We start from the raw sequence: 144179 nt of genomic DNA, 5'->3' as shown, positions 1-144179 counted from the left end.
AAGAAACATACGAACACATCTCTGGTAAACACAAGAATTAAAGTGGTGCTTTTGCATGACTCTTTGCGGAGAAACTCAGATTTACAGATCTGTCAATTAAATCAACTAATCGATTAGTCGATACAATTGAATGAGTGTTAGTCGACAAAGAATTTCTTCAATCGAGCACAGCCCTAATACATACAACCCTTTAACTCCCATCTGAAGGTGTTATGCTTGTTAGTGATGTAATGAGTCACATACTTGGTACGCAGAGGTGTGACTCTTTAGATTCACATTTATTTCTGCTTAGAATTCCTGTTCTGGGTTTGTTGTTCTGGTTGTATCATGGGGTTACAGACCTGTTTATTGTTTACAGTTTTTTACAATCCCTTTGCTAATAATTTCAGAACCTTGATGTCATTTTTCAAAACTCTAGACACAAAACTCAAAACGATCATCACTTGTAACACAGGCTGTCCAATGTTCAAAACATTGCATCATTCATTCATATCTTTAAAGAAATCTTGCACTTGCACAATCATTGGTTAAAAAACAAACGTATTGTGAAATACCATTGAAACGTTACTTTAGATCACCCACACACAAGCTCCCCATAGTTCACTGGGTCATCGTTCGTACAATCAAATCAACAAAATAGGTGATACATGTTTCATTATGGTACTAGATGTAAAGACTTCCCTGTAAAAGTACTGCAGTAGTAGAGAGAATACTACAGACAAACCTGAAATGTATTGATGAAAAACAATACAGTATGATCACAACAAATAAAACAACAGGTGTATTTGAATCAAAGCAAAAATAATTAGCTACAAAATAGAGAAGAAAAGACAGTAGTACTGTAAAACATCAAATGCAGTGTTCCTCAACTTGCTTGTACTGTAAAAAGCAAAACAAAGAAGTGATTACTGTACTTCTACATATTCATCAACTCCGTCTTGTGGATTTGGCCGCAGGTTCTTATCTACATCGCAGTTAGCCAAACATCTTGGAAAAAACCTTTGGGCATGGCGAACAATGTGGTACGAGTATATATAAGAATATATATATATATATATATATATATATATATATATATATATATATATATTGGACAAGCAATTCCAAGGGCCTGCATGCATACAGTGCAGTACTGTCAATACTGCAAATAGTCTCAAAGGTGGTACATGGGACCATAGAAACAGTGTCTGATAAACAGTAGTACATTACAGTAAAGAATGATGATGAAATATTACATCCATAGTAGGGGTGCACAATATTGAAAAAATGTGATATCGCGATATCGATAATGAATATTGCGATATCGATATTAATTTCGATATTTTTAAACATATGTAAAATTACCAAAGTTATGGGAAAACGCATCAAAATAGATTTATAACAAATAAAACAAGTTTTCTTACAACACAAGGTTTATTTCAACTGACAGTCATATTGGACTGGTCCAACATGTGTCTATAGAACAGGACATGTTTTACTGGTTGGACAGTATAAAATAAATAAATAAAGAGCATGTCTATAGAACAGGACATGTTGTACTGGTTGTATATACACGACTACAGTATAAAAAACAATGCAGTGCACATCTGTTGGCTTAAAACCAAAGTATTTCCAAGCTACCGAGGAGGCGGCATTACCCTACAGTCACATTAGCTACAAGAGACAGCTACCATTCATTTTCAATGGGAGTGGCCGTTTGGCCACGAGCGACTGCCAATCAGAGTGAAGGCAGCGTGAGGGCAGCGTGACGTATGTCAGTGGCTCAAGCCGAAGAAAATAATTCAAGATGGCGGACAACGCTTCAGGACATCGTATTCATGTATATATCTGATATGTTTGGCATTTAATCTCATATATTGTGTTACTTTTATCGAGAAATAAATACTTTTAAATCCAAAAACATCGTTCTTTTGACTTAACAATACCTCTGAAGTAACTTTTAAGACGTGGTTTAAGGTAGCACCGGAGAATTTCTGTTTACTGTTGCCAAGCAACCAGGGGTAGGCTAGGCACGCCCAGGAGCACCCACAAGCCAGTGCATGTCGCTCTCTTTTGTAGCTAATGTGACTGTAGGGTTACTTTTGGCCTCTAAAGTTTCCTTTCAATCTCTGTTATTTCGTCGTCTCCCAGAGCAACACTCATTTTCTTACTTTTGTGTTCTTTTTGCTCCACTCTTCGCTCTCTCTTTAGCGCCTTTCTTTTCTTTCGCTTCGTTTTATGGTTCTGCGGAGGCTCCACGCAGTTGATGTTTATACGTGCTCTGGTGTGTGTGTCGAGCATGTGGGTGTGTGTGTGTGTGTGTGTGTGTGTGTGTGTGTGTGTGTGGTAGAGCGAAGAAAAGGTGAGAGAGTGACGGCGATTTTCTTCGGAGCGAATAGTGACCCTAGAGTGTTAGTGAGAGAAACTTAACCAGGAAATGAGTCGGGGGAAATACAACGCTACCAAGTGATGTGTATTTTTCAAGAGGTGCATCAAAGAGTACAGACGTAACAAGAGGAGAAACTCAATGGAACTGCAGCTCCGGCATCTTGGACTGAATGTAACACAACGTTCTATTGAGTTTCTCCTCTTGTTGCTTCTATACTCTTTGGGTACATGTCGGGCGGGATGCAACGCAAACAAAATATCGCGTAATTATCGCGAGACTTTCGGTATAATATTGCGCAACGTGATATCGCGATAACGATATTGAGTCGATATATTGTGCACCCCTAATCCATAGATAATGTAGTCTAATTGGTTCATGCTCCACACTAATTGGTGACAATGAATCTGGTTATCTTGAAACTTTCATGATCTAAACATGGAATATTGTGTGTCTGTTTCCATACAACTAGTCACTAAGAGTAATGCAACAGTTACTTATCATTTTGAGTAGTTGTATTGATTGATAGTTAGATGATTGTAATGAACTGAATAGACAATCATCTGGAATGTAATGAGTGAATTGCTTTTTGAAGTAGTAGTACTTTGATGTTAAGTTGTGTCATATTGAACAGGTGATCTTTGTTAAATGAACAAATGATCTTTGGTTTATGTGGATTGTATCCAAGCAATTGAAAAATGTGTATTTTGATTGGTTGTGAGTTTTGTGTCTAGGGTTTTGAAAAATGACATCAAGGTTCTGAAATTAGTGCCAAAGTGATTGTAAAAAACTGTAAATCCTAATCTCTTCAATTAAATACTTTGTGTGTTGAGCAAAATGCACTAAACGGAAGTGAAAGTGATAATTAATTCCTCATGAAGGTGACGGATAGATTCACAGGCAAAGACAGTGAAGATAATATTACAAACTGAAACAAATGAGATTAAGTAGCACCAACCTCCATGTATGTGTCTTGTGTCAGCAGTATTAGCAGGCAGTGAATTCGGATGACCTTAAAATGCTAAACACATATTCTAATGCCTGTTAAGTATCAACAAATGTAGAGTAATGAGAACTCAAAGAATCTTCATTAAAATGGAAGCAAGGCCAAACTGAAGTTATAAAATATTAAACTGACCTTGTAGCTGTTAACTTGAAATGTGTGTGTGTGTGTGTGTGTGTGTGCGTGCGTGCGTGCGTGCGTGTGTGTGTGCGTGCATGTGTGCGTGCGTGCGTGCATGTATGTGCAGACGTGCATGCGTGCCATTGGTGTGTGTCAAAAGTCAGCCGAGCCTTCTGTGTGCTGTTCATCTGTAAAGTGGCATCTGTAGAGCAGAGGGGGAGGGGTGGAGGGGGGGGTTCTGTAAGAGGAAAGGCGAGCGAGTGTGAAGGCCAAGGGTCAGCAGTACCTCCCTCTCTCTAAAGCTATTTTTTGCATAGAAGGGTATACGCAGTGCAAAGGTTTGAGCAGGGGTCCAGCCTCGCTCTTTCATTCCTTCAACCACCTTCTTGAACATGTCAGCGTTGTTTTCACGTTTCCAAAAACTGTCGATATCCAAGTCTTTCCTAATAATAAGAAGTAGGTTTTTTTTCCTTCTGGCCAGAAATTTGGGCTTTTCTTTTGGGCATGCATCTCTGCCACAGCCTTGCAAACTGTTGGCTAGTTGGTTTGTTTAGTAGTAAACTGGAAACATTTAACCAACTGACACTGTTGACCAGTTGCAGATGATGGTGAACTGGGGGGATGGTGAATAAGCTGTATGAAAATGATCACAAGCTTGACATGTGCAAACACAACAAAGTGCCAGCGTTTCCCACTCTCCTCTCACACTGCTCTCCTCTCAGCCTGAACACTCTAGCTCTTCTTCCAAAGTACCCTAGAACTCCTTCATCTTTTCCAATCATTCTCTAGCCCTCAACCTCCTCCTATTCTTCTCTGTCATCTCTTTTATCATCATATTTTTTCTCTGACGTGAGCTAAGACTTTCCAACAAAGCCTCTCAACAACTCCCTCCATGTTATTTTTGTCTCCCTATCTCTCCCTGCAGCTTTGCAAATCCATGTTAAAGGAACACGCCGACTTATTGGGACTTTGTCTTATTCACCGTATCCCCCAGAGTTAGATAAGTCCATACATACCCTTCTCATCTCCGTGCGGTGGGTGAGAAGGGTATGTCTGGACTTATCTAACTCTGGGGGATACAGTGAATCCCCCAGTGTTCCCTTAAAATACTATTTACGCCATCTTACAGTTTTGCACTCATTTCAGTTGATTCCAGTGTTAGTGGTTTTAAGTGTGGTTATTTACTTGAACTCAGTTGGAGTTTGTATCAAGTTGATTTCAAAGCTTCTGAAGTGATCTGCTGATCTGATTTGCCATATACAGTCTCTTTGGTCCAGACTGAAATATCTCCATAGGTTTTGGATAGATAGCCATGAAATATTGTACATGCATTCATGGTCGCCAGAGGACAAAGCCTACTGACTATTATGATCCCTTGACTTTTCTTCAAGTGTCACCATGAGGTTGAAATTGGTAGTTTTGTGTGAAATGTGAAACAACCACTGGATCATTGTCCTTTTATAGAAGACGACAAACGATTTGAGCAGCTGACAGGACAGCGAGTTGTCGAGCATTTTCTTCTTCAAATAAGACGAGTGAGACGGTACCGAAGGAGCAGACGAGTCCTGATGAGAGAGAAAGATGATGATGTGTTGTCCTTTTTAGCACAGACGGCGAGCAATGTATGGTCATAATAAGTTATGGATTTAAAAGTTATAATCCATTAAATTTAATCAGTAACATACTCAATAACACATTTTAAACCCTTCCTATATTTGGGTCACATAGGGTTCTCACCTAAAGTGAAGCGAACTGTAGTGTGAAGCGAACTGAGACCTATGTTTTCCGGTGGATGAGATTTTGGTTGTTTGGTCCACACCAGAGTTGAATGAGCTGTCACATTACCCCCAACCAAGCAGACTATGCGACAATTAAAACGGAACAAACAGCTCAGATGTAAAAGCAGCCTTAGTCTTTAATATAACTCAGGGAGTGCTGCCTGATTGCACATTGTGTGGTTTTCAGCTGAGCCATGCTTCACAGTCATACCAAGGAAGGGAAAGTGTTGCTCATTTACCCACAGAGGCTGGTTTTAATCAGCTTCCAGTCACAACTCAACTTCTTCAAACTGATTCTTCAGTACTGCAACCGGAAAGAAAAACAAACTTTCATAGTGAAATTTTCCAACGTTCCATGATGTCATACAGCAGCAGTGATTAAATCTTTCTCTTTCACTGGTTCAAACAACAGGTGTGTGTTTCACTTTTCTTGTGAAAATGCCTACAGCTGTATAGGAAGTGATGCTTTTCAATTCAAGTTTAGCACCAGAGACCAAAGAATGGGATTCTTGCTGAAAATCACTCTTAAACCAAAAGGTCAGGTGGTTTTGAGATGTAGACCCTTTCGGGTGTTCCCTGCCCCCTCCTCTCCTTCCCCGGCTCCTCTCCTCCCTCCTCTCCCGTCGCGTCTCAGCAGTCTGGGCCCCTCAGAGCCTCATTGTTGGTCTCCACAGTAACCTTTGTTGGATTACCCAAGCCTGGGCTGCATTAGCAGCACAATGCTGAGCCTCTGCTAGCTTTCTCTTCTCCTTCCCCCTCTCGCTGCTCAGACCTTTCTATATTCTTTTTCTACCATTTCTTAACTTTTCTCTCCTTTGCTCTTTTGCATTTCTTTGTCTTTTTTCCGTTTCTCATTATTTCTTATTATTATTTATTATCATCTCTGGCTATGCTTCTTTTTAGCAGCCTGTAGAGTTTTGGGCTATTTTAAAAAGAACTCTCCCAGTTAGTAAAGATGCCTTACTTACAAGAACCTCATAGCATTTATTAGGGTAGGTGGATTTTTGAGGTGGGTGCATGTGGTGGAATACCCCCATTATATAGATACCAGTGCTGATCTTGTAGCATATTCATAATGGGAATATTTTTCATGTGGGGGAGAGGTAGACAATGATACCAGTCCAGTCAGCATTGTTTGCCAGACAATCACATTTCAGACGAGGGGAAGTGTGTGTGTGTGTGTGTGTGTGTGTGTGTGTGTGTGTGTGTGTGTGTGTTTGTGTGTGTGTAGACAGTCTCAGACTCAGACAGCACCCAATACACCAGTGTATAGGAACGGGGTGGGGGTACAAGACAAAGAAACCAGTCAGCAAACTGTCAAAGATTGATCACACAGTTGTGCAAGAAATCAGGCCAACACCAGAGAGAGAGGGGGGGGGGGGGGGTGACACACACATACACTCCCACACAGCCATGCCTGGCTGCGAAGGCATTTAACAAATGCACACACACACACACACACACACACATTGCCCTTCCCTCTCACACACAGTAAATATTGACAATCCTAACTGGAGATGCAGTGAGGAATGTGTGCTCTCTCTATCTCCAGAGGGGGATTATAGGAAATAAACAAAGGGAGTGAATGAGTGGGGGGAATGGTGTTTTGAGGGGAGGGGGGAAACACAGACAGCATACTAAGGAAAAGCAAATTAAGCAGGAAGGAGTGCGAGAAAGAGAGAGCTCCATAAAGATAAGAAGATAAAAAGAGAGGAGCAGAACCGGGCAGTGAGAATGTGTAGGCACTAGGGCTGGGCGATATGACCTAAAAATTAAATCCCCGATTTTTTCCAAAAAAATCCGATTTACGATTTAAATCGATTTTTTTCTCCCCCTACTTAAAATCAATCTGCAGATGACAAAGAAATTGTTCAAAACAAGTTTTAACTTTATTTTGTTTTGATTCACACACACGCACACACATGGGGCATGTATACCATTATGATTATTCATGCCAATTTTGTGGAAATATAAATTGGTTTGAGTGTTTTCCCTTTTTTTGGATGGGGGGTGCTATATATTCAACAACAAACAAACGGATGCGTGAGATAAAGCTGTTTTCACACATACAGGTAATTCACTTCTCGTTCCTCGCTAAAAGTTAAAATCATTTTAACGTTATTGGGAAACCTTGCCCCTATTTTCACCTGTTGCTGAGTAACGTACATTAACATCCCATGGTCTCTTGAATGTAGCATACCTGTAGCAAGCTCCTTCGTAGTAACTAGCGGTAGAAACAAACGGCGAAGAGGAGCTCCGTGCTACAGAGCGGCGATTGCTAGTTGTTTAAGCCGCTACAGACCTCCATCACAGCTCGGTCGTATCAGCGGCATTTAGTAGATGTGTTGAGCCGCAAAAGAGTTCCTCAACACCGCCTCTGGTGCCCCGCATGGTGGTCCTTTAGGTCAGCGGTAGCTGGTGGTTCAGTTATCCGAGAATAGGTGACTCTCAGCCGGGGACAGAGCACCGCGAGCTGCCGGTCATTTCGGCGGAGATTACAGATAAGTAAGTAATGAAACTACTAGTTAAGAAAAGAATTAATGTTAGTCCCTGTCGCTGCCATGTTGTTTGTGTATCTCTATGGCAAACGCGCGGGGGGAGGGCTGAGCCCGTTCGGAGCTATGGGAGCCCAGAGGGGACCGTCGGCGGATGGTAAGGAGAAAATCGATTTTCATTTTAACAAATCGACGTTAACTACACATTCGAGTTAATCGATAAAATCGATTTATCGCCCAGCCCTAGTAGGCACCTGTTTCAGAATCACTTTTATTGGCCAAGTAAGTGTGTACACAAACAAGGAATTTTACTCCGGTTTTTGTTACTTTTAATGTACTCGCACAGAGACTTTGGTTCACCAACAGGTAAAACAGGTTTAATTTGAATCATATGTGGCCCATAGAGAGAGCTGTAACCGCAGACAGGGACAATTATTATCTATGACACACATTCAAGGGAAATATGCAGAATGAAACCTTGGACAAAACTGATCCTTGAATGAAAGAGAAGAATGAAATAATGAGACAAGTTTAGAAGGTGAAAGCACACAGACAAATTTAACAAATTGACAAATTCCCCTTACTATGTCTCTACTGTCTGCTGTTTTTGCTTTGTGTGGCTGCTTGGTGATAAAACAGGTTTGTGGGTATTGTAATATCTTGTCTAATCAGTATGGCCAGCATGTGATTTTTGGCATTTCAACGTTGTACTAGTTCAGTAGGTTTTTTGAGTATGTTTTTATGTCTTTATTGGGCAGCAGATCAGAGCAGTGTGACATGCAACAAAAGTTCCCAGCTGGACTCGAACTGAGCTCGTCTGGCAGTGGGTTTTTAAACCCCTTGAATAAACAAAAGGAGAAATACAGAAATTGGATGTACTAGTGCAGTGCCCGTTCAAAACATGCCTGTTCAGAACGGGTCGATTAGCTTGACCTGCGGTGCCCAAAAAGCTCTAGATTTATTTATTATAGATTTGGATATGAAACATATTGAATTATGTTACTATTTTAACTCATTGTAACTCAAAATAACTTACAAAAGGACCCCAAAGCACTTCAAAAACATGCAACTCAACTGTATACTACTTACAGTGTACTAAAACATTGTACTACTGCATTTACCTTACAGAGAAATGTTACTGGTTACATTGCAGATTCAGATTTGACTTGCAAAATGTTCAAAATATGATGCATCATTATTCATTAGAGGGACAGTTCAGTTGCCAGGCTGCCATTGTAAATAATACTTTGTTCTTAATGACTTGCCTGGTTAAATAAAGGTTAAATAAAATAAATAAAAAAACACACCCACTTAGGGCCCAGAGGCTCTTTGCTGACGCCCATAAGCATCCTGCATACAGAAAAAAAGAAGGAATAGATACAGACACCACCACACACTTCTAGTGGGTCATAAGTGATGGTTGAGAGGGATTACTTTTGTATTAGTTTATACATTGTTTTTTAAGAAAAATACTGCATATTATACCTTTAACAAATGTGCACATCCTTCTCTGTTTATTGACAAAATAAACTCCCAGGTTGCATTTTAAATGCAGTATGATTTTAGGAAATGTCACACAGTCACTCCACACTTTCTGCCACTTTCTTCACATCAAATTATTTTTCACCAAAGCAGACTATGTTTCCGTACAGTGTGTGTGACCATAAGAATGTGTGCAGCTTTATCTGCATGTCAATATGTGTGTGAGAATGTGTGGGAGTGTGTTTTTGTCTGTTGTCTAAATGAGTCCAGCTGATGTCCTTCTGGGCCCGAGGGAATAGGAGCAGCACAGGGACAGAGGGAGTGTGTGAGACAAAGCTGAGGGAGTGTGTGATCTTGTGGGAAGCGGGCGGAGTGTAGGAGGGTGGGTTTGAGGTCACAGGGGGTCAAGAGACTGGAGTCCCTTGAGGCGCCCCTACCAAGGCATGAATGGGATCTTCCTTTTATTTATTTTTTATTTTTTTTGAAGATCTCTGGCTTTTTGGCTGGATGGCAGAAAGGCTGTAAGGCGTGGAAGTCTGAAGCTGAGTGACTGAAGTTATGGAGCAAGAGCAATAGTCCTTCAGCGGAGAGAGCGTTAACACAGAGTCCTGCACGTTATCGCTCAAACATAAAATAATTGTCTGCTGTTATAAGAGCTTCCCAGGGTCGACGGTTACAAAACTTGATGGGACAGAATTAAGCCTAAACCAACTTTCTGCATCCACAACATGGCTGCAAGAGTTCATGTGACATAAATGGTGTCATCTGTCCATGGCCATGGGGGGCTGTGTGCAACCCAAAGTGTATGACAAAACGTGTTAACATGCCTATCTAGGCACCCAAAAAAGTATCAATAGAACTGTGTGTGTTCCCACTTCCCATGTCCATTTTTAAATTAAATAATATACATGAAAACAAGAAAATGATGTAAGGGATTTGAAGATAGCTGATTTTGTTCTGTAGCTCAGTTGTTAGAGCAGAGGCTTGTGTGGGTTCTTTGTTTTGCTTTTTTTTCTGTAAAAATAGCATCTCATTTCACACACAAACTCATTCTCTCATACCCTTTCCCTCATCCACACTGGTACAAACTTGGACACACACATCCCAGTGAGTCATTCACTTGCGTGTCGTCATGTGTCACTGAGTGGGGTTAAGTGAAAGCAGCTTAGTGCACTGCCAGAAAGCCTGTTAAAGCTAAACCAACAACAGGAAACAACAGATCATCGCCACACTCTGTCCTTCTGCCTGTCTCGCCGCCTAGACTAGTCTGGTAGTACGAGTGATTATGTTTGCATTTACAGTAAATGAAGAGTGGCTTTGTTGCTTACCTTGCTGAGATGTCAGGCCGAACAACTAGACCGAACCAATCAGCGTCCTGTGAGGAGCTACTGGCAGCTACAGGCGTGGTTTAGGTGTGTGTGACGTTCAAATAACAATGGCGGACATGATAGACAGATGGTTCATCCAATCAACTCTCAGGTATTTTTTGAAAGTGCCTGCCTTTTTCCAAACAGTTTCCAATGCTGATTCTCAGATGGTTCTGTGTAACAAACCATCTGGTTCGTCAGGTTACTTTGTTGCCTTTGACGCCTCATTTGGTAGAGTGGAGGACTGTAGTGGAGAATGCTAGTGTTCTTAGGTAGCAGGTTCAAGTCCAGTTCAAAGGAGGTTTTATATGGACCGTCTTCAAAAGAGTTTTCTATGTAGGAGTGTTTGTGTTCCTTCTTGAATCTCAGCTTCCATTACTCCCTAGATAGAGAGTTGATCTTTAAATTATCTTACATGGCAACACCGACACACTCCTTTTTGGCCAGTCTCAGAATTTGAGGCAATAGCAGATCACAGCCTGCAGACATCCTCAACCCTCAATCAGCAGCCATTTTATTACTGGAAGACAAAGGACAATCACTGTAGTGCCACACACACTTTCAGACCACATTGTGTGTGTGTGTGTGTGTGTGTGTGTGTGTGTGTGTGTGTGTGTGTGTGTGTGTGTGTGTGTGTGTGTGTGTGTGTGTGTGTGTGTGTGTGTGTGTGTGTGTGCGTGCGTGCGTGCGTGCATGCATGCGTATGTGTGTTTTGTTCTACAGCCTGAGTAGCCTCCAGGTCTTTAAGTGTAGTCTATAATGGACTAACCTGCCACTGACCCCAGCTGAACAGCTGTGTTGGCACATACAGCTGTTAGCTTAGTAGTTTATTATCACCTGACCTCGGAGTTTCAGTGAAAAACTCTGAACGCACAGAGCCACATATAGAACCATATATACTGTATAAGCTGTAAGACTCGGACCATGGCCGTCAAAAGGCTCTGAATTAAAGAAAAAGTAAAGCGTGAGATATGTGTGTTTTTCACTTAGAGATGATGATGAAAATGAGTACGTTGATGGGCTTTGTGACAAGGCAGGTAATCCCCAGCAAGCAGCTGTAATACGTCCATCTGTTTGAGATCACTGAGAAGATGGAAACTGTGGATTGGCTCTCATAAACACACAGTCAGCCGGGCATAGTCAGTGATACGCTCTCTAGTCGCCGAACCAATTAGTACACGGAGAAACAATGAGATACAAGCAGAGGAAGAGGATACATGACAGAGAGAGGCGAGAAACACAGAGGAAGAACTGAGGCACTTTTTGTGTCTTCTGACAATTTCTTCAATTTTTTCACTTTTGGAGCATTTGACAGAATTCTAATGTATTAAGCTGATTTCATTTGCTTGTTGTCTTTTTGTGAAACTTGGTAGTAAAATTGTGACCTCTTACTTTAAAAATGGCAGTCATCAGTTTTTTAAAGCGAGTGTCTGTCTGGTGGAGTGTATGGTAACCTTAAAGGATTTGCCTGCTTTTTCTGTCTGATCTGACATTGTCACTGTAGGCCTGTAAGGAGGTGTTGGAAATCCACTGTACAAAACAGTTTGTGTCTTCTCTTGCAGTGTGCCCACCGTCCCAGTGAAGAACCTCAATGGATCCAGTCCTGTTCACCCTGCACTGGCCGGTAAATCCCACACACTCACTAACAATTGGCTAATACTGGTGACAGATAGAAAAAAGTTAACATTATGATTAGTTTCTTCTGGAAATTTCACAAGAAACCAGAGAGGAAGATCTTTTTTCTGTTCTAACCAGACTCTATTTCTCTCTGTTTAATTTCAGGGATCACAGGTATCCTAATGAGTGCTGCCGCTCTGCCGGTGTGTCTGACCAGACCTCCAAAACTGGTGCTGCACCCTCCGCCTGTCAGCAAGAGCGACATCAAACCCGTGCCAGGCTTTGGCCACTGCTGCAGGAAGACCACCAAGAAACAGGCTCGCAAGGGTAAGCACTCAAGTCAAGACCAACCACAGAAATACAGAAAAAGACAGTAGTACCTCCACAAATGTATTAGTTTGATGGTTTCTGCCCTTGAAATGCCTCAACACTCAACAGGTGTTAACAACCTGGACTGTTTCTTGCCTTTCTTCCCCCTCCCTCTGTTCCTGTTCCCTCTCCTTCCTGTCTGCAGGTAAAACTCCAGAGGAGGTGGTAAAGAAGTACCTGCAGAAAGTAAAAAGTCCACCAGAGGAGGTATGAACAGCATTTGTAGCTATATATTTTATAGTGCTAACTCATATGACGCATAATGTTGGTTTCACATTAAACAATATAGAATAATGGGTTTCCTTTTTCTTTCCCTTTCCTTGTCTTTTCTTAGGACTGTACCATCTGTATGGAGCCGTTGGGGGGTCCGTCTGGTTATAAGGGTCCAGGAGTGGGGCCTGTGTCTCGGGCGGAGTCAGTTGGGCGACTAGCACAGTGTGGACACCAGTACCATTTCCAGTGTCTGGTGGCCATGTATAATAACGGCAACAAGGACGGCAGGTAGGTTAGAGACAGAGAGACCATTACTCTTCATTGTCTCTCAACTGTTTTGCAAATAAACATAATTTATTTGTTCCCTCTCTTTGCAGTCTTCAGTGTCCCACCTGTAAAACCATCTACGGCGTAAAGACAGGCAACCAACCGGCAGGGAAGATGGAGTACCACGTCATCCCTCACTCTCTACCAGGACATCCTGACTGCAAAACCATACGCATTATCTACAACGTACCACCAGGCCTTCAGGTACTTGATGGAACCGGGCTGACAGTAGTGTTTGTTTTATTGCCATATGAGTAGGGGTGTCACAAAGTCGACAATCGATCAACATGAGCTTTCAGTTGTTGAAATCAAGAGCAGGATAGGCGATTCCCCCAGTATTTCTTTTACACTCCACCCCCGCTTACTTGTGCACGTCCAAAGAAAAAAACAAAACAGACACAGCGTAGCTTACCGGCTGGTAGCATGCAGCTAAAGACACAGGGTAACGTTAGCTTACCGGCTGGTAGCATGCAGCTAAAGACACAGGGTAACGTTAGCTTACCGGTTGCCTGCAGCTTTACTATTTCAGACTCCATGACCACTGCCGGACAAAATATCGCTTTTCCCCTCATGACATTCACTTATGCCAATCCTCAAGACAGTAATGCCATTTTCTCTCTGTCTGGGCCAATCACATCAAACTATTCTGACCTTGGGTCATTCCTCTTGACTATATACGATCTCTGTTTCATCTGCAATGACGCACACGCACAAATAGCCGTACCAGCCTTCCATTGCTTGACAAGACGTAAACAAGGTTTTGATTGGTCGGAATGCTCTCCCAGAGCATCATGGGAAACTAAAATGGTGGTTAGCATCAAAGCTAGGGTCGCTAAACGACCGAAAATCCATAAATTATAAACATAAAGTTTATCAGTCTTGGATGTAAGAGTTTGGACTTATTGCACAAAAACAGAAAAACGCTGGACTTCCAGGCTGGATAAAAAATCTTCTGTAAGGGTATGTTCTACTCATGGTTATAAAATTATTAAGTCACGAATCAGAGATGCCGTTTTGTGTCGTATACGACAAGCTTGGGCTCAGATGGTTAAATCAAAAATGTAATCGAATCGTGCCCTTCAAATCGAACGTCAGATGAAATGGTGGGTTTGGAGAATGGTGACATCCCTACGTGAGGTATTACATGGTCAGAGTTAGGTTGATCTTTATGCTTACTAATGTCAATCCTCTCACTCTTCCTTCAGGGACCAGAGCATCCGAACCCAGGGAAGCCATTCACTGCCAGAGGCTTTCCCCGACACTGCTACCTCCCAGACAGCGAGAGAGGACGCAAGGTAAACACAATCCACCGTCCTGTCACAGACACCCGTACGCAGGCATGGATTGGCCATCGGGAGTACCGGGAGATTATTTGTGTGGGCTGAATGGGCCGCACTTGTTTTTTGTTCGGCCCATAGAGATAAGAGAGATCACATATATTATATATATTGGCCAACTTGTGTGTCTTTCATACGAACACTGGCCATTCACATCCTCAGTCTTTCACTGACCGGCCCACAGATAGGAGAGAGATCACGTGGTTGGCCCACTGGTTTGTCTCTCATCTGAACACTGGCCAATCACATCCCACAGAGAGGGAGCACATTTAAGTCCCGCCCTCACCGGCGGTGAAAATATCTCCACAAAGTGCCGCTAGCTAGCTAAAAACTTTTTTTTTTTTTAAGCATGTCAAACGATTATTTTAGCACCCTTGTCTACAAGAGAGGACTTGTTAGCTGTTAGTAAACTAATGTTAGTTATGTATTAGCAAGCTAAGGCACTTGAAAACATAGTACTATAGCTTTCTGATTTATCCATATTCCACTATAATACAAGTTGCAAACTGTGTACAAAATGCAGCTTTAGTTTAACTTACAGACTTGTCACTTGTTTACAATACAAGACAGCCATGCTCCACCCTCAACCCTTTTCACTCAGTGAGTACACTATCATACTATTTGACTTACCACTCAGCTAAGTCACAGTATTAGGGGCTGGAATGCCAGGTTCAAAATCAACTTTTTGTCCACCAGCCAAATACTAGGGAATGTTAAAATTGTACTTATTTTTGGCCGGTGAGTTAAGAAAACCTCCCAGCCACTTGCATGTTTTACCAGCATTTGGCTGGTAAATGGTGCTAATTTTGGACCCTGCTTGTGTCGTCATGTGCTAAAGGGGAGTGCAAGGACGGTTAGTGTTTGGCCGATTGTGGTGGTCTGGTCTGGGTCTCAAAAGTCCAGAGCTGATTTTGTACCCCAGTCCAGCCCCGGCCATACGTACATTGTTAAAGTTATTTTTAAAATAAACCTTTTGTCCTCACCAGTCCTGGAATGTCATCATTTTAGGGGCAAAGACACAATGATTAAAAAAAAATAAATGTATCTTAAGTGTTACATTTGTTAACATTAATGTAACTAAAATGTGTCTATAATACTCGTTAGGCACATAAGACTTCTTGGGTGACTGGGTCAGCTAAGTCAGCGTTGTAGCGATATAAGAGCAATGCCAAAACATTTTTCTTATCAAAACGTTCTTAGTCGAGCTTCTCTTCTCAGGAGTTCACTCAGTCCCAGCTTTGGGACATTTGAACATCAGGATGAGTTCAACTAAGTCTCCTGGTTGGCCGGTGCTACGTTTGTGTCAGAACTAGCTTGGTTTCCCAGCGGCTCCTACCAGGCTCAAAAACAAACCCACCACTGGTTATGGGCACAGCGTTTCATTTGATATAGCCCAATAAGAATTTAGAATCTCCACCAAAGACACCTGTGTCTAGGAACCGTATTGACAGAAAAGAGGCAGAGAAGAAAACAGCGAAATCAGCTGGGGCAGTGCGGGCGGGGCACCAAGCCCACTGTGGCAGCAGGACATATCATTTTTTCAAAGGGCCAAACTGAGGGGCCACAGTGGCCAAGGTCTTCATGGCAACCATGAACATCAACCCTGGTCCTTAACTTTAACCCCCCCCCCCCTCCAGGTACTGAGACTGCTCCTGGTAGCCTGGGACCGCAGGTTGATCTTCTCAGTTGGGACTTCGAGCACTACTGGAGAATCTGACACCGTCATCTGGAACGAGGTACATACACAATAACAGCAGACTGTTGTTTGGGATATATGCACATCAGGTTTGTTGACACCGAAACAAAAGAACAAAACAAAAAAAAAACATCTTTTCCCTCTCTTCAAGGTCCACCATAAGACAGAGTTTGGCTCCAACCTGACAGGCCATGGCTTCCCCGACCCCGGGCACCTCGACAACGTCCTGGAAGAGCTCCGAGCTCAGGGCATCATAGAGGATGACGGACTGATGGAAAAGTGAAAGGACAAGCGACCAGGACAGCGGAGAAGGAGGAGGCATCCGTGTGAGAGCAGCAAGAGTGGAAGGGAGAACAGAGAGCAGAGAAGGAGAGCATTAAAAGAACAGGAAAAGAGGAGGTCCTGGGCCGAGACACACTCTCTCTGCCAGCACTTAAAAGGGGTGCAGGGCGACATTTCGGGTTATAGAAGACATTGATTTTGTTTTGCAGAGGGAACCACTTTTCAAGATGTTGATTGAGTCACTGCTGGGTTTGCCTGTCAATACAAGTCAGTCCAAACTTCACCATTTTCAAGCAAGCACATCAATAGCAATGGGAAAGAGTTTGAGAAAGCTGCAGCACAGAAAGAAAAGCAACGCAGAAAGAGGAGGCACTCGTGGTTTTAGCTTCTAGACAGCTAGGTACTAAATGTTGACAAGTGAGAATGACGTGGTACTAATATTTAGGACAAAAACAAGTTCACTTTACTGAGAGAGACTAACCAGGAACAGAAAGTACATTTTAGAGCAGTTCAATGAAAACTGGGAGAGAAGGGACAAAGAGAGAAAGAAGTTGGAGCGGTGGGGGAGGGGACAGGAGGAGGGAAGGCAGGAATAATGGAGCAGAAAGAGACAAAGATGGTGTACGGATGTAGCGTAGGATAGGAGTAGAGTAAAAATAACTTGTATGGTACTTAACAGGTACATTGGCTATTATCTAAAACCCAAGGAAACCAAGAGTGAAGACTGTGTTTGCTTTGTTCAAACCACCTGCTTGTCTGTGGTTGGAGTCTAGTGCTGTTGCTCCCTCCTGTGGTGGTACTGAAGAACTACACCTCAGCCTGCGAGCTACTGGAACAAATCCACACGTTACTATGAGTTATCCACCTGTGTTACTTTTGATCATTGTTGCTATAATCTTCATTTAACGTCATTCCATACTTTACCTCCTTCTTTTGACTTGATGGGTTTCTATATGATCTCACCTCTGTATGTTTATGAATGTGTGTGTAATGACAAAAGACCAAACTAAGGCCTAGTCATTTGGGCCTATTTGGAGTCTTACTATTGAGCCACTGTGGTACAAGTTAACCTTAGATACACAGGTACTAGTATTTACTGATATATCTTTTTTTTTGTCCCTTTTTGACGGCTCACATCGTTTCTGTGGATGTAAATGCTGTTGTATCCTGTCGACAGTGTGGCACCAGTGAGAACCGGTGAGGATGTGAATACAAACATGATGAAGATGAGCATTTTGATGGGTGCATAGAAGTGCTGAGGATAGTTTAGTTCTGATTGAATGAGCTTCACTGTCAGTGCTTAAACTCCAGAGAAATGAACCTGTGGCTGTCCCGTTAGAAAGCCCCTCAGATTGGACAGGGGGGTATGAGGGTTGGGGAGGATGGAGAGTTACCCTGACAGGCCTACACATAGTCAAACTAGTCAAAACATAGTCATAGGTCAAACACATAGTACTACTGAGGAGAAAAAGCCCTCAATACACAAATGAATTTAAATTGACAACTTGTCAAGGACACTGGGATTGGTAGTCTCAGTGTGATGTTGTTAGTAACTAGTACCCACAGTCAGCATTAAACAACCCACTAAACAGCCATGTAAATTACCATCTTATGTGTAATCAAAGATACTTAAAGTAATAAAGAGTATTTCCTCATTTTTACTTGAGAAGGTGAATTGCAAGTCCCAAAAACTAGTTTTAGACCAACTACAGGAAACATATCACAACAGGACTTGTTCCTGATTGGCTGGCATCTTTTAGAAAACAGCTGAAATCTGTCCAATAAGGCCAGTTTGCTGCATCTGAACCAGAAGGCTGGGTTAACCTCATTCAAGTCAAATGAGCTGCTATGTAGGCCAATCAGTAATGTGAGTTCTTTCTGTAAGGATGTTACAATTCATGTCAGAATTTTAATGAAGTCAATCATTATTATTGTAGCTGTTTTGCAGCTTTTTAGGACAAAATATCATGAAGAGCATTATTTTGCACCTGCACAAGAGGAGCAATGTGTTCGGAAAAAGCCAACTTGTAAAGGATACACAATATGGGACCTTTAATTGATGACTTGTTGACCTCAGTTGGTATCAGTAGTATGATTCTTATCTCAACAACATTAATAACAACTCTCCTCTTACCTCTACCTCTTCACACTGCCCAGTCTTTGAGTTGGGTCTGTAAATGAAATGACCCCTTATCACAGTGTGTGTGTGTGTGTGTGTGTGTGTGTGTGTGTGTGCGTGTGCGTGTGCGTGTGCGTGTGCGTGTGCGTGTGCGTGTGTGTGTGTGTGTGTGTGTGTTTGAGAAAGAGAATTTATACACTATATGGTATACTACCAACATGCTCCGAGTTTACGATATTGTTTCAGTACTCCATGGGAATCACATCATCCTTTAACTCTGATGATGATTGATGATGCTACTCCTTTATTATTTGTTATTTTATTATGAAATGTAGTTACACCTTTGTTTTTAATAGCATTTCTTTTGACACTATTAGAGAGTAAACTGCATATTTCATTCTGTATGTTTATGTTGTATTAATTATGCCTGTTTTCATTTGTTACAATTGGTTTACAAAGGCAGTATTGTTAAATACATTGTCTTTTTTTCAATGTGTAAAAAAAGTTAAGCTGATTTGTGTCATCTTTTCTTTGGAAAAGGAATTTGATGGTAGACTTTTATTTGAGTGTGAAATGTAATTCATTTTAATAGCAAGTCAAAACCTTATACACTTGCTCTTCTGTGAAGTAAATAATACTTTTATTTTCTACATATCACCTATCCTGCTACTGTTCTGTGTTGATGTCCAAATGAAGATTGGTGATGGCACTCTCTGTTCAACAAGGGTTGAAAACACAGTGTGCTACCGTTCCCTGAGGCTTTTTCTTGAACCAAACCGCCATCTAGTGGGGTCAACAAATACAACTAATGGTAAATCTTCATCTGGACATCACTACTGTTCTCACTGAGCCTTCATCAGCCTACCACAGCTCTCAACATTTGTGACCTGGGAAGGTTTCGTAGCAGATGTGTTGATGGACATTGTGGTCTTAGTCTTACGCCCGCCCCTCTTTAAGCAGCTGAATGGATCAAGTGCAGGTGGCATGATGAAAATTGTTATTTTAAACAATGTGAAATATAATAAAATTACAATTTCCTCCTGTGTTGTTGCAGTTGTCTTGCTCTGTTGGCCCTAAACACTGCACAATGACTCGGGAAAACAGATTTTGTATGATGAGTAAATCACTTGATTGTTGATTTGGATGTTTTTATTTCAAAAAAAAAAAAAATAAATGAACAAGAAATTGAAATAAATGTTTTTATTACTATTTCTCTTGACTTGATGAATTGAGTCTGATTTGGCCATGATTTGGTTATTGCGGGGTTAAAAAGTGTCCAATGAATTATTACCTTAAACCTCTTTGTGTCTTTGGAGGAGCGTCAGTAGTGGATTTAAAGGTGTTTAATCAACAGTGTGTTCAGTGTCTGAAGCCATGTGAGCAATGTAGCAAACAGATATGACTAGTGCAGGGGTGGCGAACCTGTGGCTCTTGAGCCGTATGCGGCTCTTTGCCTGCTCCTGTGAGGCTCTTACTGTGTGGCTGGGGGCTGTGTCATTGGTTGATTGTTGTTTTTAACTTTTCTGAAACATACAGTATTTCAGATAAGTAAAAAAAAAAACACATTTGAATGCATCTGCCAATACATTTGCCAATTATTTTAAAATGGAAAATAATGCAGCAGAGTTTTGAGGACAGATTCTGCAACCTGAGGAAAAACAGCGGCCACAGATCACCTTCCTCGTTAACCCTTTCACTGCTGAATCAGATTGTTTGAAAGCCCCTTTAGTGACAAATGAGTGAGAGAGTCGCTTCGAGTGGCCACAACCGAGTTCTAGCAAGACCTGAAAAGGATTGTGGATAACAAAGACTGTCAGGTTTCCCACTGAGTCAATCTAAGTGAGAAAAAAAAACTATGAAAACTGCTATGTATTATGACTGTCATCAGATCTGGAAGACACTGTTGCTGTTGTAGTGTGGACGTGCATGTGTTGTGTGGCTTTTTGCTATGGTGCGGTTTTTTTTGTGGCTCTTTATACTTAACTGGTTGGCCACCCCTGGACTAGTGTAAGGTATTTTATTCACCATTTTAGTTCTTCCACCCCCCCCCCACACACACACACACACACACACACACACACACTTCTTTAAATGTGAATTTCTTTACCATCACCAGTTCTTATTCCTACTGAAGGCGATATCTCCTCCAAACGTCCGTGGTTTAAAAAAAGAAAGCTTCGTGAAGCATTTGAGAGAGAGAGAGAGAGAGAGAGAGAGAGAGAGAGAGAGAGAGAGCGAGCATCAACAGCAAAGTGTACACATTGTTAAAATAATTGCTGGAGTACATACGATTAATACAAGAAAATGAGAAAAAAATGAATGAAACCTACATGTAGTAATATCTGAATTTTCAGTGAATCGAGACATGGTTTTAAAATTAAAAGTTTCAAGAGGACTTAATCGCTATATGCCCCTTCGATAGCTCAGTTGGTAGAGCGGAGGACTGTAGGCGATTACAGCGGAGATCCTTAGGTCGCTGGTTCAAATCCGGCTCGAAGGAGGTTACGTTTTTTGCCATAGCAGTCGATGATGTTTTCACTTTGAGCTGCACGGGATTGCGCTCCGTTCTATAATACTCAACAAATTATTACGCTACCCCGCTGCTCCAAATATATCTGCCCTTCCTTAATAAGAATAGTTTAAAAATCAACAAATGCTCTGCACCAATTGATTTATTAGTCACTGCTTCGGTTAGTAGGTTACAATCATAGATATAGAACAAGTAAGTAAAGAAGAGTACTTGTCGTTAACTTTAATTTAATTGAAAACTTAACACAGATTGAGTGAAATCAGCCGCAGCAGTCAATGTAGGGGTAATATTAACGACGTGTTAAAAAAAACCTGTTATAACGTTAACGTTACTAAATGTCTTATTTGAGGTCAAAAATCAATCAACTAAAAAAAAAAATCAATCAACTAAAACAATGTTTGCTGTTCATAAATGCTGTTAAGAGCTAGCTAGCAATCACCAATAACTGACATCTCAGCCGGTCCGTTAACAGTTGCTAGGTAACGTAACTAGCTAGCTATATAGTTCACCAACTTTTCTGTATTTATAGTTAAAAAAAGAAGAGAAAAAATACTTTATCTACTCCTACTGACATGTGGGAAGTGATGCCAGCCTCCTGGGTCTCTTCGGTCCTTCTGGTAAAGCAGTTAGGTGCTGCACAGCTGATAACCATACTTGCTGCCATAGGTGACAATTGTAAACAGTACCCTAGTAAGATGGCGGACAGTTATGCCATTTGTTATGACGTCATGTCATATCTATTGTTCTATATCTATGGTTACAATGTTGACAGTGTAAGTATTCAGTCGTAAATCTCGTGAAAAACGACGCCTGGGTGATTATGAATTATATAGGCCTAACATTGTGATCAGTGTTGGGAAAGTTCACTTTCTACATGCACTAGTTCAAAGTTCAGTTCACAAATTTTAAAATGAACTAGTTTAGTTCATAGTTCATACTTCAAAATTTTGGAGCAATCTGCTGTTGTGCACACAGCATGGATCTCAGACAGTTCAGTCTTAAGTTCACATATGTTTTCTTTAAATTTCTTGTTTAACAGTGTCTGTACTTTTTTTCTTGATGGCACCTTTTTGGATGGCTGCAACCCCTTAATTAAGTTTATGAAAGCTGGGCTTTCCACTTTACTCAAAGGCTGAAGGTCTCCGACAATATACTGCACCACCAGGTTGTCCAGTTGCGGCTGGGAGATGACAACGGAGCCGCTACTGAACACAGTTAATGGGATTTGGGTCGAGGATCTGTCTTGACTGTCTTTTGATTTTTTTATTTAGCCGGGTGTTTCAGTTCAATGTGCCGTTTCAGGTCTGCTGTGGATGTGACTGAAGTGCGGATTTTCTTTTTGAAAGCCGGCGGGTAAAGTTTGCACAGAAAGATTTTTCAAAAACTCGTTTAAATGATCATACTGCTTTTTGTTTTGATGACGCATGCGTTGAGAGAGCGTGCCGTTCACAGACACCAGAATGAACGAGTTAACAGTAACGTTCATCAGGCAGTAATACAGTACGTTCAGTTCACGTTCGCCCAAAATATGAAAGAGTTCATGAACTATCGTTCAATGAACGCGTTCAGGGACAACACTGATTGTGATTTTGCCTAACTGTTACTGTTACTGTTACTGTACTGCCAATAAACATTAAATCACTGGGGGCGGGCGGGTGCCACGAACGTGGATTTAATCCCTGAATCCTTAAAAAGTTATGCAAGACAAATATTGGTTTGAATTAATTATATTATATATATTATATATGTATTATAGTCTTTAAAAATATATGTATTATATTAACGACGGAGGCTCGAATGCCCACAAAACATTCTTAATAAACGACGTTAAAAGATCGTTCCCTGACCGGGAATCGAACCCGGGCCGCGGCGGTGAGAGCGCCGAATCCTAACCACTAGACCACCAGGGAGAGACAGGACGATGTGATTTCTATGTTTGACAAATCGCCTAAGAATTTGATTGACCCAATCTTACAAATTAATTAGATCAGATAGTGTTTTATTAATCCCTAATTATGACACTTCATGAAAATATGTACATGTATCGTGACTGTTATGACTCTTAGTTGACACGGAATGACAACAGGCAACACTTTCACATCATGACTGCTCATCACATTTTTGCTAACTTGGGCTCCCTTATTATGTAATTTAATTATCATGTAATAATAATTAAACAAAAAATCATAGTCAACAATAAAGTTATAATATGCAGTGTTATCCTAAAAAAACAATGTATAGACCAGGGGTCAGCACCCTTAGGCACGCATGCACTACACTAGCAATAAGTGTGCAAAAGAGATAATTTAATATTAATATAATATATAATATAATTATATAAAATAATATAATTTTTGGGGCATTTTTAGGCCTTTATTGACAGGACAGCTGAAGACATGAAAGGGGAGAGAGAGGGGGAATGACATGCAGCAAAACCTGGGCGCCCTGCAAAAGAGTTTTTTGGAAGTGTCCTCTCATCCGCATGTCAAATTACCCTTTTAACAGCCATTGGCAGGAGCACAGCCTGTTATTTACAGTAGTTTGATTGACTTTATCCCCATCCATATTCTGTTAGACCCGCCCTATCTGCCTCTGAAGGCCAAACTGCAGAAAAACTATGTGAAGGAGGTGTTGGCAGGGATGAAAGAGATTACTGGGTGTGGGGGTAGAAGTAACAGACACCAGGCAGCCGTGAGAGAGCAAACGGGCTGAACTGTTACTTTAAAGGCCCTGACACACCAAGCCGACGGCCGCAGCCGACGGCCACATGTGGCATCGCCTCTCATCACTTTTGTCTGGGCCAAAAATTAGCACTGGAACACACCGCACAGACCGCAGCCTACTGCCAAGTACCACATACGTTTTGCGCATGCGTGCAAGGAAATAACTCCCTATTGTGCTTGTCAGGAAAAAGGATGAAAGTTGGAGGTTTTGTGAAGACTACAGGAAGTTGAATGCACAAAAGGATGCCTACCCTTCCCCGTATCGAGGAATCATTGACTGGGCTCAAAGCTGCTTATCTGGATGAGGTGGTGGTGTTTTCCCCTGATTTCAACAGTCATGTGCTCCACCTGGAGGAGGTGTTCCGGCGCCTCCACCAGCATGGACTGAAGTTCCAGCCCAAAAAGTGCCACCTGTTCCAGCGGGAGGTGACTTCGCAAAATCTTTCACTCGGCTTTGCGTCGTGCCTAACAGGCTACTATTTTGACCCTTTGCAGCACCGTTACTTATCATCAAGCTGCCACTTCCTCCTAACACATCCTGCTGCTGCAGGCTGCAGCATGATGGAGAAACACAGCAGCAATAACTCTGAATGGAGCTTTTTATTTTCCAAAACTCCCGGACGGCTCGTAGACAATTCGAAAGCCATATGCACATTGTGTAAAGCCGAATTAAAATATCGCCGAAGCACGTCAAGCTTGAGCTACCACCTACGGAGCTAAGCATGGTACAGTTAACGTGATGCTACCCGCTAGCATGCTACCCACTCAGGAGAGTGCTACTTGCTGACCTGTTGATGAAACCAAATCCCAAAAAATTACTACAGCTCTTGCGAAACGGGTGGCATCTACCTGCAGACCTGTCAGCATCGTAGAGGACTCAGGTCTTAAAGACGTACTACGGTTGGCATGTTCTGACCTGTCTCGTTGCTGTCGAGGGGGACAGTAGTTTTCACGGATACACAACCTGTATGACACGGAGAAAGCAGCCACACTGGAACTGCTGCAAGGTGCTGCAAACGCTGTCTCATTAACCGGTGATCACTGGACGTCAGTGAGGAATCAACATTATTTAGGAGTTACTAAACACTATATTGAGTATATTGATATATATTATTGATAAGGATAGGGATTTTTAGTTTTTTAGTTAGGTACTTGGAGGAATTGTGCAATAATGACAGATTCACACATTTTTCTTTTGTTTACAGTAAATAAATAATTACAAATCTTAAAATCAAGTTCATAAAGTAACTTTCTTTAAAGTCCCATGTATTTCTCTAGGTTATCTTGATAACTGTGTCCTTGACTGAGTCGGCCTCATTACACCTATCAAGTAATTGCCTTATATAGTCAGAGTTGTAGGAATAACATAATGTCCTTCCTTATTGTTGCATTCTTTGAGTTAGATATTCTTTTATTTCAATGTATTTTGATAAGTGTTAATGTTAAATGGATGGTTAGGTTGGAGAGGGAGTGAGTGAGGAGTTATGTATAATATGCTCTTGTATATTTCACGGCTTTACAAACCTTTAAGATGCTTGAAACAAGTGCATTGTAGTCTGCTGTATTAAATGGAAAATGCAAAGCATAATTCAATTACAGAACATTATATTATTTATTTCTTAAGTAAAGAAAGAAATAAGATATTGGTTTGTAATACTCAAGTAACTTTAATACTCTCCAACTCTACATGGGCAAAATCTGTATTTCCTTTTCAAATTATTTCACTGTTCACTCCCATTAACTAAGATACCAAGTAACATTACAAATGGGCAAACATGTGCTTTTTACTTAATTTAAATGGAGATTGCTGCTGTTTTGGAGAACCATGATCAAAATTGTCTTTATTTCAGTTAAAAACAATATGCTGAAAATGGTCCTTGTTTGGTCACCATTGTCAATTGCTCACTGGAATCTTTGGAGCAGTTTGGACAGCGTTGGATATTCCTCTGTGAATGAAACTAAAAAAAACGGAAAAAAGGTTGAGGAACAAAAAGCGCTGCCATAACGCTGGCTCGTCCGTTTTTACCCTTCACATTAAAGGTCCATCTTAAATTCACTCAGCATTTCGCTAAGAGGAAACTAAATCAAAAGGCATTTTTGCTGACACTAGATCATATAGACACTATATCGTATTAAGTTGCTGTGAGCTGAAAATTCTTCCTCTCACTCAGACTCCCCCTCTATGCTCACCCTGGGTCCACTTGTTCAAATGTGCTGCTAACGTATAATAACAGTAATAACATGACCCCGTGAATCAAATCCATACATCAACGTTAACAGTTAAAGCGTAACTCTCGCCAAAATGCAACCTAGGGTCTTTTTGTGAATGTACCCGAGTCAAACTTTCGTTTAAAAGCATATTTAGGACGGAATCGCCACTTTTAAGATTTACTGTATTTTCGTTTTTCAGTCAAATGGCCTTTTGAATGGGTGTGCTAGAGGCACTTTTATGCTAACCTCAACATTTAGAGCTACGGTGAGTTGTTCAAAACCTTTCTTTGTAGTAAACTCTGGGTACACAAACAATGTTGTCAATGCTTTCGTTAAGGTGTAGAGACCCTGGAGATACTTGGAGCAAAGAACACCTGTAAGCTTTCTCGTTAATGTAATTATCTAATCAACCAATCACATGGCAGCTGCTTCAATGCATTTAGGGGTGTGGTCCTGGTCTAGACAATCTCCTGAACTCCAAACTGAATGTCAGAATGGGAACGAAAGGTGATCTAAGCAACTTTGAGCGTGGCATGGTTGTTGGTGCCAGACAGGCTGGTCTGAGTATTTCACAATCTGCTCAGTTACTGGGATTTTCACCCACAACCATTTCTAGGGTTTACAAAGAATGGTCTGAAAAAGGAAAAACATCCAGTATGTGGCAGTCCTGTGGGCGAAAATGCCTTGTTGATGCTAGAGGTCAGAGGAGAATGGGCCGACTGATTCCAGCTGATAGAAGCTCAACTTTGACTCAAATGACCACTCGTTACAACCGAGGTATGCAGCAAAGCATTTGTGAAGCCACAACACGCACAACCTTGAGGTGGATGGTACTGTACCTTGGGGGATGTTTTCTTGGCACACTTTAGGCCCCTTAGTACCAATTGGGCATCGTTTAAATGCCACAGCCTACCTGAGCATTGTTTCTGACCATGTCCATCCCTTTATGACCACCATGTACCCATCATCTGATGGCTACTTCCAGCAGGATAATGCACCATGTCACAAAGCTGGAATCATTTCAAATTGGTTTCTTGAACATGGCAATGAGTTCACCATACTAAAATGGCCCCCACAGTCACCAGATCTCAACCCAATAGAACATCTTTTGGATGTGGTGGAACAGGAGCTTCGTGCCCTGGATGTGCATCCCACAAATCTCCATCAACTGCAAGATGCTATCCTCTCAATATAGGCTAACATTTCTAAAGAATGCGTCCAGCACCTTGTTGAATCAATGCCACGAAGAATTAAGGCAGTTCTGAAGGCGAAAGGGGGTCAAACACGCTATTAGTAGGGTGTTCCTAATAATCTTCAAGGTGAGTGTACATGAGATTGATTTGTTTGGCAGGTGTGGTTCACATTGGGGGAGAAGTACATTAGTTTAAGAAAACACTGGGCAACCATAATTTACTCTAAGCTCTCTTGTGGAAAGTATGATTCATGTGTAGAACGGGCACACAAGCACAGGAAGGTTGTAGGAGTGTGTGTATGGAGATGTCTTTCATCTCCTGGATGAAAATTATACTCTTTCCCATTCATTTCCTATGGCGGTCATTTTTGACCGTAAACAAAAAAAGTGTGACCAAATTGAATAAATCACTCAAAATTCAAAGAAAGTAGTCACAATGTATGTGTTCAAATGCCTTTTGTGAAGGATATAAGGTCTTGAGGCAATCTGATGAAAAATGGCATATTTATGGTACAGGGAATGTGTAAATCGGTCATTTTTGACCGGAACAGTGTTAGCAGGATAAATAAACTTTACTTAGTTACTTACTTACCATCTGTTTATGTGTAACATTACTGAATCGACACCTCTGTCTTAACGTACGTCTGTCTTACGTCTCCTTTTCAAGTTATAGCCAATTCTTCCTGCACATCCATAGAAGGTTTGAGATTTCGTAATTCCAGTTTAGGCAGTAAGTTCAACAGTGTATAAAACGTTTACTGGGACATTTAACCACTTTATTGACTCAAATAAGATTGAGTATTAAACCACCTTGATGGGAATTGATGGGAAAACAGTCCTGTCTTCCTGCAACACAACTCAATACTGACGCACAAGGCAAAGTCCACAAGTTTTATTGTCAACTCTGTCGCAACAAGGAGATTAATCAATGTGATTCAGTCTGCATATATATATCTGACAGAGACTCCTGTCATCACTCACCTGTCTGGTACCTGAAGAACACTTCACATTTACCTGACTGCTGCTTCTCTCTGTAAGTCGTCATGCTTCAACGTTGCTTTATTTTTGTGTTCATATCTTTCTCTTACTTTTCAATGCTTCTAGTTTTCAGACTGTGAGCATCCACCTCCCTCCAGACGTTCATTAGCTTTCATCATGAAGATTCTGCTGGTCCTCTCTGTTCTCCTCTGTGCTGCTCTGTCCATCAGGGCTGCAACAGGTCAGACATAATACTGCTTTTAATCTGGGATTATTGTCATTAGTTCTCATTGTTCTTGTTTTATCATTGTATATCTGTACTGTTTTTTTGGTTTCTGTTTTGTTTTTATGTAAAGGGCCGTGGAGTACATTTTAAAGCGCTATATAAAATACATGTGTTATTGTTACGCTCAAATACATACCATACCATACCATATACGTACCATTTCAATAACATATTTTAGACTATTGTGAAATGTAGATGATATATTGAAACATATTTATAAGGACAGACTGATGCCAGTCTGATGTAGGTTACTGTAAAACACTGATCTACATCAACTACCTTTGCCGTTCCCCCCCCCTCAGTTGTTGTAGCTGAGGCTGCTGCAGTACCACAGGAAAACCAACCTGCACCAGAATCAGGTACTGGCTTTTTGTTTTAAACTTTCCGAGTTGATCAGTCAGATTACAGACCAGCATGTAGCAATGTACTTTTCTCAAACATCTTCACTTAATTCAGATAATCTTGCTGTAGCATGAAGTATATTGGTCATTCAGTTGGTTGTTAGTTTATATAAATTAAAAAGTGGCACTATGGAGATAGGTGTGGCAATGTGAGACTAGTTTAAAAGTAACATTATTGGGGGCGTCCTCCAGCTCACCCTGTAGAGCGTGCGCCCCATGTAGGCTGAGTCCTGGGTTAGAATCCGACCTGGGGCCCTTCGCTGCGTGTCTTCCCCTCTCTATATCTCCCCCTTTCCTGTCTATCCACTGTCACTATCGAATAAAGGGAAAACCCCCAAAAATAATCTTTAAGAAGTAACATTATTGAACATCTTACAGCAAACATTACCTCTAATAACTGTGAGGTGTGCATTCAGGTGTCTCTTCAAGTTTGTAACATTCTTCCAGCTATTGTGTAGCTGCAGATCTTCTTCTGTTTTTTTTCTGACCAAGCCTCACTGTTGCCATCATGTACTCTTCCCATCACTGTCTCACGTTGGCGGAGCTCCTGCAGCTGTTCCAGGCTTCACTGTTGGCAAAGCCACTGGGAAGATGGTTCAGGCACGCAGAGAAATATATGTGCAGCCATCCAATAACATGAAGGAAATTTGGATTAAGTGACTGTTTAAACAAAAACAGCTGTTCTAATTTATTCGCCTCTTTTTTCATCAGCGATATCAAATGGATATTTAGTCAGTTGTTGTTTAAAGGTCCCATATCATGCTCATTTTCATGTTCATACTTGTATTTTGGAGTTCTAGAACATGTTTGTACATGCTTTAATGTAAAAAGTCTGAATATTCCTGTATTCACCCTTAAATGTCTGAAGCGCTCCATTTTAGCTCCTGTCATTTTAGGACCCACTCCTGAAAAAGCCCAGTCTGCTCTGATTGGTCAGTGTTTCCGGGTCTTCCACACCTGTGCTGTCGGTGTCTCTGCACCGTCATTGCGGCTGGGGAATGATTTTCACGGCACTGTAGCGACACTACCTATATAGTTGTGACTGACATCATGACCGTACGGAAGTCCTGACGGCTCGTTAAAGCACCTCGACCTGGTTTATATTTAAAAAAAGACATGGTATCTTACTTTTTAAAGTATGGGACCTTTAATGACAACCGTTTTAAAACACTATTTGGGACAAATTGATTAAATGGAGTCTTTAAAACTTATAAAACTGGGTTTTAGGGACAACAGGAAATATAATCCGTGAGATGTTGCTTAGTACGTACCTTTGTAACTGTAAAACACTGATCTACATCAACTACCTTTGCCGTTCCCCCCCCCTCAGTTGTTCCAGCTGAGGCTGCTGCAGTACCACAGGAAAACCAACCTGCACCAGAATCAGGTACTGGCTTTTTGTTTTAAACTTTCCGAGTTGATCAGTCAGATTACAGACCAGAACGTGTCACCATGTACTTTTCTCAAACATCTTCACTTCAGATACTGTTGCTGTAACATGAAGCATTGTGTATCATCACAGCGGGCGTTGCTCAGTTTCTTCTTGAATCATTAATGACATTTCCATTTGAGCTGAAGGAAAACTTTTAATTTGGCGAATCAGGGAAGGGAAGACCACAGTCTGACTGTACTTTCTAACCTAATTCATTCATTCCTTTAAATAATCAATATGTAGCAATAAACCAATCTGCTGCTCTTTATCACCTGGAAGCTCATACAGGTATCAATGCTGCCACATTTTGGGATTCTCTATAACGTGATATCAATATGATAAAAACTTATCCCTTCAATGTTTTACTTTCTATATTTCTATCCAGCTTTGTCTGAAATGACAAAACAATGTGAATTGAATCTTACACAAATCATACATAAATCAGTTTACCTTACAGACTAGGCTTTGCCCGCACAGAGAATTTGGCCCGCCCATGAGAAAGAGAGAGACATCATGGCTTGCAAACGAGCGAAGCATGGCAGTTGGTCAAGGCCACACCCCCACCCTCCACCTTGCCCCCCCTCTCTCCTCCTCAATAGCATTTAAAGCTACAGACCCAGAAATGGCACATCCTAAGGAAAGCTCATTATGGGACTGGCTCTAGTGGCTGTAATTCTGGACCAAGGCTGAATGTTGGGAAAGAGACTTCAGATACAGTATTAGGGGACCACTAAGGTCTATATAAAAGAGACTTCAGATACAGTATTAGGGGACCACTAAGGCCTATATAAAGAGACTTCAGATACAGTATTAGGGGACCACTAAGGTCTATTTAAAGAGACTTCAGATACAGTATTAGGGGACCACTAAGGTCTATATAAAGAGACTTCAGATACAGTATTAGGGGACCACTAAGGTCTATATAAAAGAGACTTCAGATACAGTATTAGGGGACCACTAAGGTCTATATAAAAGAGACTTCAGATACAGTATTAGGGGACCACTAAGGTCTATATAAAAGAGACTTCAGATACAGTATTAGGGGACCACTAAGGTCTATATAAACGAGACTTCAGATACAGTATTAGGGGACCACTAAGGTCTATATAAAAGAGACTTCAGATACAGTATTAGGGAACCACTAAGGTCTATATAAAAGAGACTTCAGATACAGTATTAGGGGACCACTATAAGGCCTATATAAAAGAGACTTCAGATACAGTATTAGAGGTCCACTAAGGTCTATATAAAAGAGACTTCAGATACAGTATTAGGAGACCACTAAGGTCTATATAAAAGACTTCAGATACAGTATTAGAGGTCCACTAAGGTCTATATAAAAGAGACTTCAGATACAGTATTAGGGGACCACTAAGGTCTATATAAAAGAGACTTCAGATACAGTATTAGGGGACCACTAAGGCCTATATAAAAGCATCCAAAAAGCAGCATGTCATAGGACCTTTAATGGCTTAGTTGTTTGGTCTGTAAAATGTCAGAATATGGTGAAAAATGTTTCCCAAAGCCCAAGTGTCCTCAAATGTCTTGTTTTGTCCACAACTCAGATATTCAGTTTCCTGACACAAAGGAGCAAAAAACCCAGAAAATATTCACATTTAAGAAGCTGGAATCAGAGAATTTTCTTTTTTTCTTTGCATAAACAATGACTCAAACCTCTAATACAGACCTGTTGTTGCTGGGTTTACAGAGATGGATGCTGCTACTGATGTTGCTGATGGCAGAGAACCTGTTCAACATCAAGGTAAGAAAATCACATGACATATCTTCACAGTAACATGAGGCGGCTGCTGCTGGAGCCAGAAAAAACTTCTCATTCATTTCTGTCCAGAGATACTGAAGAAAATCACATAATGAGTAAAAAAAGATGTGTTTAGTATTGATTGTAATTATTGTTTTTTCCTCATCGTTCCAGCCCGTTTTGATTTCTGCCTTGAAGGTTGGCATAGTTTCCGTGGTAACTGTTACTTGTTAGCCAACCAGGCTTATTCCTGGAGCAGTGCAGAGGTAATAACATAGTTTATTACAACAGTACAGTATAACATTGTTTTGAATTAAAAAACCAACTCCTCCTCTCCTCTTGTCCTGTCCTGCAGAACTATTGTGCCGGCTTTGGTGGCAGTCTGGCTTCAGTCCACAACGTCTTGGAGTATAATTTCCTCCAGCGTCTGGTCAAGACTGGGGGCCACACTTATGCCTGGATTGGAGGTTACTATTTCCAGGTTTGTTCACATATTTAAAAAGCCTTTATTTTAGAAGACCTCTGGCGTTTTCACACCGACAGCCTTTAGTTTGGTTGAATCAAACTAGAGTTTGTTTGCCCTGGTGGTGCGGTTCGTCTGGGCAGGTGAGAACACAGCAATCAAACTCTGGTGCGCATCAAAAGCGGACCAAACAAGCGTACCGAGACCTGCTTGAAGAGGTGGTCTCGGTACGCTTTCAATTCTACTCTGGAGCGGTTCGTTTGTGGTGAGAACGTGATCCGTACTCGAACCGCACCAACTATACGTACTCCTCCAGTCTGACCTAGTGTCTCCTGTAGTCAGGTGTGTTCAGCAGTCTGAGCTAGTGTCTCCTGTAGTCAGGTGTGTCCACCAGTCTGAGCTGATGTCTCCTGTAGTCAGGTGTGTTCAGCAGTCTGAGCTGATGTCTCCTGTAGTCAGGTGTGTTCAGTAGTCTGAGCTGATGTCTCCTGTAGTCAGGTGTGTTCAGCAGTCTGAGCTGATGTCTCCTGTAGTCAGGTGTGTTCAGCAGTCTGAGATAATGTCTCCTGTAGTCAGGTGTGTTCAGTAGTCTGAGATAATGTCTCCTGTAGTCAGGTGTGTTTAGCAATCTGCGATGCAGCAGAGCAGCAAACTGTAGCAGCTTGCAGTGTTTCTATCACAGAAATAGACTGCGGTCAAGCTTGCTGTCCGTCACTCGTATCTCTGTGGTCAAACCAGCTGCCGCTAAAATTGTCTTGGGAAAAGTCTCGGTGACCAGAGCAGATGTAGTAACATCTCTTGCGAAACAATGTCTGATAATTTTAATGAAATGAGCTGGTTTGACCACTAGTCCAGAACACAGGATCTTCTTCCTGTATTTACTTTCTTGCTCCCGCCCCCAGACATATCCGACCAATAAGAGGGCTGGATGTTCTTGCCTGATTTGTAATGACGCATTTTGGTACGCTTGGATTTTTCCAGGTGTGAAACCAAACCAAACCAAACCAACCGAGGGCAAATCGCTCCAAGTTTACAAACTCACCAACTGATTCAGACCAAAGCAAACAAACTATAGGTGTGAAAACGCCCTAAGTGACTGATGGGATGGGAGCAACAATATTTGAAAATGGTCCAGTTTAAGCAAGATTAACGTTAATGGGCACTTGCACACCTTCAATTTCCGTCCACTAAAAGTGACAGACTCAGATTATTATTCTTAGTGTTTGACAACATTATGGAAAGGATCCCTACAGAGATAGACCTTTTAGTTAAAGAGTAAGATCCTTTTTGTTTAACTTGAAACATCCCCGAAATCTCTATAGCCAATCCCACCAGACTCCATTTAAATAAACAGTAATTTTAACATTGTAGGAGACACTTCATTTAAAGTCTAAAGAAATAAAATAAAACTGTTAAAGACTGTCTTGGTTCATCTTTCCACTGTTCCAACAATCACCACTCTGTTTTAGCTGAAACAACACCTTAATTCACCCATTTACATGTGGAAATATGATGGCTCTATATACTCTAAAAGTATTGTTTATTTAAATAGAGTCTGGTGGGTTTGGTGATGGTGATTTTGAAGCTGTTTCTGGTTAAACAAAAAGGATCTTACTCTTTAACTAAAAGGTCTATCTCTGTAGGGATCCTTTCCATAATGTTGTCAGACACTGAGAATATTAATCTGAGTCTGTCAGCGGCAACAACAGAACTTTTAGTGGACGAAATTGACGGTGCACATTTGTCCTCTAGGGTTACATTGCAGCCCAGTTCATGGCTGCCAGTTACAGCGCTCTCACTCAGTACTGGACCGATTGCAAACCTTTTTGTTTACATTAGTCACTTAGACACCAATGCATGGGAAAATAGGATCCAGAAATTACCCTTTATTAACATTTAACCTAATCTTCAATCAAAGTAGATTAACATAGTTTGTGCATATTCTATTAAACTTAAATTCCATTTTTAGAAAGTTTTCAGTTCATCCATTAGGAATAGAGTTTTGGTTTGAAATTCATTTTGTAAAATATATATGATGGGTGTTTAAACTAAACGTGTACTGAAGGGGACTGTAACGTTGAATTCCTCCAGGGTTTCTGGAGATGGGAAGATGGCTCAGTGTTTGACTATACCAACCAGGGATCAATGAGTTCCACTTCCAGTTACCAGTGTCTGCTGGTCAACTCTCAAAGTAAGAATAGAAAACCCACACACGGTCAACTGTCGTGAAAAAAACACTTGATCATACTTTATACAAGTTGATTGATGTCATTGTGTTGACATAGCTGATGATGCTGATGTTTTTGCAGCGTCCAAGGGCTGGTCCAATACCGCTTGCACTTCTGGCTACCCAGTCGTCTGCCAGATAAGGCCAAACTGCTAGTCGTCACAGTGTGTGCAGTGCTCCTCCTGACTTCTACAGATGATACTTAAGCTGCTGTTTCTTCATTATAAGACTGCGTGTCACTGTCGTGATTTATACATGCTGGACCAAAAATATGCATACACTAATGTGATTTAGCTGACGCTTTTATCCAAAGCGACTTACTATTGATATATATGTCAGAGGCTGCACGCCTCTGGAGCAACTATGGGTTAGGTGTCTTGCTCAGGGACACATTGGTTGATGTATTGCAGTGGGAATTGAACCCACACCAAAGGAATGTGTCATATCCACTGCGCCATAACCACCCCATAATATATATTGCTTTATCCGCCTAAAGAGTGTAATAAACTGTCTAATAAAAAATAAATTTGTGAGCTGTTGTCCAAAAAGTTGTCTCGAATAGAATGCATGTGTTACATCCACCAAATGAGAGAAAACATACCTCAAAGCTAGACGGGTTGAACGACATGAATAACACATATGATGTTGGTCAATGTAAAAGATGAAGCGTGAAGAAAGTTTGTTTGTTGTAGTATCACTTAGTTTTGTGTGAAACCGCTCAGTGAACTACAGCTTATGTCATCTTGCACAATTTACGTCACCTAGCTTGCTGCTTGGCTTGGTCGCTAGCTAACTAGCTAAGCTATACTCCACAACACAACATTATCTTACCTGATGTGTTCTATCCAGCAATGCAAAAGAACGAACACTTGTTGCTCGTGATCATAGCTTCAGCTGGACATCACTTATGCGACTTTGAAGTGAGTAGTCTTTCTAATTACATATTTTCACAGTCTTGTACTTCTACAAAAGGAGTGATATAATGATTATATAGGGTATTTCACACTGTTCCTTAAGGTCTCCTAATAGAGTATGTAACATTGGTTGGGCTGAAAATTGCTCGAATGCTATTTTATTAGGCCCTTAACTACCCTGTGAATATGGCCCTATTTGTAACAAGAGCTTTTCTTCCAAATATGGTATGCTCATGAATATTTAGATGAGCTGCGCGCTGATTGGTTTGAGCGAACCACATACAAACACATTGGAGACGAGACAGCAGGTCTCATATTTCTGATACTGCAAAGTTTTACATTGTTTGTCTACTATTTCGTTATTAAATTCACTTCTGAGACTTTTTTATGCAAGAAATCAGCTATATAAGCTCAAATATGGGCCGTTTCACAAAAATTGATGGCTAATTGCAAATTTGGTAAGACGTGTCGGACTTTAGGAGCTCCACACAGTCTGACGAGAAAGCGGCAACCTCCATACCCAGTGAAAGTCACCGTTTCTCGGTTACTGGACTACCAGGGCTCGGGGCTCCGCGGAGGAGCTGGCAGCTGCCGGCATAACTAGAGTATATTTACAGTTTGAATTTTGTCACGCCACTTATATTACAGCTACCCCAAGGTCTTATAAAGCTAACAATTGTGTCCGATTTCAATTTAATGCATTTTTGTGAACATGAGGGGTTTCGTTAGCTGCTAGCTAGTCCCTTCAATCCTATGTGTACAGATTGCGGCTAGTTAGCTACACTTTTGGCATAACTATCGTATATTTACAGTTTGAATTTTGTCACGACATGTATATCACAGCTCCCTAAGGTCTTAACAAAGCTAACACTTTTGTCCGATTTCAATTTAAGGCATTTTTGTGAATTTGAGGGGTCTCCTTAGGAGGAGCTGCTAGCTAGGCTATGTGTCCCATTTAATCCTATGGGAAAAGATCGCCGCTACACTTTCGGCATAACTATCGTATATTTACAGTTTGAATTTCGTCACAACATGTATATCACAGCTCCCTAAGATTTTAACAAAGCTAACACTTTTGCGGGATTTCAATTTAAGGCATTTTTGTGAATTTGAGGGATCTCCTTAGGAGGAGCTGCTAGCTAGGCTATGTGTCCCATTTAATCCTATGGGAAAAGATCGTTGCTACACTTTCGGCATAACTATCGTATATTTACAGTTTTTCTCGTTTTTTACGTGGTGGCCAGCACGAAATACCCTACAGGGAAAGGATGCCTCACACTCCAGGAGACGGCCGGAAAGGACGCCCCATATGCTTGGAGGTGTCTGCAAGGCGACAATAACGGGATGGCGGAGGTTGGGTTTAGGAAAAACACTACAGGGAAAGGGCGCCTCACATGCCGGGAGTTGGCCAGTGGGGACGCGCGACAATAACGGGACAGTTGTGATTAGGAAGACTACGGGAAACAAAACGCCACACGCGGGACGCAATCCCCGCTCGCCCGGGTGAAAGTCTTTTATATTACACCTTACCATTTTCGTGCTATGACCACAAAATATGCTTCCCATTGAAATACATTACTTCACATTTCCGTGCTGGCCACCACATAAAAAATGAGAAAAATGTCCCCGTGAACACGTATCAATAGATTAAATAACGTGACATTTACACGAACTGCCGTGAGACCGGGCTGCATCTCTACGTGATGCCATCGCCGACCTCATGTCTGTCTCATTCACTCCTTGCCTGTGTTCTTCTCCACTAAGACATAGTGTCAAACAACCAATCTACAACCAATCTCACACCTGAATGAAATGAACTCACTGTTAAATATAGCAGCCTAAATTCAATTATTATCAGCCTAGTGATGGCATCATATAAGACAACTATTATGCAGTAAGGTTGTGCTGCTGTTGAAATTACATTCACATTTTGGATTTTAAATATATGTATTTTTTCATATTTATTTATTTTTCTTCTTGTCATTTATTGTGCATGCTACCTTATATTTACCAGTTGTTATTTGACCTTAATAAAATTGAGATATGTCATGCATGGGATTGGTACCATAGGGTAACCAAAATCTAAATGTAGCTATCAGAAACATTGGTTTACATTAAGTTAGCAAACACTAGCCAGTCTGTTAACATGGATATTTGCAAGCCTCCAAGTTTGGTAGCAAATGCATACATGATGCATGATTCCATGGTAAACCAGAGTTATAGCATTAGTTATGTTTTCCAGATTATTGTCATTTACTGTACATGCTACTTTATATTTATCAGTTTTCAGCTCAGCAACCTTGGTTTTGCATATTCTAAGCTAGCTGTAAACCCCCATTTGGCTGCTACATTCCCAGTGTTAGCAAACGCTAGCTAGTCTGTTAACATGAATATTTACAATTAGCCTCCAAGCACAGACGTCACACTTTAAATCCTACCTGTTGCCTTTCACCATCCACTTATTTAACTGCTGTCGCATCCCTTGACATGTCATCTCCTTTTCCCTCTTTCTTTTTCTATTTTTAGCCTCAACAGCTGTTTTGCTTTGCTCTTTTTCCATAGACTGCTTACTGCTCATACGCTCGTACCTGCTCACTCAGCGCTCACGGCGGCGCCCCCCCCACCCCCTCACCCTCTTCTATGTCAACATTCTATGATGGAATCTTATGAGACAGGGCGCCTACTCTAGCCTGTTAGTCCTCTAAAATCTTATATAATAACATTGAGGAAATGCAGAAATTATTTAGAAACAGCAGCTACATATTGAAAATACTTTTTTTTTTTGTTTACCATCGCTTTGGCGCACCCCATGGTGCTGCGCCATTGTGCGGCGCATATAGTGCATACCCACTTTTTTTGCGCCACTGAGACCCGCCCTATCTGCCTCTGAAGGCCAAACTGCAGAAAAACTATGTGAAGGAGGTGTTGGCAGGGATGAAAGAGATTACTGGGTGTGGGGGTAGAAGTAACAGACACCAGGCAGCCGTGAGAGAGCAAACGGGCTGAACTGTTACTTTAAAGGCCCTGACACACCAAGCCGACGGCCACAGCTGACGGCCACCTGTGGCATCGCCTCTCGTCACTTTTGTCTGGGCCAAAAATTAGCACTGGAACACACCGCACAGACCGCAGCCTACTGCCAAGTACCACATACGTTTTGCGCATGCGTGCAAGGAAATAACTCCCCCCAGTCCCTATTGTGCTTGTCAGGAAAAAGGATGAAAGTTGGAGGTTTTGTGTTGTAGGATTTTATTTAAAATGTGACTGATTTGACCAGTCTGGCCCTAAAAAGGCCAGACTTAATCTGACTCCAATTCTTTGGTCACTATTTTGTGTTCATGTACTGGTAGATCAGAGAAATAAAACTCAGGAATCAAATCAAGACCAAGATTCGTCCAGTTAAAGTTAATAACAAGTTTAGTGAAAGATATTGCAGAATACAAGTACATGTACATGGATCTGATACACAAAGGTAGAGTCTCTATCTCCTAACGGACCGAGAGAGTTTCCCCTAGCATCAGGTACTGCTAAGTTAAGATACTGTCTATTTATCCATTTCTGTCCCATCCCTGGTGGTGCTCTCATCAGATTGGATCCAGTCCAGATCTTCTGGCTCCAGCCGGCTCCTAACTAATTTGTAACACTGTATAAAAACATGACCTTGACTTCCAATTCTCAGCTCAGAAGAAGCCAGCCGCTATTGTTGGATTTTGAACACCTGTGTTTTAATCTCCAGCAAACTTTAAGGAGTTTTCATGAGAGCCAGGTCATTTCCATACAGTGTCACAAATCCCGCGCTTGCAAAGTGCTGACCATTGTTTGCCTCGTTCCCTCCCCCGATCAGAGAGGATCTTTCTCACACTCCCTTTATAATGTCTAATCACTGTAAAACTAGATGGCCTCTCATAATCCAGGGAAACAGAGGCACTGAGGTCAGCACCATGAACTCTAAAACCTTTTCTTAACACTTTCACAAAATATATTCTAGCAGTGTAGACTACAGGAAGTTGAATGCACTCACACAAAAGGATGCCTACCCTTCCCCGTATCGAGGAATCATTGACTGGGCTCAAAGCTGCTTATCTGGATGAGGTGGTGGTGTTTTCCCCTGATTTCAACAGTCATGTGCTCCACCTGGAGGAGGTGTTCCGGCGCCTCCACCAGCATGGACTGAAGTTCCAGCCCAAAAAGTGTCACCTGTTCCAGCGGGAGGTGACTTCGTAAAATCTTTTCTTGGCTTTGCTGGCTATTATCCATGTTTCATACCTGCCTTCTCCAAGATTGCAACACCATTGAATGCCCTGACACATGGTACTGCTGCACATGAGAAGAAGACCGCTCCAATTAACTTGTCTTCAGAGTGCCAGCAAGCCTTCAACCAGTTGAAAGAAGCCCTACTGAATGCACCTGTTCTGGCATATGCTGACTTCTCGCAACGACCAGAGCAATGACCAGAACTACAGCACCTTTAAGCTGGAACTGCTGGCCCTCATATGGGCAGTCACATAAAAGTTGAAAGACTATCTCTGTGGTGCAGAATTCACTATTTTTACAGAAAGCAACTAGGGCTGTCAGCGTTAACACGTTAATCGCGATGCGATTAAGGGCCGACGCAATGCGATTAATTTTTTTTAATCGCATTAATCGCATGCCTATTTATTAATTTATTTTACACTTCACTCGGCTTTGCGTCGTGCCTAACAGGCTACTATTTTGACCCTTTGCAGCACCGTTACTTATCATCAAGCTGCCACTTCCTCCTAACACATCCTGCTGCTGCAGGCTGCAGCATGATGTAGAAACACAGCAGCAATAACTCTGAATGGAGCTTTTTATTTTCCAAAACTCCCGGACGGCTCGTAGACAATTCGAAAGCCATATGCACATTGTGTAAAGCCGAATTAAAATATCACCGAAGCATGTCAAGCTTGAGCTACCACCTACGGAGCTAAGCATAGTACAGTTAACGTGATGCTACCCGCTAGCATGCTACCCACTCAGGAGAGTGCTACTTGCCGACCTGTTGATGAAACCAAATCCCAAAAAATTACTACAGCTCTTGCGAAACGGGTGGCATCTACCTGCAGACCTGTCAGCATCCTGGAGGACTCGGGTCTTAAAGACGTACTACGGTTGGCATGTTCTGACCTGTCTCGTTGCTGTCGAGGGGGACAGTAGTTTTCACGGCTACACAACCTGTATGACACGGAGAAAGCAGCCACACTGGAACTGCTGCAAGGTGCTGCAAACACTGTCTCATTAACCGGTGATCACTGGACGTCAGTGAGGAATCAACATTATTTAGGAGTTACTAAACACTATATTGACTCTAGTAAGGAGAGGGATTTTTAGTTTTTTAGTTAGGTACTTGGAGGAATTGTGCAATAATGACAGATTCACACATTTTTCTTTTGTTTACAGTAAATAAATAATTACAAATCTTAAAATCAAGTTCATAAAGTAACTTTCTTTGCATTCATTTGATTCCCAATCAAGATACACTGGTAAAAATGGCTTTCCATTCTTAATATGTACTTAAAAAGTGTTCTGAAATGCAAAATAATAGAATTTTAATCATGTGATAAAATATGCGATTAATTGCAATTAACTATAGAAATTCAGCGATTAATCGCGATTAAAAAAAATTAATCGTTTGACAGCCCTAAAAACAACTCTTTGGTGCACCTTGAAACAGCCCGGCTTAGAGCAGTGGAACAACGATGGGTGGCCCAACTGGTGAATTTCAAGTACACCATCAAATACCGCTCAGGTACACAAAACAGAAATGTTGATGCTTTGTCTAGATTGCCTGCATAAAAGAGGGGTACGCCATCAGTGCATGCTGACCTGGTCATGGTTGAAGGAGACAGAAAATGGGTGTCTGTGCGTCCACAGTCTCCTGGATCACTGACTACCTGACAGACAGACCACAGTTTGTCCTGGACAGTATTCTTTGTGATGTGGTGATGAGTGGTACAGGGGCTCCACAGGGGACTGGGCTGTCTCCTTTTCTGTTCACCTTATACACACAGACTTCCAGTACAACTCAGAGTCATGTCACTGTGACTCTGCACTTGTTGGGTGTATAAGGGATGAACAGGGGGGAGAGTACAAAGCACTGGCAGACAACTGAAATTGCCCACTCTGGGATCAATGAATGATATCTTATCTAATCTAATTTAATCTTTGTCTTCTCTTTCCCTATATATATGATGAGGATGTCCCAAAGATGGTGCAGTAAACTGTAAATGAAAAATGGGTTGGGGAACTTTCCAGAAGGAAGTCCCATGTATTTCTCTAGGTTATCTTGATAACTGTGTCCTTGACTGAGTCGGCCTCATTACACCTATCAAGTAATTGCCTTATATAGTCAGAGTTGTAGGAATAACATAATGTCCTTCCTTATTGTTGCATTCTTTGAGTTAGATATTCTTTTATTTCAATGTATTTTGATAAGTTAATGTTAAATGGATGGTTAGGTTGGAGAGGGAGTGAGCGAGGAGTTATGTATAATATGCTCTTGTATATTTCACGGCTTTACAAACCTTTAAGATGCTTGAAACAAGTGCATTGTAGTCTGCTGTATTAAATGGAAAATGCAAAGCATAATTCAATTACAGAACATTATATTATTTATTTCTTAAGTAAAGAAAGAAATAAGATATTGGTTTGTAATACTCAAGTAACTTTAATACTCTCCAACTCTACATGGGCAAAATCTGTATTTCCTTTTCAAATTATTTCACTGTTCACTCCAATTAACTAAGATACCAAGTAACATTACAAATGGGCAAACATGTGCTTTTTACTTAATTTAAATGGAGATTGCTGCTGTTTTGGAGAACCATGATCAAAATTGTCTTTATTTCTAAGAGGAAACTAAATCAAAAGGCATTTTTGCTGACACTAGATCATATAGACCAGGGGTCACCAACACGGTGCCCGCGGGCACCAGGTAGCCCCCAAGGACCACATGAGTAGCCCTCAGGCCTGTTCTAAAAATGAAAATTGAATATTGACATTATCTGTTTCCCACCTTGTTAAGTCATTGTTGATAATTATTGTGAGAAATCATTAACGTGATCAGTGTCTTCACATAGATGAGTATCATTAATCATTAATAATCATATATAACTAAAGGCAAACTGAGCAAATTTGTTATTTCAGAAGAGTGTATCAAACTGGTAGCCCTTCGTATGACTCAGTACCCATGAAGTAGCTCTCAGCTTCAAAAAGGTTGGTGACCCCTGGTATAGACACTATATCGTATTAAGTTGCTGTGAGCTGAAAATTCTTCCTTCTCACTCAGACTCCCCCTCTATGCTCACCCTGGGTCCACTTGTTCAAATGTGCTGCTAACGTATAATAACAGTAATAACATGACCCCGTGAATCAAATCCATACATCAACGTTAACAGTTAAAGTGTAACTCTCGCCAAAATGCAACCTAGGGTCTTTTTGTGAATGTACCCGAGTCAAACTTTCGTTTAAAAACATATTTAGGACGGAATCGCCACTTTTAAGATTTACCAAATTTTCTTTTTTCGGTCAAATGGCCTTTTGAATGGGTGTGCTAGGGGCACTTTTATGCTAACCTCAACATTTAGAGCTACGATGAGTTGTTCAAAACCTTTCTTTTTAGTAAATTCTGTGAACACAAACAATGTTGTCAATGCTTTCGTTAAGGTGTAGAGACCCTGGAGATACTTGGAGCAAAGTCTCATGTTGTGTTGAGCCTTCTTAGTGGTTTAAAAATAGTGATTTTGAGGCTAGAACATTTATTGTAAAAAGAACCTTATTAGAACATTAACATCTACAGCATGTGTGTGTGTGGGTGTGTGTGTTTCTGTGTGTGCGTGCATGCATGTGTGCGAACATTGGTGGTTCACATGCAGAAGTGGCAACATGACAACATGAAATGTGTGTGTGTGTGTGTGTGTGTGTGTGTGTGTGTGTGTGTGTGTGTGTGTGTGTGTGTGTGTGTGTGTGTGTGTGTTCTTGTTTAACTATATTCGTGGGGTCCAAAAACCAGGAATACAGTATACTTGTGGGGTCTGGACAGCTTTGTGGGGATAAAATGGTGGACCCCACAAGGTTAAAGGTCTGTTTGAGGGTTAAGACTTGGTTTTAGGATTAGGGTTAGAATTAGGTTATGGTTAGGGTGAGGGTAAGGGTTAAGGTTAGGCATTTAGTTGTGATGGTTAAGGTTAGGGTAAGGGGCTAGGGAATGCATTATGTCAATGATGGGTCCCCAAAAAGATAGTGCCACGCACTATCTGTGTGTGTGTGTGTGTGTGTGTGTGTGTGTGTGTGTGTGTGTGTGTGTGTGTGTGTGTGTGTGTTTCTGTGTGTGCATGCATGTGTGTGCGAACATTGGTGGTTCCCATGATTTACACTAAACTGCTTTGGGAAAGGTGTGTTCCATGTGAGGGAAGGACATGTGAGGAGGAGTAGTAGGAGTATGTAAAAGAGATGGGTTCCAATAATTTACATGAGATTGATTTGTTTGGCAGGTGTGGTTCACATTGGGGGAGAAGTACATTAGTTTAAGAAAACACTGGGCAACCATAATTTACTCTAAGCTCTCTTGTGGAAAGTATGATTCATGTGTAGAACGGGCACACAAGCACAGGAAGGTTGTAGGAGTGTGTGTATGGAGATGTCTTTCATCTCCTGGATGAAAATTATACTCTTTCCCATTCATTTCCTATGGCGGTCATTTTTGACTGTAAACAAAAAAAGTGTGACCAAGTTGAATAAATCACTCAAAATTCAAAGAAAGTAGTCACAATGTATGTGTTCAAATGCCTTTTGTGAAGGATATAAGGTCTTGAGGCAATCTGATGAAAAATGCCATATTTATGGTACAGGGAATGTGTAAATCGGTCATTTTTGACCGGAACAGTGTTAGCAGGATAAATAAACTTTACTTAGTTACTTACTTACCATCTGTTTATGTGTAACATTACTGAATCGACACCTCTGTCTTAATTTACGTCTCCTTTTCAAGTTATAGCCAATTCTTCCTGCACATCCATAGAAGGTTTGAGATTTCGTAATTCCAGTTTAGGCAGTAAGTTCAACAGTGTATAAAACGTTTACTGGGACATTTAACCACTTTATTGACTCAAATAAGATTGAGTATTAAACCACCTTGATGGGAATTGATGGGAAAACAGTCCTGTCTTCCTGCAACACAACTCAATACTGACGCACAAGGCAAAGTCCACAAGTTTTATTGTCAACTCTGTCGCAACAAGGAGATTAATCAATGTGATTCAGTCTGCATATATATATCTGACAGAGACTCCTGTCATCACTCACCTGTCTGGTACCTGAAGAACACTTCACATTTACCTGACTGCTGCTTCTCTCTGTAAGTCGTCATGCTTCAACGTTGCTTTATTTTTGTGTTCATATCTTTCTCTTACTTTTCAATGCTTCTAGTTTTCAGACTGTGAGCATCCACCTCCCTCCAGACGTTCATTAGCTTTCATCATGAAGATTCTGCTGGTCCTCTCTGTTCTCCTCTGTGCTGCTCTGTCCATCAGGGCTGCAACAGGTCAGACATAATACTGCTTTTAATCTGGGATTATTGTCATTAGTTCTCATTGTTCTTGTTTTATCATTGTATATCTGTACTGTTTTTTGGTTTCTGTTTTGTTTTCATGTAAAGGGCCGTGGAGTACATTTTAAAGCGCTATATAAAATACATGTGTTATTGTTACGCTCAAATACATACCATACCATACCATATACGTACCATTTCAATAACATATTTTAGACTATTGTGAAATGTAGATGATATATTGAAACATATTTATAAGGACAGACTGATGCCAGTCTGATGTAGGTTACTGTAAAACACTGATCTACATCAACTATCTTTGCCGTTCCCCCCCCCCTCAGTTGTTGTAGCTGAGGCTGCTGCAGTACCACAGGAAAACCAACCTGCACCAGAATCAGGTACTGGCTTTTTGTTTTAAACTTTCCGAGTTGATCAGTCAGATTACAGACCAGCATGTAGCAATGTACTTTTCTCAAACATCTTCACTTAATTCAGATAATCTTGCTGTAGCATGAAGTATATTGGTCATTCAGTTGGTTGTTAGTTTATATAAATTAAAAAGTGGCACTATGGAGATAGGTGTGGCAATGTGAGACTAGTTTAAAAGTAACATTATTGGGGGCGTCCTCTAGCTCACCCTGTAGAGCGTGCGCCCCATGTAGGCTGAGTCCTGGGTTAGAATCCAACCTGGGGCCCTTCGCTGCGTGTCTTCCCCTCTCTATATCTCCCCCTTTCCTGTCTATCCACTGTCACTATCGAATAAAGGGACAAGCCCCCAAAAAATAATCTGTAAGAAGTAACATTATTGAACATCTTACAGCAAACATTACCTCTAATAACTGTGAGGTGTGCATTCAGGTGTCTCTTCAAGTTTGTAACATTCTTCCAGCTATTGTGTAGCTGCAGATCTTCTTCTGTTTTTTTTCTGACCAAGCCTCACTGTTGCCATCATGTACTCTTCCCATCACTGTCTCACGTTGGCGGAGCTCCTGCAGCTGTTCCAGGCTTCACTGTTGGCAAAGCCACTGGGAAGATGGTTCAGGCACGCAGAGAAATATATGTGCAGCCATCCAATAACATGAAGGAAATTTGGATTAAGTGACTGTTTAAACAAAAACAGCTGTTCTAATTTATTCGCCTCTTTTTTCATCAGCGATATCAAATGGATATTTAGTCAGTTGTTGTTTAAAGGTCCCATATCATGCTCATTTTCATGTTCATACTTGTATTTTGGAGTTCTAGAACATGTTTGTACATGCTTTAATGTAAAAAGTCTGAATATTCCTGTATTCACCCTTAAATGTCTGAAGCGCTCCATTTTAGCTCCTGTCATTTTAGGACCCACTCCTGAAAAAGCCCAGTCTGCTCTGATTGGTCAGTGTTTCCGGGTCTTCCACACCTGTGCTGTCGGTGTCTCTGCACCGTCATTGCGGCTGGGGAATGATTTTCACGGCACTGTAGCGACACTACCTATATAGTTGTGACTGACATCATGACCGTACGGAAGCCCTGACGGCTCGTTAAAGCACCTCGACCTGGTTTATATTTAAAAAAAGACATGGTATCTTACTTTTTAAAGTATGGGACCTTTAATGACAACCATTTTAAAACACTATTTGGGACAAATTGATTAAATGGGGTCTTTAAAACTTATAAAAGTGGGTTTTAGGGACAACAGGAAATATAATCCGTGAGATGTTGCTTAGTACATACCTTTGTAACTGTAAAACACTGATCTACATCAACTACCTTTGCCGTTCCCCCCCCCTCAGTTGTTCCAGCTGAGGCTGCTGCAGTACCACAGGAAAACCAACCTGCACCAGAATCAGGTACTGGCTTTTTGTTTTAAACTTTCCGAGTTGATCAGTCAGATTACAGACCAGAACGTGTCACCATGTACTTTTCTCAAACATCTTCACTTCAGATACTGTTGCTGTAACATGAAGCATTGTGTATCATCACAGCAGGCGTTGCTCAGTTTCTTCTTGAATCATTAATGACATTTCCATTTGAGCTGAAGGAAAACTTTTAATTTGACAGTCTGACTGTACTTTCTAACCTAATTCATTCATTCCTTTAATTAAGCAATATGTAGCAATAAACCAATCTGCTGCTCTTTATCACCTGGAAGCTCATACAGGTATCAATGCTGCCACATTTTGGGATTCTCGTAGTAACGTGATATCAATATGATAAAAACTTATCCTTTCAATTTTTTACTTTCTATATTTCTATCCAGCTTTGTCTGAAATGACAAAACAATGTGAATTGAATCTTACACAAATCATACATAAATCAGTTTACCTTACAGACTAGGCTTTGCCCGCACAGAGAATTTGGCCCACCCATGAGAAAGAGAGAGACATCATGGCTTGCAAACGAGCGAAGCATGGCAGTTGGTCAAGGCCACACCCCCACCCTCCACCTTGCCCCCCCTCTCTCCTCCTCAATAGCATTTAAAGCTACAGACACAGAAATGGCACATCCTAAGGAAAGCTCATTGTGGGACTGGCTCTAGTGGCTGTAATTCTGGACCAAAGCTGAATTTTGGGAAAGAGACTTCAGATACAGTATTAGGGGACCACTAAGGTCTATATAAAGAGACTTCAGATACAGTATTAGGGGACCACTAAGGTCTATATAAAGAGACTTCAGATACAGTATTAGGGGACGACTAAGGTCTATATAAAGAGACTTCAGATACAGTATTAGGGGACGACTAAGGTCTATATAAAGAGACTTCAGATACAGTATTAGGGGACGACTAAGGTCTATATAAAAGAGACTTCAGATACAGTATTAGGGGACGACTAAGGTCTATATAAAGAGACTTCAGATACAGTATTAGGGGACGACTAAGGTCTATATAAAGAGACTTCAGATACAGTATTAGGGGACGACTAAGGTCTATATAAAGAGACTTCAGATACAGTATTAGGGGACCACTAAGGTCTATATAAAAGAGACTTCAGATACAGTATTAGGGGACCACTAAGGTCTATATAAAAGAGACTTCAGATACAGTATTAGGGGACGACTAAGGTCTATATAAAAGAGACTTCAGATACAGTATTAGGGGACGACTAAGGTCTATATAAAAGAGACTTCAGATACAGTATTAGGGGACGACTAAGGTCTATATAAAAGAGACTTCAGATACAGTATTAGGGGACCACTAAGGTCTATATAAAAGAGACTTCAGATACAGTATTAGGGGACGACTAAGGTCTATATAAAAGAGACTTCAGATACAGTATTAGGGGACCACTAAGGTCTATATAAAAGAGACTTCAGATACAGTATTAGGAGACCACTAAGGTCTATATAAAAGAGACTTCAGATACAGTATTAGGGGACCACTAAGGTCTATATAAAAGAGTCTTCAGATACAGTATTAGGGGACCACTAAGGCCTATATAAAAGAGACTTCAGATACAGTATTAGGGGACCACTAAGGTCTATATAAAAGAGACTTCAGATACAGTATTAGGGGACCACTAAGGTCTATATAAAAGAGACTTCAGATACAGTATTATGGGACCACTAAGGCCTATATAAAAGCATCCAAAAAGCAGCATATCATAGGACCTTTAATGGATTAGTTGTTTGGTCTGTAAAATGTCAGAATATGGTGAAAAATGTTTCCCAAAGCCCAAGTGTCCTCAAATGTCTTGTTTTGTCCACAACTCAGAAAATATACACATTTAAGAAGCTGGAATTAAGAGAATTTTCTTTTTTTCTTTTCATAATCAATGACTCAAACCTCTAATACAGACCTGTTGTTGCTGGGTTTACAGAGATGGATGCTGCTACTGATGTTGCTGATGGCAGAGAACCTGTTCAACGTCAAGGTAAGAAAATCACATGACATATCTTCACAGTAACATGAGGCGGCTGCTGCTGGAGCCAGAAAAAACTTCTCATTCATTTCTGTCCAGAGATACTGAAGAAAATCACATAATGAGTAAAAAAAGATCAAGTTTAGTATTGATTGTAATTATTGTTTTTTCCTTATCGTTCCAGCCCGTTTTGATTTCTGCCTTGAAGGTTGGCATAGTTTCCGTGGTAACTGTTACTTGTTAGCCAACCAGGCTTATTCCTGGAGCAGTGCAGAGGTAATAACATAGTTTATTACAACAGTACAGTATAACATTGTTTTGAATTAAAAAACCAACTCCTCCTCTCCTCTTGTCCTGTCCTGCAGAACTATTGTGCCGGCTTTGGTGGCAGTCTGGCTTCAGTCCACAACGTCTTGGAGTATAATTTCCTCCAGCGTCTGGTCAAGACTGGGGGCCACACTTTTGCCTGGATTGGAGGTTACTATTTCCAGGTTTGTTCACATATTTAAAAAGCCTTTATTTTAGAAGACCTCTGGTTCCCTCTGAGTAATTTCTAGACTGCAACGTATTCCTTTTTCTCTTGAAAGGGGAACTTTGTTTTTTTCAACCTGGACCCTATTTTTTTTTTATGTTTTTGTGTCTAAGTGACTAATGGGATGGGAGCAACAATATTTGAAAATGATCCAGTTTAAGCAAGATTAACGTTAATGGGCACTTGCACACCTTCAATTTCCGTCCACTAAAAGTGACAGACTCAGATTATTATTCTCAGTGTCTGACAACATTATGGAAAGCATCCCTACAGAGATAGACCTTTTAGTTAAAGAGTAAGATCCTTTTTGTTTAACTTGAAACATCCCCAAAATCGCTATAGCCAATCCCACCAGACTCCATTTAAATAAACAGTAATTTTAACATTGTAGGAGACACTTCATTTAAAGTCTACAGAAATAAAATAAAACTGTTAAAGACTGTCTTGGTTCATCTTTCCACTGTTCCAACAATCACCACTCTGTTTTAGCTGAAACAAAACCCTAATTCACCCATTTATATGTGGAAATATGCTGGCTCTATATACTCTAAAAGTATTGTTTATTTAAATAGAGTCTGGTGGGTTTAGTGATGGTGATTTTGAAGCTGTTTCTGGTTAAACAAAAAGGATCTTACTCTTTAACTAAAAGGTCTATCTCTGTAGGGATCCTTTCCATAATGTTGTCAGACACTTAGAATATTAATCTGAGCCTGACAGTAGTGAAAACAGAACTTGACGGTGCACATTTGTCCTCTAGGGTTACATTGCAGCCCAGTTCACGGCTGCCAGTTACAGCGCTCTCGCTCAGTACTGGACCGATTGCAAAGATTTTTGTTTACATTAGTCACTTAGACACCAATGCATGGGAAAATAGGATCCAGAAATTACCTCTTAACATTTAACCTAATCTTCAATCAAAGTAGATTAACATAGTTTGTGCATATTTTATTAAACTTAAATTCCATTTTTAGGTTGTTTTCAGTTCATCCATTAGGAATAGAGTTTTGGTTTGAAATTCATTTTGTAAAATATCATATGTGATTCAGTTTTTTTTTTTAGAAAAGTGAAACATTCTTTGTGAAAATTGATGCAGTCTTTGTTTGTTTTTTAGTCAGAAATGCCCTAATTCTACACTAAAGGGTGTTTAAACTAAACGTGTACTGAAGGGGACTGTAATGTTGAATTCCTCCAGGGTTTGTGGAGATGGGAAGATGGCTCAGTGTTTGACTATACCAACCAGGGATCAATGAGTTCCACTTCCAGTTACCAGTGCCTGCGGGTCAACTCTCAAAGTAAGAATAGAAAACCCACACACGGTCAACTGTCGTGAAAAAAATACTTCGGTCATACGATCATACATTAATACAAGTTGATTGATGTCATTGTGTTGACATAGCTGATGATGCTGATGTTTTTGCAGCATCCATTGGCTGGTCCAATAACGTCTGCACTGCTGGCTACCCATTCGTCTGCCAGATAAGGCCAAACTGCTAGTCGTCACAGTGTGTGCAGTGCTCCTCCTGACTTCTACAGATGATACTTAAGCTGCTGTTTGTTCATTATAAGACTGCATGTCACTGTCATGATTTATACATGCTGGACCAAAAATATGCATACACACTATTTGCAACACAAATCTCAGCACAAATTAATTCATTGTTGATTGTATTCTTTACATTACATGTGATTTAGCTGACGCTTTTATCCAAAGCGACTTACTATTGATATATATGTCAGAGGCCGCACGCCTCTGGAACAACTATGGGTTAGGTGTCTTGCTCAGGGATACATTGGTTGATGTATGTATATATATATATATATATATATATATAATTGCTGTATCCACCTAAAGAGTGTAATAAACTGTCTAATAAAAAATAAATTTGTGAGCTGTTGTCCAAAAAGTTGTCTTGAATAGAATGCATGTGTTACATCCACCAAATGAGAGAAAACATACCTCAAAGCTAGACGGGTTGAACGACATGAATAACACATATGATGTTGGTCAATGTAAAAGATGAAGCGTGAAGAAAGTTTGTTTGTCGTAGTACCACTTAGTTTTGTGTGAAACCGCTCAGTGAACTACAGCTTATGTCATCTTGCACAATTTACGTCACCTAGCTTGCTGCTTGGCTTGGTCGCTAGCTAACTAGCTAAGCTATACTCCACAACACAACATTATCTTACCTGATGTGTTCTATCCAGCAATGCAAAAGAACGAACACTCGTTGCTCGTGATCATAGCTTCAGCTGGACATCACTTATGCGACTTTGAAGTGAGTAGTCTTTCTAATTACATATTTTCACAGTCTTGTACTTCTACTTCTTTTAAATTGACGAACAACATATGTGTAATTCATGGCTCAATTCAAACGGGATCAAAACATTATTTGTCTCTCCAATTTCACTACTGTAGATATGTTTTCCAATGAGGTCCCGACGGTTGCACACAAAAAATGGAATTTTGCGCACAATTCAGAAAATATGATGCTCATGAAAAGGACCAGACTCCAGACCATAGTTTGTACATCTACAAAGTATATAGAGTTAGCCTGGTTGACACCAGACCCTTCTCAGTTGTAACTGAGAGTGGGTCTGGGGAAGGCTCATTCACAGCTCATTTCCAAAAGGGCGTTACCAACGGACGCCACTCAAATGCCTCTGGGCGCAATTGGATAGTCCTTCAACCAATCAGACCAACGATCCGGGTGACGTAGCAGCGACAGCGGCGTCAACGGGTTGCTGTGCTTCGGTGGGCGTCATGTTGAATGTAAACAAAAAGCTGCTCGCTGTCGATGCGCTATCGTCACCGTGTAAAGCCCGCCTCAACGGTTGTGATTGGTTCCTCGATTTGTAAAAATTGGAAATGGGCTTGAATGGGCTCTTGGCCAGACAGACTTGCAGAGCAAATCTCAAATTTTCCAGAAGTTCGTCAAGGTTTTCCCAGGCTAATATAAAGTGGCAATCCTTAAGATTTCAGTCCTGGTTGATTTATAATTACTATTTGAGTGAGAACAATGGAATTGTGCTGAGTTTAGCAGTCTGGAGCATAGAAATAGAATGAGATTTATGGGAGAATGGCAGGGGTATGCAGCAATGGTGTAGGGTAGGAGTGAAGTAAGGGAGGCTGTAGTCTTGCATTGTCTCGGGAAGGAACTTGTTTTAGTGGAACATCTGCACCCCGCAAAAGAAAACGCTCCATAAAATATTAAATGAAGTTAACTGTTCACACAATACAATAACGTGAGCTATTTAAATTAGCTGATACATAGTTAAACGTAATTTACTCTTACCAGTGTATCACTGTGTGTACTTCATCCACAGCACTGGTTCTCAAACTGTGGTACAAGTACCACTGGTGGTACATGAGCTCCATCTAGTGGTATGCAGATGAAATCTCTGATATATTTTTTTAAAATGAAATAAATTAATTTAAAAACATAATATAGAAATACTACAACATTTTCAATAACAATACTTTAACGATGATCAGTTCAAAGTAATTTAAAAAAGTGTTTGTTTAAGTGTAAGATTTTTGTTTCGATATCAGCTTGCTAACGTTACATCGTTACGTTCATGCACGGAGTGCGCATACATCCATGATTAATTATGAGCTGTGATGCAAGATACTATAAGCAGAGGTAAAATGAATGGTTCAAAAACACTGCAATCGTGGCTCCAAACAGGAACTATTAGGAAGACAAGTGTGGATGAGGATGAGAATATTTCGAGCAGCCCTGTTGAAACTATAGTGGATAATAGTGATGCTAGTCGCTACTTAAGCAGTAGTACAGTCTCCACAGAACCTGCTAGCAGCAAATGATGCAGAACAGTAAGGAGATATGACCCAAGTTACCTCAAGTTTGGCTTCAGTTGGAGCGGGACGGAGGATGTAACGTTACAGCGTGGCTGTGGCTGCCAATAAATATTGTTCTTAGGAATAAACCTGCCTTCTGCGTGAACTGTCCGTAGCTGAATAGGGTATGCCTATGCTACTGTATTTTAACGTGGGCCATAATGGTGGTCCTTAGAGAGCTTAATATTTTGTGGTACATGATGAAAAGTTTGAGAAACATTGGTCCATAGCAATCCCACCAATCTGCCCCGAAACGTCCCAGTAAGATAGTATTTGCTGTAAACATGTTCTTTTTAAATCTATACAATCATTCACCAAAAGAACCAAGCAGGCCTGCCTTGTTGCACGATCCACATTGTCTTCAAAACCTGCCAGTTTCAGCATGTAGCTTGCTAGCTTAAAGTTTGTTGTTTCCCGTAGCGAAGGCAACACACAGAGAGCGGAACGAGAGGGACATCGCACCGAATGTCAGGCTTTATCTGAAAATGTACTTTTTTCCAGTTCATGTTTATTTGAGTAGGGACAGATGCTTAGACATACATGTAGATATGTGTGCAACAAACCTCCAATGTACAGCATCACAGCATTTATAGCTATTGCTAATTTCCACTGCCTGTCCCTAGAGGGGCTTTTAAACAGTCATGAAATCAAACATTAAACATTGCCACAATTTAAAATATATAAAGCACATAAACATACAAGACACCTACATCTGTAATAGTTGCACCATGTCACAGAGAGCCTGAGTTGCCTGTTCATGTAAAAACTTCCAGATGAGATTGGAATTTGCAAATGCAATGTAGTTGTCAAATCTTAACATGTTCAGATCTCTCAGGACATGACAATGATGTGATCTGGTCGGCCTTTTGTCCAATATTTTCTCTCTAATGGTTTAGTTACATATGCACTTGCCTGTGACCATGAGGTAGCACAATAACTGAGGTGTGAAAAAATCATTGTGTGCAGGGGCACAACTACCCAGTGTCAGAGGGGTATGCAGCAACAATTTTGACGCCCCAAAAAAATAAATAATAAATAATTTAAATAATAAAGGTTTGTAGTATAGTAGTAGTAGTAGTTTGTAGAAGTATATCAGCGACGTTAACGGTCGCCCGGTTGCCCTTGTCAACCAAATTGTGACAATTGGCAACCTAATCATCACCCCTGGTTGATGTGATTTAAGTGGTGAGTGGCTTTCCATCTCTGTCTGCACTATTTCCCCCCCAAAAAGGACACAGTGACTAGGTTGGTCAACAGAACTTCAAACCACACTGGACATTTAGTTTTGTGTGGTCTAACTAATAGAACTCCTACCTGATGTCATCACTGGTCTCATCTCTACCTGATGTCATCACTGGTCTCATCTCTACCTGATGTCATCACTGGTCTCATCTCTACCTGATGTCATCACTGGTCTCATCTCTACCTGATGTCATCACTGGTCTCATCTCTACCTGATGTCATCACTGGTCTCATCTCTACCTGATGTCATCACTGGTCTCATCTCTACCTGATGTCATCACTGGTCTCATCTCTACGTGATTCCATCACTGGTCTCATCTCTCAACCCGGTCTCACGGCAGTTCGTGTAAATGTCATGTTATTTTTAATCTATTGATACGTGTTCACAGGGACGTTTTTCTCGTTTTTTTACGTGGTGGCCAGCACGAAATACCCTACGGGGAAAGGACGCCTCACACTCCAGGAGACGGCCGGAAAGGACGCCCCATATGCTTGGAGGTGTCTGCAAGGCGGCCGCAAGGCGGCTGCTGGGGATGCGACTACAGGAAAAGGACGCCACGCCGGGAGACGGCTGAAAAGGACGCCTCACACGCCGGGAGACGGCCGCGGGGGACACGCGACAATAACGGGATGGCGGAGGTTGGGTTTAGGAAAAACACTACAGGGAAAGGGCGCCTCACATGCCGGGAGTTGGCCAGTGGGGACGCGCGACAATAACGGGACAGTTGTGATTAGGAAGACTACGGGAAACAAAACGCCACACGCGGGACGCGATCCCCGCTCGCCCGGGTGAAAGTCTTTTATACTTCTCCCTACCATTTTCGTGCTGTGACCACAAAATATGCTTCCCATTGAAATACATTACTTCACATTTCTGTGCTGGCCACCACGTAAAAAATGAGAAAAATGTCCCCGTGAACACGTATCAATAGATTAAATAACGTGACATTTACACAAACTGCCGTGAGACCGGGCTGCATCTCTACGTGATGCCATCGCCGACCTCATGTCTGTCTCATTCACTCCTTGCCTGTGTTCTTCTCCACTAAGACATAGTGTCAAACAACCAATCTACAACCAATCTCACACCTGAATGAAATGAACTCACTGTTAAATATAGCAGCCTAAATTCAATTATTATCAGCCTAGTGATGGCATCATATAAGACAACTATTATGCAGTAAGGTTGTGCTGCTGTTGAAATTACATTCACATTTTGAATTTTAAATATATGTATTTTTTCATATTTATTTATTTTTCTTCTTGTCATTTATTGTGCATGCTACCTTATATTTACCAGTTGTTATTTGACCTTAATAAAATTGAGATATGTCATGCATGGGATTGGTACCATAGGGTAACCAAAATCTAAATGTAGCTATCAGAAACATTGGTTTACATTAAGTTAGCAAACACTAGCCAGTCTGTTAACATGGATATTTGCAAGCCTCCAAGTTTGGTAGCAAATGCATACATGATGCATGATTCCATGGTAAACCAGAGTTATAGCATTAGTTATGTTTTCCAGATTATTGTCATTTACTGTACATGCTACTTTATATTTATCAGTTTTCAGCTCAGCAACCTTGGTTTTGCATATTCTAAGCTAGCTGTAAACCCCCATTTGGCTGCTACATTCCCAGTGTTAGCAAACGCTAGCTAGTCTGTTAACATGAATATTTACAATTAGCCTCCAAGCACAGACGTCACACTTTAAATCCTACCTGTTGCCTTTCACCATCCACTTATTTAACTGCTGTCGCATCCCTTGACATGTCATCTCCTTTTCCCTCTTTCTTTTTCTATTTTTAGCCTCAACAGCTGTTTTGCTTTGCTCTTTTTCCATAGACTGCTTACTGCTCATACGCTCGTACCTGCTCACTCAGCGCTCACGGCGGCGCCCCCCCCCCCCCCCTCACCCCCTTCTATGTCAACATTCTATGATGGAATCTTATGAGACAGGGCGCCTACTCTAGCCTGTTAGTCCTCTAAAATCTTATATAATAACATTGAGGAAATGCAGAAATTATTTAGAAACAGCAGCTACATATTGAAAATACTTTTTTTTTTTGTTTACCATCGCTTTGGCGCACCCCATGGTGCTGCGCCATTGTGCGGCGCATATAGTGCATACCCACTTTTTTTGCGCCACTGAGACCCGCCCTATCTGCCTCTGAAGGCCAAACTGCAGAAAAACTATGTGAAGGAGGTGTTGGCAGGGATGAAAGAGATTACTGGGTGTGGGGGTAGAAGTAACAGACACCAGGCAGCCGTGAGAGAGCAAACGGGCTGAACTGTTACTTTAAAGGCCCTGACACACCAAGCCGACGGCCACAGCTGACGGCCACCTGTGGCATCGCCTCTCGTCACTTTTGTCTGGGCCAAAAATTAGCACTGGAACACACCGCACAGACCGCAGCCTACTGCCAAGTACCACATACGTTTTGCGCATGCGTGCAAGGAAATATTGTGCTTGTCAGGAAAAAGGATGAAAGTTGGAGGTTTTGTGTTGTAGGATTTTATTTAAAATGTGACTGATTTGACCAGTCTGGCCCTAAAAAGGCCAGACTTAATCTGACTCCAATTCTTTGGTCACTATTTTGTGTTCATGTACTGGTAGATCAGAGAAATAAAACTCAGGAATCAAATCAAGACCAAGATTCGTCCAGTTAAAGTTAATAACAAGTTTAGTGAAAGATATTGCAGAATACAAGTACATGTACATGGATCTGATACACAAAGGTAGAGTCTCTATCTCCTAACGGACCGAGAGAGTTTCCCCTAGCATCAGGTACTGCTAAGTTAAGATACTGTCTATTTATCCATTTCTGTCCCATCCCTGGTGGTGCTCTCATCAGATTGGATCCAGTCCAGATCTTCTGGCTCCAGCCGGCTCCTAACTAATTTGTAACACTGTATAAAAACATGACCTTGACTTCCAATTCTCAGCTCAGAAGAAGCCAGCCGCTATTGTTGGATTTTGAACACCTGTGTTTTAATCTCCAGCAAACTTTAAGGAGTTTTCATGAGAGCCAGGTCATTTCCATACAGTGTCACAAATCCCGCGCTTGCAAAGTGCTGACCATTGTTTGCCTCGTTCCCTCCCCCGATCAGAGAGGATCTTTCTCACACTCCCTTTATAATGTCTAATCACTGTAAAACTAGATGGCCTCTCATAATCCAGGGAAACAGAGGCACTGAGGTCAGCACCATGAACTCTAAAACCTTTTCTTAACACTTTCACAAAATATATTCTAGCAGTGTAGACTACAGGAAGTTGAATGCACTCACACAAAAGGATGCCTACCCTTCCCCGTATCGAGGAATCATTGACTGGGCTCAAAGCTGCTTATCTGGATGAGGTGGTGGTGTTTTCCCCTGATTTCAACAGTCATGTGCTCCACCTGGAGGAGGTGTTCCGGCGCCTCCACCAGCATGGACTGAAGTTCCAGCCCAAAAAGTGTCACCTGTTCCAGCGGGAGGTGACTTCGTAAAATCTTTTCTTGGCTTTGCTGGCTATTATCCATGTTTCATACCTGCCTTCTCCAAGATTGCAACACCATTGAATGCCCTGACACATGGTACTGCTGCACATGAGAAGAAGACCGCTCCAATTAACTTGTCTTCAGAGTGCCAGCAAGCCTTCAACCAGTTGAAAGAAGCCCTACTGAATGCACCTGTTCTGGCATATGCTGACTTCTCGCAACGACCAGAGCAATGACCAGAACTACAGCACCTTTAAGCTGGAACTGCTGGCCCTCATATGGGCAGTCACATAAAAGTTGAAAGACTATCTCTGTGGTGCAGAATTCACTATTTTTACAGAAAGCAACTAGGGCTGTCAGCGTTAACACGTTAATCGCGATGCGATTAAGGGCCAACGCAATGCGATTAATTTTTTTTAATCGCATTAATCGCATGCCTATTTATTAATTTATTTTACACTTCACTTGGCTTTGCGTCGTGCCTAACAGGCTACTATTTTGACCCTTTGCAGCACCGTTACTTATCATCAAGCTGCCACTTCCTCCTAACACATCCTGCTGCTGCAGGCTGCAGCATGATGTAGAAACACAGCAGCAATAACTCTGAATGGAGCTTTTTATTTTCCAAAACTCCCGGACGGCTCGTAGACAATTCGAAAGCCATATGCACATTGTGTAAAGCCGAATTAAAATATCACCGAAGCACGTCAAGCTTGAGCTACCACCTACGGAGCTAAGCATGGTACAGTTAACGTGATGCTACCCGCTAGCATGCTACCCACTCAGGAGAGTGCTACTTGCCGACCTGTTGATGAAACCAAATCCCAAAAAATTACTACAGCTCTTGCGAAACGGGTGGCATCTACCTGCAGACCTGTCAGCATCCTGGAGGACTCGGGTCTTAAAGACGTACTACGGTTGGCATGTTCTGACCTGTCTCGTTGCTGTCGAGAGGGACAGTAGTTTTCACGGATACACAACCTGTATGACACGGAGAAAGCAGCCACACTGGAACTGCTGCAAGGTGCTGCAAACGCTGTCTCATTAACCGGTGATCACTGGACGTCAGTGAGGAATCAACATTATTTAGGAGTTACTAAACACTATATTGACTCTAGTAAGGAGAGGGATTTGTAGTTTTTTAGTTAGGTACTTGGAGGAATTGTGCAATAATGACAGATTCACACATTTTTCTTTTGTTTACAGTAAATAAATAATTACAAATCTTAAAATCAAGTTCATAAAGTAACTTTCTTTGCATTCATTTGATTCCCAATCAAGATACACTGGTAAAAATGGCTTTCCATTCTTAATATGTACTTAAAAAGTGTTCTGAAATGCAAAATAATAGAATTTTAATCATGTGATAAAATATGCGATTAATTGCAATTAACTATAGAAATTCAGCGATTAATCGCGATTAAAAAAAATTAATCGTTTGACAGCCCTAAAAACAACTCTTTGGTGCACCTTGAAACAGCCCGGCTTAGAGCAGTGGAACAACGATGGGTTGCCCAACTGGTGAATTTCAAGTACACCATCAAATACCGCTCAGGTACACAAAACAGAAATGTTGATGCTTTGTCTAGATTGCCTGCATAAAAGAGGGGTACGCCATCAGTGCATGCTGACCTGGTCATGGTTGAAGGAGACAGAAAATGAAGTAGTCCCACAGGGGACTCTACAGGGGACTGGGCTGTCTCCTTTTCTGTTCACCTTATACACCACAGACTTCCAGTACAACTCAGAGTCATGTCACTGTGACTCTGCACTTGTTGGGTGTATAAGGGATGAACAGGGGGGAGAGTACAAAGCACTGGCAGACAACTGAAATTGCCCACTCTGGGATCAATGAATGATATCTTATCTAATCTAATTTAATCTTTGTCTTCTCTTTCCCTATATATATGATGAGGATGTCCCAAAGATGGTGCAGTAAACTGTAAATGAAAAATGGGTTGGGGAACTTTCCAGAAGGAAGTCCCATGTATTTCTCTAGGTTATCTTGATAACTGTGTCCTTGACTGAGTCGGCCTCATTACACCTATCAAGTAATTGCCTTATATAGTCAGAGTTGTAGGAATAACATAATGTCCTTCCTTATTGTTGCATTCTTTGAGTTAGATATTCTTTTATTTCGATGTATTTCGATAAGTTAATGTTAAATGGATGGTTAGGTTGGAGAGGGAGTGAGCGAGGAGTTATGTATAATATGCTCTTGTATATTTCACGGCTTTACAAACCTTTAAGATGCTTGAAACAAGTGCATTGTAGTCTGCTGTATTAAATGGAAAATGCAAAGCATAATTCAATTACAGAACATTATATTATTTATTTCTTAAGTAAAGAAAGAAATAAGATATTGGCTTGTAATACTCAAGTAACTTTAATACTCTCCAACTCTACATGGGCAAAATCTGTATTTCCTTTTCAAATTATTTCACTGTTCACTCCCATTAACTAAGATACCAAGTAACATTACAAATGGGCAAACATGTGCTTTTTACTTAATTTAAATGGAGATTGCTGCTGTTTTGGAGAACCATGATCAAAATTGTCTTTATTTCTAAGAGGAAACTAAATCAAAAGGCATTTTTGCTGACACTAGATCATATAGACCAGGGGTCACCAACACGGTGCCCGCGGGCACCAGGTAGCCCCCAAGGACCACATGAGTAGCCCTCAGGCCTGTTCTAAAAATGAAAATTGAATATTGACATTATCTGTTTCCCACCTTGTTAAGTCATTGTTGATAATTATTGTGAGAAATCATTAACGTGATCAGTGTCTTCACATAGATGAGTATCATTAATCATTAATAATCATATATAACTAAAGGCAAACTGAGCAAATTTGTTATTTCAGAAGAGTGTATCAAACTGGTAGCCCTTCGTATGACTCAGTACCCATGAAGTAGCTCTCAGCTTCAAAAAGGTTGGTGACCCCTGGTATAGACACTATATCGTATTAAGTTGCTGTGAGCTGAAAATTCTTCCTTCTCACTCAGACTCCCCCTCTATGCTCACCCTGGGTCCACTTGTTCAAATGTGCTGCTAACGTATAATAACAGTAATAACATGACCCTGTGAATCAAATCCATACATCAACGTTAACAGTTAAAGTGTAACTCTCGCCAAAATGCAACCTAGGGTCTTTTTGTGAATGTACCCGAGTCAAACTTTCGTTTAAAAACATATTTAGGACGGAATCGCCACTTTTAAGATTTACCAAATTTTCTTTTTTCGGTCAAATGGCCTTTTGAATGGGTGTGCTAGGGGCACTTTTATGCTAACCTCAACATTTAGAGCTACGATGAGTTGTTCAAAACCTTTCTTTTTAGTAAATTCTGTGAACACAAACAATGTTGTCAATGCTTTCGTTAAGGTGTAGAGACCCTGGAGATACTTGGAGCAAAGTCTCATGTTGTGTTGAGCCTTCTTAGTGGTTTAAAAATAGTGATTTTGAGGCTAGAACATTTATTGTAAAAAGAACCTTATTAGAACATTAACATCTACAGCATGTGTGTGTGTGGGTGTGTGTGTTTCTGTGTGTGCGTGCATGCATGTGTGCGAACATTGGTGGTTCACATGCAGAAGTGGCAACATGACAACATGAAATGTGTGTGTGTGTGTGTGTGTGTGTGTGTGTGTGTGTGTGTGTGTGTGTGTGTGTGTGTGTGTGTGTGTGTGTGTGTGTGTGTTCTTGTTTAACTATATTCGTGGGGTCCAAAAACCAGGAATACAGTATACTTGTGGGGTCTGGACAGCTTTGTGGGGATAAAATGGTGGACCCCACAAGGTTAAAGGTCTGTTTGAGGGTTAAGACTTGGTTTTAGGATTAGGGTTAGAATTAGGTTATGGTTAGGGTGAGGGTAAGGGTTAAGGTTAGGCATTTAGTTGTGATGGTTAAGGTTAGGGTAAGGGGCTAGGGAATGCATTATGTCAATGATGGGTCCCCAAAAAGATAGTGCCACGCACTATCTGTGTGTGTGTGTGTGTGTGTGTGTGTGTGTGTGTGTGTGTGTGTGTGTGTTTCTGTGTGTGCATGCATGTGTGTGCGAACATTGGTGGTTCCCATGATTTACACTAAACTGCTTTGGGAAAGGTGTGTTCCATGTGAGGGAAGGACATGTGAGGAGGAGTAGTAGGAGTATGTAAAAGAGATGGGTTCCAATAATTTACATGAGATTGATTTGTTTGGCAGGTGTGGTTCACATTGGGGGAGAAGTACATTAGTTTAAGAAAACACTGGGCAACCATAATTTACTCTAAGCTCTCTTGTGGAAAGTATGATTCATGTGTAGAACGGGCACACAAGCACAGGAAGGTTGTAGGAGTGTGTGTATGGAGATGTCTTTCATCTCCTGGATGAAAATTATACTCTTTCCCATTCATTTCCTATGGCGGTCATTTTTGACTGTAAACAAAAAAAGTGTGACCAAGTTGAATAAATCACTCAAAATTCAAAGAAAGTAGTCACAATGTATGTGTTCAAATGCCTTTTGTGAAGGATATAAGGTCTTGAGGCAATCTGATGAAAAATGCCATATTTATGGTACAGGGAATGTGTAAATCGGTCATTTTTGACCGGAACAGTGTTACCAGGATAAATAAACTTTACTTAGTTACTTACTTACCATCTGTTTATGTGTAACATTACTGAATCGACACCTCTGTCTTAATTTACGTCTCCTTTTCAAGTTATAGCCAATTCTTCCTGCACATCCATAGAAGGTTTGAGATTTCGTAATTCCAGTTTAGGCAGTAAGTTCAACAGTGTATAAAACGTTTACTGGGACATTTCACCACTTTATTGACTCAAATAAGATTGAGTATTAAACCACCTTGATGGGAATTGATGGGAAAACAGTCCTGTCTTCCTGCAACACAACTCAATACTGACGCACAAGGCAAAGTCCACAAGTTTTATTGTCAACTCTGTCGCAACAAGGAGATTAATCAATGTGATTCAGTCTGCATATATATATCTGACAGAGACTCCTGTCATCACTCACCTGTCTGGTACCTGAAGAACACTTCACATTTACCTGACTGCTGCTTCTCTCTGTAAGTCGTCATGCTTCAACGTTGCTTTATTTTTGTGTTCATATCTTTCTCTTACTTTTCAATGCTTCTAGTTTTCAGACTGTGAGCATCCACCTCCCTCCAGACGTTCATTAGCTTTCATCATGAAGATTCTGCTGGTCCTCTCTGTTCTCCTCTGTGCTGCTCTGTCCATCAGGGCTGCAACAGGTCAGACATAATACTGCTTTTAATCTGGGATTATTGTCATTAGTTCTCATTGTTCTTGTTTTATCATTGTATATCTGTACTGTTTTTTTGGTTTCTGTTTTGTTTTCATGTAAAGGGCCGTGGAGTACATTTTAAAGCGCTATATAAAATAAGTGTTATTGTTACGCTCAAATACATACCATACCATACCATATACGTACCATTTCAGTAACACATTTTAGACTATTGTGAAATGTAGATGATATATTGAAACATATTTATAAGGACAGACTGATGCCAGTCTGATGTAGGTTACTGTAAAACACTGATCTACATCAACTATCTTTGCCGTTCCCCCCCCCTCAGTTGTTGTAGCTGAGGCTGCTGCAGTACCACAGGAAAACCAACCTGCACCAGAATCAGGTACTGGCTTTTTGTTTTAAACTTTCCGAGTTGATCAGTCAGATTACAGACCAGCATGTAGCAATGTACTTTTCTCAAACATCTTCACTTAATTCAGATAATCTTGCTGTAGCATGAAGTATATTGGTCATTCAGTTGGTTGTTAGTTTATATAAATTAAAAAGTGGCACTATGGAGATAGGTGTGGCAATGTGAGACTAGTTTAAAAGTAACATTATTGGGGGCGTCCTCTAGCTCACCCTGTAGAGCGTGCGCCCCATGTAGGCTGAGTCCTGGGTTAGAATCCAACCTGGGGCCCTTCGCTGCGTGTCTTCCCCTCTCTATATCTCCCCCTTTCCTGTCTATCCACTGTCACTATCGAATAAAGGGACAAGCCCCCAAAAAATAATCTGTAAGAAGTAACATTATTGAACATCTTACAGCAAACATTACCTCTAATAACTGTGAGGTGTGCATTCAGGTGTCTCTTCAAGTTTGTAACATTCTTCCAGCTATTGTGTAGCTGCAGATCTTCTTCTGTTTTTTTTCTGACCAAGCCTCACTGTTGCCATCATGTACTCTTCCCATCACTGTCTCACGTTGGCGGAGCTCCTGCAGCTGTTCCAGGCTTCACTGTTGGCAAAGCCACTGGGAAGATGGTTCAGGCACGCAGAGAAATATATGTGCAGCCATCCAATAACATGAAGGAAATTTGGATTAAGTGACTGTTTAAACAAAAACAGCTGTTCTAATTTATTCGCCTCTTTTTTCATCAGCGATATCAAATGGATTTTTAGTCAGTTGTTGTTTAAAGGTCCCATATCATGCTCATTTTCATGTTCATACTTGTATTTTGGAGTTCTAGAACATGTTTGTACATGCTTTAATGTAAAAAGTCTGAATATACCTGTATTCACCCTTAAATGTCTGAAGCGCTCCATTTTAGCTCCTGTCATTTTAGGACCCACTCCTGAAAAAGCCCAGTCTGCTCTGATTGGTCAGTGTTTCCGGGTCTTCCACACCTGTGCTGTCGGTGTCTCTGCACCGTCATTGCGGCTGGGGAATGATTTTCACGGCACTGTAGCGACACTACCTATATAGTTGTGACTGACATCATGACCGTACGGAAGCCCTGACGGCTCGTTAAAGCACCTCGACCTGGTTTATATTTAAAAAAAGACATGGTATCTTACTTTTTAAAGTATGGGACCTTTAATGACAACCATTTTAAAACACTATTTGGGACAAATTGATTAAATGGGGTCTTTAAAACTTATAAAAGTGGGTTTTAGGGACAACAGGAAATATAATCCGTGAGATGTTGCTTAGTACGTACCTTTGTAACTGTAAAACACTGATCTACATCAACTACCTTTGCCGTTCCCCCCCCCCTCAGTTGTTCCAGCTGAGGCTGCTGCAGTACCACAGGAAAACCAACCTGCACCAGAATCAGGTACTGGCTTTTTGTTTTAAACTTTCCGAGTTGATCAGTCAGATTACAGACCAGAACGTGTCACCATGTACTTTTCTCAAACATCTTCACTTCAGATACTGTTGCTGTAACATGAAGCATTGTGTATCATCACAGCGGGCGTTGCTCAGTTTCTTCTTGAATCATTAATGACATTTCCATTTGAGCTGAAGGAAAACTTTTAATTTGACAGTCTGACTGTACTTTCTAACCTAATTCATTCATTCCTTTAAATAAGCAATATGTAGCAATAAACCAATCTGCTGCTCTTTATCACCTGGAAGCTCATACAGGTATCAATGCTGCCACATTTTGGGATTCTCTACAACGTGATATCAATATGATAAAAACTAATCCCTTACATGTTTTACTTTCTATATTTCTATCCAGCTTTGTCTGAAATGACAAAACAATGTGAATTGAATCTTACACAAATCATACATAAATCAGTTTACCTTACAGACTAGGCTTTGCCCGCACAGAGAATTTGGTCCGCCCATGAGAAAGAGAGAGACATCATGGCTTGCAAATGAGCGAAGCATGGCAGTTGGTCAAGGCCACACCCCCACCCTCCACCTTGCCCCCCCTCTCTCCTCCTCAATAGCATTTAAAGCTACAGACACAGAAATGGCACATCCTAAGGAAAGCTCATTGTGGGACTGGCTCTAGTGGCTGTAATTCTGGACCAAGGCTGAATTTCAGGAAAGAGTCTTCAGATACAGTATTAGGGGACCACTAAGGTCTATATAAAAGAGACTTCAGATACAGTATTAGGGGACCACTAAGGTCTATATAAAGAGACTTCAGATACAGTATTAGGGGACCACTAAGGTCTATATAAAAGAGACTTCAGATACAGTATTAGGGGACCACTAAGGTCTATATAAAAGAGTCTTCAGATACAGTATTAGGGGACCACTAAGGCCTATATAAAGAGACTTCAGATACAGTATTAGGGGACCACTAAGGTCTATATAAAAGAGACTTCAGATACAGTATTAGGGGACCACTAAGGTCTATATAAAAGAGACTTCAGATACAGTATTAGGGGACCACTAAGGCCTATATAAAGAGACTTCAGATACAGTATTAGGGGACCACTAAGGTCTATATAAAAGAGACTTCAGATACAGTATTAGGGGACCACTAAGGCCTATATAAAAGCATCCAAAAAGCAGCATATCATAGGACCTTTAATGGATTAGTTGTTTGGTCTGTAAAATGTCAGAAAATGGTGAAAAATGTTTCCCAAAGCCCAAGTGTCCTCAAATGTCTTTTTTTGTCCACAACTCAGATATTCAGTTTCCTGACACAAAGGAGCAAAAAACCCAGAAAATATTCACATTTAAGAAGCTGGAATCAGAGAATTTTCTTTTTTTCTTATAAAATTCTTTATTTCTTATAAACAATGACTCAAACCTCTAATACAGACCTGTTGTTGCTGGGTTTACAGAGATGGATGCTGCTACTGATGTTGCTGATGGCAGAGAACCTGTTCAACGTCAAGGTAAGAAAATCACATGACATATCTTCACAGTAACATGAGGCGGCTGCTGCTGGAGCCAGAAAAAACTTCTCATTCATTTCTGTCCAGAGATACTGAAGAAAATCACATAATGAGCAAAAAAAGATGTGTTTAGTATTGATTGTAAACGCAAGAATGGAATTGTTTGGTATTGTTGTAAGTTATTGTAAAACCTGAAAAATGGTATGCTGTATTTGCATATCTACTTACTTTGTAACAATATGATTTTGTGAAATAGGGGCAGGACCAAATAAGCTATTTGCTTCCGCCTGCTCCTTCTCAAACTAATCCTTTTTGTATTTTTATTTTTTTGGGTTTTTGTTAAATTCTGATTGTTTGTGTTTTTCCTCATCGTTCCAGCCCGTTTTTATTTCTGCCTTGAAGGTTGGCATAGTTTCCGTGGTAACTGTTACTACTTAGCCAACCATGTTTCTTCCTGGAGCAGTGCAGAGGTAATAACATAGTTTATTACAACAGTACAGTATAACATTGTTTTGAATTAAAAAACCAACTCCTCCTCTCCTCTTGTCCTGTCCTGCAGAACTATTGTGCCGGCTTTGGTGGCAGTCTGGCTTCAGTCCACAACGTCTTGGAGTATAATTTCCTCCAGCGTCTGGTCAAGACTGGGGGCCACACTTTTGCCTGGATTGGAGGTTACTATTTCCAGGTTTGTTCACATATTTAAAAAGCCTTTATTTTAGAAGCCCTCTGGTTCCCTCTGAGTAATTTCTAGACTGCAACGTATTCCTTTTTCTCTTGAAAGGGGAACTTTCAACCTGGACCCTATTTTTTTTTATGTTTTTGTGTCTAAGTGACTGATGGGATGGGAGCAACAATATTTGAAAATGATCCAGTTTAAGCAAGATTAACGTTAATGGGCACTTGCACACCTTCAATTTCCGTCCACTAAAATTGACAGACTCAGATTATTATTCTTAGTGTTTGACAACATTATGGAAAGGATCCCTACAGAGATAGACCTTTTAGTTAAAGAGTAAGATCCTTTTTGTTTAACTTGAAACATTCCCAAAATCTCTATAGCTAATCCCACCAGACTCCATTTAAATAAACAGTAATTTTAACATTGTGAGAGACACTTCATTTAAAGTCTACAGAAATAAAATAAAACTGTTAAAGACTGTCTTGGTTCATCTTTCCACTGTTCCAACAATCACCACTCTGTTTTAGCTGAAACAAAACCCTAATTCACCCATTTACATGTGGAAATATGATGGCTCTATATACTCTAAAAGTATTGTTTATTTAAATAGAGTCTGGTGGGTTTAGTGATGGTGATTTTGAAGCTGTTTCTGGTTAAACAAAAAGGATCTTACTCTTTAACTAAAAGGTCTATCTCTGTAGGGATCCTTTCCATAATGTTGTCAGACACTGAGAATATTAATCTGAGTCTGTCAGCGGCAACAACAGAACTTTTAGTGGACAAAATTGACGGTGCACATTTGTCCTCTAGGGTTACATTGCAGCCCAGTTCATGGCTGCCAGTTACAGCGCTCTCGCTCAGTACTGGACCGATTGCAAACCTTTTTGTTTACATTAGTCACTTAGACACCAATGCATGGGAAAATAGGATCCAGAAATTACCTCTTAACATTTAACCTAATCTTCAATCAAAGTAGATTAACATAGTTTGTGCATATTGTATTAAACTTAAATTCCATTTTTATGTTGTTTTCAGTTCATCCATTAGGAATAGAGTTTTGGTTTGAAATTAATTTTGTTAAATATATGTGATTTTAGCACTTTTAAAATTATTCTGTTGGCATTACATTGTTTTTTTTTTTTTTGAAAAGTGAAACATTCTTTGTGAAAATTGATGCAGTCTTTGTTTGTTTTTTAGTCAGAAATGCTCTAATTCTACACTAAAGGGTGTTTAAACTAAACGTGTACTGAAGGGGACTGTAATGTTGAATTCCTCCAGGGTTTGTGGAGATGGGAAGATGGCTCAGTGTTTGACTATACCAACCAGGGATCAATGAGTTCCACTTCCAGTTACCAGTGTCTGCAGGTCAACTCTCAAAGTAAGAATAGAAAACCCACACACGGTCAACTGTCGTGAAAAAAATACTTCGGTCATACGATCATACATTAATACAACTTGAGTGATGTCATTGTGTTGACATAGCTGATGATGCTGATGTTTTTGCAGCATCCATTGGCTGGTCCAATAATGGCTGCACCACAAGCTACCCATTCGTCTGTCAGATAAGGCCAAACTGCTAGTCGTCACAGTGTGTGCAGTGCTCCTCCTGACTTCTACAGATGATACTTAAGCTGCTGTTTGTTCTTTATAAGACTGCATGTCATGATTTCTACATGCTGGATCTCAGTACAAATGTATCCATGTCAGTCAAGTAGGGTTTTTAGGCTATGTATTTTTTTAACAACAGCAGTTTGGAATGTAAGGCAATTGTAGGGGTTGTGATTGCTGATTGTATTCATTACATTACATTACATTACAGGTCATTTAGCTGATGCTTTTATCCAAAGCGACTTACATTTGATATATATGTCAGAGGTCGCACGCCTCTGGGGCAACTATGGGTTAAGCACCAAAGGCATGTGTTATATCCACTGCGCCATCACACCCCATAATATATATTGCTTTATCCGCCTAAAGAGTGTAATAAACTGTATTCTTAAACAATAAAAAATAAATTTGTGAGCTGTTGTCCTAAAAAGTTGTCTTGAATAGAATGCATGTGTTACATCCACCAAATGAGAGAAAACATACCTCAAAGCTAGACGGGTTGAACGACATGAATAACACATATGATGTTGGTCAATGTAAAAGACGAAGCGTGAAGAAAGTTTGTTTGTCGTAGTACCACTTAGTTTTGTGTGAAACCGCTCAGTGAACTACAGCTTATGTCATCTTGCACAATTTACGTCACCTAGCTTGCTGCTTGGCTTGGTCGCTAGCTAACTAGCTAAGCTATACTCCACAACACAACATTATCTTACCTGATGTGTTCTATCCAGCAATGCAAAAGAACGAACACTTGTTGCTCGTGATCATAGCTTCAGCTGGACATCACTTATGCGACTTTGGAGTGAGTAGTCTTTCTAATTACATAGTTTCACAGTCTTGTACTTCTACTTCTTTTAAATTGACGAACAACATATGTGTAATTCATGGCTCAATTCAAACGGGATCAAAACATTATTTGTCTCTCCAATTTCACTACTGTAGATATGTTTTCCAATGAGGTCCCGGTGGTTGCACACAAAAAATGGAACTTTGCGCACAATTCAGAAAATATGATGCTCATGAAAAGGACCAGACTCCAGAACATAGTTTGTACATCTACAAAGTATATAGAGTTAGCCTGGTTGACACCAGACCCTTCTCAGTTGTAACTGAGAGTGGGTCTGGGGAAGGTTCATTCACAGCTCATTTCCAAAAGGGCGTCACCAACGGACGCCGCTCAAATGCCTCTGGGCACAATTGGATAGTCCTTCAACCAATCAGACCAACGATCCGGGTGACATAGCAGCGACAGCGGCGTCAACGGGTTGCTGCGCTTCAGTGGGCGTCATGTTGAATGTAAACAAAAAGCTGCTCGCCGTCGATGCGCTATCGTCACCGTGTAAAGCCCGCCTCAACGGTTGTGATTGGTTCCTCGATTTGTAAAAATTGGAAATGGGCTTGAATGGGCTCTTGGCCAGACAGACTTGCAGAGCAAATCTCAAATTTTCCAGAAGTTCGTCAAGGTTTTCCCAGGCTAATATAAAGTGGCAATCCTTAAGATTTCAGTCCTGGTTGATTTATAATTACTATTTGAGTGAGAACAATGGAATTGTGCTGAGTTTAGCAGTCTGGAGCATAGAAATAGAATGAGATTTATGGGAGAATGGCAGGGGTATGCAGCAATGGTGTAGGGTAGGAGTGAAGTAAGGGAGGCTGTAGTCTTGCATTGTCTCGGGAAGGAACTTGTTTTAGTGGAACATTTGCACCCCGCAAAAGAAAACGCCCCATAAAATATTAAATGAAGTTAACTGTTCACACAATACAATAACGTGAGCTATTTAAATTAGCTGATACATAGTTAAACGTAATTTACTCTTACCAGTGTATCACTGTGTGTACTTCGTCCACAGCACTGGTTCTCAAACTGTGGTACAAGTACCACTGGTGGTACATGAGCTCCATCTAGTGGTATGCAGATGAAATCTCTGATATATTTTTTTTTTAAATGAAATAAATTAATTTAAAAACATAATATAGAAATACTACAACATTTTCAATAACAATACTTTAACGATGATCAGTTCAAAGTAATTTAAAAAAGTGTTTGTTTAAGTGTAAGATTTTTGTTTCGATATCAGCTTGCTAACGTTACATCGTTACGTTCATGCACGGAGTGCGCATACATCCATGATTAATTATGAGCTGTGATGCAAGATACTATAAGCAGAGGTAAAATGAATGGTTCAAAAACACTGCAATCGTGGCTCCAAACAGGAACTATTAGGAAGACAAGTGTGGATGAGGATGAGAATATTTCGTGCAGCCCTGTTGAAACTATAGTGGATAATAGTGATGCTAGTCGCTACTTAAGCAGTAGTACAGTCTCCACAGAACCTGCTAGCAGCAAATGATGCAGAACAGTAAGGAGATATGACCCAAGTTACCTCAAGTTTGGCTTCAGTTGGAGCGGGACGGAGGATGTAACGTTACAGCGTGGCTGTGGCTGCCAATAAATATTGTTCTTAGGAATAAACCTGCCTTCTGCGTGAACTGTCCGTAGCTGAATAGGGTATGCCTATGCTACTGTATTTTAACGTGGGCCATAATGGTGGTACTTAGAGAGCTTAATATTTGGTGGTACATGATGTAAAAAGTTTGAGAAACATTGGTCCATAGCAATCCCACCAATCTGCCCCGAAACGTCCCAGTAAGATAGTATTTGCTGTAAACATGTTCTTTTTAAATCTATACAATCATTCACCAAAAGAACCAAGCAGGCCTGCCTTGTTGCACGATCCACATTGTCTTCAAAACCTGCCAGTTTCAGCATGTAGCTTGCTAGCTCAAAGTTTGTTGTTTCCCGTAGCGAAGGCAACACACAGAGAGTGGAACGAGAGGGACATCGCACCGAATGTCAGGCTTTATCTGAAAATTTAGGTTTTTTTTCCATTTCATGTTTATTTGAGTAGGGACAGATGCTTAGACATACATCTAGATATGTGTGCAACAAATCTCCAATGTACAGCATCACAGCATTTATAGCTATTGCTAATTTCCACTGCCTGTCCCTAGAGGGGCTTTTAAACAGTCATGAAAACAAACATTAAACATTGCCACAATTTAAAATACATAAAGCACATAAACATACAAGACACCTACATCTGTAATGGTTGCACCATGTCACAGAGAGCCTGAGTTGCCTGTTCATGTAAAAACTTCCAGATGAAATTGGAATTTGCAAATGCAATGTAGTTGTCAAATCTTAACATGTTCAGATCTCTCAGGACGTGACAATGATGTGATCTGGTCGGCCTTTTGCCCAATATTTTCTCTCTAATGGTTTAGTTACATATGCACTTGCCTGTGACCATGAGGTAGCACAATAACTGAGGTGTGAAAAAATCATTGTGTGCATAAATATTTTGGCAGCATCAAAGGTTAGACCCTAATTAGTCTAAATAAATATGAGTTGGCTTTTACGGTTCTGCCAAATTTTATCACCTGTTTGTCAAATTTCAGGAGAGGGTCCAGCATTACGCCGAGGTATTTGACCTCTGGAACTTGCTCTATGAGCTGATTGTTTATCATGACATCTAATGTGGTTGATGTATGCCGTTTTCCAGAGGAAAAACAAACAATTTTGTTGATCCAGACTAGGGAGGATGAAATAATAAGAGGTAATAATAGTGGACATTGTTGCAATCTCCTGTATTCTATGTATTATATTTACTTATTACTCATTAGTACATGCATTTTAATATAAAACACTTGAAATGTGCTATGTATTTAAAATGGCCTTGTCCTACATTGCACAATTTTTGTTGTAGCAAACTGCCATGACACAACAGGAGTGGCTCCAAGTTAGACCTTGATGCTGTGGGGCATCCTGATCAAATATTTGAAGTACTGATTTTTAATCTCACCATGAATTCCATCAAAGCTCTGCTACTGATGTTTTTTTCTGAGAGCTTCAGCTACTGTGTGTGTGTGTGTGTGTGTGTGTGTGTGTGGGCCCCCTCCAAAAAGCTTTTAGTAGCTTATTTGGGGTCCATTTCACGCGGCCTACACATGATCATTGTACCTTCTGAAATTGTTTTTTAATAGTACAATGATGACATGTGGATAAATAAATAAAATAAGTGTGTGTGTGTGTGTGTGTGTGTGTGTGTGTGTGTGTGTGTGTGTGTTTTAAAGCACATCGCAAATACAATGGCTTAAAGGTCCGATATGTAATACTGACAGCTAGTGTTTAAAATAGTTACTGCAGTCCAAAATCAAAATACTGAGAGTCTCCCACGGCCCCTCCTCCCCAGCGTTGAAGTTCACGGGAGTTGCCAGGTTGAGAACACTAAACCCAACATCACACATGGTCAATGTTAGCTTGATGCTAGTCTCGCATTGCCAGACTCCACAGCGCAGCGGAGTTGCTAGAGTTGCTAGTTTTACGATTATAAAAGCCCGTTCTCTAGTGGCTGACAGTCACCTTTTATTGACTAACCGTAACAACAACGACCGCTACACCCGCTGGACATAAGCGGGGGAATAATTTCGGCAGGGGGGAGATTGTCGGTACTACTACTTCCAGACCCATTACACAGCTTGTCTATACACTGTACAGTCAGTACATTACATATTATGATTGCATGCCATGCCATGTTTGTTAGAAAGTGGGAATCATCTTACTGTACAACATATCATAACCTTGAAGCTGGCGTTAGCCACAATAACATAATGTTACATGTTACATTGCAAAGCGACCTGTAGAGAACACTGTATCCCAATCCAACAATTAAGGCTGCGGGCCAAAGTTAAATTGCATGTTTCCATTATGAGGAAGCCAAACTTGGAAGCTCAACGCTCACCTGTTTAGGATGAAATTAGTCAACTCAGTGTCCTTTTAGGCTCTAAGCTGTCTCCATCTTTTAAATGCATCTCCAATATTTACCCGTGTTTTACCTTGTCTCTGGTTATGCAACAGTTTAGAAAAGATGGTGAGTTTTAGGGCGGGTAGAATGAATCTATCTCCGTTGATGCAGTTCGTTTGATTGCTGTTTCCATGGCTTTAGGCCTACTACAGCTGTAACATGCTGGGTTCAGGTTGTTACAGGTATATCTGGCAACCCAGCCCGGCTGTCAAAACGGGGCAGTTGATACCATCACACAGGCCAAAACACAAACAGAAATTCCGTGCCGGAACGGAAATTTCAAAAGGAGAAAATACTGGCATTGGTATTGCTGTCAGAAAAGATAGTATTTCAACTTAGCATGTTTCCTTAACATCTGGTGACACATTGTGGTCATTTATTGATTAAATACAGTAAATATATTACATATCGCACCTTTAATTAGTAACCTACAAGCTGAGGGAAAATTTATTTATGTATTGATCGATTTGGTCAATTTAGGCACAAAAAACTACTTGGTTAAGTTTAGAAAAACATTGTGGTTCGGGTTAAAATCAGACGCAATTCATATCCGGTTTAGCATGTGATGCTGAAAATGGCATAGCCCCGTTAAGATAAAACAAACTTATGGTTAACTTTTATTTTCAAATGAGACTTGATGAACCCCAGTCTCATGGGTGAAAGTCCTGTTTGTTTGACTTGTTTGATATGGCTCTCTTATACATGTCACATTACTTTCTGCTTTGCTCCCGTCATAATTGCTACGGCCACTAGAGGCACCGCTATTATAAACATATCTCGTCATTTCTGCTTGAACAACCGAGCTATGGGAGCGTTATTCGGGCGAGGACAGTCTTTCTGAACTTCATTTAAAGAGCGACACCATCGCTGCCAATACATGTAGAACCTTTTTATATCACACCTCACTATATTATCTCCCACTGTAGGAGCCATACAATGAAACACATTGTCACAGTGTGAACGACTAATCATCATAACAGACAAACACAGAGAGCAGAGTTTGGTGCAAAATCACAAAACACTATTCATTAAAGCTTTAAAGAGCATTAACATGTCTTCTGACATTGAGCACAGCTGATTAAGTGCATTTACTATGTCCACAGTGAAGCATTAAGGAAATAGCTTGATGACTGTGGACACAGACTAGAGGGTGACAATTTTTTCGGGACTGACAATGAAATTGACTCCCGTACCGCGGGACTCCCGCGGGAATCACGTGACCCGCGGGAGTCCCGCGGTACGGGAGTCAACACGGTAACGTGTTTGGGACGGATCAAGAATAGAAATCAACGGGAGCGGGATGGCGCCGGAGATTAAATTAAGAAACGACGCTGCAATGTGGTGAGTGCGCTCAAAGATTGCAATTACAATACGTTTGTTGATTGGGAATACCATGACCTGAGAGAGTCTCGAAAAATGATCACTACCTAACCCCCCCCAGCAGTGAGAGACACACGGCTCTGCAGCGCTGCATTCACACAACATCAGCACAGCAGAGGAGCCGCTCTCGCTCTCTCGGCCATCGCTGCAGCTGTACACACACACACACACGCACACGCACACACACACACACGCACACGCACACGCACACACAGTCTGATAACTTTAGACAACACAGGGAACGAAACGGGAGCGTGAGTCTTTCTCACGGGATTTTGCAGGACAGGATTTTTTTTTTTTTTGGGGGGGGGGGCAGTCCCATGATCGGGATGTGACGGGAGTATTTTCGTGGGATCGGGATGGGATGGGAGCGACAATTGATTCCCGTGTCACCTTCTAACACAGACATACTGCAGCTCCCAGAGTAGCAGTTATCTCACATTTTACATTCCTCTATGTTACATAATGAGTTTGGAACTGTCTGACTGCCTCCACCCAGCTCTGCATACCACAAGCTGCTGTACTAATGTTATACATTCTAGTGCTTTTACTTTCAAACAGTGGGAGTTTTTCACACAAGAACCTCGGAATTTCTACTGTGTATTATCCAGTGTATAAGTAACAACAGTGCCACATGATGTTATGTGTAATCTCTTTATTGTCAGGCAAGAGAAGGGCATTTTGCCAAGATAGTTTGGGCTGAACCATTTTTCTCCTCTTCACATGAATAACTTGATCTTGGGCTTGAAGATCGCCATCGTGGTGGCGTCCATCAGTTTCACGTTGTCCTTGGCTCCAAGGACATTCTGGTGGACTTCGTCAAACAGCTCCGTTCCAATGGCGGCCCGGACTCTGTCCCGCCACGCACTCAGCTTGGGTCTCCCGTCAAACACATCTAGACCGGCGCCCACAGGCTGGCAGGGAGAGAATCACAGAGAAGGCCTGTTAATGTGGAACAAGCCAACTCTTCTACTAACCTATATCATTCCTTATCAATGCTTAAAGAGATTATTTTAACACCAGTCCCTTTAGTATGAAGCAAATATTACTAACCTACATGCTAATCTTTTATTAAAACCTGTGGCAGTGTTTTAGATACTGCATTTCAATCTGTTTTCTACTTATTAGGTAGCTATTGGCCTCACTTCATTTATGTTAGGCTAATGTCATTACCACAGTTTTTTTAAATGCCAAAAATAATGCAAAATATCCATGTGTTTCCTCCATATTCATTCTACAGCGCGGACCGTCATGAACTGCTGTGAGTCTACGAACGAGGAAACTGTGGTTAGTTCACGTCTGTAACACAGGACAGTCGAGTGTGTTATCTAAACTGCTGAAGTCTGTTGAAATGTTGTCGGTAGCCTAATGGTTACAAACAGGCACGGTAGTGAACGCCACGCTAACGTGCTGATGGATTCTGTGTTGTTAGCTGAGGTTGAAACTGATTGGTGATGCTGTTTTGCCCTTGTTGTTCTCTATGAAGTATGCTGGAAATGATGTAATGTAGGGTTTCTGCTCACCTGCATGATCTCCACAATGGCAACCAGGTCGGCCAAGGAGATGTTATCTCCTGCAATGAAGGGCCTATCCTCGATGAACTTTTCTTCGATGAGTTTCAGTGAGTTGTTCAGGTCCTCCAAGGCTGCGTCCAGCTTGTCCTGCGGGACCTCCATGCCCAGACCCTTGGGAATCAAAACCTACAGCACAAACACAAGATTTCAATTTGAATCAACAGGAAGTACAGATTAAATAACACATTACACAACTCGATCAATGAACTAGTTCTTGATACAAAGTGTTGTTTACATTACATGTCATTTAGCTGACGCTTTTATCCAAAGCGACTTACTATTGCTATATATATCAGAGGTAACACGCCTCTGGAGCACCTATGGGTTAAGTGTCTTGCTCAGGGACACATTGGTAGATGTATCACAGTGGGAATTGAACCCAGGTCTCCCACACCAAAGACATGTGTCACACCCACTGCCTCATCACCACCACCAAATGTCTTGTTAAACACTTTTCAGGAGTAGACTTGGCGATACTCTGTTTCCAAAACAAAAACCTACAAAATGATCAAATTTTTTTAGAAAACAGTTGTGTTGTGTCGAAGTGGTTTGTGAAGAGAATGTCACTCTCATTGGACTGTTTTTCCTTTCTGTCTATTTTACCTTAATAAGAAACATGGTATGTCTAGTGAGAAGAAGGGTGCATACCTGGATATAATTAAAATAATATTTAAAACACATTCTCTTTGGTGGATTATGTTTCCCGAATTACAGGAGATGCTTAGAATTAGTAATTAGAGCTGCAATAAATAAATAATTATTTTCCTTGTTTTGAATGGAGTTCTGCTGATTCAGACACCAGCTCAGACTGTGCAGCGAGCGAGCGGTTATGAGGGACTTTAATCTTTTCAACTTTATTTGTTGACTCCATCCTTCTGGGACTGGGACTAGCAGTTTTTTTTTGACCACCTGCTCCCGTGAGATTGCAGCCGTCTACCTCCTGGCTCCCTTACAGTCATTATGGCGGAAGATAACAAAACCGAATTTTGTATCGTGCCTAACTTTAGTGGACCATTGCATATAGGGTATGGAATTAATGCTCCGGTTGAAAATGAGACCAAACACAGGGCATAGCAGGGCGCCTAGCAGGACCACGGTGACAGCTGCAACTATAATATAGGTGCCACCCTAATCCAGGGACAACTGCGGGGCGAGAAAACATAAGGGCTGTGAGGAATAAGCTCCCCAGAGCTAGGTTAGTAACAAGCATTTCTGGGACATGGATGGACCAAATGGAAAGAGAGAGGAGAGAGGAGCTCAGTGTGTCAAAGGAAGTCCCCTGGCAGTCTAAAACTATAACAGCATAACTAAGAGCTGGTCTAAGGCAAACCTGAGCCAGCTCTGTAAGGGTTGATAGATGAATCTGACGACTATGAAGAGGAGCAGAGAAGAGAAGGGGTACCGTGTCTGAAGATATACACTCTCCCCCGCCGATCTAGGCGAACGCTGCAACTCCTCACTCCCTAACTATAAGCTTTATCGAAGAGGAGAGTTTTAAGTTTACTCATAAATGTGGTGACGGTGTCTGCTCCCCGAACCCAGACTGGGAGCTGGTTCCACAGGAGAGGAGCCTGATAGCTGAAGGCTCTGGCTCCCATTCTACTTTTAGAGACTCTAGGAACCACAAGTAACTCTGCATTCTGGGAGCGCAGTGCTCTAGTGGGACAATAAGGTACTATGAGCTCTTTAAGATATGATGGTGCCTGACCATTTAGAGCTTTATAGGTCAGGAGAAGGATTTTAAATTCAATCCTAGATTTTACAGGAAGCCAATGCAGAGAAGCTAATGCAGGAGAAATATGATCTCTTTTGTTAGTTCTTGTCAGAACACGTGCTGCAGCATTCTGGATCAGCTGGAGACGCTTAAGGGACTTACTGTATTTGAACAACCTGATAGTAAGGAATTACAATAGTCCAGCCTGGAAGTAACAAATGCATGGACTAGTTTTTCGGCATCGTTTTGAGACAGGATGTTCCTTATTTTGGCAATGTTACGAAGGTGAAAAAAGGCTGTTCTTGAGATTTGTTTTAAGTGGGCGTTAAAGAATTTATCGTGATCAAATATAACTCCAAGCGGTTTTAAACATGGGGAACATGTGGTTAACATTAGTCATGTTTCCATCAACTTATTTTTATGCACATTTTGAAGTATCGCATTATAAAATGTTGATGGAAACGGCAAAATTCAAAAAAAATTCTTCAAATTCGCAAAAAAGTCTTTACGCTCGCTTGAGGTGGTTTTTGCCTTTTTCAAAAAAATAGTTAATGCGCAAAATGGGAGATGGAAACAGCTTTGCCGAATAAGTTGTGAAGTAGCAAACATGTAGTCCCGGTATCCATCGGATGGGGGAAGGATCGGGATATGGGTCCCATCCAGTGCGCAGTACACTTGTGGCAGAAGGTGCGTAGTGGAGTTGTGGTGTGCTATAGCCTGTGCCTCAGCCACGTCAGGTAAATTGAGGAATTGGTTCAACAGCTTGAATGGTATGGCCCTGCACACCGCGTGTACACAGCGGTGAACGGTTGTCTGACTGACACCAAAAGTCTCTGCCACAACCCTGTATTCTGCACAGGTGGCTGACTTGTACAATGCTACCTCTCTCCATTTAGCCAAAGAACTTAGCTTCTAAACTCTTTGATTTAGCAAGACGGTTTGCAATCTAAGACCATGTGTAACGTCAACTTGTGATGAAACTACGCTTTGCATAGTGTAGTTTATTCGCTCTAAACCAGTTGACGAAAACACTTCTAATTCGCATTTTCTTTTTTGCGACATTTTAGAAGTTTGCTTAAAATTCGCTTGACAATTACATGGAAACATGACTAGTGTGAACTCAAACAACTCTACCTAAAACCACTTTATATAATAGGTTTAGGGAAAATTGTGGGTGGGGTTGAAAGAATTACGTTTAACATAACTACAGCGACACATGGGACACAAACCACAGTCTCCTGGGTGAAAGTCCTGGGTTGTTCAAGGGTCCCTTGTGTGTCGGTATCAAATGCCGAGGGCTGTGACAAAGTGGTGTTTGACACCCTTGGAATGAAAAAAGGCTGACTTTTCCATAGATGTCCATTTTTGAGCCACAACAATAGCCAAAATGTGGCCTGCAACTGACTAGGCAGGCTCGTTTTTAGCCTAGCCCATTGCCGACAATGCCTTTAGCTATCAAATTGGCAGAGATAATGACTGAGCAGATCATGTGTGTTTTCCCCAAAAGACAGCTAAGGAAACTAGAAAATGTGCAGAATTTAACCTTATAACCTCCAGACACAATGAGAAACACAAAAGTCAGAGGGTTCAGCTTGTGAGCACATCATTTTCTTCTCTTCTGTCGCAGTGCGGGGAAGGAAAAATGTTAACTCTTTACTCACACTCACAATGATGCATTTTCAACAGATCTATTTTAAAAAAGGGCCACTCTGTGGATTTTACACATGCAATTCATGTTTCCTTGTAAGGAGTAGGATTCAGCCTGTATAGTGTATATATAGTGATGTGAAGAGCTTTATTTAGTCTGAGAAAATATCTCTGATGAGGTCATAGTGATCAGGATTATCTCGGCTTGGGCAGAATGTCTGTGTGAAAAAAAAGGATGTCTGTGTGACAAACTGAAGGTGTCCTAAAATGTCCAAATGATCACATTGCCAACCTCTGTCCCTCCCTTTCTGCTCTCTGTGTGTTGCCGTTCTCAAAATCCCTTCGCTACAGGAAACCACAACAAATTCCGAGCTAGCAATCTAGTTGAAAATGTACTGAAAATGGCGAGTTTGACGAAAATTTGGATTGTGTAATAAGGCAGACCTACTTGGTTCTTTCTGGAAATGATTGTAAAGGTTTACAAAGAGTATGTTTACGGCATTAACCATCTAACTGGGACGTGCTAGCATCTTGCCCACCGGATATGGAAAGTTTTATTTTCCAAACATGGCCTATCGTCTGCAGTGAGCTAGCAAGGGTAGCCTTAAACACAAAGATATGGAGTTAAAATGCAATGGTTTTGGTTTGGTTGGCATTGCAAATAACAGGGCCATATGTAACATGCAAACATACAGTACACTCCTTCCTAATTTTGAATTGAGGAAAAGTGTAATGCTGTTGTCATAAAGGCTCTTATTAGTTGTTTAATTAGTGTTTAAGGTACAATGATGTATGTTGGTAATGATTCAGATATTGATATTGAAACCTGAAGTTACTGAACTAAAGTGTAATGCAAGGCCTGAACATGTTATCATTGAGTGTTATACCTTATCTGATGCTTGGTGTTACGTTATTGTTATGCTTCAGTATAGCCTAATTGTTGTACAACAAATAGACAAAACTAATATTTATATGTCCTGTTTACATACAGCAGGTCAGATCTTATGGACAGAGTGAGCCTCCCAGCATGATTCCATCTGGAACAGAGAAGTGACTCATCAAATATTCCACCTGGTGGTAGGGTGGTGCCAGTCGGCCTGCTATACACATCCACAAAGGGTGCAATTATCGAAAGGAACCGCTTCAAAATCATGGACATACAGTATACAAAAAGGCTGATATAAATGACCTAAAATGATGTGACTTCTGAAATGAAAGTCTAACACTGGCCATACAAAGAATGTATTGTATTGATGCTTTTGTCTTCCTGTCACTGCTGATGTCACTCTGTTTGTACAGAAACAGGGAGCGGCTTGAGGCACAGAAACTGACCCAGAAACCTGGATAATGTTACAGTGATTTCGCAATGTTCCTTGTAAAACTCTTGTGTTGCTTTAGATTTTGGACATTTACAGGAAGCAGAGCACATTTAGGCCCTGTTTACACGAATACGCTCGCGGGTGAAAACGACAAAATATTTTATCAGATGTGCCTTTCGTTTAGACGGCGACGGCATTTTTGGGGCTTAAAAACGCAAAAAAGTGAAACAACCCTCCAGAGTGGAAATCTTAAAAACGTTCCACCGCCACGTTCCCGTCTAAAGGGTAAAAATGCACTGTGCGAGTGTGTGTGTGTGTGTGCGCCACATGTGTGTGTGCATTGTTTGGAGCAATAACTCCACTTCCTCGTCTGTCCAGACTAAATTGCCAGCTTTTGTTGTTCTACTAGGGAGAGGAGGAGGAGGAGAGGGAGAGAGTAGGAGGAGAGGGAGTTAAGTAGAAGGTTCTATGCAGGCGCGCGGACTTGGTGGATCGAATTTCACACACTTTTGCGTCACCATATGCACGCAGATTTCCCCCCCATAACGCTCGTCTAAACGTGGAATAAAAAGTGAGAACACAACGCCACTTTTGTGTTTTCTCTTCAGATCGTTTCCATCTAAACATAGCCTCAATGTCACACTGATAGAGTATGAAAAGAAAATGAAATAGGATACAACAAACTTCTTTGAAACCAGCTACCAGCTAGCGCTAGCTAAATTGGTTGGCAGAACACTGAACAAGACATTTCTAGGTGACGTTTAAGATTAAAACATGGACAACACCCAAAAACAAGTTTACGGTTATTTTAATGTACACAGGGCCATGGATACGCATCGCTAAGCCTCTGTTCTGATTGACAGATTGGTCAGCATCCCCTGTTTTATAGTCAATTTAAAAATAAATGGGACCATAATTTACTAAATGAACATCATGCTGTATTGAAGAAGACTTGAAACTGATGATGAGGTCATAAACCTGTTATGTTAATATGGGTGTGTGCTTATTGATCAAGTGAGAAGTAGGGTCATTTCCCATTTGTCTCGCTTTGCCAGGCCGTCCTCCACAGCGCTGCGGAGGAAGGTCTGTCTAGTCCACACAGCATTCTAGGATGGGAGAAAAACGTGCTCTGGTTTATTGGCATTTCTTTAAACCAATCACAATCGTCTTGGGCGGTGCTAAGCACCGGGAAAAGCCACGGTGCCTCTGCTAAATAGTCTCAGGAAGAAACTTGTTTTGGTGGAACGTGTACGTTCAAACGTTATTTTAGTCTTGCAACAGAAAATAGAATGCAGGTTTAAGGCACTTCCACATTGGCTTCACTTTTCAGACCCAGAAGTTGCTGCTCCACCCTGACATATCTAACTGCACACACCAGCAGAACAATGGAAAGCAGCAGGAAACCTCCATCCGCGGCTCTAACTTAGAATAACATGTTACTCCTCAGTCTTTCAGTCTGGAGGTAAAGCCACACTTTTACAAACAGGAGACCATGACAGGTGTCAGTGAACATACCCGCAGCCAGAATATCCTGCATCCATGCAGACGCATAGCACTGTGCTGCCACGACAGATACTCGTTGACGCGAGCACGCTGCTGGAGGTCAGCTGGGTACCAGAAGTCTGGAGTCTTAAACTTATCTGCCAGATACAGCAGGATGGCAATGCTGCAGAGGCAAACGTAACCAATGACTACCACACAGGACACATGGGTTTATACAGGTAAATTACTTTTGAAGAACATTCAAATAATCACCTTTCAGCCAGGCGGAAGTCTCCATCTCGCAGAGCAGGGACTTTTTTTATCAAGTTTATCTTCTGAAACTCACATCCACATTGATCACCTGAAACCAACACACACAAACACACCTGGGGAAAATCAGCAGCAGCAATAACATGTTTTGGTACTGACTGAGTGTAGAAACCCATCGGTACTAAGAATACTTTAACTGCTTGTCAGACAAGTCATTTTGCACAAAAAATAAATAAATGTTTTCTTCCTTATCATTTTAATCATCTAATGACCTCTCAGGTCCTGGGACCCCTTGGGGGGTTAAGGTATCAAAATATTAGGGGTGGGCGATATTTTCTGTGGCAATACTGTCCGATAGACGTACGCCAAGTTTTTGTTGTATTTAAATTGCATGTGAGAATTTATCTTTTTGGTGCTAAAATAATAAATTAAATTTCTTTTTCAGTCCACTACTAAGTATTAGTAAAACTACTGTAAAACTAATTCAACCTAACTCCTCCCATAGTTTTTGCTCAATTGACACCAAAATGGCTCCACTGCATCTTCAGACTGTCTTGCACAAACAATCCAGCCAAGTTTTTTTAATTATTGTTATTTAAATTGAGTAGTGCATCAAAATGTTTTAATGTAAACTGTACTTTAAGCAACCGCTGCAAATTCTTGCTTGATAAATGTCAAATGTTCATGAAAATAAATGACAACATGTTGATCTCATAGTAGAAGTAGTGTGGTGAATATCAGAGTTTTAGCTCACAAAACAAGATTTTTTTGATAATTTTTGCTAAGAATGTTATCCTCATGTAAGTTATTGCAGTCAATGGGAAAAGAGCACTCGATTTTTGAAGAAAAAAAATGACAGACATTATGTTAAGATGAAGATACTCTACAGCGCTGTGTGTTCACACTGCAAGTCTTAATGCTTAATTCAGATTTTTTTGCTCAGATCCGATTTTTTGTTTGGCTGTTCACGTTACCTTTTAAAATGTGGCCTATATCAGATTCCAGTGTGAACTGTTTGCAGTTTTTTAATGACCCGCATGATCAAAAGAACAATAACAATGACATCAGACGCTGTTGCACTGAAGTTAGGGAGGTTATGGAAGAAGGAAGCATTTTCACTTTTATTTCAAAATGTTTGTGTAATGGCAGCCATAACATTAATGAGCAGGTGCTGAGGAGGAGAAGAATGAAGAGAAAGAGAGAGAAATTGTCTATTTTGGCCTTTTGTGGGGTTATGGCTGCAAATTCCCTCCCTCCCTCCCTCCCTCTCTCCTTCTGTCTCTCTCTCTCTCTCTCTCTCATGTCATTTGTGATTTCATCCATGTATATATCCCCCTTCTTTTCAGGCAATATTTTCACCTCTCAGCTCTTTAGTGTCATGCTTTTTTGTTCTATGCAATGGATATGTCTGATAATAATACAAAGTATTTATACTTTTAGCCTTTTTAGTCAATTTATTTCACCTTCCACTTTTGACTGTATTACAGTTTAGCTTCCAGTTTTCCTAGAAATGTATTTCAGCTCTTAGCTTAATAAGGTAATGCAGTTCATCTTCCAACTGACAATTTTACATTTCAACTTCCAAGTTTTTCAGCAGTGCAGTGCAATCCATTTGAGATTTTTCAAATAATTTATTTCATATTTCCGCATTTTCATCTCTGTTTCTCATAGCATTTGTAAGTCTTCCAGACTTAATCATAATTTCAATTAGAAAATAAATTACTTTATATATTAGTGGTGTTATTCAACTTTTTAATGAAATTCATGTTAATTGAAACCATTAATACTTTTTCAACTATTCTAACTACTTCAACTTCTTCTTACTGATTTAAGCTATTCATCCAGTTTAGATTCAGTAATTCAGTTATTCTGCATTCCCACGCATTTTCTGCAGGAAATGCGTTTTCTAGTTTCTCTTCCTCCTCCCCCTTCCCCAAAATGCCTGGCCCTGACTCACAGCTACGCAGCAGATCTCATTTGAAGAGACTTCCTGAAAGTGAACTGAGACGTCTTACCCTCGTTAATGGCTGTTTGTTAAAGAAGGGTTTTGTTAGGAGAAAAGTAAGATTGAAGTTTAAAAAATAGCAGTTTGGAACGGAAACTGATATCAAACACTTTCAAATCATACCCACCGTTATTAATAATCACACATTCATCGTTATTACAAGTTAACAATCATCCCCTAAAGTGTTGTTTTTCAATCTACAAAAACGTGAAGAGAAATGATTAGAAAACCTGAAAACATCCATCAACTAAAGGTGGACGTAGTATCAATGACGTTAACCTCGTTTAGAGAAAAACAGCCTTCTGACTAATGGAAGTAAAAAATGGGCGTTCGGCTTAATGCTTCCAGCTGGATATTGCATATAGCTTGTGGAGAAGGTTGTCTTTACTTCATTATCCAGCAGCTTGTGTAAATGGCAGTTCCCCTGTCCTCAAGAGTAGCTAGGTTAGTGTTCTGATCCGTTAGTAGCATGCTCTGAACTCGCTCGTTAACTTTCCTTTCGTCCGTGTACAGTAGAAAGTTGAACTCACCGTTCATCAGCGACACCGTTTTGAACTCAAAGGGAATGTTGTTCTTCTTTGCGAAGATGTACACTGAGCGGCAGGGCTGAGAGAAAAGGTCCAAGTACAGCTCTAGCGCCATCGTTGCTTCTTGATGCTCTCTCGTTGACTTTCTTCAGGTACCAACGGTCCTGTATTTAAGGTGGCTCACGCCTCTCCTATTCCAGCGAGACAGTTCACTGTGGGAGCCAAGCTCCGCCCCTTCACTGGCCAGCCTCTGTCTGAAGCATTTCCTCTAGTTTCCACAACGGATGGATTATATTACGGGTTTCTCTCACTGCTGCTAGTAATATACATTTTCAACTGAGAGAACAGAGAGTTGGGGATCTGTCTGGCAGATTTCAGTAGTAGTAGCCTAATTGTAGTAAAGCGAGTACATTTTGAACTTTGAATTGAATCTGTTCTCTGTGAAAAAAAGGTTTAAGGAATGATGAATCAGACAGAGAGTAGAGCACTGACTCACCTCTGACATATAACTCCGAATTCTCTATGTTCCTGCTGTTTCATTTATTATACAGGAAGTTAAAAGTAACAATAAATTACAATATAAACGGGCCTGACTCAGTTTAAAAACTGGTTTGCAGCAGGTTCCTGTTCTGCAGAAACATAAAACATTGAACATAGTTACAGCACATGAGGACAGAGACATTTGTACAGGACATTAGCATGGGCTAGACAGATGTAAACACATAAAACAAAAATACAAACTTGGACAATACATGAACAATCAATGTGTGCAGGTATAACTGTTGAGAAGCAACAGTTTGTATGCCTTTTTGAAATATGTGATAGATGGTAGTGTTCTGATGTGATGGGTGATGTCATTCCAAATGTTGGTGTATGTATGAAAAAATGATTTCTGACCATAGTTGTTTTTGTATGGGGGGGGGGACTGGAATGAATGCCTGTGAGACTGACCTAGTGAGGCGTACTGGTCTCATACTGTGTGTCGGGGGAAGTCCAGCAAGTGTTGGTGAAGTGCTATTTTGAATCTGAAAATAAAATGTTATAGCGTGGCTGTTTATGTAGTTCTGATAAGTCTGAGCGTTTGAGCGTGCGAGTGCAATACAGTGGTGAGACCACTTTGGAAGATTACTGTGGAGCTTAAGAGCTCGATTGTATAGTCAGTTCAGTAATTTCCTTGGTGGTAAGAGACCAGATTGGAAGACAGTAGGACATAGTTGTTAGTCATTACAGTAGAAATTAAGTGGTTATGAAACATTGTATACACATTTTCAAACAACAAACTATCAATAAACTAGGATTTAAATGTACTGATTGATTGATTATTGTATGGCTCTGTGAATGAATTGTTTTTTTTTCTACTAACAGCCATGATGCCAGTATGGTCAAATTAAAATGAATATAAAAGATGATATGATCATGGTTGCCTTGCATAACCAATTATAAACTGGGATCTAAAGTATCTGCTGTTGACGTTGTATTTTTGATTGTCAGACATTCTAATTGGCAAATCGCAGCAGAAAATCTCCATGAACACAAAAAACAAGACTCTTTTTTAGACTCCAATGCATCTCGAGATTTTAAACAGACATCTGTGGTTACTAAAAAGCTTGGTGTAGAAATGTCATTATTAACAAAAGAGGCAACAGTTCTTTCTTTCCATCAAAATTGAATGATTTCAACTTACTTTTTATTTAATAAAAAGCCTTCTAAAATAATGTCATTAAGTCAAAGTAATGAAAAATGGAAGAATGTTTATTAATGGTGTTATTCTCAAATGAACCTGCTTTATGTAATAAAGAAAAATAAAATACATGTATTATTCTAATACTAATAGTTTTTACAGGCCAGTCCATGAACTTGCTTCAATCTCATCAAGGTTCACCCAGACCTGATGGGGACAAACTGACTAAACAGGTTCACCCTCAAACTGACATTGAGCCCACAGTGTCTGTTGGTGTTAGCTGAGTGGCTGGACTGGATTCAACAGGGAGTCAACTCTCATTTGTCTTCTTTAATAATATGTAATACAAGTGAAGGTTACAAAAGCAACAAGTCTTTTCATCAATAAAAATACAAGTTATTAACATTATGTTTTACAGCTTTAGGAACTGCAAACGTGTAACATATTGGCCAGGCAGTGCACCTGGATATGGAACATACAGTACCTGACCTCAAAGTGAATTCATCTTTACTTCAGTGTGTGATTCATACTGATCTAGTGTCTTCTTCCTTCTCCCAGGATTTAGATTGTGCAATGTATTAGCGCAACGTCTTTCACAAGAAGCTCATGACGGTTCCCTTCTTCCCGACCTGGTGAGGCTGCAGCGCGTGGAACACAATCACAATCCTGGGAATCAGAACAAAAGCTGTCAATCATTTACCCTGTGCATTCATTCAAATATGAAAGAGCTGCTGTGTGCTGATCAAGGAGTGCTGCTCTCAGTCTTGAAGAATTAGTTTATGATTCATCACTTCCTGTCAAAATCTAATGCCATATTTCCTTTGGAGAAACCCAGTGAGTCTGTCGTGTCTTTAGTTTTAACCCAGACAGTCCATTTTACAAGACTGAGTTCTGCCTGTCTACAAACCAGTGCAGCCAGATTATAAACAAAAATTGATAACGGCAGTAAAGACCAGGACAAGGGCACTACTGTACCTGGTGAATTTAAGTCCATCTGAGACATGTACCATTTAGTAATAAGTGTGTAAGATTGTTCTGATGTCTTATTGTTAAATTGAAAAGCCAACCCAAGTTTGACATGAAAAGCAAACACAATGAATAACTAATTTTAGGGCTAAAAAGTTAAAAATACAACCATCCAGACCTGTAGGCTGAGCCCAGAGCTGTTTCTACTGTAAGGGACAGCATTTATAACAGACAGTCAATTCAGGCCAATCAGTTGATTTTAATGGAATTGTTGTCATCAGTGGATTCACGCCCAGTGATGAGATACATTAAGTTTGCACTGTGGTTTTGCCTATAATAATTTTTTGGTCAATTTTGACATGTGAATTGCTGTGGACCAATTGGAAATCATATTGGCAATGCTGAACTTTGAGGGAATAAAGAGGGTCCAAACTGGAGGAAGCTATCTTATTACATATTTGTTAAAGCATCCACCTTTATATAACCTGGCTCTGCTGGAGTAAAACTGCTCCACAACAGAGATACAGCATTGTCAGTCAGCACACAGTAGTGGATGGCAGAAATAGGTTTTCTTGAATTAAAATACTATATTATTATAATACTATAATACTATGTGGTTAGTAGGGACCTATACTATGACCTGCAAGGTGAGGGTGACAAAGTTGTCAACAGTACTGCAAAAAGTTCTCAGTGGAAAAGCCCAGTCCTCAAAAAACTAGTAAACATCTCTACAGCAAAGGGGGCGCTTATTAATGAACCTGCTGCGTTTCTTCAATCTTGTGAGTCAGATTGTGAAATCAACATTAAAAATAAGATACTTGCCAAGTTGCTGCACAGCGTCAGGGGTTGTGCAAAACCTGCCCTGCTAACTCTACTAACCTGTATCTAACAAAACACCAAAAAGCCGGAACGCGGAAGATATGATGCACCCGGTAACCAGGCCTGGGCTCGTGGCTTTAATAAATACACTGGATAAGAGGTACAATGTGCCCCCCCCCCGCACATATTTTAGCCAGGTCGCCATACTGGAGCTACATGTCAACAGAAAGTTTTGATGTGGTCAAGCCGTAGGATCACTATGGCTGGCAGTGTCATACTCATTGTGCACATACATATTTAAAGACTGTCCAGTGAAGTTCACAGACAGTGTTTAAAAAGTGCATTTCTGCAATCTGTTTGTGTGATATGTAACTGACTTAATATTAATGTTTACACCTGGCGTATTTGTCAGTGCTTTATGTTGTCATAATTATTACATGTTTACAAGGCCGGGGCGTTCAACAAATCAGTCAATATACTAGTCTATAAATAATAAAAGTAGTTTATAATAACACATCATTCATATAAATTCATGCATCACCTAATTTCATAATAACATACAGGCCTGGCCTCCAGGAAAGAACCGTTTATGTTTAATCTATCTATTATTATGTTGGTAATACTATACAATCATTTATTGTTTGTCTTTGTTGAATAATACAGCTGATAAAGAGCCTAACAAATAATCACTTTTTAAAGCGCAATTGCAATATTGGTTAAAAAAATCTTCTAATAAGGTTTAGTAGGTAACTTTTAGAAAAATAAGATTTTGTCGTAATTGCTGAAATTTCACGAAATCCTGACAGTAGCACATGAGACAGATAATCTGTGAAGGAACTCATGTTCCTCTGCCTCCTCCTGGTGCTCCTAATGGCCACCACGCCTGAAGGAAAACAACCAATCAGAGCCAAGGAGTCTCTAACTTAGTGTCAATGGCTGCTTGTGAGCTGCGGTCAAAGTTTCAGCCCAAAGAAGAAAGTTTGTGACCCTGCCTCCACGTTGAAAACATGCAAGCCAAAAACCAAGCACTGCCCACCAGGCCGGAGCAAACGGTCTCCTTTCACAGCCAAACAGTACACTAAAATATGTTTCTGAAAACATTTGAGGCTAGAAATAGGCAATGCAAAACAGGATCTTGATTCATTATTGATCAGTGCTGCCTAGTTTGATCACAGTTCACAAGCTGTCACTGATGCGTTAATAGGGATCCCACGTAACTTCTAGACAAGTCCCGCCCTACGAAGCAGCTCCATTGGTTGGGGTTAGGCATTGACCTCGAGTGGTTAAGGTTAGGATAGCTGACTGGTCAGGTGATAGGACCTGAACAAACCAGGTTACGTTACCTTGCGTAAGCATGGAGGCCTGACCAATAGCAGTGTGTAAATGCTATTGAAGGGCGGGTCTTGCCTCGAAGGGTTTCATAATAACGCGTCACTGATACTGCGTTAGAGACACCTCAGCTCTGATTGGTTGTTTATCTTGTGCCTTTTGGAGCACCAGGAGGCAGAGGAATGTGATTTCTACACAGATTATCTCTTTCCTGTAGTTCTGTCAAGACATAGGGACAGTTTATGCAAATATGACAAAAAGCTATTTGTTATTAATTTATTAAGGTACAAACTGTAGCTTAGTGAACATAGCCAAGCAGATTGGGAGGTTGTGACACATGTATTTTAGTCATTGTTAATTATTTACACAAAGTTTATTCAAAATCTAATGTAACTGTTGTTATATTTTACTGAGGAACTTTGTGGTAACTCTCAGATTATCGAGGGGACAGCCCTGGTTTACGTGCAGCTGTAGGGTACAAAGCACAGATGTCCCACTATTGAATTAAAAAAAAAATGAATTTGTGCATCCAAACTTTTTTCCTAGGAAAACCTTTGGATTAAGTACAAGCCTTGTAATTACACAACAGTCCTGAAGACTCCAGTGTGTCCTCACACTGCTATGCAAACTGATATGTGCGCAGGCAGAGCTCACCTTTCTTCAGCCAGACCAAGTTCTCCGGTCAGAAACTCAAAGATCTTGGCACTGTGCTCCTTGTTCTTGTCAGCAGTGTCAGTCACACCGATAGCAGACACCGACAGCATCACACACGGAGAGCAGGAGCCAGCAATCAGCATCGGCAACCCGGGCTTCACCACCACATTCATCCTCTGAAAGACGACCACCGTGACCGGCAACAGTGAGGGGGAAGCAGTTAAATATGGATCCACATAACAGAGGGGGAAGAGTGAGTGGAAATACACAACATCTAAATCAACAAAGACTAAGTAAGCACATTTCCCCACCACAAGGTCAGAGTTCATTCTCCTGTGTGTTAAAGCCTGCCCAAGTGTCCTTGAGCAACACATCAACTAGCAGTTACTGTTTAATCAGTTAAACAGTAGAAAACAATATTAATGTTAAAACAGATATTTAAAAGTGTGTGTGTTGCATGGTAAAAGAAAAATAGGTTTCAAATCTATTCTTAATCCTTCAGGCTGGGTAAGAATCAAGAAGTCCACTCATGTTAATGGTTAGGCTGCGTTTGAGTGTCGGTAGAGTTACTTCTGTGTTAACCCCTGTGTTGTCCTCCCGACTAAAGACATTTTGACACTTTTTTTCAACATTTTTTACCCTGGGCTTCTGGCCATTTTTGTTGAAGTTTTTTTTTTTATTGTCGCATTTTTTTTCCAATATGTTTTTTGCTTTTTTCAACGTTTTTTTTCTAAGTTTTTCACCCTTTTTTTCCGACATTTTTCGTCACTTTTACGTTTGACGCTTTTTCCCACTACTACCAACTCATTCAACGAGTTTTACACTTCTTGGAAATCACGGACACTAAACCTAACTTTTAGTTTAAAAAGCAGAACTATGCTATAAAATTGATTAAAACACCCCAAATTCAATGAAAGTAGTGTACTGATCCTTCATTTTACTTGAGAATAGCGTTAATCCATGTTAATTTTTGGCAATTTGGTTGAAAGAAATCCAAATTTCTGATAGACATTTTTTGAAAATGGGTCAAATTTGACCCGAAAACAACAGGAGGGTTAACTACATAAGAAACGTAAAGCGGCTTACACAGAGATGCACGTGAACATATTGATATTAATATGCACGACTGTAGGACAAGATTAACGTTAACCAACTGTGCTGCTTTTATGGACATGCTGCATGTCGAAGCTGCTCTGGTTGTAACCTTGTAACGTTAGCTGGAAATGTACTCACTTCCACCGGCTTTCCCAGAGCAGCTGCGGCGCAGGAGCACAGCTTCTTCAGAAAGTCTTCAGAAAAGGAGCTGGCCGGTAAATTACTCTGTAACTCGATGAAAGGCATGTTTAGATCTACTGGAATTAAGCCTGCTGACAAGTCTGTATGGAGGACGAAAGACCAGTGACAAGACAGCCACGGAACCTCAGTAGCCTACTTCTTCCGGTTGTAACTTTCAAAATACGTCCGATTGAGCCACATTTCTGCTGCTTCTGTGTTTTCTTCAATCAGCCTTACATTAGTCATAGGATACAAAACTCTACCCTAACATAAAACACCAGCAATTATCAATTTTAGTACAAAATAAATAAAATGTATTAATTTCCGTATTTGCAACCCATTTGTTTTCGCCAATTTACGGTTTTATTTTGAAAGCAGAACCGGATGTAGCTATGTGCAGTCAGTTAGCTTGACGCAGCTACGACGGGGACTTGTTCTCCTCAACAGAACCAGCAGAACCAAGCTGGAGCGCCTCTGCTGGTCCACTTCCTTCATTACAAAGAAGTTACTGGCTGATAAATACATGAGAAATTGGAAATATTATAATAAATATTACAGTAAAGGACAATTTATGGCTAAAAACCTGACATGACAGAAATAAAGACAACACACACTGACAGAAAGTGCAAGTAGATAGCAGCTATTTATTTTAGGTTAATCACTGTACAAACCAAAAACATTTCATACATTAAATGGTCATCAATCAACAAAACCAATCAGGTGCCTCACTGCCTGAGGTACAGGTACACGGTTCACATTTAAGTGTTATGTGGTCATGTCTACAGTATGTTTCTTTAGTGAAATATGTCCGTCATGACAGCTGACGCCCATTCTTCACACCAGTGATGTCACACCTACAGAATAACAGATAAAAGAGGTCAACATGGGACATACTAAAATCATGTTGTTTTAAACATATGTTCAAGGAGTTGCTGTAGCTCCTCATGAGAAGTTGCCATATCAAAAATCATAAAAGTTCATGATCATGTAATATGCCAGGATAACCAAATGTAGTTAAAGTGTGTTATTAATTATTTTATATAAATCAAAACCACTGCTTTATGTTAAGATAACAATTTTCAATAGGTGCTCATGGCTTGCTGTGAGCAGTGCTGTATTACATTATGTGGCGACAGCCGTCATTCACTCTGGACTCACCGTGGGAGTACTTGCACTGTTTGAGCGCCTCATTGAAGCCCTCACATAAACTCAGGTCAGCCTGGTTGGTGGCACAGTCCAGGAACTGTTTGACCTCAAAGTGACAGGGGCCTGTCTGGGCTGGAGCAGGCCGGGGGGGCTCCTGGAAGGACACGAGCAAATTAAAAAGGAAAAAAGAAATCACACATTTGAGTTAAAATTTGACATTTCACAACAGCAGAGCTGCTACAAAGTCAGAAATGGGATTAGTAGTTGAGGTCAGCTTCGGTTTGGTCACACAACTTTACAATAGGGTGACCAGACGTCCCGGTTTGACCGGGACAGTCCCGATTCTGAGTTGCGTGTCCCGAGTCCTGACAAAAGCCTGTCGGGACTCTAAAATGTCCTGGTTTACACCAACCACTATGAAATTGTCCCGGTTATCAGTGATTACACAGCCGTCCAGCGTATGGTTTTAACTGTGTGTGTGTGTGTGTGTGTGTGTGTGTGTGTGTGTGTGTGTGTGTGTGTGTGTGTGTGTTAAAGGAGAATTCCGGCCAATTTTTACGTTAGTCTTGATCGGTATGCTACGTGAGTACTTTCGATAGAAAAAACCCCGACCCGAATCAGTGCAGGTAACACGGAGAAGCTGCAGCGACGTACTACAAGCGTCTCCTGATCTAAAACGGCAGTGGTCGGGGCAAGTTTTAGAGTGCCTTTGTGCCTCTTACCAGACACAAAATGCAATTAATATGTCTGTGCCACATGAACAGGGCCCTTACGTGTCAACAAGATGCGTTTTCAACTCAGACATTGTTTAAATTCACCTACCCTGGTCCCTGTCTCGATCCTGCCGGTAGCTAGCTTGCCCTGCTAGCTGATAGCCGTTAGCCGTTAGCTGCCCTCCGGTGAGTGTATTCAGACAAGCTAACAGGCAAACAATCCACGGAGCGGCGGTGGTGTGGTTATGTCCTCCAGAGGACATGTCATATCACGTCTTGAATGTTATTCCCCCTAAAAAAACAGTAGTGCTGTAGTAGCTGTTAGCTGCTAGCTGCCCTCCGGTGAGTGTGTAGCAAGGTTATAATCGTTAACGAAAACGAACGAAATAACGAAAACTAGGTGGGAAAAAACATTGTCGTTAACCGAAATAAAAATAAAAACGAGGTATTACAAAAAAACCATAACTAAACTAAAACTGTAATGTCTGTTTGCAAAACTAACTAAAATAAAATAATCGAGTAAATGTCCTTAGTTTTCGTCTTTGTCGATCTTTCATAGAGCAAATAACGTTATATCTCTCTGACCATGACATTTCCCGTAGACATGTATAGTTTCCGACTGTGAATCCAAAAATTCCGACATTCCACGTCAAATTGAACACAACATGTCCGTGGCTCCGTGCCCCTCGCCTGGCATCATAGCGGTACCGAAAGTCGGAAAAAAGCAGCACCTATTTGATTATGACTGTGTCAGATAAAAGCGCCTTGCAGTGGAAGGTGCTAAACTATGTGGACAATTTATTACAGGGAAAATTCACACGAATTTGAAAGTACATTTGAGAAGCGCACATAAGCTAGGAGGCTAACCTAGCTTACCTTAACAAGGTAAAGGAGAACGCAAAGCCACCTTTCCCTGAAACAGAAGCTAACCCCGGTAACGTTACGGGCATGGATGTATGGGTACAGGGTATTGATGTATGGATACAGGACGGAGACAACAGCAGGAGAGAGAACACTACAGGAGGGCTTTCACCGGCGACCCGATAGCTGCTGGTTAGTAAATACGCAGGAGCACCAAAAGCGGGAGGAAGCGTGGGTTAATATGTGGACTGATATGTCTACACAACTGTGTGAGTTGATTGACTTCTAAAAGTTCGCCATTTTAATCGAACCAAAGTTGAAAACACCTGTTCATGTCTTCTTTAGTCTGTTGGCTATTTAGGTTTTTTTCCTGGAACACGTCACTTACACATTTTGCACTTACTGTGTCTTGTGTAGACTGTTTACATATTTATGACCATATGTAGGCTACATTTTATGTACTGGTGTTATTGTTGAATACATTGTGAATACATATTTATAAAATTGTATGATGTTTTTGTTGAGTTATTATTACACAATGTTTTTTCTGATCTTTTTGAATCCCCTGACAAATAACCCATATTACAAAAAAACTAAAACTAAGACTAAAACTATTAAAAACTAAACTAAAACTAAGCATTTTCAAAAAATAAAAACTAAACTAAACTAGCAAACCCGCTTTAAAAACTAATAAAAACTAATAAAAACTGAATTTTAAAACAAAAAGTCAAAACGAAATAAAAATAAAAACTAATGAAAAATGCAAAACTATAATAACCTTGGTGTGTACAGCCAGATAGCCCTTAGCTGCTAGATGCCCTCCGGTGAGTGTATTCAGCCAGGCTTCTGTGATAATCATCCCAATAACAATCCACGGAGCGGCAGTGGTGTGGTGGATGTCCTGCATAGGACAGATCATGCCTTCGCAGCGAAAAGTTTAGATTATTTCCCCCTCAAAAATAGGTAATTGAGCACTGTAGTGGTTATGACCATATCAGTGACTATGTAACTACATGGAAACGGGATAAACGATGTCTGTGGCTTGAACAGTAATAGCGTTACTGAAGCTTAGCTGTAGCATCGCGCTGTCTCCTGGGAATTCAGTTGTAGCAGGAAAAGGTAAAGAGTAGTGTGCAGATCGGAGCGTAGTGTGTGAAGAGTGAAGAGCGGAGTTGTTTACAAGGGAAGAGGCTTGGAGTAACGTAACTATGGAGCATATAGCAGATATACAACACACGGAAGAGCCTTTTGAGTTTGATGGTTGTCCTTATTTATTCGAACCCGAGTATACAGACGAAGAACTAGCCTCACAAGAGTTGGAAAGAACGAGACAGACAGAGGGGAAACAGGCAGATGAACTTGTTGCTCCAAGCACAAGCTAAAGCTAGCCTTCAGTAACTGGAGGACATAGCCACACCACCGCACTACTGTTTTTTTTTTTTAGGGGGGGGAATAAACTTCAAGACGTGACATGACCTGTCCTCTGGAAGACATATCCACACCACCGCCGCTCCGTGGATTGTTATTGGGATGATTATCACAGAAGCCTGTCTGAATACACTCACCGGAGGGCAGCTAGCAGCTAACGGCTATCAGCTAGCAGGGCAAGCTAGCTACCGGCAGGATCGAGACAGGGACCAGGGTAGGTGAATTTAAACAATGTCTGATTTGAAAACGCATCTTGTTGACACGTAAGGGCCCTGTTCATGTGGCACAGATATATTAACTGCATTTTGTGTCTGTTAAGAGGCACAAAGGCTATCTAAAACTTGCCCCGACCACTGCCGTTTTAGATCAGGGGACGCTTGTAATACGTTTGGTTTCGCCTGGGGGTTTAAAGTGCCCATATTATGAAAAAATCACTTTTTCTGGGATTTGGGGTGTTCTTTTGTGTCTCTGGTGCTTCCACACACATACAAACTTTGAAAAAAATCCATCCATGGTGTTTTGAGTGAGATACGGTTTCTGAATGTGTCCTGCCTTCAGTCTCTGGGTGAGCTGGTCAAAATCGGCACGGCTTGTGACATCACAAGCCGAAACGAGCAGGCTAACCGCAACCATTAGCTCGTAGCATTAGCATGCTAACGCTAATGCTAGCATGCTACCTCGTTCTCAATAGCAAAGCACTGCTACAACACACACAAATTCACCATAATCTACAAAAGAACTACTTCCATGTGCGCCCTCATTTAGAAGTCTCCCAGCTAATCCTGCCTTTTAACTGACCGAAGTCAGCCTTTCTTTTACTGTCTATGGAGCTAGCTAGCTGACATGATCTACATCTGAGCTACTGGGCATGTGCAAGTGCAATCAAAGATAGTACAGAAGAAGAAAAGAGGTCTCACTCTGTAGCTAAAACAGAGACCAGCTGAAAAGAGGATCTGCAGCAGTGAGAGAGAGCACTGCAGTACAACAAAAATATGGTGTTTTTTGAAAATTAAACCATGTAAACCTATTCTGGTACAACCTTAAAATACAATTATGAACCTGAAAATGAGCATAATATGGCTGCTTTAAAAAGGAGACATCGGAAGTAAAGGGAAACACAAGTTGACGAGCGGCAAACGGCGAGAATGGAAAGGAGAGACTGTCCAAAAAGCTGCCGCAATCGCCAGCTAAAGCAAGCAGAACTGATGATCTACAACACCCGAATGGCAGCTGGTAAGAGACGGAGCTCTGAATGAACTGAGACTGCTGAAAACCGCTTCTGCTGTTCTAGACGTTAGCTTAGCTGTAGCCACACGGTCGGCAGCGATACAGAGACTCTAGCGTCACTTGACCCTTTAATGCCTGAGAGACTTGTCTGCTTACCATACTGATTTCAAACGTGTTTCAACTGTTGTAAATATTTGTTAACTAAACAATGGGGAGGTAGTGTTTGGTAACTGTTAAAAGTGCATACTGCTTCGGGGTTTGTAGCAAACATGGTGAGATAAAGGGCTAATATGAGCTAATTTAAAATGTATGGTGTTGGTTTAAATAATTGTACTTTAAATATGTTAAATAAGTATGATCAAATGTTTAATTACTACTTTTATATATGGGTAAAAAAATACTATAAAAATGTTAAAATGGGTTTAAAAAATGGTTAAAAAATATGATAAAAATGTGTATTTTCTTTTCTTTGTGTTAAAGGTTTTTCACCTGCTACTGCTACTTCTACTGCTACTGGTAGAAAAGACAAAACTGTTAAGCAGCTTAAGGACCTACAAAGAATCTAAAATGCCTTCTTTGGCTGAAGCAATAACTCAAATTGAACTGCTGAAGTGTGCCAAAATAAAAGAAGGAAAAAAAGGAAAAGAAGTGTTTGGTCACTGAGTGAAATCCAGTTCTTTTTTCTGGGGTGGATGCATCAAATCCCTTTCAAGTGGGGAATCTGCACAAAAAAATCAGAAGAGCTTGACAAGCACTTTCTTACCGCTGCTGCCGTACAGTGTCTTCCTTGAACATGCGCTGCAGAAGCAAGCACCCGGCTCCCTCAATCACCAAGCGCTAAAACGGCTTCCCGTCTCCACCCGTTTCCTCTTGTCCTCTATTCATGCCCAGCACCGTTTGTTTTTAACTCCTTTCTCAACTTAAGCTGTATCTACATGCTCCAAGTTTGATAAACTTTGACTCCATTTTTTTAGCCGCGTTACCACGGAGACCACACCGGCACCGCACTCTCGCATTTCGGCAAAGACCCGCCCTACTTTGCATCTGATTGGCTAGAACTCGTTTCATTGGTAGGTGGAAGTTCGATGATTGGTTAAATCCAGCGCATCAAAAACAGATCTCGTGGACTTTTTAATTTATTTATTTCTCTAAAATAGTCATACGCCAGAAATCGGGCACCAGGCCCAATACTTTAAGCCCTGCATTAGTTAGAGCTGCGTTCCTCTCATATGATTGGTAGGTGAAATCAATTGACTCGAAAATAATAAACCGCATGCAAGTTCCCAATTTCTTTTTTTTTTTTTCCTCAAGGCCGCACGCCGGAGATCCGGCACGTTGCCGGAATACTTAAAGCCCTGCTGCTGCTCTCCCCTACTGCCGCGGCTCTTTTTCTTTTGTTGCGTTGTTGAGAGGCATGAAACGGGAACTTTACTTCGGGTTTGAGGAGCTGCAGCATTTATTCAGAGACTGAAACCTGCACTGTACATTTACTACCACTTAACAAGTAAACTGCTGATGTATTCTCTGAGCTGTCTGCTCTGAGCACATCCACCGTCACACACACTCTCTCATGTACACACTAAGCACTGAGCTGTTCCTTAAAGGAGCTTCCCCGGTCTTATAACACAACGATAGCCTGCCCGAACTTCCTATATTTGGTCCGAACTATCCAAAAAATGCTTTCACAGGCACCCGGATAGCTCAGTTGGTAGAGTGGGCGCCCATATAGAGGTTTACTCCTCAATGCAGCGGGCCCGGGTTCGACTCCGACCTGTGGCCCTTGCTGCATGTCATCCCCCCCCCCGCCGCTCTCCTTTCATGTCTTCAGCTGTCCTATCAATAAAGGTCTAAAAATGCCCAAAAAATAATCTTAAAAAAAAAAAAAAATGCTTTCACACTAAGAACCAACCAGACCCTGGTTCAGCTTGATGCGGACTGAGACTTCCTTTTTTGGTCGGACCAAATTTCCAAACTGAAAAGTCCAAAAGTCCGGACCAATCAAAGTAAGTGTGAAAGCCCCCTAAGTGGGTAAAGGCTAATAGAAAAGCTAGAACAGTCTGGTAAGTTTACTGTAATGTAGCCTTTAAAACCAGGAAAAGACAACACTGGATCATATTACGAGATCAGGGCTCAACGCTCACTTTTTAAAGTGAGGCATCAGCTTTTGGTTGGCGAAATTGACAATACGGTTGCCATGTTTTAAACTGCCTATATTTGGAGCAATTAATTTCTTATGTAACTATACCACACATTTTAATAATGTTGCAATATCATTTCCCATCCCTCTGAAATAGGGGTGCAACGGATCACAAAACTCACGGATCACGGTTTTAAGTCACGGATTGGATACATTTTCGGATCAGCACAAAAAAAAGGGAGGAATTTAAATGACTATTAAAAATGTAATAACAACTTTTAATAATAATAATTACTTCTTTCACCAGTAAATGCTGTTAGAGGACAAAAACAGATGAGAAAAGGTTATTTTACATTACGTTTATATTTTTAGCTCTTAGTTTTAGCAGCAGACTGTTGTTGAACGTCCTGCTGTTGGAATCCTCTACAGTGAAATACAGTCACACTCTTACACCGTTTAGCTGTCAGTCAACATGTATAATCCAGTTACTACTGTAGCGTAGCGTTATTATTGCAGCCACGCAACTTCTAGAGCTAACGGTAGGCTAACGTTACCTGCTGTCAAGTGTAATGTTAGTGTTAACTAGTGTGACATGCAGCGATGCTTCTGTTGCCTCTAACGTCTGTTTTGGAGCACCAGAGAGTAGCGCTGACATTAAGCTAGGTGGCACCATAATGAGGCACCGAAATCGACATTGCTATTCCATCCGGTATATAACTTACCGAACACCGGTGCCATATTAGCAACATATTTTAACATGCGCCGTTAACCGGTTAACAGAAAATTGCATTGCCTGTGTCTTTTCACGGCAAACGCGCGTGTGGAAAGTGGTCGCACAACAGCTGAAATGTTGCGTTGCGCATGAACGTAGTGTTTAAACTTTACGGAGACAACCAAATCAAATACTGACTTTAAATTTCCGTAAATTATTTCTGGGTACAATGGTTCAGGAGAAAGGTAAAAGCAGCATTAGTTCTTATAATACAGGTGTAGAACATTCTGCTTTTGAACAGTTCCAGACAGGGGAGGGGGAAAAAACACAAAGACAAGTCAGACTCAAACCAACACAGAAGTGCAAGATCTCCAAAAAACAGTGATGACCTATTTGATGTGTTAAAAGTCCAGCTAGGTTTAGTTTTGCAGCCATCCTAATCCTATGTCTGATTATACTCTACCTCTTACCTGGTATGTTGGCTTGGCTGGCTCTGAACTACTGCTGCTGCTGCCACTAAATGCACCTGTGAGGGCGCTGCCAACAACATGGCCCACAGCCGAGCCTACTGCCACCCCAGCAGCTGTGGTAGCCATCTGGGCCATGAGGCCAGGACCCTGGGACTGAGCTGGAGCCGGGGCCAGGGCTGCAGGAGGTGGATGAGCGGGGGCCGGCGCATGGGATAGAGTTGGGCTACAAACAGAGTTGAAAAACAGTAAATCTCTTGTGCATTAGAGAGGTCTAATAGGACAATATGTAAGTGACACTTTTGAAAGCCCTTGTGTCCTTATAAAGCCATCTGTGGCATAGGGCTTAGTGGTGTAACGGACCGTAGTCGATCCGTGGTCCGTACGGATCAACACTCACGGTTCGGAATGCATGTGAACCGCGGATCAATTGTAAAGTTTAACCATAATAATACTGTGTGTGAAATACATTTTTACTGTTGTTGTTACTTAAAGTAAGCTGATAAATCTCTATGGTTTGCCGTGAAAAGATACAGGCAACAAAATGTTCTCTTCACGTGAACGGCGCATGTTAAAATCCGGTGCTTATATGGCACTGGTGCCTTAACGCAGATTGCCTCATTTCGGTGCCACTGAAATGTCAGTGCTGCTCTCTGGTGCTCCAAAACAGACGTTAGAGACAACAGAAGCATCGCTGCATGTCACGCTAGTAAACACTAACGTTACACTAGGCATTAGAGATACTGCCTAAAACGCTTGTATCGGTAAGTACTGGAATTTATGCACCGATCCGATACCACGTAATAAAGCCCTAAAGAAAATCTACGTTAAAGTAGTTTATTTATGTTCTTTTTCCGTTATAACGGACTGTCAAACTGGATAATAAAAGAAAGTTCTGGGGCATTCATTGTTTGTGTTTGTTCATGTTTCACAAAGAGTTTAACCTGAGCCAGACCGACAACAAAGATAGAAATCATATCACATCCATACAGTAGTAGTATACACTTGTTAAAACATAATAAAATATATGACACACTGGTATCGGATCGGTACTCGGTATCGGGCGATACGCAAGTTCAGGTATCAGAATCGGTATTGGGAAGCAAAAAATGGTATCGGACCATCTCTACTTGGCATTGGGAACGTTAGCCTACCGTTAGCTAGTAGCTGGATTAAATACGGTTAAAATACCGACGGCTAAACTGTAAACGGTGTAAGAGTGTGTCTGTATTTCACTGTAGAGGATTCCAACAGCGGGACGTCCAACAGTCTGCTGCTAGAGCTAAGAGCTAAAAGACACTAACTACTAAACTAGCACTATGGTCACTGCTGTTGTCAACCTCGTGGTGCATTCAAAGTTATTGTAAAATACCCTTTTCTCATCTGTTTTTGTCGTTTAACTGCAATTTAATGGTGAAAGAAGTAATTATTGTTGAATGTAAATGTTATTAAATTTTTAATAGATCATTTAAATTCCCTCCTCTTTTGTGCTGATCTGATCCGTGACTCAAAACCGTGATCCGATCCGTGAGTTTTGTGATCAGTTAGACGCTTAACAGGGCTGTGCAATATATCAATATTATAATAATATCATGATATGAAACTAGATATAGTCTTAGATTATGGATATCGTAATATGGTAAGTGTTGTCTTTTCCTGGTTTTAAAGGCTGCATTGGGGTAAAGTGATGTAAATTTCTGAATTTACCAGACTGTTCAAGCTGTTTTATTCACCTTTACCCACTTAGTCATTAAATCGACATTTCTGATGTTTTAAAAAAATTAAATAAAATAATAATAATAATTCTCATTGTCTAAATAACATTTTGTAAAAGCGCCAACCCTACAATATCGTCGCAATATCGACATTGAGATATTTGGTCAAGAATATTGTGATATTTGATATTCTCCATATCGCCCAGCCCTACTGTGGCATACCACCACCTTTCCTTTCTATTCAGCTATATCAAAATTGTAGATTATGAAATGTATTAATTATACCTTCATACAATGCACTGCAATAGAAATATGTATCTTTAATCAGTCAGGGCTGCAGAGAAAATGCGTGCACATTTGTTTAGTCTATAAAATAAGGACAAATATCACAAGACAGTGATGCCTTCAAATTAATACGGAAAAGTCCCAGGGGACCTGTTTATAATAACAAACGTTATAACTGTTGTAGGATGCTCACATTGGAGAAGTAGGAACCAGCTAATGTTGAGGATTGTTGGTTGATGAAAAACACATGGGAAGAGGTCATGACTGACTAAATGATTAACTGACTGTCTTCTCAGGATCACTCATCCAGACGGTGTTAACTAACTGAGTTAAGCCGCATAAATAGTAGCTAAGGGCGAAGTGTAAACCAAGCAGGTATGATGTAACCTGACGCGCCAGAGCTAGTTTGTTAACACAAGATTTTCGTGTGATATGTGAACCCAGTATATATCTTATAAGTGGGCACTGCCAAGGTGGCAAAGCACCGAACCCCCAACTGCTCGGGGCACCTGTCATGGGCAGCCCCCTCACTCTGACATCTCTCCATTAGTGCCTGGGCATGTGTGTGTATTTCGGTCCTGTGATGTGTGTAATAACTAACAACAGAGGGGAAAAAATGGAATTTCCCCCATTAGGATCAATACAGTATACTCTTACCGGTATGTCTAAATGTGTTTTCTTTTCTTTTGTCTGTTATGTAACCTTGTCTGTAGGCCTGTCACAATATACAATAAATCAATTAATCGCATGATAAATAAAAATGAGCTTGATAACTTTGAAATAGAAATTATCGCAGCCGGAAACATTTCCATTTTATTTATTGTTTTTGGTTGTTTTGTTCATTTCTTGAGGATATTTAAAATGTCTTCCAGTTCCAGTGTTTAATATTCTTTAGAAATAAAAGCGTATTGATCTTTGAAAAGGTGTACCTGCATTATTATGCCATTATCATTATATTAGATGAAAATGGTCTCAGAACGACAATATTATCGTTTATCGCAATAATTTTTGGGACAATTTATCGTCCAGCAAAATTTGTTATCGTGACAGGCCTAGTGTTTGTTGTATCTATGTATAGATAGATACAACACTGACATTTATTTGCTACATTATAACTGAGCAAAGCAGAAAGATATTTAGGCCAACGTTACACAGTGAAACTACACTATTCTTAATCTTAAACCTGGTGAATTGCAATTTACATTTCAGCCTACACTCCCAATCACAACCCAAGAAACACACTTAGCTGTGTGAGTCATATGTTGGAGCACAACTGAATAAGCACAGGGAATGTAAGCCTTCCCAACTCCTCTCCTCTAAAAGCGCGACAACAACCCTAAGCAGCTCTATTTTGACTAGCCTAGTGTGACCTTGCCAAGCCCTAACCTCACTTCAGACTCCACATGGCCACGGTGACTTATGACGCAACAATTATTAGGTTATATGCCGTCCGCCGGTGTGTAACGTAGGCGTAGTTATTAGCCTGACTACAGACAAACTACTTAGGCAATCAATGTCATATCTGTTCTAAGTCTAAACGAATGCCTGAGCTTTAAATAGGAAGCATGAGACTATCTGCAATAGCCCAACACCACAGACCGAGTCCGTTGTGGAAGTTATATTAACTGTTAGGCTACATGTATTTACCTGGCTGGAGCTGAGGAACGGCTGCGGCTACCTCTGGCCATCTCTGAGACGACAAAGTTAGTTTTATTGATTGACTAACCAGACTAAAGAACGGGAGCTCTGTCGTTGCCTCTAGAAAGTTCTTTCCTAACACACTACGCTGCTTAGGTCACTGACAGCTGGTGCTCATGCACGTGCCACTGACCTTGTTAAGATTTTGCCGTTGCCGGCGGCTACCTACAAATGTCGCGAGATGTAACGAGCTTGTTTCTGCTGTGGGTTGAGCATTGTAACTGTGGGCACACCTCCACCTGCTGGACCGGAGTGCAGGCTCGTCACCGTCCACAGACCTATGCCACCGACGCTAGAGTTGGTCGATTTTCTAACAAACCCAAATTCATAACTTGGCTGTATCCGCACAGTTTTTCCTGCTATTGATTGTCTCCCCATGCTCAGCCTTTTTGTGTTAATTTGAACAAACTTGGATTATTTCCATTTTATACATATACTCATTATACTCCACTACATTTCAGAGGGACATTTTGTACATTTGTACATGTATAACTTACTTTATAAAAAATAAATAAATACATTTTACAAACACAAGAAAGGCCATGATCCTCTTATGAAATGTGATGCACTGTTATAGATTATCAAACTAGCCTACCTAACTACAACACATGCTGCTTATTTCTCTTTGAAGTTATATACGTACATATAGATTATAGATAAAATGTCTGTATAGCTATAAATATCTGTTTTGGCTGATCCTGTGAATTAGATACTTTAATCCCAAATTACCATAAAGCAGCCATGCTTACTGATGTGCCCACACAACCAGAGATATTGAAGGGATAGATACCTCAGTATATATCAAAATCACAGCTGAGTAATTCTTATCGTCTTGTGCTGTTATGTATTTTCATGTCTCCCACCCCTAATTTAATTACAATACTGTAATATAACAATGACAGGCGGCATTCAGCATTTGAGTATTGGCTACTTTTACTTCTGAGAGCCTACTTAAGTACTTTAGCTCTTAATACTTCTGTCCTTTTACTTAAGTACAATTTTAAACAAAGTAGCATGCTTTTACTTGTAATGGACCTTAAGTTTTAAATAAAAAATGTTAAATACTTCTTCCATCACTAGACATAGGCCTAACTGTCATTCCTATAGCTGTATTAATTTTCTGCAGTCACAAATAATTTGACTTTTTGTGTTGTTTTAACCCATGCGAGTATGGACTGTAGTGTAGATGTGATACAATAATGTTGTTGATTGACAGATTTTGCGCCTAAACTAGCTACTGTATATCATATCGCCTTGTGACATGATCAAATAGAGCACATGTGTCAAACTCAAGGCCCTAGGGCCAAATCCGGACCCTTGCAGGTTTTCATCCGGCCCGCATTTCAATTTAGGTTCACAGTAAATTTAGGGCCACCTAGTTTTTGTTGCTTTTTTTTTTTTTTTTTTACATTTTTGTTGCTTTTTTTCTGCATTTTTTTTTTTATGCGCTTTTTTCAATGCTTTAGGCGCTTTGTTTTAACGGTTTTGACGCTTTACTCAATGTTTTGCCACTTTTTCGGCTTTTTTCCAACTTTTTTGGGGCTTTATGAGGCCCAAAATGTAAGTGAGAAGACTACAGTATATGAGACATGCAATAATACAGTCAAAATATTTGACTTTTTCTCTTAAATAAACACATGTCAATAATTTCTACATGTCTGGCCCTCGATGTGATTCTCATTTTCCAGTGTGGCCCTTTGGGAAACTGAGTTTGACACCCCTGAAATAGAGACTTGACACTGGACATTAACATACATATAATCCAGCAATCATCATGAGATATCGTGTAGCAAAGAAAATAAGAGGTTATTATATATATATATTTATTATGTTTTCAGGGCTGCACATTTGTTACCATTTTGAATCCAAAATAGATCATTTGTATTATTTGAGTTGATCCAATGAGTTTATTTGTTTAAGTGCCCTGAACTGTTTTCCCCCTTACATAGCAGTAATTACATTAATTCTAGAGTGAGTTTTTAGACCCTATATCCTGTTGCGGGTCGCATGTGTCGTCGTCCAGGCGCTGTTTCTCTCCCTCTCCCTCTCCCTCTCTTCTCCCTCTCCTTCTCCCTCTCCATGCAGTTCTCGTACTCATAGAACTGAACATCCAGTAACTACTATTTTCCTTTCGTTTTTTTTTTTCCTCTTGCTGTGACGGCAAAACGTTACCAGCTGGAACACTGTTGCAACTTCAACATAGAGGATCGTGATGTTTATTGCCACTTCAGTAACATCTGCTGCACACATGGATAAGTTAACCTTTAGGACTTTCTGCCAATGCTCTATTTGAACCCAAATCATGATCTTTTCAGAAACCTTACAAAGTAGTTTTGTTGCCTAAACCTGTGGTTCCCAGACATGTTTGTTCTTGTCAAGGACCGACAACAAATTAGACCATGAACCCTATTTGATAAGCTTCGATCCCGAGGGTCCCCCATCTGATAGGATTTTTTCATTTAGATGTTTTACAGAAAGTGTATGAAACCCATGACCAAAATAGTCATACATTCTGTTACTGTGTTATGGATGGAATTATAATGAAAATAAATTATTGCCCTTTGTGCTGGGGACCCCCTGGAACCTCCTCAAGGACTCCTGGGGGGCCCATGGAGCCCACTTTCATTTCACACTTTGATTGCCCACAAATTTCTTGCTGAGACCGAGTGAGAGCTAGGCCCAGATGAGAGGCTGAATACACTTCAACTTATTTTCACCGGCCATTATGACCGGAGAGAATAGTCCAGGAAGTTATCTCTGGTCGTGTAGCAAACTAGGAGTGCCTAGTAAAATGGGTACAGTGTGTCATGAAGCCTGCAAGACTGCAGATAGATCCTCCTCGGTCAGTGCTACCAGAGCCTTTTCACTCCCTATTCAGCCCCATTGTTCTGAATTTGGTTGCAATTGCACCAGAGTTCCACTGGGGGTGATCGCGGTCCAGTGTAAAATGAATGGGACTCTATGGAGCTAGACGGCTAAATTTGTCTCTTTCACCTGATTGTCGTTGAGAAATCTCAAATTTGATTGTAGAAGTTCAACATGGATTATAGGCAGTGTTGGGGAAGTTACTTTTAAAAAGTAGTGTTTGCTCGTTACTCGTTACTTCTTAAAAAAGTAATCCGTTACTTTACTTAGTTACCCCCTATGGAAAGTAACTTTTTACTTTACTCGTTACTTTTACGTTACTTTTAAAAGCAGTCATCTCTGGCAGAGACTGAAGTTAATTAAACCAAAACTATCTTTGACCATAAAGCCAGTCTCTGGTGTATCAGTGAAGTGTCTGAACTCCACTGCAGACTGGATTCTCTCCTCACAGAGTGACGGCTGATTCATTATGAACCAGTCCAGCGCGGGTTGAACGCACATCAGCAGGTCATCGGCGTTACACGGTGTTAGTGTATACTATTAATGTCTGTATCGATTTGTACCAGTCGCGCAGCCACGATGGTCTGTGCATTGTTGTAGACACATGCAGCCTCTTTTCTGGAAATCCTTGGGTGTCCGTGCGACAGACACAAGTCCACAGCGGTCCGCTGCGTGTGTGTATGAGGCCATCTCCACCTCATCCATCTGTGAGGTTGACAGCTTTGTGTCTGCCTGGCTCAGAGCGCCGTCTAGCAAAAAGCCACAAAGCTTAAAACGCTCTCAAAAGTTAGCTTTGGCTGCTTCTCGCTTGCCGTGATTACTCTGCTACCAGCCTCTGTCACGTCCTGTGTGGAGCTTGTGAGCGAGCAGCTGAGAAGGCAGTGTCGCTGTCAAATCTGTCCCTGGGAAAGGTAACGTTGCACCGAATTGAAAAAGGAACTACGTTTCATTACCAAATTTTCAGTAGTAGCGTGTTACACTACTTTTTACCCGGAAAAGTAGTTATATTACTGTTACTTACTTTGTAACGCGTTACACCCAACACTGATTATAGGTTGAAAGTTGAATGAACTACTTATGTCCTTTTGATTTCTTACAGGTTGAGTCGTTGTTGCCCATAACACGCTAGCATTCTGCTAATGAATGCTGATTGGTCAGTGAAGGACTGATTACGATCCCACTTGACGACATCCGAAGCGGAACCAGAATGTCAGAGTGAATATTTCGGCGTGGTCTTTAAAACATTAGCAAACCTCTTTCTAGCATGTGTATTAACAGGGAGAGCCTTACCTGTCAGCTGTGTTGTCGTGTATTGACAGGGAGAGCCTTACCTGTCAGCTGTGTTGTCGTGTATTGACAGGGAGAGCCTTACCTGTCAGCTGTGTTGTCGTGTATTGACAGGGAGAGTCTAACCTGTCAGCTGTGTTGTCGTGTATTGACAGGGAGAGTCTAACCTGTCAGCTGTGTTGTCGATGCCTCGAGAGAACAAAGGAAGCGACTCAGAGCTTGCCGTAAAGCAGAATCTCTGGCCGTATATGTGCATAGAGGGTTTTCACCGACGTCAAGTTCTGGGTGTTAACCTGGATGCGCGGCCATATTGGAGGCACTCGGTGTAAACAACTGAATGGAGTAATGGAGTATTGTACACTTTGAATACTTTAATATTTTATGTCTAAACAACAGAAAAGCTCATAAAAACGCATCCAAGATGCAAAGGCATGGAAGGACTTGGACCACAAAAAAGGCGCAATATTTTGAGAAATTACAGTTTACTGGCAGTGCAGATCCCTACAAGTTGGCTCCCTCTTCTTGGATCCATGGCAACCCGGTGATTCTTCCTTCAGTTGCATATCCTGATATAGTCAACTACCTGGTGTTCTCGCCGAGCCCATACACAGCGGAAGACCTTAAATCCTACAAAGTTTGGAGGCTTATAACCAGATGGTGTGTGGATGGGTGAGGGAGACGCAGTACCAAGTCATTAACGACTGTTGTGTCGTGAAGGCCAGAGTAAGTAATGCTATAACGTCTTTAATCAACCTAACCGTAACTGTATGATATCATTGTGATGCTCAAGGTGTAGCCAAGTGACTTAGAGCTTAGATCGGCCCAAAAAATCAAGCCCGAACCGACCCGAGCCCGAGCACGTTGTGTCCAAGACCGCCCGGCCCGACACATTAACTGTAATTATGAGCCCGAGCCCGATTTAAACCCGACAATTTTTTAATATGTGGGCCGTTATAACTGACGTTCTCAACTACAATTCAGAGTTGTTTGAACTACAGAAATCTGTTTAGAATAATACAACAAGGACGAAGCATGTAGCATGTTTGTTTAGAATGGAACGGATCGCAAATGGATCTGAATGAAGAAACGTAAAAAAAAACAGAAACAATGATGAACAACATATTGTTGTCACTGCCCACGACTTGTTTAAACTGCTTCCATACCTCCGACTTTCCTCCACACTTTCTCAAAGGTAATTCTCCTGTTTTTCTTTTTTTCTTTACATCTTCAAGCTCCCGGTGTGATGCGTGCGAGAGGAGGAGACTCCGCGCATGACACGTGCTGCATTTTGTAACTGCAGCCTAACTTTTGTACACATTTGTTACTTTTATATAGCCTATATATATATTTATAATATTTCTGATTATGGCATAGCTTTCTCCCCACCCAAATAGGATAATAAGGTAATGCATAAAAAAAAAAAAAATTGCTTGATCAAGGGTCCGGCCCAGGCCCAGCCCAGCCCGAGGATGTGGCGGAAAATAACGGCCCGAGCCCGACCCGAGGTCCGGTCTGGCTCGGGCTTGGGCCGAGAATCTAAACTCTAAAGTGACTCTCAATTGTTTTTTTTTTTTCATTTCAAAGACCGAACAAGACAGATTTTTCTCTCGTAGATCCTGGTTGAGCTTTGCCAACCACAAGCGCCTCCTTTCCTCTGATAACTTCTGGCATTCCTCTCCCTGGTTTTTAATAACTTTTGGAAGTCGATGAGTCATTGACATTTTAATAGGCTTTTTGGGACAAAAAAAGCAACTTTAAAAAATCTAACACCCAGCAGTGTGTATTTTCTTAGCCTCCCCTTTCGAATGCAACATTTAAATTACTAGACAAAAAATGATATCCTGAGAAAAGTGGATTTTGAGGGGTATAGACCATAGACTTCCATTAATTCTGCACTTGCCCGTGAGCGCCCTCATGTGGAACCAGAGTGGAACTGCAACCAGTTCAGAAGCTGGAAGTATCGAGGGAGTGGAACTTCCATAGACAGTATAGGGAACTTCTGCCCTTTAAATTCTCTGGTGTTACTGTATGGCAGTCCGCTCCTGAACAGAGGGGGCGCTGTACTGTAGTTCATACTGGAAAAACACCACACTGTTCAGCCAGCCATCATATCAACAAAGACTCTACAGCCTGGGTGCCCACGCTTTTCTCCGTTATACTGAAAAAGTAAAAAACCACCTAGTTATGCATTTCAGATAGCATTGCAACGTTTAAGAACTACCAGTGTAATTTTAAAGACAAAAGTCTGTTCGGTCCATCAAAAAGCGTTTCAAGCTCGCTGTGACAATGTCGACTGCCATGGACTTCCATTCTCAGATTGCCTCCATCATGGAGGTGCTGGCTAACGCGGCCGTTGCAGAAATTTGTAAAGTTGTGGACGACGGATACGCGGTGGTTCATCTGGAGATGTCCCGGAGTCAGAAGGAGAACGAGGTTCTGCGCAGGAAAATCAAACTGCTGGAGCTGCACATCGCCAGATACCGAGCGGAGAGAGTGAAGGGATCGGAGGGCTCTCTCAGCAGCCGCTTCGCCGGGGTCCGGCTCCTCAACCGGCAGAATAGGGCCTCACTGGCAGGTAGCCTGCTGTATGTAACCTTCACACCTGGAGCTCACAGCCAGTGTTTCAGGTTGACTGTGAAAAAGTGTTTAGATAATTAAATGGTATTTATTTAGAAGCGGGCTGGTTGGTTAGTTAACTAACGCTAGCTTGCTAATTCCACCAAGCTTCCATGCTACATAAATAAGCCGGACAGAGTTGTCCCTCATCTGGCGATAGAAACCCTGCTTTCCCCGTTCTGTTGGCTCAGAGCTCCACAGCCAAAGTTGAGGCGCAGATTCGCCACTTTGTGATGTGAGAGAGCACATTATGAAGTTGCAGTGACAGACTCAAGAGGTTGTAATCACCGAGTTGTGGTTGTGATGGAAAATGGACCAGAGGGAAAAAGTCTACGAGTAAATGTTGCTCAAGTTTGCAGCTGTCATTGTGTTTATGTAAATACCAATCTACACATTTGTGAATATTTTTTTCTGTGACTTTATATTCAGAATACAGGTGTGTGAACATTTTCTAGGAGTGCACATTTTAACTTACAAGATCAGATTTTTTTTAACAAGCTCTCACGTGTGTGAATATTTTTTACATACAAGTTCAGATTTGTTCTGCAAGTTCTCACATCCTATTCTACAAGCTCTCACATTTTGCACCATATTTCCCTTCTTAATGGGTCTTTTTTGTATCAACCTGGACCCCATTTCCCCATGCATCTGTGTCTAATAGACTGATGTGAACAAAAATCTTTGAATTTGGTCCAGCATTGAGCGAGATCGCAGTGACAGGCCTTCTCAAACCGAGCTGTAATGTAACCTAATGGGGCAATTGTGCACCCTCGATTTTTGTCCACTAAAAGTGATTGTTTTTGCCACGGACAGGCTCAGATTGTTATTAAAAGTGTCTGACAACATTATTGATCTCATGAGGTGACTTCTTGTCCCATGACAAGAAGTTACAGAAGTTATAGGCTTGTGTTATCTAAAAGATTTTCAGTGCCGTGGCTCAATATTTAAATGATTTTGATGACGTGGATGAGGTCATTATAATTGAATGGCCGTCCGTATTCATTTGAGGCAGAGTTTACGGATGAAGAGCGGACGAGGGTAGAGATAGAGAGAGGCTGCAGCTGTGGAGTGTTTGATGCGGTCAATAGGCTATAATACCTCCATGGTTACGTGTTATCTAACTCACCATAAACCTGGGGGGTTTTATTTTAAGTGTCCGGGTGCACTGTGGCCTTCCTGTATGTGATTATCTGTCTGGCTTGACACTAGAAATAGAGGCAACGCTGAAACGATCGCTGTAGCACGCGGCCGCTCCGCGCCTAATGGCAGCCGGAAAATGATGATTTCAAATGAAATGAAAATAGCTCCACTTCCGTGTGTGGTATGTTTCTGGCGTTCTCTGCCTGCTGCCATGCATGGGGAAATGGTTGATAAAAACCCAAATTCCCCTTTAACCAATTATTCTCCTTCTATTGGTCCACCAGGCCCCTCTCTGCAAGGCAGGACCAGATTTTTGAACCGAGACTCGGGGACTCAGCAGTCTGTGCAGAAGATCCAGCCTATCAACATGGACCAGGATCCTGACCAGGAGGTCGTCACCACCACCAAAACTGAGGTAGTTATTCCAACAGAGGAATGATATCACACTGTTCATTTTATTTAATTTCTCTGGTAGCTGGAGTAGCCTACTGTACCACGACACAGGAACACAGCTGTGACCCAGTGTGCCACGGCCGGAGCACGGCGGCCCGTACTGCACACCAGACCAGCAAGCTGCTGCGATTCCTTAAAATATCCCCCAGAGCTCCGTTCAGCGTGCGCGCATGCAACATGGCAAGCTGAGGCAACAGTTCATTGCCTGTTCATACAGGTCATTGACTATAAGGTATAGGTTTGTACAGAGAGAGCGTGCAGCAGGACAATTTAGCAGGACATTTGGTCTGTGCGCTCCGCTTCCCGTCACTGAGGGCGTGTGCCGGCTGCTAGGTGACACGCGAGCGCTCCAAATCACTTTGAACTAATCTTTTACATCCCTGTAGCACCTAGCATATGCATAAGAAGCTACTCTTTTATGTCTGTCTTATTCGGTTGCACGTTTTCGTACAAAAAGGATCTTTACCAGTGTTGGGGAAGTTACTTTTAAAAAGTAGTGTTTGCTCGTTACTCGTTACTTCTTAAAAAAGTAATCCGTTACTTTACTTAGTTACCCCCTATGGAAAGTAACTTTTTACTTTACTCGTTACTTTTACGTTACTTTTAAAAGCAGTCATCTCTGGCAGAGACTGAAGTTAATTAAACCAAAACTATCTTTGACCATAAAGCCAGTCTCTGGTGTATCAGTGAAGTGTCTGAACTCCACTGCAGGCTGGATTCTCTCCTCACAGAGTGACGGCTGATTCATTATGAACCAGTCCAGCGCGGGTTGAACGCACATCAGCAGGTCATCGGCGTTACACGGTGTTAGTGTATACTATTAATGTCTGTATCGATTTGTACCAGTCGCGCAGCCACGATGGTCTGTGCATTGTTGTAGACACATGCAGCCTCTTTTCTGGAAATCCTTGGGTGTCCGTGCGACAGACACAAGTCCACAGCGGTCCGCTGCGTGTGTGTATGAGGCCATCTCCACCGCATCCATCTGTGAGGTTGACAGCTTTGTGTCTGCCTGGCTCAGAGCGCCGTCTAGCAAAAAGCCACAAAGCTTAAAACGCTCTCAAAAGTTAGCTTTGGCTGCTTCTCGCTTGCCATGACTACTCTGCTACCAGCCTCTGTCACGTCCTGTGTGGAGCTTGTGAGCGCGCAACTGAGAAGGCAGTGTCGCTGTCAAATCTGTCCCTGGGAAAAGTAACGTTGCGCCGAATTGAAAAGGGAACTACGTTTCGTTACCAAATTTTCAGTAGTAGCACGTTACACTACTTTTTACCCAAAAAAGTAGTTACGTTACTGTGATGCATTACTTTGTAACAGAGATGGGGACTCGAGTCTGAGACTTGGACTCGAGTCGCACTTAAGTCGCACAAATAGCTGACTTCGGACTTGACTTGTGACTCGACCCAAAAGACTTCAGACTTGAGCTTCAAGACTCGTCAACATGTTTTCATGCAATTATTGCTTTTTAAATCTAAATTCATTCATGTATTTCTATTTTCTTTTATTGGCGCCTATACGGGGAAACGTATGACGAGCCTCATGTCCCCTGTCCTTTGCCATAATGTGCAATGTAACGCATGCGTTATGCCTTATGTGCGCACACTCACATAAAACAAAATACATTGATATGGCGACACCAAGTCCTCCCGGAGTTGTGCCTTTTGTCATTAGTTTAGCTTTCAATAACTTAGTAAACAGTGGCAGTAAGCCAACAGCTACATGCAAGGTGTGTGTCACCAAGATACATGATGCCGGATCATCAAGGTCGGACCTCATCAGGCATCTCAAAACGCACCCAGATAGGTCAGTCACTCACACACTAATGTGAAAGAGACGTTACATTTAGCATATATCGTCACAGGTAATAAGCTAACCATCGCTAAGTGTTGTGCTAATGCTAGGAACAGGCAGATTGTATCTTTATAGTTAGTAGTTGCTGAGGCTCAGACATTCATGGCCCACAGGAGGCGGGACGCATGGATCCATCTCCTCAGGAACAAACGCTGTGTCGGGGGGGGGGGAATTACTCATGTGATGCGTAATTGATCCCGTGGTTGATTTGTAGGCTGTTAAGTGAACAAGGTGTACCCGGTCCACCAAACACTGGGCCGTCTTGACTGTCTTAATTCTGCACATATTTCTGTTACTGTAGTCCTATTTACTATTCCATTATTTCATCCATGCGTGGCTCAGCAGATCCGTGCGCACTGTCACCTGCCGTGGAGTCGCTGGCCTCACTAACCTCTCCTCCTCTGAGTCGGGTCTCCCTCACGCTGGACTCAGTTTCACTGAACGTACTAACACTTAGAAAATAATTAAATGGCATTACATCAGTGAGTTCAAACTGCTTATTGTGCGTAATTTGGACTGACACTGAGATGCATGTTGTACAGTAACTGGTGTGGCGCTGCCACTTTTCTCTTGATTTTCACTTCAACATTAATTTTTTTGAGAGAAAGAGACGTTACATTTAGCATATTTCACCACAGGTAGCAAGCTAACTATCGCAGTGTTGTGCTAATGCTGGGAACAGGCAAATAGTATCTTTATAGTTGTATCCATATGATGTGACAGACTTAGGTTAATATTTCACCAGGTCAGAGGGCTAGAGGGATGTGTTAAGTAGACCCCATACAGTTATCCTACAACTGATTTTGATACTGGACTGTATGGATGGTAGCTACAGGACATGCTATGAATTCATAAGATTTAACAATACAGTGTTAGGAGCAGATCAGATAACCAGAGACTTGAGACTTGACTTGGACTCGTGGCAAAAGACTTGAGACTTGACTTGAACTTGCCCTCAAAGACTTTGAGACTCGACTTGGACTTCCAAAAAATGACTTGTGAACATCTCTGCTTTGTAACGCATTACTTTGTAACGTGTTACACCCAACACTGATCTTTACACACATTATCAGAGCTGAATATTTGATGACTGCAGTGTTATATTTTATGTTTACAGTGCTCATTTACATTTAAAAGGGTTGTAAATCTGGTTCTTCAAGTTAATTGTAGCAAACCATAGTCAACTATTCAAATAAAACGTAATTTTTCACAAAATAGCGGCTAGTGAAGATGCAGAGTGGCTAGTCGCTGTGGCTGGGGAGCAAAGTTAATGTTCAGCCCTGGTTGTCTGTCTGCCTTCGGTGTATATTGATGCTATAAAGCTGCAGCTGGACCTAGATACACCAAGCCAATGACGCAAATGTGAGCTTCATAGCTCAGGAAAAGTTGTTGGAACAATTCCTCTGAAAATGAAATGAATACTATAATACTATTTTGAAGTTTTATTATCAAACTGAAAATATGAAATTAACTTCTGTCTTGTGTATGAACTGAACATACTTGTAATGTGTACTGCATTTTTATAGTTTGGAAATAAAAAAACAAAACCCCCCAAATGTAATATATCTTTTGGACAGAAACACAAATATGAAGAAATATAGATATATGGACTTTCATTTAGAAGAATTTTTTTGTTACTATTTTATACTATTATTTTATGTAACAAATGGGTGTGAAAAAAAGGATTTAATATTGTATTCAAAGATAACAATAATTGTCAAGTTTTTGTGTTGGAAAAATCCTATTTTTGCAAACTGAATGTAAACTGTAATATTAGTATTAGAATAAGGGCAAAACACGGAATATTATGTGCTTGTAAATGTAGTCACTGATTATCATCCATATCACTATGGACAGCAACTCTATTTTTGTAATTGTTTTATAATGGGATTTTTGTTGGCAGGAACTATTTGTTCTCATATATATATATATATATATATATATATATATATATATATATATATATATATATATATATATATATATATATATATATATATATACACACACACAGTATCTCACAAAAGTGAGTTCACCCTTTACATTTTAGTAAATATTTCATTATATCTTTTAATGGGACAACACTGAAGAAATTATACTTTGCTCCAATGTAAAGTATGAAGTGTACAGCTTGTATAACTATAAATGTGCTGTCCCCTCAAAATAACTCAACACACAGCCATTAATGTCTAAACCGCTGGCAACTAAAGTGAGTACACCCCTATGTTAAATTCCCATAGAGGAAGGCAGATCTTTATTTTTAAAGGCCAGTTATTTCATGGATCCAGGATACTATGCATCCTGATAAAGTTCCCTTGGCCTTTGGAATTAAAATAGCCCCACATCATCACATACCCTTCACCATACCTAGAGACTGGCATGGTTTTATGTCGGTTAGCCTAATAGCTGGTTTGATTTGCATTTTATGGAAAGTACCCCATGCCAGTCTCTAGGTATGGTGAAGGGTATGTGATGATGTGGGGCTATTTTAATTCCAAAGGCCAAAGGAACTTTATCAATTCAATTTTCAATTCAATTCAGTTGTATTTATAGTGTCAAATCATAACAGGAATTATCTCAGGACACTTTACAGATAGAGTAGGTCTAGACCACACTCTATAATTTACAAGGACCCAACAATTCTAGTCATTCCCCCAAGAGCATGCATGAATGCGTAAGTGCGACAGTGGCGAGGAAAAACTCCCTTTTAAGAAGAAACCTGGGACAGACCCAGGCTCTTGGTAGGTGGTGTCTGACGGTGCCGGTTGGGGGTGTGATGAACAGTGGCAATAATAGTCACGATAAAGATCATCAGGATGCATAGTATCCTGGATCCATGAAATAACTGGCCTTTCAAAATAAAAATATGCCTGCCTCTATGGGAATTTAACATAGGGGTGTACTCACTTTAGTTGCCAGCGGTTTAGACATATATATATATATATATATATATATAAATAAATAAATAAATAAATAAATAAATAAATATATAATTTATTTATATATATTTATTTATATATATATATATATATATATATATATATATATATTTTTATATATATATATATATATATATATTTTTTTATATATATATATATATATTTTTATATATATATATATATATATATATATATATATATATATATATATATATATAAAATCAGTTTGTCCTCTCAGTCAGCAGAACCTGAGGAGGAGGTGGGGGAGCTGCTGATCGTCAAGGTGGAGGGAACGATGGAGACCGGAGCCACCAACCACGAGGTGCCAGTAGACGCCTGCACCGGCAGCAGAGGAGACGCCTACACCGCCCCATCACTCCCCGCTGCCTCGCCAGATGCCAGATGCTGCAGCCAAACGGAGGTCAGTGGATCTGACATCGTCACCTTTGTTGTCGACAGGACAGCTGAAACTGACAGCAGCAGCAGTGACACAACCCACAGTTCCCAGCTAGAGCTAGCAGGAAGTGATGTCAGAGCATGGGAGAGGGAGCCGCTGAGCTCAGACGCTAGCATGACGCCAAGCTGGGACGCCTTGCCAGCTTCTTGTGATGATGTAACGGACGGCAGGAGAGATAACAAGGCAGCATTAGACACCTCCGAGTCCTCCCTGTCAGATGTGGTAGTTGTTGATGGCGGGGGGGTGTCACAGCAGTGGGAGTGGTCAGCTGTAGACCAGACACAGAGAGAAGCAGCCAGAGGCAGACATGAAAACACTACATCAACCATGATTCAGGAATCAGCAGGACACGGGTCCGTGCAGGTGCAGTCCTCCACTTTGAGCATCAACTCCTCCGTGAGCCACCAATTCAATTCAATTCACCACAGCCACCACAAGCCCTTCTCCAGCAGCTTCCACCTGGCTTTCTACCACGCCGTCACCATGGAGCGCCCGTACGGCTGCACCAGCTGCACCAAGCGCTTCTTCCTGGAGTCAGACCTGCAGAAGCACATGGCCAGGCACACCAGGGAGAAGCCCTTCACCTGCACGCTGTGCGGCAAGAGCTTTGTGTGCCAGAGCCAGCTGGAGATCCACCACAACGTGCACACCGGGGAGAGGCCCTTCAGCTGCTCCGTCTGCAACCGACGCTTCTCCCATCCCAGCAACCTCAAGAGGCACCAGAAGATCCAGCACCTAACACAAAGACCAGACCTCCCACAGCACTGCCGCACCAAAGATTTACAGCCAGGGGTTTTCACTGAAGAGGGCTAGACTTTTTTTGGGAGCGTGCCTATGTTCCCACATTTCTAAGATTTTTTTTTTTCACTGAAAATTAGGCCCTATGTTCCCACAGCCCTAAGATGTTTTTCAAAATTAGGCCCTATGTTCCCACAGTTCCCACATTTCTAAGATTTTTTTTCCAAAAGTAGGCCCTATGTTCCCACATTTCCTTTTTCATAAATGTGTATCAGATTTTATCCCCCTTTCTCCCAATTTGGTAGCCAATTACACTCAACATATTATCCAGTAGCAATGGACTACAGATGGAATGTAGCCCTAACCCTAACCCTAACATAGGGCCTAATTTTAAGAAAAATCTTAGAAATGTGGGACCAGAGGGCTGACCCCCTTTTTTACACAGTGCTGTTTTACTACAGCTACAGTTTCACTTTTAAACACTGAGGGTTATTATTAAGCACTTCATTTTTCATCAAGCTGCCTTATGATGATAAGAAATTTGCTCTTTGCTCACCACTGAGGTAGGGCACATTGCAGAGCTCACACATTCGCTGAAGCAATGCTCAGTGAAGGTATAGCTTATAGCTTCATCATAAACAGCTAAGCTAAGTTTAGCATTAGATTTAGTTAAGTTCGTAAAAATGCCTAATCACAAACACGGTAGCCCAAGAGTCCCAGCTCAACATCTTGTGGTTCTATGCACTGTCGGACTTAAAAATATAATGTATAAACTAGTCTTAATATCATATATGATGAAACTGATGAGAAAATGAATAAGGAATTTTACTCTGAAAAGATTAACAAGCGTCTGTCACACTCACATTGGGCCCTATCTTGCACCCAGCGCAATTCACTTTGTACACCGACGCATGTATCATTCCTATTTTGCACCTGACGCACAGCGGACTTTTCCCTCCACAGACTCACGGCGGTAAATTAGGGAATTAACTTGCACTCCCGGGGGCGGTTCAGCAAAAAGAGGAGGCATGTTCCGGCGCAAACGTTCCCTAGTGCTATTTTGCCGTTTCAGAAAACAATTCCGCCACAGACCAGGAAAAACCTAGTCTAAAGTCAGTGGCATGTGCGCATACACTTTGCTTCATCTCAGCAGCAGTTCCCATTTTTGCAAACCATACATAAATACAAGGAAAAATATGACCTTGTTTTACACATTTCCATGAATCATGGATGTGTTGATGACATAAATGAGGAAATATTAGAGGACTTAAGGAGATGTGATGTTGAACTGCATGTGCCAATGCCACCAGACATGTAGAAAGTACTAGAGACCTATACTTGAGTAAAAGTACAAGTGCTCTATCAAAAAAGTGACTGGAGTAGAAGTTGAAGTGCTCTTTAAGTACCACACTTAAGTAGTACTAAAGTATTCAACATTTTTTGTACTTAAGTCAGGGCTCTCAAGTTTTGAAGACAGGCAAGAGTGACAGCTAAAAAAAAAAAAAGGTCAAGGGGTTGGTTGGACGGATCGCGGGAATGGGGGTGTTTATTATAGTTAATGTTTCCTTTTTGTTATTAATAATTGTTCAGACTTGCAGAAGAAAAGATTTGACACATGGCACTAACAATTCAACCAAATACAAAGTATTTATTCCATTTCCACATGGTGACTTATGATGGTGGGGGTCTGGGGGTCCTCCCCCATAACATTTTGAGCATTAAACACTTAATTTCCTGCATTCTGGTGAATTTGTATGCACCTATTTCTACCTTTTTCTGAATCAATTTATGCTGGAAATATCTATGTAAAGGGAAACAGATTATAATCCAAATATAAAAACATAATGGAATATATTGCAATAAGGCTCTCAGGCATTCTGTATTGCTTTCAACTATTTATTCTCCTGTAGATCAACTTTTCTAATTATATCTGAGTCACATGTAGCCTAGCATCATTTACTCTTCCCTTCTCTTTTGCATCTTTTGTTGGGGAAGTAACCTCCTTAAATGTGCATATGACAATTATTCACCTCAATGATACATTAATTCATTTTAATTTATTAATAAACCCCTGGACTGTAATACTGTTAAGTTTTGAGCAAGATTTCTGCTCATGTTCAAAACTTTGTGCACATTCAAAATATATCTGTGTTCTCTGAGATTTGAAGGAGTCGTGATATTTAGAGAAAAATAAAGTTAGAGTAGTCACTATATTTCAGAAAATAATCTACCTGCACCATAGTCTGCTGTGCATTACATGATTGCTCTGCTGATACGGTAGATCTCAGACCGTCTGACAGAAACAGAGCCCCGTTTGGGTCTCTGGCATGGATGTATTAAGAGAACTGATCTGGTCTCTGAATGAGTGAACGTTTAGGGAAGTGTCTGTACGCTGCTCTATGCTTTTTTTTCATTGGTTGTTGCGTTAAATCTTACCCAGATACAATAGTGCTATTTTCTGATTGGCTATTGTGTAGCCCCCCTTTTTTTTTTTGATTGGCTGATAAGTGGCAGGCTCAACAAAGAACTCCACGGGAGACGCGCTTGATTCCTGCCGGTTCCATAGTGAGAGCGGCGCGCCGGAGAAATTTTGGGCGGTGCGGCATATTAAATATATTGTAAATAGTTTTTCCGCGTGAGAAATACAATGTGTGGTGGGAGTGCGTGACAAAAGACCGAAATGAGTGACTGTCACGCTCAATGCATGACACTTGAGAGCCCTGTTAAGTATTGCAAGTGGTTTATTTTAAAATGTACTAGTACTGAAAGTAAAAGTACAAGTATTGTGTTATGTAGTTATTAAAGAAAGCAGTCAAAAGTTTGAATATCATTGTTGGAGTTCAACTTTTGACTTGGTGGTAAGATGGTGCGTTATAGGCAGTCACAAGCTGTACATTGCTGGATATATGAAGGACGTTTCTGAAATAAACCCAAAAACGGTACATTAATGTCACAGCTGCTATAACTACTATTATCTGATATAACAGTGGGTTATTAATCACTTATTAACAAATACTGAAATAGAATGTACAATTATCACACTGTGCAAGTAAAATGAACATCCTCTCCAGCACAGTAACAATTAAAGCCCCAAAAAATGTATCACACACTAGCTAGTAATATGTGTGATGTACAGTGGAAAGCTAGCAAAATACAGACACACTTGCAGCTAGAAAAATACAGATAAACTAGCAGCTAGCAAAATACAGACACACTAACAGCTAGCAAAATACAGACACACTAACAGCTAGCAAAATACAGACACACTAGCAGCTAGCAAAATACAGATAAACTAGCAGCTAGCAAAATACAGATAAACTAGCAGCTAGCAAAATACAGACACACTTGTCGGGACACGATCCGTTCTGCCTGCACGATCCGTTCTGCACATGCGCAAAATGTTCGCGCATGCGCGGTTGTACGAGGATTTACGACACTGCACGATCTGTTCCACGCTTCCGGTCGACAGCCAAGCAAACGTTAGTTTAGCTAACAGCTAATTCGGCTAACTGCTAGCTGAGACAGCATGTAATAACTTTAAAAGACCCTCAAAATAAAACTTGAAAATAAACGTTGACATATATAACAAACACCTAACATATATAACAGCTGTTACGTCAGTTCTACTTTACTTGTGCTCATTTAAAATACAATCACTCAATACTTGTCTTTATTGTTATTACTGTGAAGTCTTAATTTAGCTGTAGCCTGCTTTTCCCATTACGTTTGAGTTAACGTTATTTTAGACTGAATCTAGCTGTCAGCTAGCGGTTAGCCGAATTAGCTGTTAGCTAAACTAACGTTAGCTTCCCGGTGGAGGCTAGCCATAGGCTAGCGTGGAGCAGGTCGTATGGATACGTAAAACAGTATTATCTTGCGCATGTGCAGAACGGATCGTGCAGGCAGAACGGATCGTGTACCGACAACACTAACAGCTAGCAAAATACAGACACACTAACAGCTAGCAAAATACAGACACACTAGCAGCTAGCAAAATACAGACACACTAGCAGCTAGCAAAATACAGACACACTAGCAGCTAGCAAAATACAGATAAACTAGCAGCTAGCAAAATACAGACACACTAACAGCTAGCAAAATACAGATAAACTAACAGCTAGCAAAATACAGATAAACTAGCAGCTAGCAAAATACAGACACACTAGCAGCTAGCAAAATACAGAACAGCTAGCAAAATACAGATTAACTAGCAGCTTCACATCACAGGGTGAAACAGGGTAAAAAGTTAATATTCAGTACTCATTGCAGACTGAAACAACTCAGGAATAGATTAATCTGCTGCAACAATAGCTAAATAGAAAGAGTACCAATTTACATTGTCTCTGACTTCTGAACAGGCAACTGCCGTAATGAAAAGAAACGCGAGGCGATCTCATGGATTTATAATTATTTATTGATAATTAGCGTACGTAACTAACGTAGCCGTAACTACACACACTGTAATACACAGTCTCTGTAGCGTGAGGAATTCACAACAGTAATGAGTAACGATGCTGCACGTAAAAAATGTGTCTGAGTAAAAGTATTAAACTTATCGAAAATATGTACTCAAGTAAAAGTGGAAGTAGGAGAAAAAAATAATACTCCAGTAGAGTACAGATACAGCCTTTTAGTACTTAAGTACAGTAGTGAAGTAGTTCTACTTCGTTACTATACATCTCTGCACTCAACCCAAATGCCTCAGCAACAGCAGCAGCAGCACGGGAGAGGAGAGACAGAAGAGCTGCATCGTCTATAGTGAGGTCATCTCGGTCTAATGTTAGACTACATTGCAAAAATATCACCATGTATTCATAACCTCGTGATTCAGTGAGAGTGAGCCCAAAACATCGGAAAGTATGCTTTTTGTGACATTTCTTTATTTACATTTTGTCAAAAAGAAAAATCAATAGCAAACGTTGGTCTCCTCGGCTGTGAACCGCTCCTGGCGTGCGCCCATGGATGTATTAAGAGCATGCGCCTAGCAAATCCGCCATTATAATAGCAATCCGCCATGGAACAAGCACGCCTGCTTTTAAAGGGAATGTGAGATAACGCTCTGATTGGTTTATTGCACATTACGCCCAAACCACACCTATGAGTAATGTAGCTACTTCAGACTAACCCATTTTAGATTTGCAAGAGTCATTTATCCCGCCGGTATAATAGCAACAGCGCCCGAGATCCGCCCACAAAGCTACTTGCGTTTGGAGTTTGATACTTGCGTTTCAGATCGTTAAAATAGGGCCCTCTGTGTCATAAACGACGAAACAAGTTTATTCTTTTACAACTGTCCCTCTTCATCAGGTGCCAAAGGTCACACACTCTGTCTGGAACAGAAAGACAGGGATTGGGAATCTTTGTCTTTGAGTGCTTTAGTGCACTGAGAATATTGGTATCAGGCTTTTTTTCTTTCTTAGATTTCTATTTTCCATCTAATTAATAAAGATTTGACTGAAAGAGGAGTTTTCTTATCATATTTTAGTGAGAATTCTGTTCTGTTTTCTAATGAGAGTTAGAATTCTATTGTTTTCCAATAAGAATTCTGTTTGTTCTTTCCTCATATTAATCAGAATCAGTTTTATTGGCCCAGTATACTTACATACACAAGGAATTTGACGTCTGTAGGTGTTAACTCTCTACACATTCAACAAATAGACATTAACCAAGTGTGATTACAGTTGTGATGGTACTGTCTACCAAATGAAAATATGAAATATTTTAGGATTATACATACTGATGTGGACATGGATACTGCACGGGAGCAGTAACTGTTGGATTCATCACATCAGATGTAACTGAATGTTTAGCCATTTAATGTTCCTTTTAATCTGAGCTATGAGCTCACCAAAGAGAGGGGGGTTTACATGTGTACTGATGTATACTGTACATACAGTGTAGTGTAAATAAATGATTTTTGTTTTTGTATGGTGTCATGGTTTACTGTTTTAGTCACAGTGGAATGCATTTCTATTCTGCAGTTAAAAATATGTACACAAAGTAAATCTTAATGAAATAATTTGATTCTATCTAGGACATAGATCTTACACAATGACTCCTATATTAAATAATGAGTATAACTGTGTGAGAGCCTGGCAAGGTTCTTTGTGTCAGCTAAAAGCCTGCCTCCTCTTTCCAGGGCCAGAGATGTCTGAAAAACACGAGCAGCGCTCAGCGCAAGGTGGAAAAGATGCATGAAGTGCAAGGTATCAGTCTGTTCTTCTGTCACACCGTTCAATCACTCCAACCCACACCAAGCTACTGCACACCCCAGCTCTCCAGTTAGTTTAAAGTGGAATCATTACCAAACTGTCCATGTTTACCTCCTCAGCTGTTCTATGATTAATTCGATGGAAGCATATAAGAGACACAAGTATTTGAATTTTAACAGCCACTGAATACTTAATATTGGAGTATTTTACTCTGAAAACCATGTATCTGAATGTATTTGTTCTGAATTCACCTCTTTTGAAATGAAAAGACTATTTCAAGAGCTGAATTTGAAGAAAAAAAATGTATTCAATGGTCACAAATTCAGATTAAAAAATTGAAGTTTCAGAATAAAGAAAAAAAAGATTCAGATTGCTCAAATTGGATTGGTCAAATTCAGATTTAAAAATTGAAGTTGAAATAATTGACATACCAACATATGGGCGACCCAGGACAGGGTAGAATTAATATTTTCCTTGGGATAAAGTACCTACCTATCTACCTACCTACCTACCTACCCATCCATCCATCCATCCATCCATCCATCTATCTGTCACTCATGTGAGCCAAGAAAACGGCTTGAAAATTGAAACTCAAACATGACTGTCCGCGAGAACAACAGGGCTATGGTAAGTCAACCAGTTTTCTATTTGAATTTTTATTTCTAAATTTGACCAATCCAATTTGAGCAACCTATAACTTTTTTTTATTGAAATTCTGAAACATAATGCCATTTTGGCTATATGCCCCCAATGTCGGATTTTACCAAGGGGGTAAGCGAGCATCCGAAAAGCGTACCTCCTCTGGGGAGACTCTGATGCTACCAAGCCATCAGCTCCTGTTAGCATCCCATTGACTGCCATTCATTCTGACGTCACTTTGACAGAGAATAACTTTACATCTGAAGAGTTTAAAGACTCTATTTGTCCGTTGTTTATTTCTAAAGAAACACGACAATGTATAAAAGGCTCCATTACCTTGTACCTCACGTTATGGCTCCGTAGCAGACGTTTTTATAAAAATAGGCTAACGATTGTGTCATAACCACGAGACTTACTGTCGCATAGTAGAGGAATTACCGTATAGTACAGGAGAAGCTCTCAGGCAACCGGGGGAACATGGAGGCATACAGTCAAAATGACAAAATAATCAGAATACTTACCAAAAGTTGCTCCTGCTCCTACGCTCATGGACAGCTCCTACTCACGCTCTCCGTCTCTGCTAGATTGGGAATGATTGAGATTTCTCTTGGCACAGCTACCAGAAGACTTCCAACTTTCAGACAGGTTGCTCACATCACATTTACATCTTCAAGCTCAGTTGGAGGCTGCTCAGTAACGCTCAGACATCACCGGGAAAGTGCTTCTAATATCCTTCACTGGTCCATTATTTTACTGTCTATGGATTTTACATCTAACTACCTGTTTTCTCAGCATATCAACATCAACATCATGCTGTAAATAAAAATGTGCAGCGAAAGAAGCTTTTAATATATCTTTTGAAGTGCGTGAATAAATCCAGCCATGACAGATTTAAGTTTCACTTGATGATCTGTGACCGATGGAGGAGCATCCTGGTGCCAGGGATTTCAACCTTTAACTGAAAATGTCTGGTAAAAAGAAAATATTAAGGGTGGGTGCACTTTGAAATAGTAAAAGATGATCCAAAGTAAAATGCAAGTTGTGTGCCACCGCCCGATACAGGAGCACAGCCGTGATCCGTCCGCCCCAATGATCACCAAATCCTGCACACCAGACCAGCAAGTCGCGGCGATGTATGCAACGAGGCAACGTTTGTGGCAGAAAAACATTATGACAAGAGGATTGTAAAAAAAAAAAAAAAAGTATAGAGCACGCGCAGCAGGACAGACTTTTGCGCGTGCCAGCTGCTGACTGCTCGAATGACACGCGAGCACGCCCTCCAAACCACTTTAAATGAATATTCTACACCCCTGCAACACTTATACAATAACAAGCTACTCTTTTTATGTCTGTGTCCTTCACACACAACCTTATCACATCTGAGTATTTCATCACGGTAGTCGGCCCCTCAAATAATTGAACTGCACAGGGTAATTGATAAACTTCAATCTGGTTTTTGCAAATTGTATTCCACTGAACTAGCTCCTTAAGGTCTTAAATGATGTTTTGATGGTTGCAGACGCTGGAGATTTTTATAGGACCTTAGCACCGCATTTGATACTGTCGACCACCATATTGTAATCGACAGGCTAAATGACCATTTCAGGGACTGCATTGGAGTGATTCTCCTACTCACTCTATCTTACAGAAAGGACTTTTTTCAGGCTGTTGTGAATTTAGTCTTCAGTCTTGGGACCCATTTTATTCTCGATATACATGCTGTCACTAGGACAGACTGGGGCACAGAGGAAGAAGATATATCAGACTTGAAGGTAGATACATACAACAAGAAAAATAAAGCATATCACTAGATTTGTCCTTTAGGTTTCTTCACTTCAATTTCCAACCACTGACCACCAACGTTAGAAAGCAGAAATAAATCTACACCATTATAAATGGATTAGATTTGCTCACTGTTGAGGTCCCATAAGACTCACATTACAAATTCTTTTTTAGATTGTTTTCTTACTGTACCTTCAGCCATTAGTTCCACTTTGATGAAAATCAGCCTGCAAGGACTTGAACATACAGTGATGTGAGAAAGTGTTTGCCCCCTTCCTGATTTCTTATTTTTTTGCATGTTTGTCACACTTAAATGTTTCAGATCATCAATAATTTAATTATTAGTCAAAGTTAACACAGGTAAACACAAAATGCAGTTTTTAAATGAAGGTTGTTATTATTAAGGGAAAACAAAATCCAAACCTACATGGCCCTGTGTGAAAAAGTGATTGCGCCCTAAACCTACTAACTGGCTGGGCCACCCTCAGCAGCAACAACTGCAATCAAGCGTTTGCGATAACTTGCAATGAGTCCTTTACAGCGCGGTGGAGGAATTTTGGCCCACTCATCTTTGCAGAATTGTTGTAATTCAGCCACATTGGAGGGTTTTCGAGCATGAACCAGTCCTTCCAGAAAAATGCTGAGTTTTTTTGTGATTGTTGCGGGCAAAAATCCTTGATTATGCGGCACGTTTTCTTAAAAAATGCAATGGAATATGCGGGATATTTATGCAGTTTTATGCGACGAAATTGCGGGAACTTGCAAAAACTGCGGTTTCATCGTGGCTTCATCGCGGGGTTTGCAGCTTTTCGATGATGTTCACGTCACGGAATTACGTCACTTCATAATGTTCCCATGGCAACAGGGGAAAATGGCTGCTCTTGTGTGAAGTAAACGCAACATTTTTCAACTTTCTGCTAAGATATATGTGTGACTTTTTTTTTTTTTTTTTAATTTGTAGTTTGATTTTATGACACTTTTTTAGAGGTGCAAAGAGTAATCGATTAATTGATTAGTTGTCAACTTTTAAATTAATCTCCAACTATTTTAATAATCGATTAATCAGTGTGACTCATTGTTTTTATGAAATAAGTACTACTGTGACAGTAAAGTAAATATCTGACAGAACAAGACATTTGAGGACGTCATCTTGGGCTTTGGAAAACACTGATTCACATTTTTCACCATTTTCTGATATTTTATAGACCAAACAACTCATCCATTAATCGAGAAAATTATTGACAGATTAATCAACAATTGAAAATAATTGTTCATAATCAGCCCTTCAGCACTTTCTCACAGTTTACAATACAGCAACTGCTCACAACTGGTTGGCAGAGATGTAAAGAACACACAGTTGTAGTTACTGAAGGGGCTGTACTGGAAATACTGACAATAAGTGGTCTGGGATTTCCTCCACGTAGCTCTTACAGAGCGTTCCGCAGCTCGTCCAAGACGCTCTGTCATAGCCCTCGGCGTCATACCGGCAAACAAGGCACTCACGTACATGTGTGGCCGGACAGCTTTCAAAAAAAAGAACAGAGCAGTAGGGCTGCAACTCACCATTATTGTAATAGTCGATTTAATCGGTCGATTATTTTCTCAATTAATTGATTAGTTGTTTGGTCTATTAAATGTCAGAAAAATGGTGAAAAACGTCCCAAGATGACGTCCTCAAATGTCTTGTTTTGTCCACAGCTCAGATATTCAGTCTACTGTCACAGAGGAGAGAAAAAACCAGAACATATTCACATTTAACACGCTGGAATCAGAGAAAACAAATGACTCAAATCCATTATCAAAATAGTTGGTGATCAATTTAAGTTGACAACTAATCGATTAATCTTTGCAGATCTACAAAGAAGCTTGGATTACAACACACACAGAGGGAGTGTGACTTCATTACACATACTTATTAGATATTTGTTTGCTGCTCTATTAATGTACTGGCTATTGAGGACAGCCCCTTAAGCATGCATCTTGCACCCTGATTGAAGCTGACGAGATGCTATATTTGTAAAATCATATGTAGTGCAGTGTTTGTAAAAAGAATACAGCAACTCTTTTTTTCTAACTGTTTTTTTTGCTGTGGGCTCATCAGGTGTTACCCCAGAGAAAAACAGTCCCTCCCAAACGCTGCTGGGATGGCAGGAGAGCAGCGAGACTGAAGATGGGGAGCGGCCATCTTGTTCCACACACACAGCAGAAACCGTAGCAGGAAACTCCTCATTTAGCCAAGTGAGGACGGCCCTTGCCTCCGTTTCTAAACGGCCTCAGTGCAACAGAGACCAGACACGCCCTGCGACTAACTCCCTCCCCTATGCAGCGGAGGACAGCTACGGGGGGGCGTTGTTGTCCGGGCGAGGTGGAGAGGACGGAGCTGAGGAAGTAACCCCTCTCACAGGTCAGCCACGGCTGTGTATTCAGATCAATGAGCCATGCAGTGAAGGGATGTTTGAAGGTAATGCAGCCTACAGTCTTTCTACCTTTAACAATACCCCGGTTGCCATGGGGACCGTGAACTCCCAGCAACAGCAAACCCAGCATTCCTGGTCTGGAATCCGGCCGTCGGACAACGCCCTCTTCCCCAGTCAGAACCCCCTTCATCCAGCATCCAGCAGTCAGAACCAGGAGTGTGTGTCAGCCCAGTGCCAGCAGCCCTGCCTCCCCTACGCCTGCACCTTCTGTTCCCGCCGCTACGCCCACCAGTGCCAGCTGCGCATCCACGAGCGCGTCCACACAGGGGAGAAGCCATACCAGTGCGTCCAGTGCGGGAAGACCTTCGGCCAGGTCTGCAGCCTCAAGCGCCACCAGATGGTCCACACAGGGGAGAGGCCGTTCCCCTGCCCCCACTGTGGGAAGCAGTTCTCCACTTCTACCAACCTGAAGGTCCACCAGAGCGTCCACACCGGGGAGAAGAGGTTCCACTGCGCCAAGTGTGGCAAGAACTTCTCCTTCCTCAGCAACCTCATCAGGCACCAGGCTCTGCACACCGCCAAGTAGAGCAAGTCACGCAGGGACCAAGCCCCTGCATGTACCTGACGGGACAAATTAACATGAACACTGGAGCTGCACAGATTAATCAATTAGTTGTCAACTCTCAAATCAACTATTTTGATAGTTGATTAATCAGTTTGAGTATTTTTAAGTTTTTAAGTAAAAAAAACTCAAAACTTAAAGCTTCTTAAAGTGGCCATATTATGCTAATTTTCAGGTTCATAATTGTATTTAGAGGTTGTACCAGAATAGGTTTACATGGTTTAATTTTCAAAAAACACCATATTTTTGTTGTACTGCACGTTGCTACAGCTCCTCTTTTCACCCTGTGTTCAGGTCTCTGTTTTAGCTACAGAGTGAGACCTCTCACTGCTGTAACATCTTTGTTGGCAGTCGCACATGCTCAGTAGCTAGGTAAGATCACACGCTCAGTAGCTAGGTAAGATCACACGCTCAGTAGCTAGGTAAGATCACACGCTCAGTAGCTAGGTAAGATCACACGCTCAGTAGCTAGGTAAGATCACACGCTCAGTAGCTAGGTAAGATTAGATCACACGCTCAGTAGCTAGGTAAGGGACGGTTCGTTATTTATCTCAGGGGCCACTGGAGGAGTTTTGGGACCTTTAGTCAAATTAGACCTGACCCTCCCTTCACCAGCAATACATTTTGGATGACCCTCCAAAATGATTGGGAGAAAAGGGACGATCCTACCCAACAATTTATTGTACTGTTTTTTTACAGCCATGACATACTGTATGTGACTAAACCTCTGCATTCTGATCTTACACATCCCACTCCTCTGTTATGGTGTGGTGGCCATTTCAGTAGATTTACTCACTAACATAGTTGTGGAAACACAATAAGCATGGAAACTAAATGCACACTTCCTGCATTACTTCAAATACTAAGTAACTTATCTAGTAAACTAGTATTCACATGAAATAAAACAAAACATTGAGACCATTCAGCAAAGCACACTGGGTAATTCAACACTGGTTGCTATGGACTCGTCACTAGGCTTCCTCACTCATTGTATATTTTAGCACATAGGTAAAGCTGCCAAAGCTGAACATTATCCAAAACTCCATTTCTCAGACAAGCGTCAATTTGGGAGCTTACATGCTACCACTCCTTCTCAAATGCCTTGAAAAGGCTGTCGTTTGCACATTTTCACAAATAATCACCGGACCGAAAGGATATACCTCCCGTCTCATGCCCTCCCGGCTGCCGGCTGGTGCTGTCCGCGGCGCGAGGTTCGGCTTTTCAAAATAAAAGCTTGTGTCTGGTCAGCTCTGTATTCGTACGGTGTTTTGGATGTTTTTGAACTAAACAGTACGGCAATCATGCTAATGAATAGAATATATTCAGCAGATGACTTAGTTACAACACGATGGAGCTAACAAAGCAGTTTTGTGTTTATATGTGCGAGTGGGATTTATTCAGTTTGAGACATCCCACGGTCTCTAAGCTACAGGTCCGGCTGACTAAACAGGGAGGGACCCATCTGCTAGCGATGGGGGCCGAGACTGAGAGAGCTACATAGATAAATACGCACCAAACAAGCCACTTTGAAATGTTGCTGTTCTCATGAATACAAAAGTTGGGTGACCCTCCCCACTAGACTAAAAAAAATTGGATGATCCTCCCATCAACAAGGAATAAAAAGTAGGGCTGTCTAAAAAAATTGGATGACCCTCCCATCAACAAGTAATAAAAATTGGGCTGTCACTGTTAACGCGTTAATCGCGATGCGAGGGGGACGGACGCTGGGGACGCGCCACAATAACGGGACGGTTGTGATTAGGAAGACTACGGGAAACAAAACGCCACACGCGGGATGCGATCCCCGCTCACCTGGGTGAAAGTCCTGTGTTGTTTTTCACGAACTGCCGTGAGACTGGGCTGTCTGACCTGTCTCGTTGCTGTCGAGGGGGACAGTAGTTTTCACGGATACACAACCTGTATGACACGGAGAAAGTAGCCACACTGGAACAGACTCAAAGTGCTGCAAACACTGTCTCATTAACCGGTGATCACTGGACGTCAGTGAGTAATCAACATTTTTTAGGAGTTACTAAACACTATATTAACTCTGGTAAGGATAGGGATTTGTAGTTTTTTAGTTTGATACTTGGAGGAATTGTGCAATAATGACAGATTCACACATTTTTCTTTTGTTTACACAGTAAATAAATAATTACAAATCTTAAAATCAAGTTCATAAAGTAACTTTCTTTGCATTCATATGATTCACAATCAAGATACACTGGTAAGAATGGCTTTCGATTGTTAATATGTACTTAAAAACTGTTCTGAAATGCAAAATAATAGAATTTTAATCATGTGATAAAACATGCAATTAATCGCGATTAACTATAGAAATTCAGCGATTAATCGCGATTAAAAAAGGTGTATCGTTTGACAGCCCTAATAAAAAGACATGACCCTCCCCTATTTTCCTCCGATGGTCCATTCCATAAATACCGAACGGTAAGGATTACATGAGCTAGCTAGCTGTTTCTCCAACTTCGGCCTGTACAAGGCAGGATTAACGAAGGCGCACTTCCAACTTTGTGTGCAGAACAGGGATATGTAAGTAGTTCTAAACAATTTATTTTGTAGATTAGGGTGAATTTATGTGTGTTATAGCAGTGTTTTGCCATTGAGAATGAGCTAGCGCTAGCATGCTATGGTTAGCCCCCTCGTTTCGGCTAGTGACGTAGAAAGCCGTGCAGATTTTTAACAGCTCACCCAGAGACTGAAGGCAGGACACATTCAGAAACTGTATCTCACTCTAAACAGCATGGATGGTTTTTTTCACAGTTTGTATGTGTGTGGAAGCACCAGAGACACAACATAACACCCCAAATCCCAGAAAAAGTGATTTTTTCATAATATGGGCACTTTAAATGTGATTATTTTCAAATGTTTCTCTCCTCTGTGACAGTGAACTGAATATCTTTGAGTTCTGGACAAAACAAGACATTTGAGGACGTCATCTTGGACTTTAGGAAACAATGATATACATTTTTTCTGACAAATTATAGACCAACTGATTGATTAATCAAAACAATAATAAAAAAATGATCGTTAGTTGCAGCCCTAATGATGCAATTAGGACAACACAACCATCCACATTTGTTTTATGACATTAAACTGTTCAGGTGTTTATATTATAGTGTCAACCCTCTGTGGATAGATGAAATATGTCTGGTCTTCATTTCAACAGCATTTGGGCATCATGTCCTTAAACAGTTTACGTTTAGTGCCATTTCATGTACAGTATGATGACAGTGCGGTTGGGAAGTACGCCTCCATGTTAATCTGTTTTTCTTTGGATTCACTTTGTTTGGAAAGTCTTGGACAACATCTGGTCATTGAAAGGATCTCTGACAGTTGGTTGACATAAGCCTTCCTGTAGGTCCTGAATCAGATTTAGTTTTGATAAGATTTGATGAAAAATGAGCGATGTACTTGATCGTTTCTAACCTGCAGAGTGACAGGCTTTGGAGCTGATGATGGGGTGTTGACAGCTGAGGAAACACATGTCTGTCCTCATCGGTGCAGGTCATGTAAACGTGTCTGTCTCAACAAACCAAATGTAACTTACATGTGCTTATCTAGTTGCTTCTTAAACAGACTGATTTCATAAGCTGCGGAATAGATGAGGTGATACTCAGTGAATTAATCACAATACTTTAACATGGAGTTATTTCATCCAGAAATCACATTAAAAAGAAAAAGGGCAAACGAGAAAATAGTGAATCGATCACTACTGTACTTCTATTTATAAATTGAAGTGGAAGTAAACTGAATGCTCCACCATGTTCCCCACTTCTCATAGGGAATGAATTGAATGGCTCCTCTCTGCCATTATTTCAGCTGCCTGTGGAAATCCAGCGTCTCCAACTGTGTCGGTCTGCTTGCTGAGCAGCTGGTGTTGTAACGTAAGAGTACCGTACAATTATGGGATGGAAAACAATGAGCTAAATAACACTATAAAGCTCTGTAGAGCTGAAGGTAACTGCAGAGAGGGGTGATCACTCTGTGTTTGTCACTTTGAGCTATAGTTTTGATATTACACAGCTGTGTAATCCATTGTTAATATAAAAAATATTGGTTAGTGCGTTTTTTGTTGATTATTTTTTGGACATTTTTAGGCCTTTATTCGACAGGACAGCTGAAGACATGAAAGGGGAGAGAGGGGGGAATAACTTGCAGCAAAGGGCCGCAGGTTGGAGTCAAACCCGGGCCCGCTGCGTCAAGGAGTAAACCTCCATATATGGGCGCCCGCTCTACCAACTGAGCTATCCGGGCGCCCAGTGTGGTTTTAAATTGAAGGGTCAGCAGTTGTCTAGTCTATATCCTTGACGTTCCACTTCCGGGATTGCTCCTGTGCTGCAGGAAATTCCACTGGATGCATGTCTTTTCCGTTTCTTTCAGCTTTCTTTGTGTTGGCATTTTAAATTAGGTGGATTTGTGAGGACTATGGTTAACTGCTCCTCAGTTTTCCTCCCATCCCGGAATGCTGTGTGGACTAGCCAGACCCTCCTTCAGCGCTCTTTGGAGGAGGGTCTGGCAAAGCGAGACTAGCAGTTGTCAGACAGGTACAGGAAGTGTTGGACAAACAGAAGTCAGAACAAATCTGATGGCCTGGCTACAGCATCCACCTCTGTTTCTCCACCCTTCCCTTATCTGCTAGTGCCAATGTTTCAACCATTCCTCCGCCACCTCTCCTCATCATCATCATCATCATCATCCTCATCATCATCATCATCATCATCATCATCAACCAGAGTTAATACTGACCAACAGGGCCAACCACCCCCTCCCCAGTTTACACAGTGCACATTCCTTTCTCAACGTTTTGATTTGTATTAACAGCCCACTCAAACTAGAAAATGACTCAGATATGGTCACAAACTATATAACTGTTAATGAGGCCACAATTCACTTGACTAGGACATTCCCTTTAAAGACTTTAAATAAAAGATTTCCCATTCAGCATCTATCTGAGATTATAATAAAAAAAAATATGTCTGTCTACTTTGTTGTGTGCTACAAATGCAGAAATTTGTCTTTGGCTTACATATGCAAAGTCTGCTATTAAAAATGATACATTAAAACTCATTTTCATAAAAAACACAATAGAAGCTACATAAAAGGAGCACCAGGTACTCCATGGTGAGGACTTCTTTTGTCAGTGTAACGCTGAAATCAAATAGTAAAAGAGTTAAGATTCTACAGTGAAAATGTGACATGTTGGGTTATTTATTCATTGGCAAATCCAGTATTTTTGGGGTCAATATTTTTACATTTAGTACAACCTTTGGGCCAGCAGAGTACATTAATAAATAAAAGATTCAGATTTTTTGTGTTATACCTGTGTGGAGAGGACTTTAGAAATAAATGAATAGGCTAATAAACTGAAAAGTTTGGGAAAAACATGATTGAATAAACACAATATGAAAACAAGACTTTCTTTTTGCAGTGTGTGTGTGTGTGTGTGTGTGTGTGTGTGTGTGTGTGTGTGTGTGTGTGTGTGTGTGTGTGTGTGTGTGTAGGCTAATACGGGTCTGACTCATGACATAATGACAAGTATTTGTACAATCCCAGCTGCTGGCCAAATATTCCCCCAGTGTGTTTATAGTTTATAGTTGTAATATAATTCATGTGAAGGATTCAACAGTCGTCCTTATTCTGGTGATTACGGTACCGTACGGTACGCTAGGATTTAAGAGTCGTCCTTACTCTGGTGATTACGGTACCGTACGGTACGCTAGGATTCAACAGTCGTCCTTACTCTGGTGATTACGGTACAGTACGGTACGCTAGGATTCAACAGTCGTCCTTACTCTGGTGATTACGGTACCGTACGGTACAACAGGAACAACCCTGCGACAAACCCGGAAGTAAACAGAAACTATTTGAATTGATGAGAACCGTTTTTGTGACGGCAGTCATTACTGAGAATGGCTGTTATTATCTCTCATATCTCACGTGTGACCTTATGAGGCTGAATTAATTGTTTTTGTGTGTGTGTATAACTCGGCAGTAGTGTTGTTGGGACAAACGTAACGTTATAACATACGTTAGGACAGAATGGCGAGTTATGTGAATTTCCACAATCAGTTGGCGGCCATCGTGGAAGTGTTAGCTAACACGGCGGTGGCTGAGATCTGTCAGCTCGTGGATGACGGGTTTGCCACCCTGAGGCTGGAAGTGTCCCGGAGCCAGAGGGAGAACCTGGCCCTGAAGAGCCGGCTGCGGCTCCTGGAGGTCCGTTCAGGAGAGCAGCCCCACACGGAGCCCACCCCCCCGGCCTGCACCAGGAGAGGTTAGCCTGCTCCACTGGACGGAGTACACTGGCAAGAACAAGTATGTCAACCTTTTGGAATTTCATGGTTTTCTGAATAAATTTGTCATAAAATGTGATCTGATCTTCATCCAAGTGAAGGGTATTGACAAATACAGTGTGTCTAAAATAATAAGACAACATTTTTTTTTTTATCTTTCATGTCTTTATTGAGAACAACCAAAAAAACCACATAGTGCTTGTGGAAAAGTATGTTACCCTTGAGTTGATGACCTCAAAAAAGCTAACTGGAGTCAGGTTTTACACACCTGGAGTCTGGTTAAGATAATGAGTTTGGAGGTGTGGAGTACATCTGGCGTAGAAAGGGCACGGCATGTCATCATGAAAACATCATCCAAACCGTAAAGTATGGTGGAGGAAACATCATGATTTGGGCCTGCTTTGCTGCATCAGGGCCTGGCCAGCTTGGAATCATTGAGGGGAAGATGAATTCCCAAGTATATCAGACAGTTCTTCAGGATAATGTGAGAATGTCTGTATGTCAGCTGAAACTGTGTAGAAGGTGGGTGATGCAACAGGACAACGACCCAAAACACCGGAGCAAGTCCACAACAGAAAAATAAAATCCGGAGTGGCCAAGTCAGAGCCCAGACCTCAACCCAGTAGAGATGCTATGGATTGACTTGAAGAGGGCCATACACGTGAGACGTCCAAAGAATATGACAGAGCTAAAGCAGCTCTGCCAGGAAGAATGGGCTAAGATTCCTCCTCAACGATGTGCAGGTCTGATCCACAGCTACAGGAAGCACCTGGTTGAGGGGGGGGTCAGCCAGTTATTAATTCTAAGGGTTCACTTACTTTTTCCACTGCCATTTTGAATGTTGAATGAGTGTGTTCAATAAAGACATGAAATATCATAATTTGTTTGTGTTATTATTTTAGACACATTGTATTTGTCAATACCCTTGACTTAGATGAAGATCAGATCACATTTTATGACAAATTTATTCAGAAAACCATGACATTCCAAAAGATTCACATACTTTTTCTTGCCACTGTATTCAGATCCTTTACTTAAAGCATAACTCTCGCCAAAATGCAACCTAGGGTCTTTTTGTGAATGTACCCGAGTCAAACTTTCGTTTAAAAACATATTTAGGACAGAATCGCCACTTTTAAGATGTACCGTATTCTCGTTTTTCGGTCAAATGGCCTTTTGAATGGGAGTGCTAGGGACACTTTGATGCTAGCATCAAAATAGCTATTTTTAAACCACTAAGAAGGCTCGACACAACATGAGACTTTGCTCCAAGTATCACCAGGGTCTCTACACCTTAACCAAAGCATTGACAACATTGGTTGTGTACCCTGAGTTTACTAAAAAAGGTTTTGAACAACTCACCGTAGCTCTTGTTATTCCGGCTGCTACCACCTCGGCAGTCAAAACCAGTCGATATCAAAACAAGTAGCCACAGATTTAGTATATCCGTTGGTCACCGGTGTAGTTAAGGTGTAGAGCCCCTGGTGATACTTGGAGCAAAGTCTCATGTTGTGTCGAGCCTTCTTAGTGGTTTAAAAATAGCTATTTTGATGCTAGCATAAAAGTGTCCCTAGCACTCCCATTCAAAAGGCCATTTGACCGAAAAACGAAAACATGGTACATCTTAAAAGTGGCGATTCTGTCCTAAATATGCTTTTAAACGAAAGTTTGACTCGGGTACATTCACAAAAAGACCCTAGGTTGCATTTTGGCGAGAGTTATGCTTTAAGTAAAAGTAGCCTACTAATACCACACTGTAAAAATACTCTGTTAGTAGTAAAAGTCCTGCATTGAAAATATGACTTAAGTAAAAGTAGCCTATGTAACGTTAAGGATCATCAGGAAAATGTAGGCCCACCAAAAGTATTAAAAGTAAAAGTACTCAATACAGAGAAATCCTCCCATTTTAGAAACTGGAAACGATCCAAACTGTTGAGTGTTTCAAGTGTTTAATCGGCTAATCATTTCAGCTGGACCTGTAGGCCGTTATATTGTTGGTTAGTAAAAAATGTAATAATACATCTTATTTTGTGTGCAAAAAAATCTTAATGTGTAAAGTAACTAGTAACTAAAGCTGTAACAGATGAATGCAGTGGAGTAAAAAGTACAATATTTCTCTGAAATGTAGCGGAGTAGAAGTAGAAAGTGGCATGAAAAGAAAAGACTCGAGTAGCCTACCTCATATTTGTACTTAAGTACAGTACTGGAGTGAATGTGAAATCTGAAACTAACCGAGCTTGATGTCCTACATGGAGAACACCAGACACCAGGCTCCAATCACAAATTAGACATTTTAACTGCATAACATTACTGCTGCCCAACCCAATGATGCGCAGTTCTCCTTGTAACAACATATGTTATAATTATATATCTATCTAAAAAAAAGACAGCTTTTCCCTTATGTGTGTGTACTGGTATTAAGTACTGCAGCAAGTTGCTGACACAAAAAAATATTTATTTATTTTTCTTAATGGGAAAATGTTCTTATTCTAATAGGGATGGGTACCGAACCCCGGTATTATTGGGCCCCAGGGGTAAATTATGGAAGGGCAGCTGGGGGGGCAAGGCCCTACAGTGGGGGGGTCAGCTGCCCCAGCCCCCTGTAGATCCGCCCCTGCATATCGATAAGCAGTATCAGTAAGAGTAGTAAAACCGTTAAAATCTTAACGATACCCATCCCTATAGTCTAAGATCCTTTTTAAAAAAACAAAAAAAAAAAAAAACATTTAACAACAATATGTAGTCATATTATAATTTAGAAGAAGAGTGGGGGGTTTCTGGCACAATTTCACCTCCAAAGGTGTATTGGCTACAGAGGCTCAGCATGCTCCATTTACGGCAGCGAAGGGCACTATTTTTCAAGCCATTTGAGATAATAGAAGGCCTAAAAATCTGTACATTATTTAAGAAAAACATGATAGTTGCCAAGGGATAGCATCATCCTGTCGAGCCTACATCCTATCCTACATCAAATAGTTTTCCACCTGTCTTCATCATTCTGAAACCAGAACACAAGAAATGTTGAGGATGACTTATTTTCACTCCTGCCACCTAAAGAGAGGCAAAACATTTCTGATGTTACTATTTTTAAGTTACATAACATAGGTAGGGTAGTCATTTGACTTAAACAGCATTACTAATCTTGAAACGAAGGCAATATTTTCCCAGTAAAAGAACTTTTGCTCCTTTTGATTTGCCGGTCCAGTCGGAGAGACTGAGTGAAAATGACAAAACGTTTTTTTCAAAACCTAAAAGATTCGGGGCTTTTGAGAAAACATTTGGGGCTGGAGCCCTAGAAGCCACCCCCTCGCTCCACCCCTAGTTGGGTATATGGTCATGTGGCTACAGGCCAAATGTTGTCCCAGAGAGGACAGAGAGACAAGGGGGCGTGTCCAATAAGGGACATGGGTGACACTCTATTTTAATCAGTCTATGGGGACACCATTTTGGTCCATACACTGGAGAAGTGCAAGAGGTGGTACTAAGTTTGTACAGGAGAGATCACAACCCAAAATATGCCTATTTGATGTGGCATAAAAACACTTTAAAAACACTTGGATTTAAAAACTTTTGATAAAGTGCTATATAGAAAGAGTAGGAGGAACAACAAGATACGTCATAGACAAATCCATCACGAGAAATCCGTAATTAAGAAAAAAAGATCCATCTTAAGACCCATTACAAACCACATTAATGAGAGATATTAAAGGACAATTCCGGCGCAAAATGAACCTAGGGGTTAATAACAGATGTGTACTGAGTCGACCGTTCTCTGGGACATGTTTTCATGCTAATCCAATGTGTTTGTAGCTTGAAACAAGCTAGCGCACTACTACTAACAAGGCTCAAAATATCACCAAACTTCAACGGTAGCATAATGAAGGTCCCTACATGTAAACCGAAGCATTGAGAACTTTGTACGTGTACAGACAGTAAATTGAAGGTGCGCAATTGCCCTATTAACTTACATTGTAGCTTGTTTTGCTGACTGCTGACTGCTGACTGCAGCGATCTCTCTTAATACTGGACCAATGTCAAAGATTGTTGTTCCCATCAGTCACTTAGACACCAAAACATAATAAAATAGGGTCCAGGTTGAAAAAAAAAGAAATTAGGCTTTAAAGGAACTGTAACGTGATAGTGTAACAGTGAACATATTATAACAAAACTCCTCTGATTTGCTTTGAGCAGATCACTTCGGAGAAGACGACTCTGCCATTACCAAAACAGTCAAGTTCCCTATGGTGGAGAATACTGACCCTCAGCAGTCCCAGGTCAGTGCAGCTGTCCGTTTGTCAGCTTGTCTTACGATATCTCTTCATCTGTCAATGTCCACATACAGTACAGGTGAGAAATCCTTGCTTTCTAGCTGAAACGTAACCAGTTAAAGATTTTGTTAAAGGGCATTAAAAAAAATGTGTGCATGTGCATTGCTGCTGATAACTTAGCTAAGCACTTATCAGATTTGTAGTTCAGTAGCAGTAAAGACCTTCCATACATGTTTTCTGTCTGCCAGCTGGTGGTTGTGACGGAGCAGCCGGTGGAGCCAGAGGTGGTTATAATAAAGACGGAAAGGCAGGAGGAGGATCTGAGTGTGTTGGAAGACCGTCAGACAGCTTCTAACAGCAGCGGTATGTACAGCTTTAAGACTTTAAGATACTGTCCAGTTTTTGACCAAAAACCAAAAAGGAAGAGGAAGACAAAAACATCTAACATGTAGAGACTGATCACTAAATTTCTTTCTATAACTTTCAAACATGCTCGGTATAACCGAAAGGTGCTGGAAATCTCACGTGTCAGTCTGCTGCCCCTGAGTCACTTTTTAGGCCAGAGAGAGGGAGAGTAAAATGTGCCAAATATCATACAAGAGTTGTAGCTATATTGGTTCTGTGCCATCTTAGAGACATTTACATAACATAATGCCTAAAAGCTAGCCTGGAAATCCAGACCTAAATCCTAAAGGTTAAGGGTCTGGCATTGAGTAATGAAAATGGCCCAACTAGAGGGGGGGCACCAAGCATGCATTTGAAAATCTCACTGCATGCAATTGGATAACACTGCGACCAATCACAACAATACACGAGGTGACGTATCCAGAGCCCCATACGCTTAGCTACCAGAGGAGCTAACTGGTAGATTAAACTCTTAGCTACCAGAGGAGCTAACTGGTAGATTAAACTCTTAGCTACCAGCGGAGCTAACTGGTAGATTAATCTCTTAGCTACCAGAGGAGCTAACTGGTAGATTAAACTCTTAGCTACCAGCGGAGCTAACTGGTAGATTAAACTCTTAGCTACCAGAGGAGCTAACTGGTAGATTAAACTCTTAGCTACCAGCGGAGCTAACTGGTAGATTAATCTCTTAGCTACCAGAGGAGCTAACTGGTAGATTAAACTCTTAGCTACCAGCGGAGCTAACTGGTAGATTAATCTCTTAGCTACCAGAGGAGCTAACTGGTAGATTAATCTCTTAGCTACCAGAGGAGCTAACTGGTAGATTAAACTCTTAGCTACCAGCGGAGCTAACTGGTAGATTAATCTCTTAGCTACCAGAGGAGCTAACTGGTAGATTAAACTCTTAGCTACCAGCGGAGCTAACTGGTAGATTAAACTCTTAGCTACCAGAGGAGCTAACTGGTAGATTAAACTGTCGTCATCTGTTTAGCTCGCCTCTGGCCCACCTATATCAGATACAGCGATGTGATTGGTGCAGCTCGGCTACAAGGGCATAGTTAATGAGCATCATTACTCAATGCCGGAGGGACTCACTGAGCAAATTCAAGTTGTGCTCCCATGAGATCTCTGGATTTCCAGGGTACCTAAAAGCTGTTATTTGAACAGATTATGAAGCCAGCAATATTACAGCTGCTTCGTTTGAAAAGTGTTACTCAGCAGTAGTCAGTGCATGTACAGGTAGCTGGTATTACTGCCTGTCGCACCTCCTCCTGGAGGCTACCCCCCCCCCGTCATCAGCCTCGACGTTATCTAATCCAGCTGTCTTTATACTGGGTGCACAGCCTCTCCACGCTGTCAGGAATATAAGTCTGCAAAATGAAATCCCTTTATATTTGAATTGATTCATGTATTTTATTTTCCAAAAACCTATCAATTTGAATATATTAGTCTAGATAATATAATAACAATGTGTATATTTGTCAATTGTAAACATTTTTAAATACAGGTTGTGATCCGAAGGTGTGAAGTAATGTCAGATGAGTGAACTGATGCTGTTGATGATGGAAGATTGATATAATCTTGTCTTTTTCTCTCTGTCCATTCTCCAGTTGGACCTCTGGCTCTGGCTCCTGCTGCTGAGAGCGACCGCCTGCTGAGTGTCGAGGCAGAAACCCCCAGAGTCAGTGTGTCAGGTCGGTATGAAAATCAGGACTTAGCCAGAGCTGAAGCTCAGCAGCAGGAGAAGAAAGAGAGAGTGGATGAGGCCAGTACTCGGTGTCGGCACTCTCATCCTGCAGAACAAAGCCACGGAGGTGGTGGTCCAAACACAGCCAGGGAAATGACAGACTTGACCAAAGAAGATGACAAACGTTGTGTTGACTCTATGTCTGCTGAGTCCAGTAGTAGTAAAGTTCCTGATATAGACACCGCACTGATAAAGAAACTAGATTCAGCGCTGTCACCTACAAATACCGGAGGGAAGGGTTTGTGTGGTGCAGCAGCAGACTGGAGGGGAGAGGAAGTGTTAGCAGCAGTCAAACTGGAGGCTGAACCTTCCTGTTCTGAAGCCTCTAGGACATATAATCCTTTAGTTTCTGTCACTAGAGATGAGAGTCTGAGTAACAGCAGGTTAACTAACACTACCAGTCAGCACACAGAGAGTGAAGCAGCAGA

At 41.0% G+C, this 144179-nt stretch overlaps 7 protein-coding genes and 2 non-coding genes across 15 annotated transcripts in view; 5 read left to right on the top strand and 4 right to left on the bottom strand.

The window, feature by feature from the left end:
- LOC116060518 (E3 ubiquitin-protein ligase DTX1-like) overlaps positions 1-19779 on the top strand; it is a 40287-nt gene extending 20508 nt beyond the window's left edge. For 2 of the 3 annotated variants that reach the window (XM_031314112.2, XM_031314111.2), the window contains exons 5-12: positions 12173-12234; positions 12393-12554; positions 12742-12803; positions 12931-13097; positions 13187-13340; positions 14342-14431; positions 16111-16209; positions 16321-19779. In XM_031314112.2, the coding sequence (XP_031169972.1) occupies positions 12173-12234; positions 12393-12554; positions 12742-12803; positions 12931-13097; positions 13187-13340; positions 14342-14431; positions 16111-16209; positions 16321-16452 (928 nt within the window). In that variant the 3' untranslated portion in view covers positions 16453-19779. The remainder of the gene's footprint in view (positions 1-12172; positions 12235-12392; positions 12555-12741; positions 12804-12930; positions 13098-13186; positions 13341-14341; positions 14432-16110; positions 16210-16320) is intronic. The other variant, XR_004897094.1, reaches the window with a different exon arrangement.
- A 1203-nt stretch (positions 19780-20982) lies between these two features.
- On the top strand, positions 20983-21070 carry trnay-gua. The gene is given in 2 exon segments: positions 20983-21019; positions 21035-21070. It is a non-coding gene; the product is annotated as a tRNA-Tyr (tRNA).
- Positions 21071-22938: 1868 nt separating this feature from the next.
- trnae-cuc lies at positions 22939-23010 on the bottom strand. Its single transcript has one exon. It is a non-coding gene; the product is annotated as a tRNA-Glu (tRNA).
- Positions 23011-28130: 5120 nt separating this feature from the next.
- LOC116060577 (natural killer cells antigen CD94-like) lies at positions 28131-69159 on the top strand. 4 transcript variants are annotated; one of them, XM_031314219.1, is made up of 13 exons: positions 28131-28259; positions 28331-28445; positions 28793-28849; positions 30222-30278; positions 45596-45652; positions 47027-47083; positions 63806-63862; positions 65238-65294; positions 66766-66819; positions 67198-67289; positions 67379-67504; positions 68777-68876; positions 69005-69159. In XM_031314219.1, the coding sequence occupies exons 2-13, from the start codon at positions 28382-28384 to the stop codon at positions 69076-69078; spliced, it is 852 nt and encodes a 283-aa protein (XP_031170079.1). In that variant the 5' UTR covers positions 28131-28259; positions 28331-28381; the 3' UTR covers positions 69079-69159. The 4 variants fall into 4 exon arrangements, with proteins under 4 accessions (XP_031170079.1, XP_031170081.1, XP_031170080.1 ...); XM_031314221.1 differs by lacking the exon at positions 30222-30278; XM_031314220.1 differs by lacking the exon at positions 65238-65294.
- A 6830-nt stretch (positions 69160-75989) lies between these two features.
- gstt1b (glutathione S-transferase theta 1b) lies at positions 75990-86081 on the bottom strand. Its single transcript, XM_031314223.2, has 5 exons — positions 85893-86081; positions 83361-83448; positions 83121-83271; positions 76875-77051; positions 75990-76265 (listed from the first exon to the last, which is right to left on the bottom strand). The coding sequence occupies exons 1-5, from the start codon at positions 86002-86004 to the stop codon at positions 76071-76073; spliced, it is 723 nt and encodes a 240-aa protein (XP_031170083.1). The 5' UTR covers positions 86005-86081; the 3' UTR covers positions 75990-76070.
- Positions 86082-87885: 1804 nt separating this feature from the next.
- Positions 87886-92798, bottom strand: ddt (D-dopachrome tautomerase). Its single transcript, XM_031314225.2, has 3 exons — positions 92572-92798; positions 91339-91514; positions 87886-88236 (listed from the first exon to the last, which is right to left on the bottom strand). Exons 1-3 carry the CDS (start codon positions 92677-92679, stop codon positions 88164-88166), a joined length of 357 nt encoding a protein of 118 aa, XP_031170085.1. The 5' UTR covers positions 92680-92798; the 3' UTR covers positions 87886-88163.
- Positions 92799-93232: 434 nt separating this feature from the next.
- chchd10 (coiled-coil-helix-coiled-coil-helix domain containing 10) lies at positions 93233-105175 on the bottom strand. Its single transcript, XM_031314224.2, has 4 exons — positions 104952-105175; positions 101308-101530; positions 93772-93913; positions 93233-93467 (listed from the first exon to the last, which is right to left on the bottom strand). The coding sequence occupies exons 1-4, from the start codon at positions 104990-104992 to the stop codon at positions 93448-93450; spliced, it is 426 nt and encodes a 141-aa protein (XP_031170084.1). The 5' UTR covers positions 104993-105175; the 3' UTR covers positions 93233-93447.
- Positions 105176-111192: 6017 nt separating this feature from the next.
- LOC116060574 (zinc finger protein 23-like) lies at positions 111193-131128 on the top strand. 2 transcript variants are annotated; one of them, XM_031314214.2, is made up of 5 exons: positions 111193-111729; positions 113195-113325; positions 118389-118571; positions 125485-125551; positions 130080-131128. In XM_031314214.2, exons 1-5 carry the CDS (start codon positions 111441-111443, stop codon positions 130979-130981), a joined length of 1572 nt encoding a protein of 523 aa, XP_031170074.1. In that variant the 5' UTR covers positions 111193-111440; the 3' UTR covers positions 130982-131128. The 2 variants fall into 2 exon arrangements, with proteins under 2 accessions (XP_031170074.1, XP_035856408.1); XM_036000515.1 differs by lacking the exons at positions 125485-125551; positions 130080-131128 and adding an exon at positions 119766-120020 and having other exon boundaries at positions 111197-111729; positions 118389-119422.
- Positions 131129-136879: 5751 nt separating this feature from the next.
- The window catches only part of si:dkey-56e3.3 (zinc finger protein 2), an 8252-nt gene continuing 952 nt past the window's right edge, over positions 136880-144179 (top strand). The window contains exons 1-4 of the mRNA XM_031314218.2: positions 136880-137312; positions 141523-141605; positions 141848-141962; positions 143615-144179. The exon at positions 143615-144179 is cut by the window's right edge and continues 952 nt beyond it. Of these exons, the coding sequence (XP_031170078.2) occupies positions 137078-137312; positions 141523-141605; positions 141848-141962; positions 143615-144179 (998 nt within the window). The 5' untranslated portion in view covers positions 136880-137077. The remainder of the gene's footprint in view (positions 137313-141522; positions 141606-141847; positions 141963-143614) is intronic.

The sequence above is a fragment of the Sander lucioperca genome, chromosome 4 (assembly GCF_008315115.2).
Source record: "Sander lucioperca isolate FBNREF2018 chromosome 4, SLUC_FBN_1.2, whole genome shotgun sequence".
Taxonomy (NCBI): Eukaryota; Metazoa; Chordata; class Actinopteri; order Perciformes; family Percidae; genus Sander; species Sander lucioperca.
Note: the sequence above shows the minus strand (reverse complement) of the source record. Positions and strands in the feature narration are given on the sequence as shown.

Bases quoted from the DNA above. Each gene is read 5' to 3' on its own strand.
- LOC116060577 (XM_031314219.1), top strand. From the start codon at position 28,382: ATGAAGATTCTGCTGGTCCTCTCTGTTCTCCTCTGTGCTGCTCTGTCC. The intron at 28,446-28,792 runs GTCAGACATAAT...CCCCCCCCTCAG, and splicing joins GTCCATCAGGGCTGCAACAG to TTGTTGTAGCTGAGGCTGCT. The intron at 66,820-67,197 runs GTAAGAAAATCA...TCATCGTTCCAG, and splicing joins AGAACCTGTTCAACGTCAAG to CCCGTTTTTATTTCTGCCTT.
- ddt (XM_031314225.2), bottom strand. From the start codon at position 92,679: ATGCCTTTCATCGAGTTACAGAGTAATTTACCGGCCAGCTCCTTTTCT. The intron at 91,515-92,571 runs GTGAGTACATTT...GTCGTCTTTCAG, and splicing joins CTCTGGGAAAGCCGGTGGAA to AGGATGAATGTGGTGGTGAA. The intron at 88,237-91,338 runs GTGAGCTCTGCC...TCTGATTCCCAG, and splicing joins CTTGGTCTGGCTGAAGAAAG to GATTGTGATTGTGTTCCACG.
- gstt1b (XM_031314223.2), bottom strand. From the start codon at position 86,004: ATGGCGCTAGAGCTGTACTTGGACCTTTTCTCTCAGCCCTGCCGCTCA. The intron at 83,449-85,892 runs GTGAGTTCAACT...TGTTGGTTTCAG, and splicing joins AACGGTGTCGCTGATGAACG to GTGATCAATGTGGATGTGAG. The intron at 77,052-83,120 runs GTATGTTCACTG...TTTGTGCTGTAG, and splicing joins GCAGGATATTCTGGCTGCGG to GTTTTGATTCCCAAGGGTCT.
- LOC116060574 (XM_031314214.2), top strand. From the start codon at position 111,441: ATGTCGACTGCCATGGACTTCCATTCTCAGATTGCCTCCATCATGGAG. The intron at 111,730-113,194 runs GTAGCCTGCTGT...TTGGTCCACCAG, and splicing joins GAATAGGGCCTCACTGGCAG to GCCCCTCTCTGCAAGGCAGG. The intron at 118,572-125,484 runs GTCAGTGGATCT...TCCTCTTTCCAG, and splicing joins GATGCTGCAGCCAAACGGAG to GGCCAGAGATGTCTGAAAAA.
- chchd10 (XM_031314224.2), bottom strand. From the start codon at position 104,992: ATGGCCAGAGGTAGCCGCAGCCGTTCCTCAGCTCCAGCCAG. The intron at 93,914-101,307 runs GTAAGAGGTAGA...GTGTCCTTCCAG, and splicing joins CAGCCAAGCCAACATACCAG to GAGCCCCCCCGGCCTGCTCC. The intron at 93,468-93,771 runs GTGAGTCCAGAG...GTTATTCTGTAG, and splicing joins ACAGTGCAAGTACTCCCACG to GTGTGACATCACTGGTGTGA.